Genomic DNA, 144,179 nt, shown 5'->3' with positions numbered 1-144,179 from the left:
CGTGATACGGTAACAAAAAACTGACTCCAAAATTCCAAAAAAATATGTTCTGTTGGTTTTGGTATATTAGAAAAGTTCCAATAAATAAAAAGGAGTCACGGGACTCACGAGGGAGGCACAAGCCAATAGGGCGCACCCTGATGGCTTGTGGGGCCCTCATATGCCTTCCAAACTCGTTTTCCTCCTCGACTCATATTCTGGCCTGGAAAAATTATTTACGTATACTCGTGTATGTTTTGACCACTTCATCGTGAGTTTTTCCTGTGTTGTTGTTTCATGCTATTTTTCTGGCAGATCTGAAAGTATGTCGTCACAGGATTCAGATGGAGAGAGCTATGTTTCCCACTATGTTGCAGATCCAAAGATCTTTCGGGATATTTATCCCTACCTATGGGCCACAGATTAGGAGGAAGACATCAACTTGGAGGAGAAAAGGGATGCCGATTCAGATGAAGATGAAGTTCCACTACCTCAGCCTCGATATATGTTGGAAATATGCCCTAGAGGCAATAATAAAGTGGTTATTATTATATTTCCTTGTTCATGATAATTGTATATTATTCGTGCTATAATTGTATTAACCGAAAACCGTAATACATGTGTGAATATATAGATCACAATGTGTCCCTAGTGAGCCTCTAGTTGGCTAACTCGTTGATCAATAGATGATCATGGTTTCCAGATCATGGACATTGGATGTCATTGATAACGGGATCACATCATTAGGAGAATGATGTGATGGACAAGACCCAATCCTAAGCACAACACTAGATCATGTTGTTCGTCCGCTAAAGCTTTTCTAATGTCAAGTATCACTTCCTTAGACCTTGAGATTGTGCAACTCCCGGATACCGTAGGAGTCTTTTGGGTGTATCAAATGTCACAATGTAATTGGGTGATTATAAAGGTGCACTCGAGGTATCTCTGAAAGTGTGTGTTGGTTCGGTACGAATCGAGACTGGGATTTGTCACTCAATGTGACGGAGAGGTATCTCTCGGCCCACTCGGTAATACATCATCATAATGAGCTCAATGTCACTAAGGAGTTAGCCACAGGATGATGTGTTACGAAACGAGTAAATTAACTTGCCGGTAATGAGATTAAACAAGGTATAGGGATACCGATGATCGAATCTCGGGCAAGTATCATACCGGTAGACAAAGAGAAATGCATACAGGATTGATTGAATCCCCGACATCGTGGTTCATCCGATGAGATCATCGTGGAACATGTGGGAACCAACATGGATATCCAGACCCCGTTGTTGGTTATTCACCGGAGAGGTGTCTTGGTCATGTCTGCATGGTTCCTGAACCCGTAGGGTGTACATAGTTAAGGTTCGATGACGCTAGGGTTGTAAAGGTAATAGTATGTGGTTACGGAAGGTTATTCAGAGTCCCGGATGAGATCCCGGACGTCACGAGGAGTTCTGGAATGGTCTGGAGGTAATGATTCATATTTAGGAAGTGCAGTTTTGATCGCCGGAAGTGTTTCGGGAATCACCGGTAATGTACCGGGACCACCGGAAGGGTTCTGGGGTCCACCGGGAAGGGCCACCAGCCCTGAAAGGCTACATGGGCGAAGAGTGGAAGGGAACCAGCCCCTAGATGGGCTGGTGCGCCTCCCACCCCAGCCCAAGGCGCAAGAGAGGGCTAAGGGGCCAACCCTAGGGCGTGGGGGGCTGCCTTGAGGGGCAAGCCCACTCCTAGGGCGTCGCCCCTCCTCCACTTGGCCGTCAGCCCTCCCCATCTAGGGCTGCGGCACCACCTAGGGTGGAAACCTTAGGGGTGGTGCACCCTCCTCTCTCTCCTCCTATATAAACCCAAGGGGTTTTGGGGCTGCAATAGAGAAGTCCATCTCTCCCTCGGTGCAGCCCTACCTCTCCTCCTCCTCGTCCTCCGTAATGCTTGGCGAAGCCCTGCCGGAGTACCACGCAGGTTCACCGTCACCACACCGTCGTGATGCCGGAGCTCTCCCTCAACCTCTCCTCTCTCCTTGCTGGATCAAGGCGTAGGAGACGTCACCGGGCTGCACGTGTGTTGAACGCGAAGGCACCGTTGTTCAGCGCTTAGATCGGAATCTTCCGCGATCTGAATCACTATGAGTACGACTCCATCGACCGCGTTCTTGTAACGCTTCCGCTTAGCGATCTTCAAAGGCATGAATATGCTCTACCCCATTGCTCATTGCTGGTTTCTCCTAGATAGATCCTTGTGAAGCGTATGATTTTTTTTTTGAAATTACTATGTTCCCCAAACAATGGCATCAGAGCCAGGTTCTATGCGTAGATTCTATGCACGAGTAGAACACAAAAGTTGTGGGCGATGATTTTGTCAATTGCTTGCCGTTACTAGTCCTATCTCTTCTCAGCGGCATTGCGGCATGAAGCAGCCCGGACCGACTTTACATGTACGCTTACATGAGACTGGTTCCACCGCCTAACATGCACTTGGTGCATAAGGTGGCTAGCGGATGTCAGTCTCTCCCACTTTAGTCGAATTGGATTCGAAGGGTCCTTATGAAGGGTAAATATCATTGGAATATCAATGTTGTGGCTGTCACGTAGGTAAGAATCCTTCTTGCTAGAAACCCAAATCAGCCACGTAAAACTTGCAACAACAATTAGAGAACGTCTAACTTGTTTTTGCAGGGTATGCTATGTGATGTGATATGGCCAAAAGGATGTGATGTTACATATGTGATGTATGAGATTGATCATGTTCTTGAAATAGTATTCACGACTTGCATGTCGATGAGTATGACAACCGGCAGGAGCCATAGGAGTTGTCTTAATTTATTGTATGAGATGCAATGCCATGTGATTACTTTACTTTATTGCTAAACCGTTAGCAATAGTAGTAAAAGTAATAGTTGGTGAGACGACTTTCACAAATACACAATGATGGAGATCATGGTGTCATGCCGGTGACAGTAATGATCATGTCGTGCCCCGAAGATGGAGATCAAAGGAGCAAGATGATATTGGCCATATCATGTCACTATATGATTGCATGTGATGTTTATCATGTTCTCATCTTATTGCTTAGAACAACGGTAGCAAAGACAAAATGATCCCTCATTAAAATTCCAACATAAGTATTTCCCTAAGTGTGCACCGTTGCGAAGGATCGTTGTCTCGAAGCACCACATGATGATTGGGTGTGATAGATTCTAATGCTCGCATTCAACGGGTGTAAGCCAGATTTACGCACGCAGAACACTTAGGTTGACTCGACGAGCCTAGCATGTACAGACATGGCCTCGGAATACGGGAGACCGAAAGGTCGAACATGACTCGTATGGATGATACGATCATCATGGAGATGCTCACCATTGATGACTAGTCCGTCTCACGTGATGGTCGGACACGGGCTAGTCGACGTGGATCATGTATCACTTGGATGATGAGAGGGATATCTATCTAAGTGGGTGTTCATTAAATAATTTGATTAGATGAACTGAACTTAGTCTAAAATTGTCTTTACAAATATTGTAGATCCAATGGCTAACACAAATGTCCCATTCAACTTCAATGCGTTCCTAGAGAAAACCAAGCTAAAAGACGATGGAAGCAACTATGCGAACTGGGCTCGTAACTTAAAACTCATCCTCACTGCTTCCAAGAAGGGATACGTCCTTGATGCTCCGCTAGGTGACCCTCCCATTCCCACGGTAGCCCAGGATGCTCAGAACGTCTGTCAGTCACGGAGTGATGACTACTCTCTGGTTCAATGCGGCATGCTTTACATTTTAGAACCGGGGCTCCAAAGGTGTTTTGAGCAACATGGATCGTATGAGATGTTCGTGGAGATGAAACTAGTTTTTAAAGCTCATGCCTGGGTCGAGATATACGAAGTCTCCACCAAGTTCTTCAGTTGTAAGATGGAGGAGAAAATTTCTGTCAGTGAGCACATACTCAGAATGTCTGGGTTGCACAACCGCTTGGTTCAGCTGGGAGTTGAACTTTCGGATGATGCAGTCATTGATAGAATCCTCCAGTCGTTTCCACCTAGCTACAAAGGCTTTGTGATGAACTACAACATGCAAGGGATGGATAAAACCATTCAGGAGTTGCATTCAATGCTGAAATCAGCAAAGGTAGAAATCAAGAAAGAACATCAAGTGTTGACGGTGAATAAGACCAACAATTTCTAGAAAGGCAAGGGTAAAAAAAACTTCAAGAAGGACGACAAAGCAGTTGCCACGCTCGGTAAACCCGTTGCCAGGAAGAAGCCAAAGAAAGGAGCCAAGCCTCAGACTGAGTGCTATTATTGCAAGGGAATCGGTCACTGGAAGCGGAATTGCCCTAAGTACTTAGCGGATAAGAAGGCCGGCAACGTCAAAGGAATATATGATATACATATTATTGATGTGTACCTTACCAGCGCTCGTAGTAGCTCCTACGTATTTGATACCGATGTTGTTGCTGACATTTGCAACTCAAAGCAGGAACAACGGAATAAGCGGAGGCTGGCAAAGGACTAGGTGACGATGCACGTCGGGAATGGTTCCAAGGTCGATGTGATCATCGTCGGCACGCTACCTCTACATCTACCTTAGAGATTAGTTTTAAACCTTAATAATTGTTATTTAGTACCAACTTTGAGCATGAACATTGTATCGGGATCTTGCCTGATGCGAGATGGCTACTCATTTAAATATGAGAATAATGGTTGTTCTATTTATATGAGTGGTATGTTTTATGGTCTTGCACCGCTGGTCAATGGTTTATTCTTAATGAATCTCGAACGTGGTGTTACACATATTCATAGTGTTAGTACCAAAAGATGTAATGTTGATAATGATAGTCCCACATACTTGTGGCACTACCGCCTTGGTCATATCGGTGTCAAGGGCATGAAGAAACTCCATACATATGGACTTTTGGAGTCTCTTGATTTTCAATCATTTGACACATGCCAACCGTGCCTCATGGGCAAGATGCCCAAGACTCCTTTCTCCGGAACAATGGAGTGAGCAACCAACTTGTTGGAAATAATACATATCGATGTATGCGTTCCAATGAGCGATGAGGCTCATGGTGGCTATCGTCATGTTCTCACCCTCACCGATGACTTAAGCAGATATGGGTATGTCTAGTTAATTAAACACAAGTCTGAAACCTTTGAAAGGTTCAAGGAATTTCAGAGTGAGGTAGAGAATCAAAGTGTCAAGAAAATAAAGTTCCTATGATCTGATCGTGGAGGAGAATATTTGAGTCACGAGTTTGGCACACACTTAAGGAAATGTGGAATTGTTTCACAACTCACGCCGCCTCGCACACCGCATAGTAATGGTGTGTCTGAACGTCGTAATTGCACTTTATTGGATATGGTGTGATCTATGATGTCGCTTACTGATTTACCGCTATCATTTTGGGGATATGCATTGGAAACTGCCACATTCACTTTAAATAGGGCACCGTCTAAATCCATTGAGACGACACCGTTTGAATTATGGTTTGGCAAGAAACCTAAGCTATCATTTTCTGAAAGTTTGGGGCTGCGATGCTTATGTGAAGAAACTTCAGCGTGAGAAGCTCGAACCCAAAGCGGAAAATGTGTCTTCATAGGATACCATAAAGAAACTATTGGGTATACCTTCTATCTTAGGTCCGAAGGCAAAATCTTTGTTGCCAAGAACGGATCCTTTCTAGAGAAAGAGTTTCTCTCGAAAGAAGTAAGTGGGAGGAAACTAGAACTTGATGAGGTAATCGTACCTCCTCTCGAACCGGAGAGTAGCACAGCACAAGAAAATGTTTCTGAGGTGTGTGCACTGGATAGAGAAGAAGTTAATGATGATGATCACGAAACTTCAGAGCAAGTTGTTCCTGAACCTCGAAGGTCCACAAGGACACATTCCGCACCAGAGTGGTACGACAACCCTGTCATGGAAATCATGTTGTTGGACAACATTGAACCTTCGAACTATGAAGAAGCGATGGCAAGCCCGGATTCGAACAAATGGCTTGAGGCCGTGAAATTCGAGATGGGATCCATGTTTGAGAACAATGTATGGACTTTGGTGGACTTTACCGATGATCGGCGAACATAGAAAATAAATGGATCTTTAAGAAGAAGGCTGACGCAGATGGTAATGTGACCATCTATAAGGCTCGACTTGTCGCTAAGGGTTATGGACAAGTTCAAGGGATTGACTATGATGAGACCTTCTCACCCGTAGCGATGCCGAAGTCGGTACGAATCATGTTAGCAGTTGCCGCATTTTATGATTATGAACTCTGGCAAATGGACATCAAAACGACATTCCTGAACGGCTTTCTTAAGGAAGAATTGTATATGAAACAACCGGAAGGTTTTGTCGATCCTAGTAATGCTAACAAGGTATGCAAGCTCCAGCGCTCCATCTATGGGCTGGTGCAAGCATCTCGGAGTTGGAACATTTGCTTTGATGAGGTGATCAAAGTGTTTGGGTTTGTACAAACTTATGGAGAAGCCTAGATTTGCAAGAAAGTGAGTGGGAGCTCTATAGACTGTTGCATTTCTCGTATTATATGTGGATGTCATATTGTTGATAGGAAATGATATAGAACTTTTGGAAAGCATAAAGGCCTATTTGAATAAGAGTTTTTCAATGAAGGACCTTGGAGAAGCTGCTTACATATTAGGCATCAAGATCTATAGAGATAGATCGAGACACCTCATAGGTCTTCCACAAAGCACATACCTTGACAAGATATTGAAGAAGTTCAATATGGATAAGACTAAGAAGGGTTCTTGCCTGTATTACAAGGTGTGAGGTTGAGTACGACTCAACGCCCGACCACGGCAGAAGATAGAGAAAAGATGAGTACCGTCCCCTATGCTTTAGCCGTAGGCTCTATTATGTATGCCATGCTGTGTACCAGACCTGATGTGAACCTTGCCATAAGTTTGGTAGGGAGGTACCGAAGTGATCCAGGATTGGATCACTGGCAGCGGTCAAGAACATCCTTAAGTACCTGAAAAGGACTAAAGATATGTTTTTCGTTTACGGAGGTGCCGAAGAGCTCGTCGTAAAGGGTTACGTCGATGCTAGCTTCGAAACAGATCCGGATGACTCTAAGTCACAAACCGGGTAGGTCTATATTTTGAACAATGGGGCAGTCAGCTGGTGCAGTTGCAAGCAAAGCATCATGACGACATCTACATGTGAAGCGGAGTACATAGCTACTTCGGAAGCAGCACAAGAAGGAGTCTGGATGAAGGAGTTCATCACCAACCTAGGAGGCATTCCCACTGTGTCGGGCCCGATGACTCTATTTTGTGACAACACTAGTGCTATTGCCAGTACCAAGGAGCCCAGGTTTCACAAGAAGACCAAGCACATCAAGCACAACTTCAACTCCATTCGTGGATACATCCAGGATGGAGATAAAGATATTTGTAAAGTACATAAATATCTGAATGTTGCAGATCCGTTGACTAAACCTCTTCCACGAGCGAAACATGATCAACACCAGAACTCTATGGGGGTTCGATTCATCACAATGTAATAGATTATTGACTCTAGTGCAAGTGGGAGACTGCTGGAAATATTCCCTAGAGGCAATAATAAAGTGGTTATTATTATATTTCCTTGTTCATGTAATTTTCTATTATCAATGTTATAATTTTATTAACCGGAAACCGTAATACATGTGTGAATATATAGATCGTAATGTGTCCCTAGTGAGCCTCTAGTTGTCTAGCTCGTTGATTAATAGATGATCATGGTTTCCAGATCATGGGCATTGGATGTCATTGATAACGGGATCACATCATTAGGAGAATGATGTGATCGACAAGACCCAATCCTAACCATATCACTAGATCGTGTTGTTCGTCTGCTAAAGCTTTTCTAATGTCAAGTATAATTTCCTTAGACCATGAGATTGTGCAACTGCAGGATACCGTAGGATTGTTTTGGGTGTATCAAACGTCACAATGTAACTGGGTGATTATAAAGGTGCACTACAGGTATCTCCGAAAGTGTTTGTTGGGTTGGTACAAATCGAGACTGGGATTTGTCACTTCGTGTGACAGAGAGGTATCTCTGGGCCCACTCGGTAATACATCATCGTAACAAGCTCAATGTGACTAAGGAGTTAGCCACGGGATGATGTGTTACGGAACGAGTAAAGAGACTTGTCGGTAACGAGATTGAACAAGGTATAGGGATACCAACGATCGAATCTCGGGCAAGTATCATATCGATAGACAAAGGGAATTGCATATGGGATTGATTGAATCCCCGACATCGTGGTTCATCCTATGACATCATCATGTAACATGTGGGAACCAACATGGATATCCAGACACTGTTGTTGGTTATTGACCGGAGAGGTGTCTCGGTCATGTCTGCATGGTTCCCGAACTCGTAGGGTTTACACACTTAAGGTTCTATGACGCTAGGTTGTAAAGGGAATATTATGTGGTTACCGAAGGTTGTTCGGAGTCCCGGATGAGATCCCGAATGTCATGAGGAGTTCCGGAATAGTACATAGGTAAAGATTTATATATAGGAAGTGGAGTTTTGATCGCCGGAAGTGTTTTGGGAATCACCGGTAATGAACCGGGACCACGGGAAGGGTTCCGGGGGTCCACCGGGAAGGGCCACCAGCCCCGAAAGGCTACATGGGCCAAGAGTGGAAGGGAACTAGCCTCTAGATGGGCTGGTGCGCCTCCCACCTCAGACCAAGGCGCAAGAGAGGACTAAGGGGGCCAACCCTAGGGCATGGGGGGCTGCCTTGGGCAGCAAGCCCACCCCTAGGGCGTGGCCCCTCCTCCACTTGGCCGTCGGCCGTCCCATCTAGGGCTACCGCACCACCTAGGGTGGATACCCTAGGGGTTGTGCACCCTCCTCCATCTCGTCTTATATAAACCCAAGGGGTTTTGGGGCTGCAACACAGAAGTCCATCTCTCCCTTGGCACAACCCTACCTCTCGTCCTCCTCGTCCTCCGTAACGCTTGGGAAAGCCTTGCCGGAGTACCACGCAGCTCCACGGTCACCACGGTGTCGTGTTGCTGGAGCTCTCCCTCAACCTCTCCTCTGTCCTTGATGGATCAAGGCGTAGGAGACGTCAACGGATTGCACATGTGTTGAACACGGAGGCATCGTTTTTCGGCGCTTAGATCAGAATCTTCCACGATCTGAATCGCTACGAGTACGACTCCATCAACCGCGTTCTAGTAACGCTTCCGCTTAGCGATCTTCAAAGGTATGAAGATGCTCTACCCCATTACTCGTTGCTGGTTTCTCCTAGATAGATCCTTGTGAAGCATAGGATTTTTTTGAAATTACTATGTTCCCCAAACAATATATGCACGTGGAATTCAAGAATTCAAGTCTCCAAAACGGAGTAAACAAATCTAAGATCCAATTTATCCTGTCCTATTTTCTGCAGGAAAACAAGGAGGAATTGTGCAAAAAAATTAAGCTTGAGCAAGGAAATGATGAATTAAGGGAGGAAAATTTTATCGTCAGACATAGGCTGGAGAAGAGGAATGACACCGCATCATCACCACCATCACCCAAGAAGGACAACTGAGTACATGGGTATGGGCACCGCCTTTAGCTTGTTCAAAGCTTGGGGGAGGTGCCCCTATATCGTATCACCATCAATTTTACCATTATTATCTATCTTAGTTTGATCCTTAGCTATTTCGTGATTTAGAGAAATAAAATTTCAATTTTTTTTCTTAGATTTTCTGCTTTGAGATCTACCTACCCTTGTAATCGAGTATGAAAGTTATATAATAAGGATTAGTTGAGTTTGCATGCTTTACTTGTATGCACCCATCATCATAGCACGCCAACAAAAAATAGAAAATATCATACGCTTATCGCATGGGGAGAAATGACTTCACATAGAAAAGGGTATAAGTGATAAAAGTTGTTGTGAATAAACAAACATAGTATTAGTCATTGCTAAAACTATGCAAGATTATGACAGAGGAGAGGAGATTCACATACAAATACACTATCTTGGACATCCTTTATGACTGTGAGCCCTCACCAAATATTATATAATTATCAAGTGTTGATGTCAGACATGGAAGACAACGTAATGATCATGGTAGTTTAAATTCATATAGAAGTTAGATGGTCTTGAATCCCTTAACATGTGATTCTTGCTTTAGATCTTTTGCTAGCCAAAATTGTCCACACTAAGTAGAGATACTACTTGTGCATCCATAACCCCTTAAACCCAGTTTCTTTCCATGAGAGTCTACCATACGTAACTATGGATTGAATGTGATCCGTCAAGTAAGTTGTCATCGGTGCATCAAGTAATAAAAATGCTCTTAAATATGTATGATCGTTGATTGCAAGGCAAAATAAGATTTATACGATCTTATGATTGAAAAGAAATAAAAGCGATAGAGTGCATAATAAAGTTTGCTATCATAAATGGCAATATAAAGTGATGTTCCTTTGCATTAAGAGTTTGCACATCCAAGAACTTAAAAGCGCATGACAACCTCTACTTCCCTCTACGAAGGACCTACCTATTACTTTTACGTATTTACTTCTATGCTAGAGCGAATAAATTTTATTCCTCTTCCTACCTATTGAATCTAAAGTGGCAAGCATCATGTATTGAGGAAAGATTCAGACTTATATGTCCAGGTGGATGTAGATGATCATGGTTTATTATTATTGACATTATCCTTGAGGTAAATGAGTTGGGTGGCCAATAATTTAAGCCCCTATCTTGCTGTGTGTCCTATGGAAACATGAGCTCCAAAAATATGTCTTGAGTGTGAGCAATCATAGAAGCTTAAATGATAGTTGAGTATGTGAACTTGGTAATAAGAAAGCTCTTACATAGACTCTCCTCTGAAATATGAGGAATTATGATTGTCCCCATGAATGAGAACATAGCTTTTTGATTGTCAATAAGGTTTATGCTTCATACTCCAATAATTGTGAATGTACTGTTGCTTGTTTATGAGGATATATATGCTAAAATAATTGCTGTCGTGCTAATATTCATGATGCTCTCATGTCCATATTTTGTTTTTTTCGACTTCTCTCTCTATCAAATCATGTGGTCATTATTCTCGAGCTCGGCTTTCGCTTGAGGAGAAGCAAGGTCTAAGCTTGGGGGAGTTGATACGTCCATTTTGCAACATATTTTCTTATTGATATTTGTGTTATTCTTCTCCATAATTCCCTATTATCATACAATCCTTATGCCCTTCCTCTCTGAATATGCAAGGTGCATCACAAAGAGGGTAATATTTGGAAACTGGAATTCTGGACCGGGAAACCAAGAAAAAGGAAGAAAAATCACCAGAATCCAAATGGCCCAAAACTTCACGGAGAATTTTTATGGAATATTTAAGAACTATTGGGCCAAAAATATACGAGAGGGATGCCAGCTTCTAGCCACAAGCCAATAGGGTGCACCCACCCCCCTCGGCACGCCATGATGTCTTGTGGGGCCCCTCCAAGTCTCCTGACCCCCCTCTTCTCCTATATGGTGTGTTTTACCCTAGAAAAATCATAAGCAACCTTTCGAGATGAAGCACCGCTGTATCGAGGCAGAAACCTGGGCAGAGGTCTCGAGGCAAAAACCTGGGCAGAGGCCCTTTTGCTCTCCGGAAGAGAGGTTTTTTCGGGAAAACTTGGAAATCGAAGCAATCATCATCACCAATGCTTCCTCCTTCGTGGGAGGAGCAATCTTCATCAATATATTCACCAGCTCAATTTCATATCCAACCCCAGTTCATCTCTTGTATTCAATCTTTGTCTCAAAACCTTAGATTAGTACCTGTAGGTTACTAGTTGTGTTGATTACATCTTGTAGTTGATGCTCGTTGGATTACTTGGTGGAAGATATTATGCTCAGATCCTTAAGCATTATTATTATACCTCTGATCTTGAACATGTGGATGAGGTGTGAGTAGTTACTATTGTTCCTAGGGACATGGGAGATGTCTTGTTATAAATAATCATGTGAAGTTGGTATTCGTTCAATATTTTTTGATGATATGTATGTTGTTACTTCTCTTAGTAGTGTCATGTGAACATTCACTACATGATAGTTCACCATGTTATGGGCCTAAGGGAAATCATTGTGGAGTAACAAGTAGATGATGGGTTGTGAGAGTGACAAAAGCTTAAGCCCCAGTTTATGCGTTGCTTCACAAGGGGCTGATTTGGATCCACATATTTAATCTATGGTTAAATTTATCTTAATTGTTCTTTCGTAGTTGCGGATTCTTGCAAGAGAGGGTAATCATAATTTGGTTGTTTGTTCACGTAAGAACAACACCTTAGCAATGGTCCACCCACATATCAAATTATCAAAGTAGCGAACGCGAATCAACTCAACATGATGAACATGACTAGATAGTGTTGGAAATATGCCCTAGAGGCAATAATAAAATGGTTATTATCATATTTCCTTATTCATGATAATCGTCTATTGTTCATGCTATAATTGTATTAACAGGAAACAGTAATACATGTGTGAATAAATAGATCACAATGTGTCCCTAGCAAGCCTCTAGTTGGCTAGCTCGTTAGTCAATAGATGATCATGGTTTCCTGGTCATGGGCATTAGATGTCATTGATAACGGGATCACATCATTGGGAGAATGATGTGATGGAAAAGATCCAATCCTAAGCGTAGCACTAGATCGTATTGTTCGTATAATAAAGCTTTTCTAATGTCAAGTGTCTTTTCCTTCGACCGTGAGATTGTGCAATTCCCGGATACCGTAGGAGTGCTTTGGGTGTATCAAACGTCACACCGTAACTGGGTGACTATAAAGGTGCACTACGGGTACCTCCGAAAGTGTCTGTTGGGTTGGTACGAATCGAGATCGGGATTTGTCACTCCGCGTGACGGAGAGGTATCTTCAGGCCCACTCGGTAGAACATCATCATGAGCTCAATGTGACTAAGGAGTTAGTCACACGATGACGTGCTACGGAATGAGTAAAGAGACTTACCGGTAACGAGATTGAACAAGGTATAGGTATACCGACGATCGAATCTCGGGCAAGTTCTATACCGACAGACAAAGGGAATTGTATACGGGATTGATTGAATCCTTGACATCGTGGTTCATCCAATGAGATCATCATGGAGCAAGTGGGAGACACCATGGGTATCCAGACCCCGCTGATGGTTATTGGCCGGAGAGGTGTCTCGGTCATGTCTGCCTGTCTCCCGAACCCGTAGGGTCTACACACTTAAGGTTCGATGACACTAGGGTTATAGGGAATTGTTATACGAGGTTACCGAAGGATGTTCAGAGTCCCGGATGAGATCCCGGACGTCACGAGGAGCTCCGGAATGGTCCGGAGGTAGAGATTAATATATAGGATGGATGGTTTGGACACCAGAAATGTTTCAGGCGTCACCGCTAACGTGCCGGGACCACCGGAAGGGTTCCGGAGGCCCACCGGGAAGAGCCACAAGCCCCGGAGGGCTACATGGGCCAAGTGCGGGAGGGAACCAGCCCCTAGGTGGGCTGGTGCGCCCCCACACCCAGCCCATGCGCACCAGAGAGGGAGGGAGGGGAAACCCTAGGCGCAGGGGAGGCCCAAGGCCCACCTAGGGCGCCGCCCCCCTTTCCCTCCCCTGGCCACCACCCCCTCTCCCATCTGGGCTGCCGCACCACATAGGGTGGGAACCCTAGGGGTGGCGCACCCCCTCCCCTCCTCCTATATACAGTGGGGGTTTTGGGGCTGTTTCGCACACTGTTTTCCCTCTCCCTCGGCGCAGCCCTGCTCTTCTTTCTCCTCTGTGCCGGTGCTTGGCGAAGCCCTGCCGGGAGACCTAGTCTCTCCATCGACACCACGCCGTCGTGCTGCCAGAGATCTTCCCCAACCTCTCCCTCCTCCATGCTGGATCAAGGCGCAGGAGACGTCACCGGGCTGCACGTGTGTTGAATGCGGAGGTTCCGTGGTTCGGCACTAGATCGGAATCACACCGCGATCTGAATCGCCGCGAGTACGACTCCATCAACCGCGTTCTAGCAACGCTGCCGCTTAGCGATCTTCAAAGGTATGAAGATGCTCTCACCCCTCTCTCGTTGCTTGTCTCTCCATAGGAAGATCTGAATATGCGTAGGATTTTTTTGAATTTATGCTACGTTACCCATCAGTGGCATCCGAGCGAGGTTTTCTATGCGTAGATTCTATGCACGAGTAGAACACAAAAGGTTGTGGGCGATGATTTGTCAATTGCTTGCCGCTACTAGTCTTATTCCTTTCTGGCGGTATTGTGGGATGAAGCGGCCTGGACCGACCTTACACGTACGCTTATGTGAGACTGGTTCCACCGACACACATGCACACCGTGCATAAAGGTGGCTAGCGGGTGTCTGTCTCTCCTACTCTAGTCGGATTGGATTTGATGAAAAGGGTCCTTATGAAGGGTAAATAGCTTTGGCATATCATCATTGTGGCTGTCACGTAGGTAAGAAGGCGTTCTTGCTAGAATCCCAAATCAGCCACGTAAAACTTGCAACAACAATTAGAGGACGTCTAACTTGTTTTTGCAGGGTTTGACATGTGATGTGATATGGCCAAAGTTGTGATGTTGCATGTATGATGTATGAGATGATCATGTTATTGTAATAGGTTTCACGACTTGCATGTCGATGAGTATGACAACCGGCACGAGCCATAGGAGTTGTCTTAATTTATTGTATGAGATGCAACGCCATGTGCTTACTACTTTTACTTCATTGCTAACGGTTAGCTATAGTACTAGTGATAGTAGTAGTTGGCATGACGACTCCACAGAGACACGATGATGGAGATCATGGTGTCACGCCGGTGACGATGATGATCATGCGATGCCTGAAGATGGAGATCGAAAGAGCAAAGATGATAATGGCCATATCATGTCACTATATGATTGCATTGTGATGTTTATCATGTTTTTCATATTATTGCCTAGAACGATGGTAGCATAATAAGATGATCCCTCTTAAAATTTCGAGAACGTATTCCCCTAAGTGTGCACCGTTGCGAAGGATTGTTGTCTCAAAGCACCACGTGATGATCGGGTGTGATAGATTCTAACATTCGCATACAACGGGTGTAAGCCAGATTTACACACGCGAAACACCTAGGTTGACTCGACGAGCTTAGCATGTACAGACATGACCTCGAATACAAGAGACCGAAAGGTCGAACATGAGTCGTATGGTTGAAGACGATCAGCGTGAAGTTGCTCACCATGGTGACTAGTCCGTCTCATGTGATGATCGGACACGGGTTAGTCAACATGGATCATGTATCACTTAGATGACTAGAGGGATGTCGATTTAAGTGGGAGTTCATACTTAATTTGATTAAATGAACTTAATTGTCATGAACTTAGTCTAAAAATTGTCTTTATAAATATTGTAGATGGCCAACGTCAACCTCAATTTCAACGCATTCCTAGAGAAAAACAAGTTGAAGATGATGGTAGCAACTATGCGGACTGGGTTCGCAACTTGAAGCTCATCCTTGAAGCACCTAAAAAGGCTTATGTCCTTGATGCGCCGCTAGGTGATCCTCCCGCTCCCTAGCAGCCAAGGACATTCTGAACGTCTGGCAAACACGGAGTGATGACATACTCAAAATGTCTGGGTTACACGATCGTCTGACTTAACTTGGAGTCGAACTTCCGGATGATGCTATAATTGACAGAATCCTCCAGTCTCTCCCACCAAGCTACAAAGGTTTTGTGCTGAACTACAACATGCAAGGGATGGAGAAGACCATTCCCGAGTTGTACTCGATGCTCAAGTCTGCAGAAGTAGAAATCAATAAAGAGCATCAAGTGTTGATGGTCAACAAGAGCACTAGTTTCAAGAAGGGCAAGGGTAAGAAGAACTTCAAGAAAGATGGCAAAGCCGTTGCCGCACCCGGTAAGCCAGATGCCGGGAAGAAAAAAAGAATGGACCCAAGCGTGAGACTGAGTGCTTCTATTGCAAGGGAAAGGGTCACTAGAAGCGGAACTGCCCCAAATACTTAGCGGACAAGAAGGTCGGCAACGTTAAAGGTATATGTGATATACATGTTATTGATCCGTACCTTACCAGCGCTCGTAGTAGCTCCTGGGTATTTGATACCGGTGTTGTTGCTCACATTTGCAACTCCAAGCAGGAACTGCGGAATAAGCGGAGACTGGCCAAGGACGAGGTGACGATGCGCGTCGGGAATGGCTCCAAGGTCGATGTGATCGCCGTCGGCACGCTACCTCTACATCTATCGTCAGGATTAGTTTTAAACCTTAATAATTGTTATTTAGTACCAACTTTGAGCATGAATATTGTATCAGGGTCTTGCTTAATGCGAGACGGCTACTCATTTAAGTCACAGAATAATGGTTGTTCTATTTATATGAGTGATATGTTTTATGGTCATGCTCTGGTGGTGAATGGTTTATTCCTGATGAATCTCGATCGTGATGTTACACATATTCATAGTGTGAGTACCAAAAGATGTAAAGTTAATAATGATAGTCCCACATACTTGTGGCACTGCCGCCTTGGTCATATCGGCGTTAAGCGCATGAAGAAGCTCCATACCGATGGACTATTAGAGTCTCTTGACTTTGAATCATTTGACACATGCGAACCGTGCCTCATGGGCAAGATGACTAAGACTCCATTCTCAGGAATAATGGAGAGAGCAACCGACTTATTGGAAATAATACATACTGATGTGTGTGGTCCAATGAACGTTGAAGCTCGCGGTGGCTATCGTTATGTTCTCACTCTCACCGATGATTTGAGTAGGTATGGCTATATCTACTTGATGAAGCATAAATCTGAGACGTTTGAAAAGGTCAAGGAATTTCAAAGTGAGGTTGAGAATCAACGTGACAGAAAAATTAAATGTCTACGATCTGATCGTGGAGGAGAATATTTGAGTCACGAGTTTGGCACACACCTAAGGAAGTGTGGAATCGTTTCACAACTGACGCCGCCTGGCAGACCGCAACGCAACGGAGTGTCTGAACATCGTAATCACACTTTATTAGATATGGTACGATCTATGATGTCTCTTACCGACTTACCACTATCATTTTGGGGATACGCATTAGAAACTGCAGCATTCACTTTAAATAGGGCACCGTCTAAATCTGTTGAGACGATACCGTATGAACTATGGTTTGGCAAGAAACCTAAGTTGTCCTTTCTTAAAGTTTGGGGCTGCGATGTTTATGTGAAGAAACTTCAACCAGAAAAGCTCAAACCCAAAGCGGAGAAATGCGTATTCATAGGATATCCTAAGGAAACTATTGGGTATACCTTCTATCTTAGATCCGAAGGTAAAACCTTTGTTGCCAAGAACGGATCCTTTCTAGGGAAAGAGTTTCTCTCAAAAGAAGTAAGTGGGAGGAAGGTAGAACTTGATGAGGTAATTACACCCCCTCTCGAACAGCATAGTAGCGCAGCGCGGGAAGTTGTTCATGTGGCACCTACACCAACTGAAGAGGAAGTTAATGATAATGATCATGAATCTTCGGATCAAGTTACTACTGAGCCGCGAAGGTCCACAAGGGTACGCCCCGCACCAGAGTGGTATGGCAACCCTGTAATGGAAATCATGTTGTAAGACAACGGTGAACCTTCGAACTATGAAGAAGCGATGGAAGGCCCAGATTCCAACAAATGGCTTGAAGCTATGAAATCCAAGATAGGATCCATGTATGAGAACAAAGTATGGACTTTGGTGGACTTGCCCGGTGACCGGCGAGCCATAGAAAATAAATGGATCTTCAAGAAGAAAACTGATGCGAACGGTAATGTAACCATTTATAAAGCTCGACTTGTCGCAAAGGGTTTTCGGCAAATTCATGGAATTGACTATGAGGAGACTTTCTCTCCCATAGCAAAGCTGAAATTAGTCCGAATCATGTTAGCAATTGCCGCCTTTTATGATTATGAAATTTGGCAAATGGACGTCAAAACAGCATTCCTTAACGGGAACCTTAAGGAAGAGTTGTATATGATGCAACCAGAAGGTTTTGTCAACCCTATGGGTGCTAACAAAGTGTGCAAGCTCCAACACTCCATCTATGGGATGGTGCAAGCATCTCGGAGTTGGAACATTCGCTTTAATGAGGTGATTAAAGCGTTTGGGTTCATACAGGTTTACGGAGAAGCCTGTCTGTACAAGAAAGTGAGTGGGAGCTCTGTAGCTTTCCTCATACTGTATGTGGATGACATATTATGGATAGGGAATAATATAGAGATGTTGGAGAGCATAAAGGCCTATTTGAACAAGAGTTTTTCAATGAAGGACCTTGGAGAAGCTGCATACATATTAGGCATCAAGATCTATAGAGATAGATCGAGACGCCTCATAGGTCTTTCGCAAAGTACATACCTTGACAAGATATTGAAGAAGTTCAATATGGAAAACTCAAAGAAAGGGTTCTTGCCAGTTTTGCAAGGTATGAGATTGAGTAAGACTCAGTCGCCGACCACGGCAGCAGATAGAGAGAAGATGAGTTCTGTCCCCTACGCTTCAGCCGTAGGCTCTCTTATGTATGCCATGCTATATACCAGACCTGATATAAACCTTGCCATAAGTTTGGTAGGGAGGTACCAAAGTGATCCCGGTATGGAACACTAGACATCGGTCAAGAATATCCTTAAGTATGTGAAAAGGACTAAGGAAATGTTTCTCGTTTATGGAGGTGACGAAGAGCTCGTCGTAAAGGGTTACGTTGACGCTACCTTTGACACAGATCCGGATGACTCTAAGTCACAGACTGGATACGTATATGTTTTGAATGGCGGGGTAGTGAGCTGGTGCAGCAGCAAGAAAGAGGTCGTGGCAGCATCTACATGTGAAGCGGAGTACATAGCTGCTTCAGAAGCGGCTCATGAAGGAATTTGGATGAAGGAGCTCATCACCGACCTTGGAGTAGTTCCAAGCGCGTCGGGTCCAATGACACTCTTCTGTGATAACACTGGGGCCATTGCCATAGCCAAGGAGCCCAGGTTTCACCGGAAGACGAAGCACATCAAACGCCGCTACAACTCCATCCAGGACCATGTCCAGAGTGGAGTAATGAGATTTGTAAAGTACACACGGATCTGAATATAGCAGACCCGTTGACTAAACCTCTTCCACGAGAAAAACATGATCAACACCATAATGCTATGGGTGTTTGATACATCACAATGTAACTAGATTATTGACTCTAGTGTAAGTGGGAGACTGTTGGAAATATGCCCTAGAGGCAATAATAAAATGGTTATTATCATATTTCCTTGTTCATGATAATCGTCTATTGTTCATGCTATAATTGTATTAACAGGAAACAGTGATACATGTGTGAATAAATAGATCACAATGTGTCCCTAGCAAGCCTCTAGTTGGCTAGCTCGTTAGTCAATAGATGATCATGGTTTCCTGGTCATGGGCATTAGATGTCATTGATAACGGGATCACATCATTGGGAGAATGATGTGATGGACAAGACCCAATCCTAAGCGTAGCACTAGATCGTATTGTTCGTATGCTAAAGCTTTTCTAATGTCAAGTGTCTTTTCCTTTGACCGTGAGATTGTGCAACTCCCGGATACCGTAGGAGTGCTTTGGGTGTATCAAACGTCACAACGTAACTGGGTGACTATAAAGGTGCACTACGGGTACCTCCGAAAGTGTCTGTTGGGTTGGTATGAATCGAGATCGGGATTTGTCACTCCACGTGACGGAGAGGTATCTCTAGACCCACTCGGTAGAACATCATCATGAGATCAATGTGACTAAGGAGTTAGTCACACGATGACGTGCTACAGAACGAGTAAAGAGACTTACCGGTAACAAGATTGAATAAGGTATAGGTATACTGACGATCGAATCTCGGGCAAGTTCTATACCGACAGACAAAGGGAATTGTATACGGGATTGATTGAATCCTTGACATCGTGGTTCATCCGGTGAGATCATCGTGGAGCAAGTGGGAGCCACCATGTGTATCCAGACCCCGCTGATGGTTATTGGTCGGAGAGGAGTCTCGGTCATGTTTGCTTGTCTCCCGAACCCGTAGGTTCTACACACTTAAGGTTCGATGACGCTAGGGTTATAGGGAATTTTTATACGAGGTTACCGAAGGATGTTCGGAGTCTCGGATGAGATCCCAGACGTCACGAGGAGCTCCGAAATGGTCCATAGGTAAAGATTGATATATAGGATGGATAGTTTGGACGCCGGAAATGTTTCAGGCGTCACCGGTAACGTGTCGGGACCACCGAAAGGGTTCTGGAGGCCCACCGGGAAGGGCCACAAGCACCGGAGGGCTACATGGGCCAAGTGTAGGAGGAAACCAGCCCCTAGGTGGGCTGGTGCACCCCCCACACCCAGCCCATGCGCACCAGAGAGGGAGGGAGGGGAAACCCTAGGCGCAGGGGAGGCCCAAGGCCCACCTAGGGCGCCGCCCCCCCTTTCCCTGCCCTGGCCGCCGCCCCCCTCTCCCATCCGGGCTGCCGCACCACCTAGGGTGGGAACCCTAGGGGTGGCGCACCCCCCTCCCCTCCTCCTATATATAGTGGGGGTTTTGGGGCTGTTTCGCACACAGTTTTCCCTCTCCCTCGGCGCAACCCTGCTCTTCTTTCTCCTCCTCTCTGCCAGTGCTTGGCGAAGCCCTGCCGGGAGACCTCGTCTCTCCATCGACACCACGCCGTCGTGCTGCCAGAGATCTTCCCGAACCTCTCCCTCCTCCTTGCTGGATCAAGGCGCGGGAGACGTCACCGGGCTGCACGTGTGTTGAACGCGGAGGTCCCGTGGTTCGGCACTAGATCGGAATCACAGCGCAATCTGAATCGCCGTGAGTACGACTCCATCAACCGTGTTCTAGCAACGCTTCCACTTAGCGATCTTCAAAGGTATGAAGATGCTCTCACCCCTCTCTCGTTGCTTGTCTCTCCATAGGAAGATATGAATATGCGTAGGATTTTTTTTGAATTTATGCTACGTTACCCAACAGATAGAAATTCACATGTGTCCATGGGAGCATTTGCTTAATATAAGAGAACTTTCAAGCATGTCCTTTCCTACAAAAAGGTTTGGGTTACCTTGCTGTACCTTTTCTACTATTGTTACTTGTCACTTGTTACGAATTATCTTGCTACAAAACTATCTATCATTGTTACTCACAACATTTGCAGAGAATACCTTGCTGAAAACTGCTTATCATTTCCTTATGCTCCTTGGGTTCAACACTCTACTTATCGAAATGACTATGATTGATCCCCTATACTTGTGGGTCATCATTGTTTTCTGCGTATTTTTTGCTTTTGAGGAAATTAGTACCAAACAAAGTCCAAATGCAACAAAAGTTTTGATGATTTTCTCTAGACAAAATAAAACCTGGAAGCTTCGGAGGGAGACCAAACGCCACACGAGGTGGCGCCAAGCCAACAGGACGCACCCATGGGGTGGCCATGCTCTTATGGCTTGGGACCACATCCCGACGCCTCTTGACACAAGAGATCCACCCAAAATACTTTTTCCACCGCCGCAAGTCTCTATTCCACTGTGATCCCATCCGGAGCCCTGTTCTGGTGCCCTGCCACAGGGGGGTCGATCACGAAGGTCCTCTACATCAACCTTGCTACTTCCATGGTGATGTGTGGGTAGTATACCACATACCTATGGGTTTGTATTTATTACCTAGATGGCTATCTCTCTATCTATGTTCTTCGATGCAAAGATCACTACGATTCCCGTGTTGATTTATCCTATGTAATCCTCTTTTTAGTGTGTTTGTGGAGATCCGATGAATTGTGGGTTTATGTTCATATTATTCATGAAAACAATTTGAGTCATCTCTGAATTCTTATATTATGATGGTGATTGCTTCGTACTCTCCGATCTATTAGTTTGGTTTGGCCAACTAGATTGATTTATCTTCAGTGACAGTGCTGCATTGTAATGGGTTCAATCTTGGGGTGCTCAATCCCAATGACAGAAGATCAGATGACACATATTGCATTTCTTCCATTATGGATAAAAGATTGGGTTTATTCATATAAGTTGAGTTTACTTTGCCTACGTCATGTCATCTTAGTTCAAACATTACTATGTATTTACTTAATACTCTAGATGCATTCTCGATAGTAGTCGATCAGTGGAGTAATAGTAGTAAGTAGGAGTTGGTCTACTTACTTTGGACATGATGCTTATATGTGTGCTCATTGCCGTGAATAAATATTTCATAACTATGCGCTTTTCTCTCAATTGCCCAACAGTAATTTGTTTACCCATCGCATGCCTTCTTTGAGAGAGAAGCCTCTAACAGAAACTATGGCCACTGGGTCTTCACAAATCATATTACAAAAACAGCAAAAATATTGCTGCCATTTAATTTTTATAATTTTATATTATATCTTTATTATCTATCTATCACTACTTATCGCTTGCAAGTAACGACTTCAAGGGGATTGACAACCCTCTTGCCCGCGTTGGGTACAAGTGTGTGCTCTTTTCTGTGTAGGCGCTGAAGACATGAATTTGTGTGGTTCTCCTATTTGTTCGATAACATTGGTTCACACTAAGGGAAATACTTATCTCTACTGCGCTGCATCTCCCCTACTGTTCGGGGAAAATCCCAACCCAGCTTTCAAGTAGCAGGGAGAATTTATGTCGTCGTGACCAAGGAGTATCACCAAATTCTTATGAAGTACCTTCACGCAAATTATCATTCACTTGTTCTACTTTTTATTTGACTTATCTTTTCTTGCCTAAAAATATCAAGAACACAAAATTATTTAACTTTACTAGTTTACTTGCTTTACTTGCTAGTTTGCATATCATGCTTGCTAGTTTAGTCATTTCATCACTATGTCTCAAGATAATACGAAGTTGTGTGATTTCTCAAGTACTACCAATAATGATTTTTATTAGTACTCCTATAAAACGAGCACTAGTGCGGGGTTTTATGATATTAATGCCGCATTGCTAAATCTTGTTACGAAAGAACAAGTTCCCAAATGTACTCATGTGGTTCTCGCTTCACATCTTAATACTTTTGTCGAATTATGTGATATGCAAAAGAATAAGGATATGGATAATGATGTAGTCAAATTGAAATTATTTCCTTTTTCATTAAGATACAAAATTAAAGCTTTTTTTCATCTTTACCTCGTAAGAGTATTGGAACTATTGGTAAAAAAATAAAAATAGTATTGCCAATTATTTTCCTCGCGCTAAGATTATATCTCTTCATAATCAAATTATGAATTTTAAACAACATGATCAATAACACGTTGCATAAGAATGGAGAGAGAATTAAGTTGATGATTAGAAATTATTCCACTCATGGCTTAAGTTTATGGATGATGTGTATTAACAAGTATGATGACTATGCATTGTATGATGACTATCTTAAATGGTCCCTAGTCTAAAGGGTTGTGTGGACGCGCAACCAATTAGAATAGCACATGAGACGGTGGATGGTCCGGTCTCACTGACCATGTAGCATTGGATACTAGTCGGATAATATGGACTGAGAAAGATCTAGTCGGATTCAATGTAGTCGGATCCGAGTCGAGATAAGGTCTGAGTTGGGCAAACTCAACTATGAGATGTAGCGTTAGGTCAACTGTGAGTCTCTAGTACAACATACGTTCTATGTCCTAAGACCTGAGCAGGCGCATGTACTCAGAATGGTGATAGACCAGCTTTGGGGCAACCAAAAGGCTACTCCGTAACTAGATAGTTACAAAGGTAGGTTTCGGGCCTGTCCAGACCCATGCTGCGTGTTGGAAATATGCCCTAGAGGCAGTAATAATTAGTTATTATTATATTTCTTTGTTCATGATAATCATTTATTATCCATGCTATAATTGTATTGATTGGAAACACAGTGCATGTGTGGATACATAGACAAAATACTGTCCCTAGTAAGCCTCTAGTTGACTAGCTCGTTGATCAAAGATGGTCAAGGTTTCCTGATCATAGGCAAGTGTTGTCACTTGATAACGGGATCACATCATTAGGAGAATCATGTGATGGACTAGACCCAAACTAATAGACGTAGCATGTTGATCGTGTCATTTTGTTGCTACTGTTTTCTGCGTGTCAAGTATTTGTTCCTATGACCATGAGATCATATAACTCAGTGACACCGGAGGAATGCTTTGTGTGTATCAAACATAGCAACGTAACTGGGTGACTATAAAGATGCTCTACAGGTATCTCCGAAGGTGTTCGTTGAGTTAGTATGGATCGAGACTGGGATTTGTCACTCCGTGTGACGGAGAGGTATCTCGGGGCCCACTCGGTAATACAACATCACACACAAGCCTTGCAAGCAATGTGACTTAGTGTAAGTTGCGGGATCTTGTATTACGGAACGAGTAAAGAGACTTGTCGGTAAACGAGATTGAAATAGGTATGCGGATACTGACGATCGAATCTCGGGCAAGTAACATACCGAAGGACAAAGGGAATGACATACGGGATTACATGAATCCTTGGCACTGAGGTTCAAACGATAAGACCTTCGTAGAATATGTAGGATCCAATATGGGCATCCAGGTCCCGCTATTGGATATTGACCGAGGAGTCACTCGGGTCATGTCTACATAGTTCTCGAACCCGCAGTGTCTACACACTTAAGGTTCGACGTTGTTTTATGCGTATTTGAGTTATATGGTTGGTTACCGTATGTTGTTCGGAGTCCCGGATGAGATCACGGACGTCACGAGGTTTCCGAAATGGTCCGGAAACGAAGATTGATATATAGGATGACTTCATTTGATTACCGGAAGGTTTTCGGGCATTACCGGTAATGTACCGGGAATGACGAATGGGTTCCGGATCTTCACCGGGAGGGGGACCACCCACCCAGGAGGGCCCAAGGACCTTGGGGGTGGCGCACCAAGTAGGTGGGGTCAGCCCAAGGTTGTCTTGCGCAAGAGAAATAAAAAACCAAAAGAAGAGAAAGGAAAAAAAAGGAAAGGTGGGAAAAGAGAGAAGGACTCCACCTTCCAATCCTAGTTGGACTAGGATTGGAGGAGGACTCCTCCTCCCTTGGTGGCGCAGCCCTTGGGGCTCCTTGAGCCTCAAGGCAAGCCTCCCCTCCCCTCCTCCTATATATATGGAGCTATTAGGGCTGATTTGAGACAACTTTTCAAGGCAGCCCGACCACATACCTCCACGGTTTTACCTCTAGATCGCGTTTCTTCGGAGCTCGGGTGGAGCCCTGCTGAGATTAGATCACCACCAACCTCCGGAGCGCCGTCACGCTGCCGGAGAACTCATCTACCTCTTCGTCTCTCTTGCTGGATCAAGAAGGCCGAGATCATCGTCGAGCTGTACGTGTGCTGAACGCGGAGGTGCCGTCCGTTCGACACTAGATCGTGGGACGGATCGCGGGACGGTTCGCGGGGCGGATCGAGGGACGTGAGGACGTTCCACTACATCAACCACGTTCTCTAACGCTTCTGCTGTGCGATCTACAAGGGTACGTAGATTGGAAATCCCCTCTCATAGATGGACATCACCATGATAGGTCTTCGTGCGCGTAGGAAATTTTTTGTTTCCCATGCGACGTTCCCTAACACTGCGAGACATGGTCGAGAAACATGGGATTTTCGCCTCCGACCAGGAGAGATATACTCTAGGCCCCTCAGGTGATCTGACCTGGGTAAGCATGGCCATGCGATAAGGATTATGAGATAATCTGAAGTGTTGGTCGGATTCACCGAAACGAGGAAGATATCGGGCTGCAACAAGGATGACCATGTCGCCTTGAGCACGACAACATATATCGTGTGGAAAAGGGAACATAAGTGTTAAGTATAGGTTTGCCTAACCAGCTTTATCGAACAATTAGATTGAACACACTTTGCTATAGGCTGCTATCGACTAGTCGGGCCGGATGCGCTCTAGCTCATGGACAAGTAAACGAGAACCTAAGGCGGCGCACGCTTAAGGGAAGGAACTTGTGGGCTATAGGATCCGTGTGAGGATCAAGGGTTGAGCCTGCAACGAATGCCTATATATAGTGGAGGTGCGGCAGACTCGTTTAGTTGATTGCTTCGGTGCCGTCATAAAGGATTTGCATGTGTTGCAAGGAGACACCTCTACTCGCTGCCGACTATGTGATTGGACCAAGTAGTCTGCATCACGGTGTTCCTCCTGGACGCACGAATACCGTTAGAGGTGGTGCAATTGCGCCGCACTGGCGAACCTGTACGTGTGATCCGACGACCATCTATTTGATGAAGATCGGACAAGGAGGAGACGACTCTGGATGCGCTGCCCCAACTCTACTTCTGCTGCACGACACTATGCATCTAATGGTAACGATCTAGGATCCATCTCTGTAGCATGATCCTGCTTGTTCTGTGCATAGGAAAATTTTGTATTGTAGCCAATACACCTAGCGTAGAACCCAATAGTTGCATGGCTATCCCTATTCCTCGCATTGATGTTGATTGATGGGCATCTCCATATTAGTCCACCTAGTTGATGCAATACTTCCTTCCACTTTTTAGTCCTTTGGTCTTTACCACCATACTCTATTCCACCTATATGCTATGTCCATGGCACGCGCTCATGTATTATGTGGGAGTTGAAAATGCTGAAGTGCATTAGAACTATGAGTCAATTGCTTGGTTTGACACCGAGGTGCTCATGATTTACACTTCATGCTAGGAAGACTAAGCATGACAGGTGTGACGCCCTGTATTTGCTGCTACAGTAGTGCTTGTGTTTAAGCTACATTGATCACATGATTAAGTTGATGTTTTGCTAAACCATGTCTGATCATCAATGGAATCAAACCTCACTTAGATTTTCAAATGATTTTCATAGTTCATTGAAAGGTGATTTCATAAGTTTTGCAAACCAGACATTAAAAATAATGGATAGGTTTCATATATTCTATAAGCCTTTCTAAATTGTAAACAACATTTTATAAAATGGTTTAGTGCCTCTAATACGTTTATAACTGTGGCAAAACCATTATTAAATGCCCATTTGAATTTATGTAAGTTTCAATTTTTTTTCAAAAGACCCCTAGACTTTTTATGCTAATACCCAAATTTTCCCTTGTAATATTGGGCATGTCCTCTAAATTTTATGAAAATATTTAATAGAGAAAATATTATTATAACCGAAACATTCAGCAAAAAAAGCCCCTCCCCCTAGCCCAACTGGGCCAGCGGCCCACCCCAACCAACCGGCCAGCCCTAGCTATAAGGCAGGGCATTGGGCGCCCGAACCCTAGAGCTACTCCCAGACCCCGCCGCCACCCTTCCTCCCAGCCACGAGGGGCTCTCCCCTCGTCAATTCCCCCATAGAGCACTCTCTCCCCAACCAGCGCCAGCCACCCCTCGCTCTGTGTCCCAGACCGCCCCTGGATCGAGGCCTCTCCCGTCACCCCACCTTCCCTCGCCAGATCGGGATCGAGCCCCACTCCCCTCGTGGCTGCCTCCCTGGACCCGTCGCTCTTCTTTCCCCGTTGCCCCATCCAGCGCCACCGCGCCTCCCTGCCCCACCCCACCTTCCGGTGAGCCCCTCGCCGCTCCCCTGTCCCGCCCCACGCCACATCGCCCATGACGCCCCTACCTCCTCCCTCGCGCCGAGCCCCCTCCCGCTCCCTCGCGTGCCGCCGCCCCTCCCCAGCCACAGCACCCCACGTCGTCCCGCACCGGGGCCCTCCCTCCCCGGCCTTCCTCCTCATCCCTTCTCCCTCGTCGGATCAGCACCGGGGCCGCGTCGGCGGCGCCGCGGTGCCTCGCCCCGGGGCATCTCCACAACGGCATCACCGGGAGCTCCTCCTCGCCGGACTGCACCGGCCTCCTCGTCATCCTCCACGCCGGCTCCATCGAGCCTCGCCGCCCCTCTTCCCGGCAACACGCGGTGAGCGCATTTGGGCTCCTCCCACCTTCTCCTTCCTCTCCCTACTCCGGCGAGCCGCCGGTTGTGCACTCCGGTTCCTCCCTGTTGACAGAGGGGATTAGCCCCTATGTGTAGTGTAAATGCATGTATGGAAAAGAAGAAAAGAAAATAAGATAAGATGATGTATGTACGTATGTATGTATGTATGTACGTATTATGTATGTATGCACGTATGTAGTAAAATATACATAAGGTATATGTATGAATGTGTATATGTGTGTGAATGTGTACAACATGTGTATGAATGTGTATATGTGTGTTCGTTAAGCCGTTGGGTCACTTCCACGTGGGGCAAACTCACCCACTCTCTTGCCCCACCCACTCTCAGTGACAACGGGGCCACGAAGCCCCCTATAAAAATGAAATAATAATAATAATAATAGTAATAATAAGTATAAACAAATAATATATATATATATATATGTTTTAATAATAGATAATAAAATAAATAAATAAATAAATAATTAGTTAAGTTAATTATTTATTTTTTAAATTAATTAAATAGATAAATTAGTAATTTGTTAATATAGAGAAATAATTATCCTATTAGAATATGACATGTGGGTCCCCCATTAAATTAATCTGATTAATTAATAATTAACTCTAATTAAAAATTGTGTCTATCACACATGGGATCCACTGGTTAGTTTGACCAGTCAACTGCTGATGTGAGCATGACAGCATGCTGATGTCATAATAATATTTAATAAATAGTTAAATCTGTTTTTAATTCCTAAATATTAATAAAACTTTAAAAATTAATATAAAATAATCCGTAAGTCGGATGAAAATATTTTAAACATGAAAGTTGATCAGGAGAACGAGACGAACCCGGGTACGCGGCCCATTCGTGTGTCACGCGTCCCTAGCATAACAAACATGGAACTTTTCCATCGTTTTCAGTCTGAGCGGTAGTAGCTAGAGACCCGGAAAATATCGTCAGATATTCTTCCGACCCGTCTATGACGGATGTTACTGCGTTAGCTCATGCCTAGCCTGCATATTTCCATGTCATGCTTAGTGTTGCACTTGTTACTGTTATTTATTGTCCCCCCCCTCTTCTTACCGATAGACCCCGAGACTGACGTTGCTGCTGTGTACATCTACCCTCCTCACGACTAGCCCTTTGCCACAGAGCAACAAAGCAAGCAAACCCCCTTGATTATCCCTATATCGCCTATGTCTTTCTTCCTCCTGCTTGCATTAGAATTTTGTAACTGTTGTAGTTAGCTACTATATATGATGCATAGCCTAATTTTGATGAACTTGTACTTTCAGTACTGTACTTTTAATATGCTTAGTATAGGCGGAGCAGACATCCCCTCTGACCCCGTAGTCTAGTTGCCCCGCTTTTTCATCAAGTCTCGATCCCTGATCGACGAGCCAGATCCGACACGACACTTACACCCCCCTTAGTTATGTGGGCTAGAGAGCTACTATCGGGTACCGAGGGTGACACCTCGTGAAGTACTCTTGATGATATCTCTGTAGTACAGCTAGTCGGTCCTGGTTATCGGGTGTGATTCCTCCTTCACTACTCCCGACGATGTCTCTCTCGTGCAACCCCTCAAGTGTGGGACCCTTGAGGGTGATTCATCTAAGTCCACCTTGACAGTTACATCGTTCGGGATCCAACGAGGGTGATACCTCGGATTCCCCCCAATGTTACAACCATACAGTTACTTAACCATGTTACTCGGATCTTTGATGAATGGATGTTAGGCGGGTGGATTCCCGCGTGGATGTGTCGATGACATAATTAAAATGATAATGGTTTTGGGTATTTGATCTGGGTTGGTCGGAAGGCCTTATTACGCACTAACAGTGTGCGTGGGAAGAATTATGGGCACTCGACATCGTGGTATCAGCCGAAGCTCTTCAGACATCAGCGATGGAGCGGCGCACGCCCGAGTGGTCCCGAGATGCATCGCGCTTGTGATTAAGGGGTGCTAGGACTAACACCGGCCGCCCTTGCATCGTGTAGGAGCGCAGAGGGCAAGTGGGCCCACGACCCATTTGTGCTTAGGAGTTAGACCGGCGGGCTGGCCTCTCTGTTGAGCTTAGGTGGGGCTGCAACATGTCGATATTCCGAGGCCGGGCATGACCCAGAAAAGTGTGTCTGGCCAGAGTGTTATCGAGCGCGTCGGGGAATATGTTGCGCATCCCTGCAGGGAAGAACTTATCTATTCGAATAGTCGTGTCCACAGTTACATGACGACTTGGAGTTGTGCCCTGATCTTATACAACGACAACTGTTACTTAACTGGAATTTAGTTGCCCCGGGATTGCTTCCTCGTAGGGAGTCGAGGGAGGATCTCTGGGCGTGACCTCATATTAATATTGCTGCAACATTATGACTATTAATTGTGTTATCTTGTTCTACTCTCGTCTATTGCGGCAAGACCCCCTGAAGATGCTAGTCTTCGATAGGACTAGGCCTTCTCTCTCTATTCTTGCATTGCTGCAGTCAGTCTACCTATCTTAACCCCTTCTTTGATACTGTTGCATACTTAGCATAGTTCTGATATAAGTCTTGCGAGTACTTTGGATGAGCACTCACCGTTGCTTTGCGCCCCCTTGATCAGTTGCTGCGACCAGATGTTGGAGCCCAGGAGATGGAGTATCCCGCCGACGACGACTGCTACCCCGACGGTGCCTACTACTACGTGGAGGCCGCTGAAGACCAGGAGTAGTTAGGAGGTTCCCAGGCAGGAGGCCTCGCCTCGTTTGATAGTTGTATCTTTTGTGCTAGCCTTCTCTAAGGCACCCCTTGTTAAATGTATGTACTGAGATGCTGTTGCTTCTACTGATTCGTGTGTTATCGAGCTTATGTATTATAGCCCTCGAGGCCCCTGGCTTGTAATATGAAGCTTGTATTGTTTTATTTGTGTCTAGAGTTGTGTTGTGATATCTTCCCGTGAGTCCTTGAGTTTGATCGTACGCATTTGCATGTATGATTAACGTACGATTAAATAAAGGGCGTCACAACAGGCTATATGATTTTGTAGGGTTAGCGTTCTTTAGCATTATTATTTTGAAGGATATGATTGTTTGTTGGTATGCCTGAGTATTGATGTCTTTATATCAAACGATAGACTATTGCCTTGAATCACTTGTATCTTAATATTGATGCCATGATTAGACATTTATTCAAGATCATGTTAGGTAGCATTCCACATCATAAATTATCTTTTTATCATTTAATTACTCGAGGACGAGCAGGAATTAAGCTTGGGGATGCTGATACGTATCCGTCATATCTATAACTTCTTAATGTTCCATGCCATTATTTTAGAACTTTATATACTTTTGGCAACAATTTATATGATTTTCTTGGACTACCATATTGATCCATTGCCTAGTGTGAGTTTTAGTTTTTTCCATGCTTCGCATAAAATCCAACAAAGTCCAAACACAATAAAAAATTAGAGAGAATTATTTTGGAATATATGTGATTTTTGGGAAGAATAATCAACAAGACCGCGCCCGAGGTGGTAAGAAGGCAACCCGGCGTGCCTAGGGGGTATTGGCGCACTGTGTTGCCTTGTGACTCCATGTAAGTCAGTTAGAGCCCTTCTTTCGCTTCAAGAAAGATAATTTCCCAAGAAAATTTCCCTCAAAATTTCAGCCCAAACGGAGTTATAGATATCCATATATTTAAGAAACGGTGAAATGCAAGAAAACAGAATGCAAAACCGAAGAAAAACAGAGAGAGAGGTCAAATCTCGGAGAGGCTCCTGCCCTTCGGAAGCCATGGCAGACATGGACCACCGGGTAAAATCTCCTCCCATCTAGGGTGGAGGCCAAGGAGGAATAATAAGGAGGGGGGCTCTCTCCCACTCTCTTCAGGTGGTACGGGACACCACCAAGTGAACCATCATGATAGGGATCTACACCAATGTAAGTGCATCTAGTGCCCCTTAGTGATTTTGCTGTATTGAAGACTTATAGGTTAAGAGACTAATGTGTTTGTGACTGTACACGGGCTCTATAAGCCGCTGAGGAGTTTGAGTTATTCGAATAATATCAACCCATAAAAATGAATGTCTTCAGTTGAAGACTTTGGCAATTCTCAAAGACTTTGAAAGCGAGGAAATTGGTGTGTCCGTGAAGAAATTGATGCGAGGACTTTGAAGTGTGAAGACTTTTGCTTTTCGTAGTTTCATTTCCTTTCTTTTGAGTCATAGGTCCACCGTACTGTTAAAGTGGGTTGAGAAAAAATTAAGGAAAAGTTTCCAAGTGATGCTCATCTCAAAGACTACACATACTCAATCCTTCGAGTGAAGCCTTTAGAAATCTTTTACAGTTTAGTCAATTTCTTCAGTGACAAAGACGAAGATCTTATGGTCACGTAGGAAATTGCTCTAACTGAGGAGTTAGGTTTTCGCCAGTGCGAATTACCTATAAGTGAGGAATATGAGAGACATGAGGACTTTCAAATCTTGAAAGATTCCGATCGTTGCTGCGCCGCACGTGAGCTGTCCCCAACCTTATCCACATAATGGTCATTTCATTGGGGCATTTATGTCAAATCATATCGGGATTGCTCCGAGGCTATAAATAGCCACCCCACATAACTACACTACTAGAAAAAAGGCTGTTAGTGGCGCACCTATTTTGGCTATTAATGGCGCACTATAGGTGCCCCACTATTATCACGCCACTACTAATAAATAGTAATGGCGCACGCTTGGTTCGCCACTGTTAATCTACATAACAGTGGCGCACCACGTGGTGCGCCATTACTATCCCAGACACTAATGGCGCACTTTTAGATAATGCGCCACTCGTGTGTTTATTCATGTGCGCCACTAAAGTGCAATTTGGTGCGCCACTACTATGAATATTAGGATTTTTTTTTGCTTTTTTGATATTTGCACAGGTTACAAAATACATTACAACACAGAATATAAACAACACAACATGTAAACAACAGATTTATCGAATACAATAGAAGATTAGTCTCCGAATACAATTCATCATATTAGTCTCCGAATTCAAAATACCGAACAAAGTTCGAACATTACAAGTCTCGAGACCGCGAGTAGCGAGTTTGTCTTCACATTACAAGTCGATATCTAAACTACCATCACATAGAAGAGGGTTGCGATCATGATGAACATCATCGCGATGAAACTGATCTTCATCCGGTTCCTCCTCCGCTCCCTCTAGATAGCGCGTGTATCTAGCTTCCGCCTCCGCCCTAGTGGTGTACCCTTTGTAACTGTTACCACTGAAACGGTGAACCTCTCTCCGACACAGTCGTCTTAGACTCCGAGAACCTCACCCTTGTACACGACATACGACGACATCTCTATGCACTAGACAAACAAAACGTTAGTAGCAATTCACAGATAATATATAAGTATGCAACAAAAGGATCGGAAGAGAAAAGCAACACATTAATAGCACGATTCATGGTCCTACTAATAAATAGCATCGATTACATATAAGTTGAACGACTGTCGAAACTAAAGAGACATACAAGTTCATTAAAGTTTAATTACAACATGAGCTAATCGATATTTCAGAACTACATATCATCAATACTTTCAACTCGACTCAGGGACCGGAGCGTGGATGAAGCCGCCGTCTTTTGTGATGGTCATGAATGTGCGGTCGTTGTCAGCCTGCATTTGTAGCGTTGTGTCTATTTCACTGTTGGACGGTTGATAGTTGAGGTAGAACTGCCCCGATCTAGGAAGGACATCTTGATAGATGATTTCTGCAAACTCCTACTGGATGCGAAAGAATTCTTGTCTGATGTCCTCGTCCTGGATTGCTGACAAGCGTGCGGCCCATTCTTTGAGATCATTTGGTAGCATACGGTGATGCTGGTCCCGTACGATCGCCCGCATGTGATGGAGGGCATAGTAGGCATCCTTCTGACTACCAAGCGGCTGCTTGACGCAGGGGAACGTTGTTACGTGGGTGAACACGTGCTTGCCGTACTTACGAATTGGCCTCCTGAAAGTGCCTCCAGATTTGGCATAGCCGGGGAGGGCATCATCAAGAACTTTCTTGATATTTGTGTAGTCTTTATTCGACGGACGGCCCGAGTCGAAATACGTGGCCATGGAATATTTCGGGCTTTAGAGGATGAGTGTGCAATGTGTGTCACTGCACAAAACACATAATGTTAGAAAAAAAAGAACGGTCGAAATGTAAGAAACCATATGTTACGGGGCGGTGAGGGGATGACTTACTTGGAAAAGTAAGGCACGAGGAAGTTATCCTTATCTGTGTTCGCCAGAATGACGCCTTCGAGGTATGAACTCGCGAATTGCTGGTCCCGAGCGCTGCCCAAGATCTTGGCACGCATGTAGAAGGGGTCGACTATCACGATGTCCGAGGTCTTGTCTCTAATGATCGACATCTCCATACTGAGCGAAAATAGCCGAATGAAGGTGTAGTGCAGCGGGTAAAGGTTAAACATAGCAAAGATGTCATCAAACCACAGGACGATCATACGCCGGATGATGCTATCGACAAAGCCCTTGCCCTCTGGCACCTTGGCCACGAAAACCGGGTATTACAGATCATTCTCGGAGAGACGCCGCTTCTCCATATAAAGAACACCGTCATGCAGACTCCGCATAGCACTAGTTGTAGCATTGAGCAGATTAGTCGGTAGCATCGGCCTACCCGCCACATGCACCCTTCTTGAGATATCCTTAGATATTGGTGGCCCGTCCTGAGCACGGATCGTACCCGGTGCCGCCTGGCTCACACCCTTGTTATTTTTTCTTTTCCGTCCCTTCTGCTTCTTCTGCTGTAATGGGATCGAGTTCTGCTCAGAGACCACCTTCTTGAGTGTGTTGGGGCTGATAATATTTCACACCTCAGCTATTTGAGTCTCGATGAAGGCGGCAGCTGGAGGCGTCTCCTGAGAACTGAACAGATGACGCCTGTTGCAATTGGGTTTCTCCGCGGTACCAGCTAGATCGCGATCGTCTTTTGCAGGGTTGGGTTCTTGAGAAGGAGGCTCCAACAATTCGTCACCGTACCCATGTTCGTTGATGTACTTATCGACGTTGGAAAATGTACCGTCGTCGTCGTCCGGATCCTGTGCCATATGCATGTCCGGTTCAACTGACGACGGTAGCGTTGCGGCGGCCTTGCCATGGCTTGGCGCCGGCACGACTGGCGGTGTTGTCTGTGGGGTGGTGTCCCCCGCCCCCAAACGAATCTGGCTCTTCGGCCAAAGCATGGTCCAGTTTAAGCAGGCGCTGAGGGTCATCACATCATCTTCGTCGGCCCTAGGGGGTCGATACGGAGGTAATAAGTCGTCGCAGCCCCGCAGCACCCGAACCAGTTGAACCCTATACACGGTGGTTGGCATCGGATTACCGTGGAACACGCGGTTGCCCGGTTCAATGATTTTGGCCTTGGCGACATCGATCAACTCGCCATCCATGAAGTGCAGGAGAGTGCATGGAACGTTGGCGGCGCCCTGCAAAAACATGTAGGGCGTTTGGGATGCCCTGTCAAAGGCAAGGAGATGAAGTCATCGGCCGAGGCTTTGTTACCGTGATGGTTTCGAGCTCGGCTAATGTCGAGGCACCGCCAACGTCGGGCATGCCCTGTTGCGAACGTATCCTCTGATGACACCATTCATCCTTTCGAACGGCATCATGCTGTGCAGGAACGTCGGCCCGAGTTGGATGATATCTTCCACGATATGGACCAGCAGATGCACCATAACGTCGAAGAATGCGGGCGGGAAGTACATCTCAAGCTCGCATAGTATCACCACGATCTCTTCCTGTAGCCTTCTGAGTCGCCTCACACAAACCGACTTTCGAGAGATGACGTCGAAAAAGTTGCATAGGCCAAATAGCATTTCACGGACGTGCGCGTCCATGATCCCACGGATTGCAACTGGAAGTATCTGCGTCATCAGCACGTGACTGTCGTGAGATTTCATCCCGCTGAACTTCTACTTCGCTGAGTCTAGGTATCTGCTTATCTTCCCCGCGTAACCGTAAGGAAGTTTTACTCCTACGAGGCAGGTGAAAACTGCTCGATCTCCTTCTGACTTAGAGTGAAGCACGTGGGAGGGCAGTCATATTCGATCTTCTTGGCCTTTCTGCCTTTGCGACGACTTTCCGTGTCCTTCGCCTCATCATCATCATGATCATCATTAGGGCGTTTTGCGTGAAGCTCCTCCCTGATGCCCATTGATTGCAAGTCTGCCCTTGCTTTCGGCCCATCATTGGTCCTCTCTAGCATGTTGAGCAGGGTACCAAGCAGACTCTCGCACACGTTCTTCGTGATATGCATGACATCAAGGCTGTGAGGCTCACGGAGGATCTTCCAGTACGGCAAGTCCGAGAAACATACCTCGTTTTCCATACCTTCAGCAGCGGCTCTGGCGCCTTTCGCTTCTTTTCCGGCGGTGGGCACCCTTTCCAATTTTTCAACAACTCGTCTATTTCCTCGCCGCTCCTCGTACGTGGGGGTCTTCGGGGTTCGGTTTCACCATCGAACCGATCCTTGCATTTTCGCCATGCGTCATCGTCGCGAAGCCACCTTAGATGTCCCATGAACACGGTTTTCAAAGACCCCGAATCTCTATCTAGTTGGTGATACATTGTGTCATCCATGCACCTGACGCATGCACAAAATCCGTGGACCACCTGCCCCGCGACATATCCGTAACCGAGATAGTCGTGCACCATCGTGAGCAGTGCATATTTCATAGGGAAATATTGTTTCGCTGCGGCGTCCCACGTATTGGCTCGCATTTTCCACAGCGTGTCTAGCTCCTCTTTCAGCAGCCCCATATACAGATTGATGTCGTTCCCTGGTTGTTTCGGCCCTTCAATTAGCATACTATGTGAATGTACTTCCTCTTCATGCACATCCAGGGGGGAAGGTTGTACATCCATACAAACACAGGCCAGGTGCTATGTGTGCTTCTCTGGCTGCCAAACGGATTGACTCCATCGGTGCTCGCGCCGAGCATGATGTTCCTTGGATCGTCCCCAAATTCTGGGTGTTCGAAGTTCAACGCTTGCCACTGGCTCGCATCCTTAGGGTGACTCAACATCTTGTCTTTTTTATTTATCTCCGGATCATTTCCGTCATGTTCTCGCTTCTTCTCCTCCCTATCCGCGTGCCAACGTAGGAGCTCTGCTTGCTTAGGGTCTGCGAAATACAGCTGCAGACGAGGAGTGATCGGAAAGTACCACACCACTTTTCGAGCAGCTTTCTTCCTCTTCTTGTATCGAGTGACGCCGCACACCAGACATATGGTAGACTCCGCGTGCTCGTCCCGATAAATTATGCAATCGTTCATGCACACATGGTATTTCACGTGCGGTAAATCCAGAGGACACACGATTTTCTTCGCCTCCTCGAAACTAGTCGGGCACTTGTTCCCCTTGGGAAGACGTTCGTGCCATAATGACATGTTCTCGTCGAAGCATGTGTCGGTCATTTTGTGTTTTACCTTCATCTCCACAGCCATGAGCGTTACTTTCAGGTGGGTATCCTCGGGCCTGCATCCTTCATACAATGGAGTAACCGCGTCTATCTCCAGTTGATCCAGCTTGGCTTTCTCTCGGGCGGCAGCTCTTGCGTTACCCGTGTGCTTGAGAAGCAGCTCTTGAATATGATGGTCCTGCACCCAGCCCATCGATGGTCCATCGTCGTCTGCTCCGGTATCTTCATTTTCATGATCGTGCCCTTTGTCTTGATCTTCCTCATCATCATGTCCGGCATCTTCTACACGATGACTGTGTCCTGCATCTACTTCATGATCATGTCCTGGAGATTCTTCGTCTTCTCGCCCGCCCTCGCCGCTATTGTCTTGCTTCCCTTCCTTATTTCTTGCCTGGCCCCCATGGACAACTTCATAATCATCTTCATCACCTTGCCACCGATAGCCATCCATGAAACCATGCACGAGCAGGTGTTCCCGCACCTGTCTGGAATCCGGGTCCATAAGGCTCTTCAACTTGCATCTTCGACACGGACATCTTATCTCCGTCTCGTTCTTTTGAAGCATCTCGGCCTTCGCGGAGCTCAAAAACCTATTCACGATGCCTTCGGTCATCGTGCGGACCATGGTCTCCTGTGGGGTGGAGCAAAACGATATTTTAGAACCAATTTTTTTTGGGATGACTTTGCCTAAAAATAGGACCAAAAATAATGCATAGTGCCAAATTATCACCGAAACAGAAATGAATCAACATTCCGGCAAAATATTGGCAACTATCGCTTTTCAAATACCGGTACGTGCAAACACAAACATATGCAACACCACAAACATACGTAGATGTAGGCCATAAAAAGTGTGTACATTGGAGGGAGGAAAAAGTAGATCTGGAACATAAAGAAAGCTTTCCCCTTACTTACCTATCAAAAAAGGAAATTTAACCACTTAATTTGGGTGAATCTATGGTGCAAATGAGGGGAGGAGGAGGAGGCAGCCGATACCAACAAGCTTGATAGAGGTGGAGAGAATGAAGTGGGGGGGGGAGTGAGTGTGGTAAGTGGATGTCAAAAATATCTAGCTGCTCTCAGGTTACCAATGGCGCACCACCAAAGAATGCGCCATTAGTAACCAAAGAATGCACTATTACTAGTTTTGAAAAAAAAACTGAAAAAATTGTTAGTAGTGGCATACCGTGGGTGTGGTGCGCCATTACTAGTTAAAACTAGTAATGGCGCACTTTCCCTAGGTGCGCCACTGCTAAGTCTGGGAAGGGTGTGGGGCCAGGACAAAACTAGTAATGGCGCACCACACACCAGGTGCACCATTAGTAATATGGCCATTAATGGTGCACCTATATCTGGTGCGCCACTGCTCCACATACATGGTGCGCCATTAATGTCCATATTAGCTATAACTGTTTTTCTAGTAGTGCTACTAGCTGGTTGGCTGCTCCGTGAGAGAAACTAACACTTGTCATTTGAGAGCAACCTGTTCCTTGAAGACTTTGAGAGAAAATCATCAACGAAGAAAAAACCCCAACACCCATACCAAAAACCAAAATTCAAAGTTATTGAGCATCACTAAAGAGATTGTTCCTGTGTGGAACCGATGCTTGTTACCTTTGAGGACTATGCATCCTCGAGATGGTTAGGCATCATGGTCTAGAGCATCCAGCAGTCAATTGTGGATCGTCGGGTGACCGAGTTTGTGAGGGTTTGGAAGTATGCCGTGAAGACTTACCATGAGTGTTGGGCGAGGACTGTGTGTCCTTATCTCAAGGAGAATATGGTAAGGACTATGTGTCCTGGGACTGTGTGTCCTTTGGTTTGAATACCAAGCCACTCCAAACTAGACGTACGACTCTCACACCAGTTGGAACTGGGTCATCAAATCATTGTCTTCACCGAGTACCTCGTTCTACTTCTGCAACCCTTTCATTTCATCATTCATGTTTTGATGAAATTGATTGTTATTGTTTGAAGAATTTGATTGAAGGCTTTGACAATTTTATCACCCCAAATTCTTCACTTCACTTGTTCACCTGCATATCCCGAACATGCTACTTGTGCGAATTGTGTGTTTCATTTCATCATGAAGACATTGTTGTTGCTGTGTTGCACGCTCGCCTGAGTACTTAATCCTCTGCTTGCCGCTCGTGACTGAGCAATTTACTCACAAGGAATTTCCTAAGTGACGAATTCATAAAAATCACCTATTCACCCCCCTCTCACTACTGGAATGAGGGAATTTTCCATCAGCCAGTTCTTTGCCGTCTACTAGCTAATGGCAAAGAGCCTCTTTGTCGTCAGCTGCCATAAAACAAAAGAGAAAGATTTGGCTGATGGCAAAGAAAGTGTTTGCCATCAGCCAAATCTTTGCCATCTGCGAGCAGATGACACAGAAGATGCACGTAGATGGCAAAGGGCCCACGCACCCCTCCCACTTTGCCGTCTGCTAGCGGACGACGAAGGGGGTGCCCTAACGGCAGACACCACCCCCGCCCACACCCCCCTCTTTGCCGTCCGCCGCCTCCTCTTTGCCATGTGCTAGCAGACGACAAAGGGGATGCCCTATAACGACCCCTGCAACCCCCACCCACCACTCCTCTCTCTCTTTCTCCCCCCCGAGCGTCGGCCCGCCCACCGTAGATCCCCACATCGACCACCCCTTGTCGGACCACCTCCCTATACCGCCACCATCCCGCAACCAGCGATACTCCCCATGCTGGCCCCCACTCTGCAACCGAAGCTCCTCCCCACTCCAGCCACCCCACCCCGTAACCGGAGCTCCTCCCCGTGCCAGCCACTCCACCCCGCAACCAGAGCTACTCCCCGTCGCCCATGCCGCCCTGGTGCTCCCGCGTCCTGCCGGCCTGGCGCCCCACCGCCCTGGTGCCCCCGCGCCCTGCCGGCCTGGCGCCCCACCGCCCTGGTGCCCCCGCGCCCTGCCGGCCTGGCGCCCCACCACCCCGGACCCCCATCGCCCCATCCCCACCGCCTCTCCCCCTCGCCCCGGCACCCCACTGCCCCGACCTCCGCAGCCTGACTCCGATAGAAGGAGGTGAAGGTGAGTTTCTTTTGTTTTTTTTCTATTTAATGCTAGATTAGTGATAGGTGTAGTTTTGTTCTAGGTTTAGTGTTAGGTTAGTTATAGGTTTAGTTTTGTTCTAGGTTTAGTTTAGTTAATTAGCATAATTAAAATAAGTAGAAAAAAGATGAAGAATAAAATAAGAATAAGTAGAAGAAGGAAGAAGAAGAAGAAAAAGAAGAAGAGGGGGAGGAGGAGGAAGAGGATAAGAAGATGAAGAAGAGGAGAAGAGGAGAAGAAAGAGGAGGAAAAAGGAAAAGAAGGAAGAAGAAAAAGAAGACGAAAATAATAATAAGTGGAGAAGCAAAGAAGAAGAAGAAGTAGAAGAAGAACAAGAAGAACAAGAGAAGGAAAGAAGAAGAAGAGGAGGAGGAGGAGGAGAAGAGGAGATGTCATTAGTAATATGATTTTTCGTAGTTTTAACTATCAATGTTGTGATGTGATGTCCTAATTTTTTTTGACTTGGTAAAATTTAAAGGCTTTGCGCTATTTTATCTTTTTAGAGTCATCATTGTTGAAGATTTTGTTTCGTGATCCCGCCCTTGTTCGACTACTTCCTCTATAGCCGAGGGTGAGCTACAAATCCACTTTCACCTCCTACGCTCTTTTAATCATGTTAGTAGATTTCATTTTCATGATAAGTCGTGTAACCTAGGCGTCTATTGTCTAAAAGGGTTGCATCGATAAATATGCATTCAGTTGCATATTTATCACCGTAAATCATTCGGGTTGTCCAGCGATGGACAGCCTCAGGATGTGTAGATTGGGTACGTTCTCGATGCTCTACCCCATTCCAAGACAAATTTGGGCAGTGCCTCCACGTTGTTCTCCGGATGCACATTCTCTCGGCTTTTTGCCGAGACATGTATTTGGAGAAAAGCGGGGAGTTGCTATCAAAATTTTGTCTCAGAATGGGGTAGAGCATGGAGAACATACTCACTCTACACATACTCGGGTGGAATTAGGACCTATCTTTACCTACTAGCGTGTAGGTTGCATGGACATACTAAAATTGACAAACTAGATTAACTGATGAATATAAATGTTGAGTTATATAGCAGCTAGGCAAGATGAGTGATCGTGCCTGGATCTACACCGGTCAACCTAGTCAGAACGATATGACCAAAGAATGGTTAAAAACCAATGAGTTTGTGAAAGCCGCATTTGCAAATGGCCAGGAAAGAAACTGGTGCCCGTGTCCTGGGTGCGACAACTATAAAAAGAGGACAAAGTCTGTAATGATTAAACACCTGCAGAGGAGCGGTTTTAAGCCTAATTATACAGTGTGGACATTGGATGGTGAGTCTACCCAATGCACTAGAGCTGATGTGGTTCGTCGTTGCACCGACGAGCATGGTACCGGGATCGAAGGCATGGTGCAAGACTTCGATGATGCTCGGGATTTAGATGATGAGATGGAGGAATTTGCAAAGGCCTTCTATGAAATGTTGGAGTGTTCAAAATGTCCTCTCCACGAGCACACTGAGCTTTGTCAGCTGGATGCCATTGCACAAGTAATGGCTCTGAGGGCTCAGTTCAACTTGGAAAGGGAATGCTACGGCACGATGATGACACTATTTGGACGCTTTCTACCCAAAGGCCATGTCATCAAATCTGTACCAGTCGGACAAAATACTTCGTGTACTTAAGATGCCCTATGAGAAGATACATGCATGTGAGAAAGGATGTGCCTTATTTAGGAAGGAGTATGCGGACTTCCAGGTATGTTGTGGTAGACAACAGTATGGGTGAGAAGAGCCAGACCCAAATCCTAGCTAATGTTCTTTGGTAATTGCCAATCATACCAAGACTTCAATGTCTTTTCATGGTCAAAGAGACGGCCAGACAGATGACATGGCACAAATTGGGCAAAAGAACCAAACTAGATGCAGATGGGAATAAGATGGTGGTACACACATCGGATGGGGAAGCATGGAAGGACTTCGATGCATTACATTCGGAAAAGGCAGCAGACCCAAGGCATCCTCGAGTCTGCATCACCATGAATGGGTTCAATCCCTTTGGTATGACAGCAACCCAATACAGTTGTTGGCCTATATTTGTCATTCCACTCAATCTCCCCCGGACAGATTATGCAAAGAAAGAACATTTTTCTGACCTTGGTAATTCAAGGGACCAACTATACGAGAAAGAATATGAATGTGTACATGCAACCACTTAAGGATGAATTGCAATAAGCTTGGGATAACAGGGTCAAGACATACGACGCCGCTAGAAAAGAAAACTTCAAAATGCATTTCTGGTACAAGTAATCGATGCATGACTTGCCGGCGTATGCACTATTATGTGGCTGGTGTTTGCATGGAAGGTTCCCGTGCCCCACGTGCAAGACAACTCTTTAATTTCATTGGTTGCAGCAGGGTCAGAAGTATTCTTGCTTTGACTTGCATAGACAGTTCCTGGATCCTCACAATCAGTTCACAAAAGACAAGAATACCTTTACCAAAGGTAAAGTTGTTAAAACATCGGCACCACCTACATTGACATGCCAAGAGATCCTAGATCAGTTTAACACTCTCGAGCCTAATCCACAGTGTCCAGGGTATTTCAAAGGGTATAATTCAGAAAATGCCTGGATTCACAAACCATGCTTGTGGGATCCGTCTGACCTCAAAGACCTCCTTCTTCCACACAACATTGACATGATGCACACTGAAAAGAATATCGGAGAGGCCATTTTTGGTACATTGTTTGACATAGACGGGAAGTCAAAGGATAATCCTATGGCTAGAGTCAATCAAGAGACTCTATGTCATAGACCATTACAAAACATGCGACAATTGAAAGGAAAGCAGAAGTGGTCGAAGCCAAACGCCTGGTTCAATATTGGAAGACTAGATATGAGGGAAATTATCTTATGGGTCAAAATGCACTTGATGTTCCCCGATGGATATGCAACAAATCTAAATATGGGAGCGAGTCTTGAAAAATTGAAAATATTTGGTCTCAAGAGTCATGATTGGCACATATTGCTTGAGCGGGTAATGCTGGTGATGTTACGTGGCTTTATACCTCAGAATGAATGGGTAGTATTAGAACAGCTGAGCTATTTCTTCCGTTTTCTTTGTGCGAAAGAACTGTCGCCTCGTGGGGTAGATGACATGGAGGAGTTGGTGCTGGAGTTGCTCTCCAAGTTAGAGAAGATCTTTCCACCGGAGTTGGCGCCGGAGTCTTCTCCTTCTCCTCCTCCTTATTCTTCTAGTTTTATTCGACAAAATGACATAGTTAGCTAATTATTCTCTAAAATGACATAATAAGCTTATTTAGTTCATTTATGACATAATTAGCTTAATTAGGTCAAAAATAGCACAAGAACCTTGGCTAGCTCATAACTTAGTGTATCTTCCTCCAAAATGACATAATGAGCTCGAAATAAGATAAGTAATCATCTTCACCTTCTTCTTCTTCTTCTTCTTCTCCTCCTTCTTCTAGTCTTCTCCTTCTCCTCCTCCTCCTTCTTGTAGTTTTATTCTCCAAAATAACATACTTAGCTAATTATACTCTAAATTGACATAATTAGCTTATTTAGTTCATTTATGACATAATTAGCAAAGTTAGGTCAAAAATAGCACAAGAACCTTGGTTAGCTCATAACTTAGTGTATCTTCCTAATAAATGACACAATAAGCTCAAAATAAGATAAGTAATCATCTTCACCTTCTTTGTCTCCTTCTTCATTTTCTCCTCCTTCTAATCTTCTCCTTCCCCTCCTTCTTCTTCTTCTAGTTTTATTCTCCAAAATGACATACTTAGCTAATTATCCTTTAAAATGACATAATTAGCTTATTTAGTTCATTTATGACATAATTGGCTTAGTTAGGTAAAAAATAGCATAAGAACCTTGGTTAGCTCATAACTTAGCATATCTTCCTCCAAAATGACATAATAAGCTCAAAATAAGATAAGAAATCATCTTCTCCTTTTTCTTCTTTTTCTCCTCCTAGTCTTCTCCTTCTCCTCCTTCTTCTTCTTCTAGTTTTATTCTCCAAACTGACATACTTAGCTAATTATCCTCCAAAATGACATAATTAGCTTATTTAGTTCATTTATGACATAATTAGCATATTTAGGTCAAAAATAGCATAAGAACCTTGGTTAGCTCATAACTTAGCATATCTTCCTCCAAAATGACATAATAAGTTATAAATAAGATAAGTAATCATCTTTAGCTTCTTATTCTCCTTCTTCTTCTTTTTCCTCCTTCTTCTAGTCTTCTCCTTCTCCACCTCTTTCTTCTAGTTTTATTCTCCAAAATTAAATAGTTAGCTAATTATACTCCAAAATAACATAATTAGCTTATTTTGTTCACTTATGATATAATTAGGTTAGTTAGGTCAAAAATAGCACACAAACCTTGGTTAGCTCATAACTTAGCGTATCTTCCTCCAAAATGACATAATAAGCTCAAATAAAGATAAGTAATCATCTTCACCTTCTTCTTCTCCTTCTTCTAGTCTTCTCCTTCTCCTCGTCCTTCTTCTAGTTTTATTCTCCAAAATGACATATTTTGCTAATTATCCTCCAAAATGACATAATTAGCTTATTTAGTTCATTTGTGACATAATTTTCTTAGTTAGGTCAAGAATAACACAAGAACTTGGTTAGCTTATAACTTAACGTATCTTCCTCCCAAATGACATAATAAGCTCAAAATAAGATAAGTAATCATCTTCACCTTCTTCTTCCCCTTCTTTTTCTTTTTCTCCTCCTTTTATTCTTCTCCTTCTCCTCCTCCTTCTTATTCTAGTTTTATTCTCCAAAATGACATACTTAGCTAATTATCCTCCAAAATGTTATAATTAGCTTATTTAGTTCATTTGTGACATATGGCTTAGATAGATCAAAAATAGCACAAGAACCTTGGTTAGCTCATCACTTCGCGTATCTTCATCCAAAATGACATAATAAGTTTGAAATAAGATAAGTAATCATCTGCACCTTCTTCTTCTCCTTCTTCTTTTTCTCCTCCTTCTTCTAGTCTTCTCCTTGTCCTCCTTATTTTTCTAGTTTTAATCTCCAAAAATACATACTTAGCTAATTATCCTTTAAAATGACATAATTAGCTTATTTAGTTCATTTTTGACAAAATTAACTTAGATAGGCCAAAAAGCACACAAGAACCTTGGTTAGCTCATACCTTAGTGTATCTTCCTCCAAAATGACATAATAAGCTCAAAATAAGATAAGTAATCATCTTCACCTTCTTCTTCTCCTCCTTCTTCTTTTTCTCCTTCTTCTTCTAGTCTTCTTCTTCTCCTCCTTCTTTTTCTAGTTTTATTCTCCAAAATGACATACCTAGCTAATTATCCTTTAAAATGACATAATTAGCTTATTTAGTTCATTTATGACATAATTAGCTTAGTTAGGTCAAAAATAACACAAGAACCTTGGTTAGGTAATAACTTAGTGTATCTTCCTCCAAAATGACATAATAAGCTCAAAATAAGATAAGTAATCATCTTCACCTGCTTCTTCTCCTTCTTCTTCTTTTTCTCCTCCTTCTAGTCTTCTCCTTCTCCTCCTCCTTCTTCTAGTTTTATTCTCCAAAATGACATACTTAGCCGATTATACTTTAAAATGACATAATTAGATTATTTAGTTCATTTCTGACATAATTAGCTTAGTTAGGTTAAAAATAACACAAGAACCTTGGCTGGCTCATAACTTAGCGTATCTTCCTCCAAAATAACACAATAAGCTCAAAATAAGACAAGTAATGATCTTCACCTTCTTCTTATTTTTCTCCTTGTTCTTCTCCTTCTCCTCCACCTCCTCCTCCTCCTCCTCCTTCTTCTTCTACTTCTTGTTCTTCTTCTAGTTTTATTGTTCTTCTAGTTTTCTTCTTCTTCTTCTTCTTCTAACTTTCTTATTTTGATTTTGCAGATTTGATTCATTTCATGGAAGCTGGCATTCACGGAAGCCAACATTGATGGACTGCTACTATTTACTTTCTGTTTTGATTTGTATTGATAAACAACGTGAAGCTATGTGTATGTATGGAGATAAGATAAGTATGTGTATGTATGATGATTGAAACTATTGTATGTACTGGAAGCTAACCTATTTGTTGTCTTGCTCTTATATGATGTTTGATACATGGCCTATATGCTGCTGATATGATAAGTCTATTTTGAAACTATATGTGGGTGTTAGAAATTACATATATCATATGTGTATTTTTAAAATGCAGGGAAATCACTAACAGCAAACGAAACAATGGCAATGCTGGTGATTTGCCGTCTGCTAGCGGAGGGTAAAGGGCCTTGTCATCGGCCAGCAAACGGCAAAGGTGCCACGTGTCACCCACATGTGCAACTTGGGGCAACCGGCTGAACCATATGGTCACTTTGCCGTCCGCGGCAGATGGCAAAGGGGGGCACCTGGCAGACGGCAGACGACAAAGGGGGGCACCTGGATGGGCACCTGGCCGACAGTACACGGCAAAGGCGGGCACCAGACACACGACAAAGGAGGGGTGCTTGGGGTGGCACCTAGCAGACGACAAAGGCGGGCACCACGCAGACGGCAAAGGGGTGGCCGTGGCAGACGACAAAAAGGTGGCCCCGACAAACGGCAATGGTGGCGTGCAAGGCAGACGGAAAATACTTAGTTAGCCACCTAACGGAGTAGGTGCGTGTGGGCTGTCGTCTAAAAAAATTTGCCGTCTGCTTTCCATGGACGAGAGATGGCAAAGCCCTTTTCCGTACGCTTCCTACCGGCAGATGGCAAAGAAGGCCCTTTACTGGCGAAGCAGCCGTAGAAGTTTTGCCGACCGCTAGTGGACGACAAAGGACTTTGTCGTCCATGTAGTGGCCCTTTATCGCCATGGCAGATGGCAAAGAAGCCCATTCGTGTAGTGTCTAGTCGATATAACACACTTTCAATTGGTATTGGAGCAAGGTACTCCCTTGCTCTACGCGATTTTGGTTTAACCACCTGGAGTTTTAGTTATGTCGACCGCAAGTAAGATCAAGGTCACCCTGGGCTATCCTACCTTTGAAGGGATGAACTAGCCCTACTAGAAGAACAAGATGTGCATGCACCTTGAAGCAATTGAAAACGATCTCTGGTATGTTGTGGAAAATTGTGTTCACTCTGTCACCCTAACTATCAACACTGCTGATGTGAATAGATTCAAGCAACTCGACTCTCAAGCGAAGAATATTGTTTGTGGGCATCTGAGCAAAGGTCAGTATGGCAGATTGAATGCTTTGGGACCTGTAAAGCTCATCTCGGACATGTTGTCCAAGGTCAACGAAGGAGTGTCTACTCAACGTGACTCTCGGGTTGATGTTCTTCACAATCTCTTCAACCGCTTCAAAAGACTGGATAATGAGAGTTGTAAGAAAACCTTAGATTGCCACACTGATATCTTCAATGAGCTATAGGCTCTTGGGGCCAGAGACATCACCGACCATGAGGTGGTGAAGAAACTGCTGAGATCTCTTGATTCTTCATTTGATACATTGGTTCTGATGATTCAAGAGCAAAGAGACTACAAGTTACTAGATCATGCTGATATTCTTGAGAGAGTCGATACTCACCAATACCAAGAAGCTGAGAAGAGAGACCTCTATGGACCAAGCTATGGAAGACCTCGTGCGCTGAAGGCAAAGGATGTTTCGTCATCTGAAGAAGAAGACACTGATTGCATTCTTGGTTATCCTGAAGAACTTGGTCAAGAACTTTCTATGTTCGTGAGGAAATTCGAGAAGTTCTCGAGATGAGGCCAATTCGTAAAATCTTCAAGAAGATAACATGCCATAAATGCAAGAAGTCTGGTCATTACATTGTTGATTGTCCTCGCTGGGTGTAGGAATCAAAGAATAATAAGTACAAGGATGACAGTTGTGATGACTCGATAAAGAAGAAATCTTCAAAATCCCCATCTTCAAAGTCCTCGCCGCACAAGAAGAACAATTTCAGAAAGGCTAGGGCTCTTATTGTCAAGGAAATGGATCCTCAGAAAGATTCTGAAGAATGCGATGAAGAGGAAGGATCTAAGGAGGAGTCAAAGTCACGTGTGGCAAGCCTAGCCCTTGCTACCACATTCTTCAACAAGTCCTTCTTCGACCTCGAAGAAAATTACAACGTCAACAACACTGTTGACTACGACCACGACTTGGCTGCCACCTATTGCTTCATGGCAAAAGGTTCCAAGGTACCCAAACACACTTCCTCTTCTGGCTCAAGTGACCTTGAACCTAATGACTACAAAAATAACTGATTACTACAATCTTGCTAATATTTCCACTAAGCAACAAAATGCTCTTGAAAAGCTTTAGAAACTCCTAGACAAAAGCGATGACCTGTTGAATGAGGAAATGAATCGGACTCAAACCCTTAGTGATGATGTTCAAAGTCTTCAATCTAAGTTTGATAGTCTTCAGGAACATCATGGCACTCTCTTGGCTGATCATGAGAAGCTTTCTTATGAATTTCTTCAAAGAAAGCAAGATCTTGAGAAACTAAGGGCGTCTCATGATGATCTTCAAAGTGAAAATGATTGTTTGATTGCTCACAAATCAGTAGTGCTCACGAAGAATTCATTCCACCATGCTTGAAATGCATCGAACGAGAATCTACTAATTCTTCACCTGAAAGTTCAAATGCTTCTATTCGTACAAATTCTTCAACCGTATCTGTGGTTGCAAATTCCTCACTTGAGGAAAGCACAAATGTCACTAACGAAAATGCAGGGTTGAAGGAATTGTATGTGACAGGCATATACAAAAGCCTCAAAGGGCATAAAATTCTTTACGATGTGCTCAAAAAGCAGATTCTGAACAGAAACCCTAGGAAAGAGGGCATTGCATTTGAGAGAAAATTTAATGTTGATGGATCATAGTGGAAACCTATGCAATATCCCAAAACCTCATGGGTTGCTACAAAAGGACCTCCTGTTGATCCATCTACATTATCACGCTTTGCATGTGAAACTTCATATTCATCCGATGAGTCATTTGACTCAAATTATAAACTATTCAAAAATCAGAATGGTGAATTATTTGCTAGCTATGTTGGAACTAACTGCATGAATGGACCACCCTTGAGGAAAAGTTGGGTTCCCAAAAGCAGCTTGGAAAGTCTTCACGTGAATGTCCTCATGACACCACCCATGAAGAACAGGTACCCTAGATCAAATTCCTCAAGTGGACCAAAGTCTTCATGAGGATCAAATTCCTCATATGGTCAAAATTCTGCTCGTACTCGTGTTAATGCTTCTGATATGCAGGGAAACTACAACGGTCATCAATATGTACATTATTCCTCAAATAGCTATGTTCCTAAGTCCTGGAAGAGTTTCTCTACATATGCATTTGAGTACTCTAACCCCCCTCTTGTGAAACGAAGTGCATTAGCCTCAATGCCAAAATTCTCTTATGGTGAGCGCAGGATGATGGACTCTTTGCCACCCCTTCAAATGTGTGTGGTGAAGGAATTGAACTAATCACTTCTGCAGGTCAGCTCTCCAAATGAACATTATCATTTGAAGAATTTGCTGGAGACCTGAGGAAATGCTTGAAAGGACGCAAGCTAATCATGATGAAACGATTATCATTTCACACGTCCTCATATTCTCTTAACTCTACTCTTTGTGATGAAATTCAAGTCTGATGAATTTGATATCATATTCTTCACTCTGAAGCATATGAGATGGTAAGCAGGACTAATTCATTTGCACGATGACAACCCAAAAACTAGAGAGTGAGTTTTTGACAATGGATGTACAAATCATACGACTGGTGACAAGAGTTTATTGATGAACATCCCACTCACTCCATCACCACTGAAGCATATCACCTACACAGACAAAGAAAAAGCAATGTATTGGGCATCGGTAAGGTGGCTATATCCAAGGACCGACATATGGACAAATTCATGCTTGTCGAATCCCTTGGGTTTAACCTTATGTATGTATCAATGCTTTGTGATCTTGATATGATTGTCATGTTTGGCAAATATTGATGCATAGTCATCGTGGAATCTGACAAGTCCAAAGTCTTTGAAGGCTTTAGGAGAGGATACTTGTACATTATTGATTTCCCTATAGGTCCATAGCCTGCCACATGTCTACTTGCAAATGGCTCATAGGGCCGGCTATGGCATCAACGACTTGGTCATGCAGGCATGAGGAATCTGCACACACTCGCAAAGAAGAAGCATGCCATTGGCATCGAAAGTGTAAAATTCCTCAAGGATCATCTGTGTGAGGCTTGTGAGTCTGGTAAGATGACCAGATCCAAGCACCCCTTGAAGACTATCATGGCCACCACTCGTCCTTTTGAATTGCTTTACATGGATCTCTTTGGACCTACTCAATTTTCTACTCTTACCAATGTTGCCTCTCTATATGGCTTTGTCATTGTTGATGATTATTCACGTTGCACTTGGGTGCATATTATCCGTTACAAAACTGAAGTGTAGGAAGTCTTCGAACGATTTTCCTCAAGGGCCTCGACAAACTTTGGCGTCCGGATCAAGCACATCAGGAGTGATAATTTGTCAGAGTTCAAGAACACTCGTCTTGATGACTATCTCGATGGACTTGATATTACTCATGAGCTATCTACCCCTTATATTCCTCAATAGAATGGCGTCGTGGAGTGCAAGAACATGACTCTTGTTGAGATGGCTTGCACTATGCTTGAAGAATATCAGACTCCTCGTTGCTTCTGGACTGAGGCAATCAACACTACCTGCCACATCATCAACAGGGTATATCTTCACAAATTCCACTAGAGTACCTCATATAAACTTCTCACTCACAAGAAACCAAATGTAAGTCATTTCAAAGTCTTCGGTGCAAGATGCTGGATTAGAGATCCTCACCACAATTAAAAATTTGCACCGAAAGCACATGAGGGTTTTATGCTTGGTTACGTAAAGTACTCGCATACCTACAGAGTCTTCAACAACTATCACAACAAAGTTGTTGAAACTATAGATGTGCGGTTTGATGGAAATAATGGCTCGCAAAGAGAGCACGTGCCTCCTGTGCTAGATGAAATGGCTCGTGAGGAATCTATTAGGTTCAAGGCTACTGAAGATATCATTCCAACTGAAGAACCACTGCATATTGAAGAAGTCCTCCCAAACAATGAAGAAATTTGGGCTGGTGCACCTGAGGAAATTCCTCCTAATCAAATTCCTCAACCCGATCAAAGTCTTGAACCCACGCATCCAAGGATTGGAAATGAAGTGTAAATTTACAAAATCCTCGATGACATCAATGGGCCAGGTCGCCTCACTTGCTCAAAATGTTCACATTTAATTAACTTTGAGGGCACCCCTCCTTTGTGTCTATCATAGAACTCTCAAAAGTTGATGAAGCCTTCATGGAACGTGAGTGGATTCAAGCTATGCAAGAATAACTTCATCAATTCAAGCTGAACAATGTGTGGAACTTCTCAAGCATCCTGATCCTCGCAAGCACAATGTCGTTGGTGCCAACTGGATCTACCGAAACAAGCAAGATGAAGATGGTCAGGTAGTGAGGAACAAGGCACGACTTGTGGCACAAGGCTACACACAAGTTGAAGGATTTGACTTTAATGAAACTTTTCCACCTATTGCTAGACTTGAAGCTATTCGTATATTGCTTGCTTATGGTAACAATCACAATATCACCTTATATCAAAAGGATGTGAATAGTGCATTCCTCAATGGTAAGCTTGAATAAGAAGTATATGTTTCTCAACCCCCAGGTTTTGAAGACCCAAAGCATCCTGACAAAGTCTTTAGACTCAACAAGGCTCTCTATGTCCTAAAGCAAGCCCCTCGGGCGTGGTATGACACATTGAAGGAATTCCTCAGGAAGAAAGGCTTCAAAACCGGCTCACTTGATCCAACTCTTTTAAAAGAATCCTATGACAATGAACTATTTGTGTGTCAAATATATGTAGATCCTATTATCTTTGGCTGTAGTGACAAACGTTACAGTGACGAATTTGCCAACATGATGGGTGAAGAATAACAAATGTCCATGATGGGGAAGTTGAAATTCTTCCTAGGACTACAAATTCGTCAACAACACAATGACATCTTCATCTTTCAATACAAATACCTCGAGGATATCGTGAATAAATTAGGCATGCAAGAATGCAAATGCGTCAAAATTCCAATGCCTACCAACAGCCACAATTGCACTCACGAAAATGGTAAAGATTTCGATCAATAGGTATATCACTCCATGGTTGGCTCTTTATTGTACCTATGTACATCTAGGCCAGACATTATGCTTAGTGTTTGCAGGTGTGACCGTTTCCAAGCAACACCGAAGGAATCACACCATAAGGCTATGAAGCATATTCTTCGATATCTAGCTTAGACACTAACGCTTGGATTATGGTACCCCAAGGGATCAAATCTTGATCTCATTGGATATTCCGACTCTAGCTGTGCTGGTGACCGTGTCGATAACAACTCAACATCTGGCACCTGCCATTTCCTCGAACGATCCTTAGTCCGTTGGTCCTCAAAGAAGCAGAACCGCGTGTCACTTTCCACTACTAAAGCTGAGTATATTGCTGCTGGTTCGTGGTGTGCTCAACTACTATGGATGAATAAAACCTTCAAGGACTACGAAATCAATATGAAGAATGTGCCACTCTACTGCGACAATGAGAGTGCAATCAAGATTGCAAACAATCCAGTACAACACTTGAAGACCAAGCACATCTAGATTCATCATCATTTTATTCGTGATCACGTGCTCAAGGGCAACAACTCCCTCGACCACATGAAGACTGAAGAACAACTAGCAGATATCTTCACTAAGCCCTTGGATGAAAAGAGATTTTGCAAGTTGTGATGTGAGATAAATATCCTAGAATATTTGAAAGTTCTATGAAAGGAAACACATCCTAACACTTATGCAAAACTGATGACTTAGATTTGCAACACACAAAGTAACGTTTTCCTTCAATCAATGAAGAATAACCCTCTAAGTGTGAAGAAAGTAATGAAGAATTTTATTCTTAGGATCCTACGACAATTGTACGCGGTGTGTGAAATCATCATTCTTAAACGATGGGTTACGCCACCAACCCAAGTTGAAATTCGTCAACGTTGAAATTCTTCAAAATTGAGATTTTTGCAAATTTCTCAAAAAGTTCAAATTCTTCAAACTTTTCAAAATGTTTTCTTCATTGACTATATACTTACTAGTGAGCTTTCAAAGTGCTCAACAATATTCACATTACTAAGTCTTCATGTTGGTTTTTCTTCTAAGTGAATGTGATCGGACCCATTCTGCCTCTATGCTAAGCCTAACCCAGTCTATTCTCAAATTCTTCATATGCGTTCTATTTGAAACTCATTCAAAGTCTTCACTAAGTCCTTGTCAAATGAAGAATTTGCGAGCAAAATGCTTCAAATCTTATCAATTTTTTTGACCGTTCCCACTATCCACTATCAAAATTCATCAAAATTTTATCAAAACCGCTCCAACTACCCACGTCTGGATAAGCACGATCTCCACTAAATACCACCGCTTAATGCGTGGGTGACACATGTCGAGCAGAGAGGAAGAGTCAGGGGTAGTTTGGTCCAAAAACTTTAGTACAAACCATTTTCACCTGGGCTATAAATACCCCACTCACACCCCTCAGTTACTTTCTTCCTCCCGATCCCCCTTCTCACTTCTTGAAGCCCAATCCTAGCGCCAACGCTGGAAATTATCATCGCCGGCGAGGAAGAGCTTCACTCCCTCGACCCCCTCGTCGTCGTACTCACGCCGACCGCGGATATCCTTCATCTGCCACCGCCGTAGTTGTCTCTAGCCGCCAATTAGGGTGTTGAGGACATAAACCAACGAGCTTCTACTCCACTTCCTCGTGTTCGTCGTTTTCTTCGTGTTCTTCGGCAAGGGTAATTAAAATCTAATTTTATTTCCCTTTTAGATCTTTGCGTTTCATAAAATCTTGAAAAAGTGCTATTCTTGAGCAAATTCATCGTATCAACACTTCCTATGCTTAGATAACTTGATCAATTTCACAAAGTTACACTATTCTTCAAGAGATTCCTCAATTGTGTGAATTTTTGGATTTGCAAAATTCTGGAACCTAAGTCAAGAACACTTAGCAAAATTCTTCAAGACAGTATTGGTCAAATTCCTCAAACTGAGTTATTTTTGAAAATCTTGTGAGAATGCATATGACCTCTCCAAATTCCTCAGACCTATACTCTGTTCACAGGTACAAAATATATGTTGATGAATCTCTAGGTTCTCATCTACTTAAATCATTTGTAGCATTTCAGAAAATTTGCACACCTCATCAGATTCCTCAAAAGTTCAAATTCCTCAAGTGAAAAAATAGCTGAAGATAAGAAACAACAGAAGGGTGGGAAGAAGGTTGAGACCAACAATGATTTTGAAATCCCTGAAGACATTTATTGCACACCGAATAAAGAAATATATGAGAAGGAAACCAAGGAAAAGTGCAAAACACGCTTACAGAAAATAGAAAGGAGATGGGCCAGGGAATGGAGGGGGTACATGTATGTTACTCCCAAGTACATGAAGAAATTCGCCTTGAAACCACCAGGCCCAAGACATCCTCTTAGTAATCAACAAGTTCTGATCCCACAAGCCTGGTCACCGGTGAAGAATTTCCTGAAGAATGGGCTAAGCACGATGCCAAACTGTAGAAGACCGCAAAAGAGGCTGTGAAGAGATTTAATTTGGAGACTACTGCTGCAGCTGCTTGACTCCTTGATGATTGCGTTGATTTCCCTCCAAGCTTAAAGGGTGATATAGCACAATGAGGGCAAGTCTTTCCCTCAGTTATGAAACCAAGGTATCAATCCAGTAGGAAGATCCACAAGACTATGTAAGCAATACCTCCACACAAATAGAAAATCCTCGCAACCCAACGCGTGGAGGGGTTGTCAATACCTCATGGGTAAAGTAAGGATAGATCGATAGATGCAAATAAGAGTGATATAAAATATAACACAACAAGGTGTTTTTGGTTTTCTGATAATATAGATCTAAAAATAAAAGAGCAAATAAAATAGAAACACAAATAGCAAAGTAGAGATTACATATAGATGATGTGTAGTAGACCCGCGGGCCGTAGGTTTCACTAGTGGCTTCTCTCGAGAAAATAGAAAATGGTGGGTATACAAATTACTGTTGGGAAACCGATAGAAGAGCAAATAATTATGACGATATTTAAGGCAATGTTCATGTAGATAGGCATCACGTCCAAGACAAGTAGACCGACTTCTGCTTGCATCTACTTCTATTACTCCACACATCGACCGCTATCCATCATGCATCTAGTGTATTGAGTTCATGAAGAAATGGAGTAATGCCTTAAGAACGATGACATGGTGTAGACAAGATCTATTCATGTAGGAATAAAACCCATCAATTTATCCTTGATAGTAACGATACATGCGTGTCATGTCTTTTTCTGTCACTGACATTGAGCACCGCAAGATCGAACCCATAACAAAGCACCTCTTCTCATTGCAAGATAAAATATCAAGTTGGCCAGATAAAAACCAAATACCAGAGAAGAAATATGAGGCTATAATAATCAAGCATGAATATGTTTTCATAGATCTGATCATAAACTCACAATTCATCGGATCCCAACAAACACACCACAAGAGAAATAATTACATCATATGGTGTAACAGCCCAGATGTTTTATTTCCTTAATTGTAACCCCTTTCCTTTTGTGGCACTTTGTTGAACCCATGTATGGAAGTAATGAGGTGGTTATCATTTCACGTGTTAACATTTCATGTGCATCTCATGCATCATATCATTTTTGTGTGTGTCTCCATCTTGTCTACTTTGGTGTGGTGAACTCATGTGTCTTGTGTGGTGTTGTGGAGTATGGTGTGGGTGCAACAATGTTTTCTACCATTAAGTTGCACCATAGCCCAAAACCCCCCCTCTTCTTATATTTCTTGAAGGCTTAATTAGGTTGTTGTTTTGGGGTTTTAAAAATGTTCACCTTTCTTGTAAATTCTATAAACTATTTGTGGATGTAAAACTCCCTCATTTGAAGTTAATTTTGTTTTTGTTTAATTTGAAAACAGGGGCTAATTTATAACAAAATCAATTAATTTTCTTTGCTCTAAAATGCCACTTCTATTGTTGCAAATAGGAGCAACATTTTTAGAGACCCATATTTATTTTCCTCTTTATTTTTCCTTTTGTGCTGGTTCACTTCTCTTTTATTCTAAAGTTGATTTGTTTTAAAAGAAAACCATGCTTGTTCGAATTAGAGAGAGATAGAGGAGTGGGCCTGGCCCATCTGCTCCCCTTGGCGTGCTGTAGCCTGTTCGCCGTCCCCTTCTTCCTCCTTCTGACGCCATTTCCTCGTCTCCCTTCTTTCCGTCTATCAGCGAGAGGAAAGAGAGGCCATCGTCGCCGTCAGCCATCCCATCCGTGCCTATATAGGCCTCGACGTGCGTGCCCTGATAGGGTTTCCCCCCTATTCCCCATTGCGCCGCCAGCCTCTCCTTTCCCCCTTCCCTCTCCCTCTCAGGTAAGATATTCAGACAAGGAGAGAACAAATTCAGAGAGCCTCCGTCGTTCCCCGCAGTCTCCTCGTTGCCGGCTGCAGTTCTCGGGGAGGACAAGGGGGTAGGAAGGATTCGGGTTCCTCCATCGACCCGTTGCCATCGCTAGGGGCCGGATCCCCTCCTCTGCTTCGTTCCCCGCGTCGACCTCGTCTACGCCGGAGCAGAGCGTGCTCGTCGCCGTCGCCCTTCGACTCTTCTTCCTCTTCTCGGCAACAGACGCGTTACCGAGCCCCTAAAGGTGAGCCTCGCATCGCCCTCCTCCCTCTCCTTCTCCATAGCATTGCCGATGCCTCGTGGTAGGTCTCTGCTGTCGCCGCCGGAGCAGTGAGAAACCATGCCGTCGAGACGCCGCAGTGGACCTCCTCCCAGGTAGCTAGCCCCGGGAATGGAACCCCTGGGGTTCCCTCTTCCCCCGTCGGTATCGCGTTGAAGACGTCATAGTCGTTCCGTCACCGGAGAGCTCGCCGTGCATCGCCCCTGCTTCTATCGCCGGAACAGGTAGGCAGTGCATAGGCCTGCTCAAAAGAGCAAGGAACCCCTCTCTGTTGAGATCCGAGAAGTTAGAGCAGTGGCTTGTGCGCTGGGGTATCGACCAGCAGGTCGTGGGTTCGAATCCCTCACCCACTTTTTTGTTTAGCTTGCTGTTTGTTTCTTTTATGTTTTTTCCCTTATGATTTACACTAGAGGTATACATGTGCTTGAGAGTGTAGGTGTGTGTGGGTGTATGTGTGCATATGTATGTGCACATATGTACTTGTGCATATAGGCATACATATACATATGTGTGCATATGCATATATGTGTGTATATCTACATATGTGTGTGTAGATTATTGTTGTGTGATGAGCATGTGTAGATGTAGGAATGTTTGTGTGTGTGTGTGTGGTGTGTGACTCCACCTATACATGTGCATGTGTGAGCACATATGCAATGGACATGTGTGTTTGATCATGTGTGTGTGTGTGGATGAACACATCTCCCCATAAAGGTCTATGCTTGTAGGTGATGCTATACCATGCCTAGGTAGACTTAATGTGTGTTATTTCCATTTCTAGCAAGTGTCCAGAAGTGGACATGCCAAAAATGGCAGCTTCCATTTATGGCATTTAGTGACTTATAGCTTCATATGATTTCCATGTGCTATTTTCGAGCTGCATTTGTGCCCTGATGTTTCATGCAAGTACATAGGTATGAATATGAGTTTTGGCGTATATTAATCCCAGGAATCCATTGGTGCAATCAGATTTCACTTTAGAGCAACTTCATAAAACTGCTATTTTCTGCTGTGATGCCCTTTTGTCCATTTACTATGATTTTATCTAGGCATGTTTAAAACTTGCTGTCAACATAGAAGTGCTAGATAAACTTGTGAATGTCCTGGTATTTTTATTTATTTTGCTAAGTCAACATATCTATGGAAACTTTGCTCTAAACTTGCTATGATAATCTGTTTTTCTGCATGCTCTAAATTTCACCAAGTTTGGGAATCTGGAGTTATTTTCTTCCCCTCTTGTTTTGTGTGTATTTTCTCCTCTGTTGGGAATTAGCCCAAGAAACAAACTAGTGTTTGTTTGATGTTATGTTTGACTAGCTCCCTGTCAAATTTCATGCTTAGCCACCTCCTGTAGATATGATTTTGGAGGCTGCCAAAATGCTTCATAGCATAAGCAGCTGGCGAAGATATGTAATTTTCACTAAGTCCCAATCTGTGATATTTTTTGTCCAAGTTAGAGGATATTTATCTGCTCATGGGTGATTTTGTTGCCTTAGATTTTTGTTGGAGGTTGTAATGAAGTTGGATGTCTTCAGTTTCATGTCTTGTTTTTTTATTTAGAGGGTTGTAGCTGCTATAGATCTTGTAGTCAAAGTGCTATGTTGCTGATAAAAACAAATTGTTTGTCTAGATGGTTTTGAGCTTGTCTGAGCTATGGTTGATGGTGTGGTGTGTTCTCAAGCACCATTCCACTTGTATTGTGGTGCTTGATCACTTGGCATCCTGGTTACACTAGTGAGTGCCCATTTAAGTGAGTTTGTGTTCGTTTTGAACCCATAGACCTTCGTAACTTGTTTTGTAGTTTCCGGTTGATCCGAGACTCCGTTCACGACGTTCTTCATATGCTTTTGCATCGTTTTCCCGTGATGCACATGTTTATTTCATGTTCATCCATTTCAAGATAAATTAACATGAGGTTGTGTCCAGAATATAAACAACTCAACTAATGCATGTGAAAGTGACTAGAATAGTGGTGCATGCTTCCTTCTTCACACATGCATCATATTGGTTGTTGCATTATGTTTTGCTGGTGTTTATTAGCTGTTATCTTATCTTTGGGTAGTATCAGGAATGGAGAGAGAGTACCTGGATTCTGGAGAGTTCGTGCAGGAACAACAAGAGTAGTTCCAGGCTGAAGAAAACACAAGCAAGATGACCGTGACCTTGACACCGTATCTAGCTTTGTTATGCTTAGAATCACGTTTCCATCGTTACATGCTCGCTTCCTACCACGTGATTTTCAAGCTATATGTCTTTGCCATGAACCCCAAACACTTCCCAGTCCTAGCAAATATTGTTTGGCTAAGTAGGCTTGCTCAACCTCTAATGGATAGCTTTGCTAGTTGCAGGTGCCAGCTGGTCCATCTGATAACATGGGCACCTTGATATCATTATGTTTAAAATGCTATTTAATTAATGCACCTATATACTTGGTAAATATCGAAAGGCCTAGCCTTTTGCCGAGTGATTTTTTCCATTGTTGCCATCTTAGTTTCGGCTACCGGTGTTTTATTCCATAACTAAGCGCTCCTAACATGTTCGGGGTTGTTATGGGGACCCCTTGATAATTCGTTTTAGATTAAAGCTTTTCCAGCCAGGCCCAACTTTGGTTTTAATCTGCTAATAACTTAATAAAAATGCATAGGGAATAGCTACCCCGAAGATTCAATCAACAACCCGGGCCAGTGCTCCTCATGAGTGTTGGTCCAAACTGGGCGATGTCCGGCGCCCCCTGGTCACCGAGGGTTTAGCCAACCCGACGTCCTGCCCATCCGTTGTGTCCTGAGAACAAGATACGCGGCTCTTATCGGGTTCGTCGACACAACGGGCGGCCTTGCTGGATTAGTTTTACCTTCTACGAGATATCTTGCGCATTGGAATTCCGGTTAAACTTTGGGTCTGCTCAAAGTTGAGGTTTCCCTCCTAGGAATCCGACGAAATCACGAGTTTCGTGATAGAGGATTACTATGCGACCTGTGGTAATTTGTAATGGACTAGTTGGAGTACCCCTACAGGATTTAATCTTTCAGAAAGCCGTGCTCGCGGTTATTTGGCAAATATGGATATTTTGTGAACATCCGGTTCTAGACGACTTAAAGTACTTCTAATAAAACTGCCCAGTGAGTGCGTAACCGTGACTGTCTCTTTCGGAGATCCTTCTCTGAGCGAGAACACGGTGGGGTTATGTCTAACGTAAGTAGGTGTTCAGGATCACTTAGTGATCAATCTAGTGTTCTACCAACTTGCATAGACCACCATATGTTTACTCTGATCATCGTAAGGTAGCCACCATATATGCTTAGGTTATTGCAAACCCATACACTAAACCTTCCTCACCCATTAACTCGGCTAGATTCGATACCAAGGTCATTCGATTGCTGAGTCCTCGTGGCTCACGGTTTACTACAAACACCCACAGGTACAGGTACGCCTGATGCAGGAGATTCTGATGACAGCTAGCTGAAGTGGGAGTTTGATGAGGACTCTTGAAGACTGTACGTGACTTATCCGGAGGACTAGAGGCCGTGGTCGTGATCGTGGGGCCAGCATGCGGGATTTCATAGCTTTATCTGTTTTCATGTTCTCCATAGCTGGACTAAACCATGCTCTGAATAATGTGTGTCTGTAAGCTACATGCTATATTCTCATCAGATGGCAAGTGTATGCCCTACTTGTCACTCTTTCAGCTATGTAATGTTATGATTATCTCGCTTGTGAAACGCTTAGATGCACCCCTTTCCCTTTTGAGGCCTCGCCCCCAAATAAGGAAAGGGCCGCATCTTAGTCATTACATATGGATCTCCAAGAGACCATTTTATTGAGAAAAAAACGGGAGGTAAAACCATCGAGCTACTGCCTACAGACCCGTAGGTCTTATATGAACTACTCACGCATCATCGGAGGAGCACCAATGAGTATGGTGAACCCCTCCGTGATCGTGTTCCTCTCCGGAACGGGCTCCACATTGGATTTCATCGCTTTTGGAACTTGCGGTGGTTGAAATGGCTTTCGTCGACTCCTCTAGTTTTGTTTGAATATTGGGGTATTTATAGAGTTGGAGGCAGTGGAGGAGGTTCCTCAGGGCCCCACTAGATACCAGGCCGTGCAAGCAGCCCTGGGCGCACCCTAGTGTCTAGTGGCCCCCTGGGCCTTGTGTGTTTCTCATTCTTGGCTTCAAAGTTCCCTTCTGGTCCAAGAAAAAAATCTCCATAAAGTTTCATGGCATTTGTACTTCATGTGATATTGATTTTCTACGAAGGAAAAAAAATTCAAAAAACAACAACTCCCACTAGGCACTATGTCAATAGGTTAGTCTCAAAAATGTTATAAAGTTGCTATAAAATCATAAAACATCCAAGAATGATAATATAACAGCATGGAAAAATAATTATAGATACATTGGATATGTATCAGCATCCCCAAGCTTAATTCCCGCTCGTCCTCGAGTAGATAAATGATAAAAACAAAAATTTTGATGTGGAATGCTGCCTCACATGTTCATCACATTATTTTTTATTTTAGCATGGACATATGGACATATAAATCATGAAAAGCAAGACTCTATATTTTGGCATGAAAATTTCAACACTCGAGCATATCAACAAGCAACCAAGTCTTTCATAGTATCAATGGTAAAGAATGCTATCCCTAGCCTATCATGCTCTCTCATTGATCCATTCATGCAACACACTCAAATATTAACTATATCCAATGCTCAAATATGATGATGGTGTTCCTTAGTTGGTGCTTTATAAGAGAAGATGGAGACTCAAGTTCAAAAATAAATCTTGCATAAAGTAAATAGATAGACCCTTCCCAGAGGGAAGCATGGATTTGTAGAGGTGCGAGAGCTCAAAGTGAAAAACTCAGAGATATTTTTTTGGGTGGTACGCTTTTCCTATCAACGAAAATGACTAAGAGTTTCCAATATCCTCCATGATAAACAAATTATAGGCGGTTCCCAAACTGAAAATAAAGTTTATTCCTTTTTCCACCATTCTTTCACATTCCACGACAAGCCGTATCCACGGGTACCGTCCATACCAACACTTTCCAAGGAATTTATTATTTGACAACATAAAATATATTTTTTGCATTTTGGGACTGGGCATCCCTATTACCGCCATACTCTCATGCAATGACAAGTGAATAAACACTCATCTTTAGAATAACCTATTTAACATGGAAGATACCGACCACCCCTCACCGCTTCATGAGTAGTACGGGCACACAAAGCGGAGATTTATTTTGAACATTAGAGTTGGCACTTGCAAATTTACTTGGAACAACATTGAAATACCACACATAGGTAGGTATAGTCGACTCATTTGGCAGAACTTTCGGTTTAGGATTTGGATGCACAGGCAGTATTCCCGCTTAGTACAATTGAAGGCTAGCAAATATATTGAGAAGCGCCCAACCAAGGAACAAAAATCATCATAAGCGAACATTAAACATAACTAACACCGAACAATGCAACACAAGTAGAATGTAATTTCATAGCATAATTATTGACTTCATGTGCATGCATAGGGAATCACAAACCTTAACATCAATACTCCTACTAGAGCATAATTACTCATCAACACAACTCACGTATTACTATCTTCATATCGCAAAACTATTGCAAAGAATCAAGTTTAATATCCAATGATTTTCCTAGAAGTTTTTATTATATATTTCCTGTACATTCATCAATTTGGAACTAATTTCATTTAAAGCAAATTGCCTTTGCAAATAACAAGCTCTCAAAAAAATATAAGTGAAGAACAGAGCACAAGTTTCCTTCAACTCTCAAAATAATATAAGTGAAGCAAGAGAGGATTTCTTCAAAATTTCTGCTACTCTCAAAATAATCTAAGTGAATCATGAGATCAAAGTTCTTCAAAATAACAGCACCACCATGCTAAAAAATATATAAGTGAAGTACTTGAGTAATTCCATGGCTCAAAAAATTTAAGTGAAGCATAAAGAGAGATTCTAACAAATCATAGCATAATTTTTCTCTCTCAAATGGGTGTGTCCAGCAAGGTTTATTATGACAAACTAACGAGCATAGAAACCAAAGACACAAATGGTACAAGACACTCCAAGCAAAACTCATGATATGTGACGAATAAAAATATAAGTGCGAGTAAAATTATCGATGGTTGTTAGAAGAAAGAGGGGATGCCTTCCGGGGCATCCCCAAGCTTAGTTGCTTGTACTCCTTATATATTACCATGGGGTGCCATGGGGAATCCCCAATATGAGGCTTTTATCACTCCTGATTCCTTCATCCATCGTGATTTCACTCAAAACTTGAAAACTTCAATCACTGAAAACTCAAAAAAAATTTGTGAGGTCCGTTAGAATAAGAAAACCAAACTTTACTCTACGTATAGTTGAAAACATATTCCAATTTTGTTTTTCATTATAACTACTTTATTTTAACTTTACCATGGCTTATACCCCCTGATTCAAACCACATAATCATCAAAACAAGCACATAACAAAAAGAAAACATAATCTTTCAAAAACAAAACAATTTGTAAAGATTCAAATTTTACTCATACCAATGTAATTCCAATTTTTTTGAAAAATTAGTAAAACGTATGGAATTTGTATATGAATATTTTGTAAAACATTCAGACACTTTTGAAGTATGTGTGATTTTCAGGATTGTTTCTACTAGATGCAAAAGTTTTTGTTTTTCAACAGGATTAAAGCAACTAACACCCTACATGATCCCAAAGGCTTTACTTGGCACAAACACTAAATAAAACACAAAAAGCACAATTATAACAGTATAATAATTGTGCTAACACTCAAGAACAAAAAGTAAAAGTGAAAAATAAATTTTATTCATTGGGTTGCTTCCCAGCAAGTGTTATCGTTCTATGCCCCTAGCTAAGCATATATCATAGATTTTAAGTGATGTCATGCTTAGTGCTTGATCCATAGGTTGCCCTCATGATTTATTCATATGGTAATTTAATATTAGTTCTAGGGAAGTGTTACATGCCTTTTCTTAGTGGAAACTAAAATTTTATATTCCTTTCTTTCATATTAATCATGGCCCCCATAGTTCGCAAGAACGGTCTACCAAGAATTATTGAACAAGATGGATTGCAATAAATACCAAGAACAATAAAATATATGGGAACATAATTCCTATTAGTAAGAATAAGAACATCCTTAATTCTTCCCATAGGCTTTTTAAAAGTAGAATCCGCCAAGTGCAAATTGAGAGAACATTCTTCATTATTGGTAAGAGCAAGCACATCACAAAGAGATTTTGGAATTGTGGGAACACTAGCACCCAATTAACATAAAGCATAGCACTCAAATTTCTTAATTTTGATATTAATGGTGGGTACCCATTAACCATGTAATTTTCTAGGGATTGAAATCTCCATCTCTAACTTTTCTTCCAAAGCTTTTATTATTGCGTTCGAAATATGTTTAGTAAAAGCTTTATTTTGTTCATAGGCATTGGGTGAATATATCATAGATTGCAACATAGAAATACAATCAATCAAAGTGAAGCTATCAAAATTAAAGTTTTTGCAATCTGAAATAGTGGGTGCATCACTAGCATAAGTTTTGACCTCTTCAATCCCACTTTTGTCAATTTTTTCAATAATATCTTCACCCTCCAAACCATGGGAATGCCCTCTAGTTAAAGTTGACTCTTCTTAACTTCCCTCATCAATAATTTTAACATTACTAAACATGGAATCAATAGAAGAAACACCAATCATTTTAATGTCTTCATCATTTTTATTAAAGCAATTGGGAAATGCTCTTTCTATAAATTATCTTTTAGCTCTAAGCATAACGGTTCTTTTCTTACTTTCATCTATGGAAACATATAAATCTTTAATGGATTCATTAATATCAAACTTAGGAAAAAAATTGTTCTTGAGATTTTCTACATCATGCGAAATTCTATCAATTCTTCTAGACATATCATCAATCTTATTTAACTTTTCTTCTATCGTAGTATTGAAAGATTTTTGGGCATTGATAAATTCCTTAATATTACTCTCAAGATCAGAGGGTATCCTAGCATTATTATTATGAGAATTACCATAATTATTTTAAGAACTTCCACGATACGGCCTAGGATTAAAATTGTTCCTATAAGCATTATTATTAAAGATGTTTCGTGTGACAAAATTGACATCTACGGGATTATTATTTTGCTCAATCGAACAAGACAAAGGCACATTATTAGTATCACTAGGACTAGCAACCAATTTCATAAGAGCATTAATTTCTTCAATATAATTAACTTTTTTACTAGTAGGATATCTTTCAGTATGCCATTCTGAATAATTAGCCATAATATTATCAAGCAATTTGTAGCATCACCCAAAGTAATTTCCATAAAAGTACCATCCGTGGCGGAATCTAAAAGATTTCTAGAAAAAAATTCAACCCTTCATACATTTTATGTATGATCATCCACAAATTCAAACCATCAGTTGGGAAATTTCTTATCATAAATTACATACTTTCCCAAGATTGGGAAACAGGATCATGCTTAGGTTGTTTGAAATTCATAATTTGATTTCTAAGAGAAATTTTTTTCGCGGGAGAAAAATACTTTGTGATAAAAGCATCTTTGCACTTGCTACAAGAATCAATACTATTTCGTGGCAAAGATGAAAACCAAATTTTAGGACGATCATGCAAAGAGAACGGAAATAATTTCAACTTGAAAATATCATTGTACACATCTTTCTTCTTTCGCATATCACATAATTATATGAAAGTGTTTAGATGGGACGCGACATCCTCACTAGGAGAGCGGGAAACTTGTTCTTCCATAGCAAGATTCAACAAATTGGCATTAATATCATAAGACTCCCCACTAGTGGCCGGAGGAGCAATCAGGATGCTAATAAAATCATTGTTTTTGGTATTGGGAAAATCACACAACTTAGTGTTTTCTTGAGTCATCGTGACTACGCAAGCAAGAACACAAGCAAACAAGAGATCCGGGAAGAAAATGACAAACGGGAATAAGGCAAATGAAAAGGCATTTTTTTGTGAAGTGGGGGAGAGGAAAACGAGAGGCAAATGGCATATAATGTAATTGCAAGGAGATGAGATTTGTGTGTAGGAACCTGATAGATCTTGACTTTACCTTCCCTGGCAATGGCAAAAGAAATCTTGACTCCTCACTGATTGCGTTAGTTTCTCTCCAAGCTTAAAGGGTGATGTAGCACAACGACGACAAGTATTTCCGTGAGTTATGAAACCAAGGTATCAATCCACTAGGAAGATCCACAAAACTAACTAAGAAGCACGTGCACACAAATAACAAATCCTAGCAACCCAACGCGTGGTGGGGTTGTTAATCCCTCGTGGGTAAAGTAAGGATAGATTGATAGATGTAAATAATAGTGCTAGCAAGTAGAAAGCAACAAGGTATTTTTCGTTTTTTTTATAATATAGATCTGAAAATAAAAGAGATAATAAAATAGAAATTCAAATAGCAAAGTAGAGATTGCAAACCGATGATGTGAAGTAGACCCAGGGGGTGTAAGTTTCACTAGTGGCTTCTCTCGAGAAAATAGCAAACGGAGGGTCGACAAATTACCGTTGAGCAATTGATAGAAGAGCAAATAATTATGACAATATTAAAGACAATGATCATGTATATAGGCATCACGTCCAAGACAAGGAGGCCGACTTCTGCTTGCATGTACTTCTATTACTCCACACATCGACAACTATCCAACATGCATCTAGTGTACCGAGTTCATGGAGAAACGTAGTAATGCCTTAAGAACGACGATATGATGTAGACAAGATCTATTGATGTAGGAATATACCCCATCTTTTTAATCTTGATTGCAATGATACATGCGTATCATGTTTCTTTTTGTCACTCAGATTGAGCACTGCAAGATCGAACCCATCACAAAGCACCTCTTCTTATTGCAAGATAAAAGATGAAGTTGGCCAGACAAAAACCAAATATCGAAGAAGAAATACGAGGCTATAATAATCAAGCATGAATAAATTTTCATAGATGTTATAATAAACTCACAATTCATCGCATCAAACACACCACAAAAGAAAGAGGTACATCATATGGATCTCCAAGAGACCATTGTATTGAGAAACAAAATGAGAGCGAAAGCCTTCTAGCTACTACCTACGGACTCGTAGGTATGATATGAACTACTCATGCATCATCGGAGGAGCACCAATGAGGATGGTGAAACCCTCCGTAATCGTGTTCTTCTCCGGAATGGAATCTACATTGGAGTTCATGGCTTCTGGAACTTGCGGCGGCTGAAACGATTTTTCGTTGGCTCCTCTAGGGTTTTCTCAATATTGGGGTATTTATAGAGCTCAAAGGCAATGGAGGAGGCACCCGAGGGCCTCACTAGATTACAGGCCGTGCTAGGGGCCTTTGGCCTGCACTCGTGTCTAGTGGCCCCCCTGGGCCTCGTTTGTTGCTCATTCTTGGCTCCCAAGTTTCCTTTCGGTCCAAAAAAATCACCATAAAGTTTCATGGCAATTATACTACATATGATTTTTTTTTGTGTGAAGGAAAAAATAACAAAAACAACAACTGGCACCAGGCACTGTGTGAATAGGTTAGTCCCCAAAATGATATAAAGTTGCTATAAAATGATAATGAAACATCCAAGAATGATAATATAACATCATGGAACAATAGCAAAATAAAGATACGTTGCAGACGTATCACTACTGCTGCCTCCTCCTTTGCTGTTGTGGTCTCTCTCATTGAAACTGCTCGGAGGTGAGCTTTGGTGAAGAAATCAACTATCAAGCCAAAGCCTCCAATTGCACATTCCTCACAGCAAAGTCCTTAGCCAGCTCCAAATGTGGCTGCAAAGTCAACAACTGCCAGAAAATCCTCACTGCGAGTGCAACTGGAGACAAGCTAGTGAACAATGGGGAATCCAACTCCCTCAAGACCCTCTATTTCTGGCTCTGCACACACTTCTTCAAGTGCAACCATGAAGAAAAAGATGACCGCTGGGCAAGGAAAAAGGCATAGCCCTAACAAGGTGGTCCTCAATATTCCCTCTGGATCTCAGGAAAAAGAAGAGGCTAATGACGAAGTACTTGCTGCAATCATCAGAAACAAAGAAGAGAGGGTTGCACAGGCCAAAGGTACTAAAATTCCCCTCATGATGGATCACAAGGTGGTGTTAGACTTCATTGACACCTTATATCAAGATCCTCAAACTCCTATTAATGATTTGAAGCTCCCACCTAGACCAAGCCATGTTGTGACGACTTTCATCAATGAAGAAAAATGTAAGGTGGAAAAGGCCAAAAGGGCCAGAAAAGCACAGACTTAGAAAGAAAGGTTTCCGAAGAACAACATCCTATCCTTGACCCGTGATCAGCTCATCTCCGCACAAACTGAGATCAAAAACCTCAGTGAAGAATACACTCTCTATCATGCTGACTGGAAGGGTGCGAAGGTCAGATTCGTTAATATGGTTACCAAAGCAATCATGTATTACAACACCAAGGTTGTAGTCCAAACGCAACCGCAAATTCCTCAGTCCAGCTTCTCCGCTCAACAGTGCTGAAGAAACTATCAGGGCTGAAGAAATTCATGCCCTTGAAGAAACTACGACACAAAATGTAGTGAAGAAAAATCACTATTATCTTCATGAAATCTTCGACCGCACATGGGCCATTCTGTCTCACCTCAAGACTCCCGAAGAACTCACTAAAATGGAATTTCAGCCATATTTTGACTGGTCCTGGCCGCCCAAGAAGAAATTCAAGAAATTTCAGGTTCCTCACTTGGTGGCTAGTTCATTATCTTCATCGTGCAAAACTGATGAAGCTAAGGATCTTGACGACACTGCTGCTGGCCCAATCACAACGAACGACCCCCAAAACACTGGCGCTGCTCCTCCTCCAACAAGTTGAAATTCTTCAAGGGCGTTAGTCCTTAGTTTCGTCCCTTTCCATCACTTCATGACAAAAGGGGAGAAATTTGGGTTAGTCTTTAAGCGGTTCTACCTTATGGTCTTATGAACTATATTTTTTAAGTTGCAACTCTCTTTCTTCTGAAGTGTTTGTGTCGGGACGATGGGACCGGGGGTACCAAGGCCCGTTGGCCTGCGGCCTCGGGCGTGACGCGGTTGGGCAAGCCTGGTTCGGCCCATCGGCAAGCTCCACAAAGAAGACCCTCATGAGGGCCCCAGCCTCACGAGACAAGCGTCAAGGGATCACTGCCAAGGATCATGAGGGGTTGCTCGCAACGAGGGCGTGTCCCGAGGAAACCCCTGAGGCCCTCGCGAGGCGAGCTCACCGAGGGCGACATGGCTGGGCCCCGTGGCCCTACGCCTCCGCGTGGGTGATGTAGGCTGGACATGCGGCGCAGGGGCGGTGCCACCTATTGGAAATATGCCCTAGATGCAATAATAAAATAGTTATTATTATATTTACTTAATCAGGATAATCGTGTATTATCCATGCTAGAACTATATTGAATGGAAACTCAAATACATGTGAGGATACATAGACAACACTCTGTCCCTAGTAAGCCTCTAGATAACTAGCTCGTTGATCAAAGATGGTTAAGGTTTCCTAGCCATAAACAAGTGTTGTCACTTGATAACGGGATCACATCATTAGGAGAATGATGTGATGGACAAGACCCAAACTATGAACATAGCATGTGATCGTGTCGTTTTATTTCTACTGTTTTTCTGCATGTTAAGTATATGTTCCTATGACAATGAGATCATGTAACTCATAGACACCGGAAGAATACCTTGCGTGTATCAAACGTAGCAATGTAACTAGGTGACTATAAAGGTGCTCTACAGGTATTTCCGAACGTGTTTGTTGAGTTAGCGTGGATCAAGACTAGGATTTGTCACTCCATATGACGAAGAGGTATCTCGGGGCCCACTCGGTAACCCAACATCACAACAAGCCATGCAAGCAATGTGACTAAATAGTTAGCCACATGGTTTTGTATTACAGAACGAGTAAAGAGACTTGCGAGTAACGAGATTCAAATAGGTATAGAGATACCAACGTTCGAATCTTGGGCAAGTAACATACCAAAGAACAAAGGGAATGTTATACGGGATTAACTGAATCCTTGACACAGAGGTTCAACTGATTAAGATCTTCGTAGAATATATAGGATCGAATATGGACATCCATGTCCCGCTATTGTATATTGACTCGAGAGTGTCTCGGTCATGTCTACATAGTTCTCGAACCTGCAGGGTCCGCACACTTAAGGTTCGGTGACATTTCGGTATAGTTGAATTATGTATGTTGGTAACCGAATGTTGTTCGGAGTCCCGAATGAGATCTCGGAAGTCACGAGGAGTTTTGGAATGGTACGAAGATGAAGATTGATATATAGGAAGGGTGCATTTGGCTTCCGGAAAGATTTCCGGCATTACTGTTAAAGTACTGGGAGTGACAAATGGGTTCGAGGGTTCCACCATGAGGGGTCACCCACCCGGAAGGGGGAAAATATGCCTAAGGTGGCGCACCAGCCCCTGGTGGGCTGGGAAGCCAGCCCAAATAGGCCTATTTTGGCCGAAGTGCAAATAGAGAGGAGGTGGGGCAAACCCACTAGGAGGAGGACTCCTCCTCCACCAAACCGAATTGGAGGATTCCTCCCTCCTTGTGTGCACCGGCCGAACCCTAGGGATTTTCCCTAGGGAACGACCGCTCCCTCCCTCCTATATATAGTGGAGTGTAGAGAGGCTAGCCGCACCTTAAGAGACGGTGCAGCCCTTCTCCCTCCACTACTTCGTGACACCCCGTAGATTATTCCGGTAGTGCACGGTGAAGCCCTGGCGGAGTAGCTCCACCATCATCATCGTCATGCCGTCGTGCTGTCGGAGAATTCAGCTACCTCTTCGTCACTCTTGCTGGATCAAGAAGGCGGATATCGTCATCGAGCTGCACGTGTGTTGAGCGCGGAAGTGCCGTCCGTTCGGCACCATATCGTGATTGGATCGCAGGACGGCTTGCAATTTGGATCGCGAAGACGTTCGACTACATCAATCACGTTTCTTAATGCTTCCCGCTTAGCGATCTACAAGGGTATGTGGATCGGATCTCTCCGCTCATAGATATTCATCACCATGGATAGATCTTACGTGTGCATAGGAAAATTTTTGTTTGCCATGCAACGTTCCCCAACACCAGCAGTCATGATAGGGAGGATTTCCACTTCCATGCTGAGGAAGCGAGGCCGGCTGGTGGGCCCTAAAGAAACCTCCCATAGGTTTCCCGATCGGTGCAATTGGACTAAGGCTAGAGGCTCGGCATGATGGAGGTCACCCCATGCCCACCAGCGCATCATGAAGAGAAACTTTTGCAGGCGAAGACCACCTTTGTTAGGGCAGACCGTAGTCATGTCCCCTTTCAAAACGGTCATTGTGGCAACCCTTCCCGCCAATTCTTTCGGTGGGGAAGAGCACCAAAGACAATATAAAAGAGAGGCCCGACCTTCGTAGTGAGGGATCCAACCCCCACCATCTACACTAGGGCAAGAACACACCTTTGTACTCGTCTTCCACCTCAAGCAATCCAAAACAAGCAGGAGTAGAGTTTTACACCGCAAGGTGGCCCGAACCTGGGTAAACAACCATTTTTTCTAGTTCGCTTCCCTTAGCTCATGCTGTTGGAGACTCATCGCGAAGTTGAGAGGTAGAACAGGGTTGGAGAGAAATCACACCCGAGAGTTCGAACCTTTTCTTGGGTCTGCGAAGCCTCGATTCCGACATTTGGCGCCCCAGGTAGGGGTGCACAGACGCTCTTCGGCTCCAGTTTTGCTCTAGCTTCATCGACCCATGGCTGACGCTCGCTATGCGCACCTCGGGAGCTCGGCGTCAGATGACCTCTACCGACCCACCGGCGCCGTGACCACCACCTTCACCAACCACGGACAACAGGGCCCTTCGTGGCCCTCGACGCGGCAGCGCGACCGCTTCACTGTGCCCCCCGTGGAGTCCGTCGCGGCTGCATTCATGTGGGAGATCTGAACACACAAGACACACTGCACACGGTGAGTGAGCTTCCCTACCACAGCCCGACGGATGAAGGATACGATGCCTCGGTGGACCACATCGCTGAGCTCGTCACCGTCGCCAGGAGGGCCCTGGCACCCTATGCCCTGCTTCGTCCCCCTGTGCGTGAAGCAGGGCTTGGCAGTGAGCCGCCTCCACCACCATGCCGCGATCCGCTTGGATCTCAGTTTGAGGGGCATAGGCGAGGTGCACCAAGCGTCGTGCTCTTGCTGTTGAGGAACGTTCCATGGGAAACCGAAATTTTCCTACGCACACGAAGACCTATCATGGTGATGATCATCTACGAGAGGGAGATCGGATCCACATACCCTTGTAGATCGCTAAGCAGAAGCGTTAATAAATGCAGTTGATGTAGTGGTACGTCTTCCCGATCCGTCCCACGATCCGTCCCGCGAACCGCCTCACGATCCGTCCCACGATCCGTCCCGATCAAGTGTCGAACGTACGACACCTCCGCGTTCCGCACAAGTATAGCTCAATGATGATCTCCGCCTTCTTGATCCAGTAAGAGGGGCAGGGAAGTAGATGAGTTCTCCGGCAGCGTGACGGCGAGCCGGTGATGGTGATGATCTATTCCTGCACGGCTCCGCACGAGCTCCGCAGAAAACTGATCTAGAGGAAGAACTACGATCTAGAGGTTTGAGTTGCACGTGGCAAAAGTTGTGTCTCAAAAACCCTGAAACCTCTAGTATATATAGGAGGAGGGGAGGGGCTAGCCTTGGGGCTGAAGAGAGCCCCAAGGGCGCCGGGCGAGAGAGGAGAGGAGGACTCCAACTCCAATTCGGTTTGGGGAAGGAGGAGTCCTCCTCTTCCTTCCCACCTCCCTCCCTTTTTTTCTTTCCTTTTATTTTTCCTAGGCGACATAGCCCACTTGGGCTGGCCTCACCGACCCACTAAGGGCTGGTGCGCCACCCTTGGGCTATTAGGCTCACTCCCGGGTGGGTGGGCCCCTCTCGGTAAAAACTCGGAACCCATTCGTCCCTCCCAGTACACTGTCGGTAATGCCCGAAATCTTTCCGGAGATCAAATGAAACCATCCTATATATCAATCTTCGTTTATGGAGCATTCCAGAAACCCCCGTGACGTCCATGATCTCATCCGGGACTCCGAACAACCTTCGGGTCACCAACACCTATAACTCAACTATACCGAAACGTCACCGAACCTTAAGTCCCCGACCAATATGTAATAGCGGGACCTGGATGTCCATATTGGATCCTACATATTCTACGAAGATCTTATCGGTTGAACCTCTATGCCAAGGATTCATATAATCCAGTATACCATTCCCTTTGTCCTTTGGTATGTTACTTGCCCGAGATTCGATCGTCGGTATCTCTATACCTAGTTCAATCTCGTTACCGGCAAGTCTCTTTACTTGCTCCGTAATACAAGATCTCGTAACTAACTCCTTAGTTACATTGCTTGCAAGGGTTGTTGTGATGTTGTATTACCGAGTGGGCCCCGAGATACCTCTCCGTCACACGGGGTGACAAATCCCAGTCTTGATCCATGCCAACCCAACAGACACCTTTGGAGATACCTGTAGAACACCTTTATAGTCACCCAGTAACGTTGCGATGTTTCATACACACAAGGTATTCCTCCGGTGTCCGGGAGTTACATGATCTCATGGTCATAGGATAAGATACATTGACATGCACAAAATAGTAACAATAAACTGACACGATCATATGCTACGTTTATAGTTTGTGTCTTGTCCATCACATCATTCTCCCAATGATGTGATCCCGTTATCAAGTGACAACAGTTGCCAATGGCCAGGAAACCTTGACCATCTTTGATCAACCAGCTAGTCACCTAGAGGCTCACTAAGGACAGTTTGTTGTCTACGTATCCACACATGTATTTGAGTTTCCAATCAATAAAATTCTAGCATGGGTAATAAACGATTATTATGAACAAGGAAATATAATAGTAACCAATTTATTATTGCCTCTAGGGCATATTTCCAACACTTGCTCCTCCGGGTCACGGTAACCGGCTCTGGCCTACCGCCGGGCCCTCGGACGGGCACGCCCGGAAGAGTCAGCAGGGCGTTGTGTGCTCACCACAATGCGTGCACCCACAACTCGGAGGATTGCCAGGTAGGTGAGTCTACCAAAGGGGAGCGCACTGCCTGGCGCTGGGCCCATGTTTGCGCCAATAGACCGGGAAGGGCCGCGGCTGGCGTCGGTACGACGGGCCCAACACCTTCGATTAGTGTGGGATTCGCCTGGCCTATATAGAGGCGCACCATAGCCAGCAAGCGTCGCATGGGGTGCCAAGGACGCGATAGATCATCGTTTAGGAGATCGGCGAGCAGCAGAAAGTGGGGTCACGCGCGCCTCGCGAAGTGCCGGATCCCGTGGGCCCTTGGGGCCTCACGAGTCACCCCCGTAATGACGAGTTGATCAATATAATTCTCGCCCCTCGTTGGTTACCCCAAGTGGAAGGTGGATATGTAGTCAGTAGCAGATTTCCCTTACACGGGAACTGTAAGGTTTATCGAACCAGGAGGACTCCAAGGATCAACAAGTAGGTGTCCGCTGCTCTGGCGCTAGCAGAAGACGTGGACCTGCACACACAACAAATAACGTTGCTCCCAACGAGTTCAGAGAGTTTGTCAATCTCTCCGGCCTTGTAGTTTGCAAAGAATCAAAACACAAGCGAGAATAGCGATAGTGATTGCAACAGAAAAGAAAATAAATGCAGTAAATGGTGGAGGTGTAAATAATGGTGGTAATATGGACCAGAGTCCCATGATGTTCACTACTGATGTCTTTCCCAATAGACGATAAACAACTATGGTGGGTAAACAAGTTACAGCTGGGCAATTGAGAGAATTATAAACACATCGCAAGGCTAATCATGCTACAAGAAAGTTAGAGGCTCAAAAGTAATGGGCAGTACACCAAGACAAGTAGACCATTTATCCATCAACATCTACTCTCTAATCATCCACCTTGAGATATCTATCCAGAACATCTTGCTGGTATTATGAGCACCACCCTAAGTGTAAACTCAAAGCAACGGGCAACTTCATTAACGAACTTTGCGTAAGGTAAACAATCCTTGCAACCATGGTCACAAGCACCGTTGTTTTCTCCCTGGTGGCAACAACACATCCCCTAGTCCCATGTTTCTATCACTCAAGCTAGACATCATGGGGCATGATCCCACAATCATGCATAACACTCCCTCTTGGAGTCACAATCTACTACTTGGCCAAAGCAATAAAAAGCAATGGAGAACATGCATGAATTACTCAAGAACATAATATATAAGGAGAACCAAATATATAACTCATCACAATCTGAACATAATCTCATAATCCGTCGGATCCCATCAAACTCAGCATAGCAATAGGAGATAAATTACATAGATGCCTTGATCATTTAGGGCAGCTTACAAGGGCTAAGCATTGAAGCACAAGATTGGAAAGAAGACACCACATAGCTACTGGTCATGGACTCATGATGCAAGGAGGACTACTCACGACACGTCCGGGAAGAGTCCATGGTGGTGGAGAAGCTCCCGGAGGTGAATCCTCCCTCCGGCATGGTGCCGGGAAGAGGTCTTCTGGCGCTCCCGATCTCAGAAGCGCTACGGTGGCAGAACGGTGGAGAAATTCGTGATTCTGGATATATCTTTAGGGTTTTCCGTCCGAGGGGTAAATATAGGCCAAAGGAGGGAGCCAGGGGGTGGATCCTCCACCCAGGCGATTTGGTGGTGTGGCCAGGAGGGGGCCCGTGACAGGTGGCCGCCTAGGTGAGGCCTGGATCCCCTTTGGCCCACCTTGGTGCTTCGTGAAGCTTCCGTCAAGCTGATTTATATATATTTTTGTCGGTATTTTTGGGGCTCTGAAAATTGGGGTGAAGTCCCTGCAATTAAAAGACATCAGCAGTGCACTGAGTTAGTAGGTTGGTCCAAATATGTGTAAAAAGGTATAAAAGTGTAGCAAAACATATAACAATGTCACCCAAAAGAGCATGGAACAAACATAAATTATAGATACGTTTGGGATGTATCACCCCGCAAGGTGCCAAAGTTTTTGAAGACAGTCGCCCTCCCCTTCCATAGCGGTACGCCTCAGCAGTGCGTGTTGTCAAGAGGCCTAGCGCTCCCGCGGCAGCATGGCCGCCACGTGACTTTTCGGGTTGCTTAACTCAGGCAGTCCCGTGTATTTTTTCTTGCCCCGAGTGGGCGCTTTCTGGACATGTACTGAACCCAATTAAACTTCACTTCAAATGGTATTGATTGTCTGAACTATAAGCTCTGGTGCCCTGATGCCACCGGGGTTGACGTGCCCGTGCAATCGCCCAAGGAAGAACTGACGGTGAGGACTTAGACATGGTGTCTGTGCAGGACTTGTCCTCGCAGCATCGAGAAATCTAAGTGACCGAGCTCTAGCTCGCGGGTTATCCACACGTGTTAGCCATCTCGCCAAGGTCCTTAGTGTCTTGCCCTCTCGACAAGCCGTCACGAACAAGACGAAGAGGACACGACTCAAAGCCAGACAGAAGCCCGCGTCTCCACACGACAACTCTCATAATGATGTGCTCTCATGGCCATGCGGGGTGTGAACGGCACTCGTGCTTGGGCGGTGGGGGCATGCTAAGGCACTCCTGGGGGTACGTGGGGTGTGAACGACACTTGTGCTTGGACCTCATGGGTGCACCTGAAGACCAGGTTAGGAACTCCTAAGCCTTGTGCCTGGGGTATCCGCCCAACTATCGCCGCCCGGGACCCTCTCACGTAATAATGAGTGTTGGGGTTGTACATGCCCCGGGGGCCTCCTATGCATAACCCCACGACGAGCCGCGTCGTGGCCGCGGTGGAGGGCTCCCACCCATGTCCTAGTGGAATTCCCTATGCTTCGCGCCGGTGGAAGAGGACGATCGAAGAAGACGCCTCACGAGTCGCGCTCTTTTTTTAGATTGACCCGTGTTGGATACGGCAACCTCTTTTCTTTCTAAGGTTGATCTGTGCTGGATACGAGAGCCGTTCTCATTCGCCTTTGACTTCAACAAGTGAATGAGCCCACCAGGCTGATATGTTTTGATGCGGCAGTTGCACCACCCTTTTTGGGTTCACGTACAAGTTAGCCTCGGGTTCTTGATAAAAGTTCTGGTCTTCTGGCTTTTCCGAGTTTCCTTGGCTCCGCCTTTTCTTACAATGACCGCACCCAGCGGTTGTCCCATACCTCGCCCTGGGGGACAATGACGACGATGATGATGACGATGGCAAGGGAACTCCCTTGCGGCACGTGCCTGCCAGCCATCCATCGGCCTCGCGCTCGCGGGGACTGGGCTCGGTGCCTTGGCCTGGATCTGCCCTAGCGATGTTGGGAACCTGGGGAGCTAGGTTCTGGCTCACGGTTACACTCCATGCATATGTAACCTCATCAAGGCCATGGGGGCTTGTACTTCTCATGCGATGCCCAGACACACGAAGGCGAGCACGCGCTGTCAAGACATGGAGCCTCCTCCGCGGGATTTCCCTCGAGGGCCTCACGAGGCAGGCCCCACAAGCATCCCTGAGCAGCATCCACCCACGCGAGGAAGACGACCCCTGAGGGGACACCTCAGGAGCCTCCGTACCCACACTTAGGGGTTGGGCCTTGGCAACATGAAGTGTTAGGATGATCTTGGAGAGGATCCAAGCTGGGCAGAGAATGCCAAGGATAAGTTCATTTTCGCTCAAAAATAGCATTCTATTTTAAGTATGAAGGACATAACCCTTCTTACACGCCCCGCGTGGCCAACATGTTGCATTACAGGTAAGGAAAGACGTCACAAGAAAAATAAGGACGGGCCCTTGAAGTGTCGCTGCCAGGGACTGATACGTCTCCAACGTATCTATAATTTTTGATGGTTTCATGCTATTATCTTGTCAAACTTTGGATGTTTTGCATGCCTTTTATAATTTTTTTGGACTAACTTATTAACTCAGTGCCAAGTGCCAGTTCCTATTTTTTCCATGTTTTGACCCCTTTCAGAGGAGGATTTTGAATGGAGTCCAAACGGAATGAAAGTGCAAATAGATTTTTTCCGGAATAGAAAAAGATCGGAGAGCCGGAGAATCAGGGCACGGGCCACCAGGGACCCCACAAGCCCTCATGGTGTGGCCAGGGGGGGCCGTGGCCCCCTGGCTTGTGGGCTCCCTAAGGCCCCTTTGCCCTAGGTTTTGCGCCTATATATCCCCAAAAATTCCACAAAAAATCAGGAGATCATCGAAAGTACTTTTCCGCCGCCGCAAGCTTCTGTCTCCGCAAGATCCCATCTGGGGCACGTTCTGGTGCCTTGGCGGAGGGGCGATTCGGATACGGAGGGCTTCTTCATCAACACCATGACCTCTTCGATGATGCATGAGTAGTTCACCATAGACCTACGGCTCCATAGCTAGTAACTAGATGGCTTCTTCTCTCTCTTGGATCTTTAATACAAAGTTCTCCATGATCTTCATGGAGATTTATCCGATGTAATCTTCTTTAGCGGTGTGTTTGTCGAGATCCGATGAATTGTGGATTTATGATCAGATTATCTATGAATCTTATTTGAGTTTCTTCTGATCTCTCTTATGCATGATTTCATATCCTTGAAATTTTCTTCGAGTTATGGGTTTTTTTGGCCAACTAGATCTATGATTCTTGCAATGGGAGAAGTGCTTGGTTTTGGGTTCATACCGTGCGGTGACCTCACCCAGTGACAGAAGGGGTAGCGAGGCACGCATCGTGTTGTTGCCATCAAGGGTAAAAAGATGGGGTTTTCATCATTGGTTTGAGATTATCCCTCTACATCATGTCATCTTGCTTAAGGCGTTACTCTGTTCGTCATGAACTCAATACACTAGATGCATGCTGGATAGCGGTCGATGTGTGGAGTAATAGTTGTAGATGCAGAAAGTATCGGTCTACTTGTCTCGGACGTGATACCTATATGTATGATCATTTCCTTAGATATCGTCATGACTTTGCGCGGTTCTATCAATTGCTCGACAGTAATTTGTTCACCCACCGTGATATTTGCTATTTTGAGAGAAGCCTCTAGTGAACAGTATGGCCCCCGGGTCTACTCCACACCATATTTTCAGCCTTACACTTTTTACTTCGTTGCACTTTCCGCCTTCAGATCTCACTTTGCAAACAATCTAAAAGGGATTGACAACCCCTTTGAAGCGTTGGGTGCAAGCTCGTTTGGGTTTGCGCAGGTACTCTGGACTTGACGAGACCCTCCTACTGGATCAATACCTTGGGTCTCAAACTGAGGGAAATACTTACTGCTCCTTTGCTGCATCACCCTTTCCTCTTCAAGGGAAAAAACAAACGCAAGCAAGTCTCCGTCAACGTGTCTATTTCTGGCGCTGTTGTTTGAGAAGTAGCAAGAAGAATTTCTAGCACCGTTGCCGGGGAGGAAGATCAAGTCAAGAACTCATCCAAGTAGGTGTCGCAAACTCATCTCTTGCATTTACTTTCTTTGCCAGTTGCCTCTCGTTTTCCTCTCCCCCACTTCACCAATTTGCCTTTTTCGTTTGCCTTTTTGTTCGCCCTTTTTCTCGCTTGCTCTTTGTTTGCTTGTGTGCTTGCTTGCTTGTCGAAGTCACCATGATTGAAAACACCAAACTTCGTGACTTCTCGAATACTAATAATAATGATTTTATTAGTACTCCGATCGTTCCCTCCACTAGTGCGGAGTCATACAAAATCAATGCCGCTTTGTTGAATCTTGTTATGAAAGAGCAATTCTCCGGCCTTCCTAGTGAAGATGCCGCATCCCATCTCAATACCTTCATTGAGCTTTGCGATATGCAAAATAAGAAAGATGTGGATAATGACGTGATTAAATTGAAGCTTTTTTCCTTTCTCGTTGCGAGATCGTGCAAAAACTTGGTTTTCTTCTTTGCCCAAAAATAGTATCGATTCTAGGGATAAGTGCAAAGATGTTTATATATCCAAGTATTTTCCGTCGGCTAAGATCATCTCTCTCCGTAATAATATCATGAACTTCAAGCAACTTGATCATGAACATGTTGCACAATCCTGGGAGAGAATGAAATTAATGATTAGGAATTGTCCCGCTCATGGCTTGAGTCTTTGGATGATTATTCAAATCTTTTACGCTGGCTTGAATTCGCCTCTAGAAATATCTTGGACTCCGCCTCAGGTGGAACGTTCGTGGAAATCATGTTAGGGAAAGCCACAAAGCTCCTAGACAACATCATGACGAACTACTCTAAGTGGCACACTGAAAGGTCACCTACTAGTAAGAAGGTACACGCTATAGAAGAAATTAACTCGTTGAGTGCTAAGATGAATGAGTTAATGAATTTGGTTGCTAGTAGAAGTGCTCCTTTAGATCCTATTGATATTCCCTTGTCTTCTTTGATTGAGAGTAGCAACGCTAGCTTCGACATTAATTTTGTTGGTAGGAATAACTTTGGCAACAACAATGCTTTTAGAGGAAACTATGTTCCTAGGCCTTTTCCTAGTAACTCCTCTAATAATTTTGGCAACTCCTACAACAATACTCATGGAAATTACAATAGATTACCCTCTGATCTAGAGAGTATATCAAAGATTTCATCAACTCTCAAAAGATTTTCAATGCGTCCATAGAGGAAAAGCTACTCAAAATTGACGATTTGGCTAAGAGCATTGATAGAATGTCTAGTGATGTTGATGCTTTGAAAGTTAGATGTGCTCCTCCCAAGATCAACATGGATGAAACTTTGAAATCTATGCATGTTTCCATGATTGAGAGCCAAGAAAGAACCGCCCAATTCGTGCTAGACATGAATGGCTTAAAAAGGAGTGTTCTCGTGATAAGAATCACGAGGATCTTAAAGTGCTTGGTGTGACTCCCATTGAATCTTTGTTTTCTTATGTCAAACCTAATGATTATGGGGCTGGATATGAATCCACTTTGGTTGAAAAGTGCCCCAATGATTCGCAGTCCATCTATCTTGATGCTAAAAACAATGAAAGTGGAGTAGAAGATATTAAAACTTTGAGTAGTAATGAAACTACTACTATGGATTTCAAGGAATTCAATTATGATAGTTGCTCTTTGATTAAATGTATTTCCTTGATGCAATCCATGCTAAACTCTCCACACGCTTATAGCCAAAACAAGGCCTTTACCGATCATATCGTCGAAGCTATGATGAAATCTCTTGATAAGAAACTTGAATCGGAAGTTTCTATTCCTAGAAAGCTTCATGATGAGTGGGAACCTACTATCAAAATCAAAATCAAAAACTATGAATGCAATGCTTTGTGTGATTTGGGTGCTAGTGTTTCCGCAATTCCAAAGTCTTTATGTGATGTTCTAGGCTTTAATGAGATTGATGAGTGCTCTCTTAATTTGCATCTTGCGGATTCTACTGTTAAGAAACCCATGGGAAGGATCAATGATGTTCTTATTATTGCAAATAGGAATTATGTACCCATGGATTTCATTGTGCTTGACATTGATTGCAATCCTACATGCCCTATCATTCTTGGTAGACCTTTCCTAAGGACTATTGGTGCTATCATTGATATGAAGTAAGGGAATATTAGATTTCAATTTCCTTTAAAGAAGGGCATGGAACACTTTGCTAGAAATAAAGTATGATTTCCTTATGAATCCATGATGAGGCCTACATATGGTTTGAGCACCAAAGACGAGGATACGTGATTCTATCACCTTATGCCTAGCTAAGGGCGTTAAACAATAGTGCTTGTTGGGAGGCAACCCAATGAATTTATCTTTGCTTTTTTTTCTTTTTGTTTTGTTGCGTACACACCATCATAATTCTGTTAGCATTGTGTCTTTTGTGTTTCTTTTTGTGTTTGAGCCAAGTAAAACCTTTATGACTAGTTTGGTGATGGCTGTTGTATCCTGCTGGAAAAAGACAGAAACTTTTCGCTCAAGAAATTATTTATCATTTTTATCCAGAAAGAGATTTTGAGTTGATTCTTTTTTCTGCTGGTTTATATGCCTTTTTTCCAAACTTTTGTAATTGTTCCGAATTTTTGAGATACCAGAAGTATACGAAGTATACAGATTCCTACAGACTGGTCTGTTTTTGGCAGATTCTGTTTTTGTTGTGTTGGTTGCTTGTTTTGATGAAACTATGGATAGTATCGGGGGGTATTAGCCATGGAAAAGTGAGAATACAGTAACCTAACACCAATATAATTAGAAATCATGTTTGCTACAGTACCTCAAGAGGTGGTAGTTTGTTTTCTTATGCTAATGATATCACGAGTTTTTGTTTAAGTTTTGTGTTGTGAAGTTTTCAAGTTTTGGGTGATGTTCTCATGGACAACGGAATAAAGAGTGGAAAGAGCTCAAGACTGGGGATGCCCAAGGCATCCCAAGCCAAATTCAAGGACATCAAAAAGCCTAAGCTTGGGGATGCCCCGGGAAGGCATCCCCTCTTTCGTCTTCAATCCATCGGTAACATTACTTGGAGCTATATTTTTATTCACCACATGATATGTGTTTTGCTTGGAGCGTCTTGTATCGTAGGAGTCTTTTCTTTTTGTTGTGTCACAATCATCCTTGCTGCACACCTTTTTAGAGAGACATGCACTCATCGTGAATTTGCTAGAATACTCTTTGAGCTTCGCTTATATCTTTTGAGTTAGGCAATTTAGCTCACATGTGCTTCACTTATATCTTTTGAGCTAGATAATTTTGCTCTGAGTGCTTCACTTAGATCTTTTGGAGCAAGGCGGTGTTATATTTTGGAGAAATGAGAACTCTCGATCTTCACTTATATCTTGTTGAGAGTGATCTCTCTGAGTAACTTGGTAGTTGGCTTGTGCTATGAAAGTAGTCCCAAAGGTGATAGGTACCCAAAGAGGATACAATAAAACTTCCATCTTCATGTGCATTGATTAGAAAGAGAAGTTTGATTCCTCTCAAATAGTTTTGAGACATGGATTTGGTAATATTAAGAGTTATGTTAGTAGGGAGTTGTGAATCAAGAAATACTTGTGTTGAAGTTAGTAATTCCCGTAACATGCACGTATGGTGAACCGCTATGTTAGGAAGTCGGAGCATAATTGATCTATTGATTGTCATCCTTTGTGTTGCGGTCGGGATCGCGTGATGGTTAACACCTACCAACCCTTCCCCTAGGAGTATGCATTTAGCACTTTGTTTCGATTACTAATTAAAACTTTTGCAACAAGTATGTGAGTTCTTCATGACTAATGTGACTCCATGGTATAGATGCACTTTCACCTTCCACCATTGCCAGCCTCTCTAGTGCCGCGCAACTTTCGCTGGTGCACAAACCCACCATACGCCTTCCTCAAAATAGCCACCATACCTACCTACTATGGCATCTTCATAGCCATTCCGAGATATATTGCCATGCAACTCCTACCGTTCCGTCTCATGACACGTGTCGTCACTTTCATATTGCCTTTGCATGATCGTAAGATAGCCAGGGAGATGTTTTCAATGTCATACGCCAAGCTAGATCGTTGCACATCCCGGTACACTGCCGGAGGCATTTCCTATAGAGTCATCGTCGTTCTAAGCATCGAGCTGTGAGTAAATTAAAGTGTGATGATCATCATCATTAGAGCATTGTCCCATGTGGGGAAATAAAAAAAGAGGCTAAAGTTTCCCACAAAAAAACAGATATAGAAAGAGGCCAAAGAGCCCAAACAAATAAAAAAAGAGAGAAAAAGAGAGAAGGGACAATGCTACTATCTTTTCCACACTTGTGCTTCATAATAGCACCATGTTCTTCATGATTGAGAGTGTCTTGTTTTGCCACCACCATATGGTAGTAGGAATCTTCATTATATAACTTGGCTTGTATATTCAAATGATGGGCTTCCTCAGGTCTTCGTGAGCAAGCAAGTTGGATGCACACCCACTAGTTCTCCTTTTGAGCTTTCACATACTTATAGCTCTAAGTGCATCCATTCCATGGTAATATCTACTCTTTCACATTGCTATCTATTAACGGGCATCTCCGTAGCCCTTTGATACGCCGAGTCGATGTGACCATCTCCTCCTTTTTTTGTCTCACAACCTCCACCACACTCTATTCCACCTATAGTGCTATATCAATGGCTTACGTTCATGTATTACGCGAGAGTTGAAAAAGGTTTGAGAAAGTAAGAGTGAGACAACAATTACTTGGCCAATACCGGGGTTGTGCATGATTTAATTTAGTTGTGTGGGGATGATGGAGCATAGCCACACTATATGATTTTGTAGGGATAACTTTCTTTTGGCCTTGTCATTTCGAAAGTTCATGATTACCTTGCTAGTTTGCTTGAAGTATTATTGTTTACATGTCAATAGAAAACTATTGTTTTGAATCTTACGGATCTGAACATTCATGTCACGTGAAAGAAGTTACAAAGGACAAATATGCTAGGCAGCATTCCACATCAAAAATTCAGTCTTTATCACTTCCCTACTCGAGGATGAGCAGGAGTTAAGCTTGGGGATGCTTGATACGTCTCCAACGTATCTATAATTTTTGATGGTTCCATGCTATTATCTTGTCAAACTTTGGATGTTTTGTATGCCTTTTATATCTTTTTTGGGACTAACTTCTTAACTCTGTGCCAAGTGCCAGTTCCTGTTTTTTCCGTGTTTTGACCCTTTTCAGAGGAGAATATTATATGGAGTCCAAACGGAATAAAACCTCTGAAAAGATTTTTTCTGGAACAGAAGATATGCACGGCACGTGAGAACCAAGGCACAGGCCACCAGGGGAGGCCACAAGCCCCCTAGGCGCGGCCAGGGGGGCCACGCCTAGCAGGCTTTTGGCCCCCCTGTGGCTCGTCTGCCCTACCTCTTCCGCCTATAAATTCCCGAAAAATCCAAAACTATGCGAGAGAGCCACGAAAATACTTTTCCGCCGCCGCAAGCTTCTGTCTCCGCAAGATCCCATATGGGACACGTTCTCGTGCCGTGCCAGAGGGGGGATTCGGACACGGAGGGCTTCTTCATCAACACCATTGCCTCTCCGATGATGCGTGAGTAGTTCACCATAGACCTTCGGCTCCACAGCTAGTAGCTAGATGGCTTCTTCTCTCTCTTGGATCTTCAATACAAAGTTCTCCGTGATCTTCATAGAGATCTATCCTATGTAATCTTCTTTTGCGGTGTGTCTGTCGAGATCCAATGAATTGTGGATTTATGATCACATTACCTATGAATCTTATTTGAGTTTCTTCTGATTTCTTATATGCATGATTTCATATCCTTGTAATTCTCTTCGAGTTGTGGGTTTTGTTTGGCCAACTTGATATATGATTCTTGCAATGGGAGAAGTGCTTGGTTTTGGGTTCATACCATGCGGTGACCTCTCCCAGTGACAGAAGGGGCAGCAAGGCACGCATCATGTTGTTGCCATCAAGGGTAAAAAGATGTGGTTTATATCTATTGCATGAATTTATCCCTCTACATCATGTCATCTTGCTTAAGGCGTTACTCTGTTGGTCCTGAACTCAATACAATAGATGCATGCTGGATAGAATTCGATGTGTGGAGTAATAGTAGTAGATGCAGACAATATCGGTCTACTTGTCTCGGACGTGATGCCTATATGTATGATCATTGCCTTAGATAACGTCATGACTTTGCGCGGTTCCATCAATTGCTCGACATTAATTCGTTCACCTACCGTAATATTTTCTATTTTGAGAGAAGCCTCTAGTGAACATTATGCCCCCCGGGTCTACTTCACGTCATATTTTCAGCCTTACACTTTTACTTCATTGCACTTTCCACCTTCAGATCTCACTTTGCAATCAATCTTGAAGGGATTGACAACCCCTTTATAGCGTTGGGTGCAAGCTCGTTTGTGTTTGCGCAGCTACTCTAGACACTTGGCTTGATTCTCCTACTGGATTGATACCTTGGTTCTCAAACTAAGGGAAATACTTACTGCTCCTGTGCTGCATCACCCTTTCCTCTTCAAGGGAAAAACCAACGCAAGATCAGGAGGTAGCACCCCTCGCGAGGGCCTTGTTCAGGGTGGTGCTGTTCCTTGCCAATCTTGCGTTGATGAAGTGGGCCAGCCCTGGGCCGCAGGTAGGCAGGTCTTGGTACCCCCATTCCCAGGACATCGATAGTAGCCCCCGGTCCCATGGTGCGCCTAGGTTGGCTTCTCGGCGAAGCCTTGAAGACGTCCCAAAACGTCGCGGGCCCCATTTGCCTGTGGGTCAGGCGACCCACATGTCTCGAAGCTGCGCGGCGATGCTCTCGCTCCTTGATACGTCCATTTTTCATCATGATTTTATGTTGTTATTTATCGCTTTATGGGCTGTTAATACACTTTACGGTACAATACTTATGCCTTTTCTCTCTTATTTTATAAGGTTTACATGAAGAGGGAGAATGCCGACAGTTGGAATTCTGGTCTGAAAAGGAGCAAGTTTGAGATATCTATTCTCCGCAACTCTAAAATCCGTGAAAATCAACGAGGAATTATTTTGGATTTTATAAAAAATACTGGGCGGAAGAAGTACCGGAGGGGAGCCACCAGGAGGCCACAAGCCTGCCAGGCCCGACCTACCCCCCTGGCCGGGCGTGGGTGGCTTGTGGGCCCCCTGTTGCACCTCCGGCTCCCATCTTTTGCTATAAGGAGGGTTTCATCCCAGAAAAATGAGGGATATGCTTTCGGGAGGAATCGCCGCTGCCACGAGGCGGAACTTGAGCAGAACCAATCTAGAGCTCCGACAGGGCCGTCCTGCCGGGGAAACTTCCCTCCCGGAGGAGGAAACCGTTGCCATCGTCATCACCAACACTCCTCTCATTGGATGGGACTCATCTCCATCAACATCTTCATCAGCACCATCTCATCTCCAAACCCTAGTTCATCTCTTGTAACCAATCTCCGTCTCGCGACTCCGATTGGTACTTGTAAGGTTGCTAGTAGTGTTAATTACTCTTTGTAGTTGATGCTAGTTGTATTACTCGGTGGAAGATCATATGTTCAGATCCTTAATGCTATTCAATACCTCTCTGGTCATGAACATAATTATGCTTTGTGAGTAGTCACTTTTGTTCCTGAGGACATGGGATAATTCTTGCTATAAGTAGCCATGTGAATTTGGTATTCGTTTGATATTTTGATGCGTTGTATGTTGTCTTTCCTCTAGTGGTGTTATGTGAATGACGACTACATAACACTTCACCATTACTTGGGCCTAGAGGAAGGCATTGGGAAGTAATAAGTAGATGATGGGTTGCTAGAGTGACAGAAGCTTAAACCCTAGTTTATGCGTTGCTTCGTAAGGAGCTGATTTGGATCCACTAGTTTAATGTTATGGTTAGACTTAATCTTAATTCTTCTTTCATAGTTGCGGATGCTTGCGACAGGGGTTAATCATAAGTGGGATGTTTTTCCAAGTAAGGGAAGCACCCAAGCACCGGTCCACCCACATATCAAACTATCAAAGTAGCGAACGTGAATCATATGAACATGATGAAAACTAGCTTGACAGAAATTCCCATGTGTCCTCGGGAGCGCTTCACATGATATAAGAGTTTGTCCAGGCTTGTCCCTTGCTACAAAAGGGATTGGGCCATCTTGCTGCACCTTTATTACTATTGTTACTTGCTACTCGCTACGATTATCTTATCACACAACTATGTGTTACCGATAATTTCAGTGCTTGCAGAGAATACCTTGCTGAAAACCACTTGTGAGTTCCTTCTGCTCCTCGTTGGGGTCAACATTCTTACTTATCAAAAGGACTACGATAGATCCCCTACACTTGTGGGTCATCAAGACTCTTTTCTGGTGCCGTTGCCGGGGAGTGAAGCGCCTTCGGTAAGTGGAATTTGGTAAGGAAACATTTATATAGTGTGCTGAAATTTATTATCACTTGTCACTATGGAAACTAATCCTTGGAGGAGCTTGTTCGGGGTATCTTCACCTCGAACGGAAGCACAAGGAGTTTCTCCTCAACCTACTGCACCTACTGAAAATATTTGTTATGAAATTCCTTCGGGTATGCTAGAGAAACTGTTGGCAAATCCTTTTTCAGGAGATGGAATATCACATCCCGACTTGCATATAATCTATGTAGATGAAGTTTGTGGTTTATTTAAGCTTGCAGGTTTGCCCGAGGATGAGGTCAAGAAGAAGGTCTTTCCCTCATGTTTGAGGGATAAAGCATTGACATGGTATAGTCTATGTGATGATACTGGATCATGGAACTACAACCGATTGAAATTGGAATTTCATCAAAAGTTTTAACCTATGCATTTGGTATATCGTGATCGGAATTATATCTATAATTTTTGGCCTCGTGATAGAGAAAGCATCGCTCAAGCTTGGGGGAGGCTTAAGTCAATGTTATATTCATGCCCCAAACATGAGCTCTCGAGAGAAATTATTATTCAGAACTTTTATGCTCGGCTTTCTCATGATAATCGCACCATGCTTGACACTTCTCGTACCAGTTCTTTTATGAAGAGAGATATTGACTTCAAATGGAATTTATTGGAAAGAATTAAATGCAACTTTGAAGATTGGGAGTTTGAGGAAGGTAAGGAGTCAAGTATGAATCTTAAGTTCGATTGCGTTAAATCCTTCATTGTAACAAATACTTTTTGTGATTTTAGCGCTAAACATGGACTTGATTCTGAGATAGTAGCTTCATTATGTGAATCATTTGCTGCTCATATTAATCTCCCTAAAGAGAAGTGGTTTAAATATCATCCTCCCATAGAAGTTAATGTAGTTAAACCCAATCCAGTTGAAGAGAAAGTCATTGCTTATAATGATCCTATTGTCCCTAGTGCTTACATTGAGAAACCACCTTTCACTATTAGAATAAAGGATTATGCTAAAGCTCCAACTATGATACGTAAGGGTTACATTAGAACACCTACGCCCCCTAAGCAAATTAAATTTGAACCTAGCATTGCTATTATCAAAGATCTCTTGTCCGGCAATGTTGATGGGCATGTTATTCACTTCTGTGAAGATGCTGCTAGAATTGCTAAACCACATACTAGAGACAAACATAAGCTTGTTGTTGGCATGCATGTTGTTTCTGTTAAGATACGAGATCATTGTTATCATGGTTTATGTGACGTGGGTGTTAGTGTGAGTGCAATACCTCGATCTTTATATAATGAAATTAAAGATGAGATTGCACCTGTCGAGATGGAACCTATTGACGTTATTATTGAGCTTCCCAATAGAGATACTATCTACCCTTTGGGAATTGTTAGAGATGTTGAAGTCTTCTGTGGTAAAACTAAGTATCCTACCGATTTTCTCGTTCTTGATACCACACAAGATAGCTTTTGTCCAATCATATTTGGCAGACCTTTCCTCAATACTGTCAATGCTCATATTGACTGTGTGAAGCAAACTGTCACTGTTGGCTTTGAAGGTGTGTCACACGAATTCAATTTCTACAAGTTTGGTAGATAACCTCATGAAAAGAAATTGTCTAGTAAGGATGAAATTATTGCTCTAGATTCTATTGGTGTGCCTCCTACTGATCCTTTAGAGCAATACTTGCTTGAGCATGAAAATGACATGCATATGGATGAAAGGAATGAGATAGATAGAGTTATCTTTCAACAACATCCTATCCTTAAGAATAATTTGCCTGTTGAACTGCTTGGAGATCCACGCCCACCAAAGGGTGATCCTGTGTTTGAGCTTAAACAGTTACCTGATACTCTTAAGTATGCTTATCTTGATGAAAAAGAGATATATCATGTTATTATTAGTGCTAGCCTTTCAGAGCATGAAGAAAAGAAATTATTGAAAACTCTGAGGAAGCACCGTGCTGCTATTGGATATACTCTTGACGATCTTAAGGGCATTAGTCCCACTCTATGCCAGCATAAAATTAAAACCAATCCTGATTCCAAACCGGTTGTCGATCATCACTGGAGATTAAATCCTAAGATGAAAGAAGTAGTAAGAAAAGAAATACTAAAGCTCCTGGAAGCAGGTATTATCTATCATGTTGCTCATAGTGATTGGGTAAGTCCGGTGCATTGCGTCCCTAAGAAGGGAGGTATTACCATTGTCCCTAATGATAAAGATGAATTGATCCCACAAAGAATTGTTACTGGCTATAGGATGGTAATTGATTTTAGGAAATTGAATAAAGCCACTAGGAAAGATCATTACCCTTTGCCTTTTATTGACCAAATGCTAGAAAGATTGTCCAAACACACACACTTCTTCTTTCTAGATGGTTATTCTGGTTTCTCCCAAATACATGTTGCACAATCTGATCAGGAGAAAACCACTTTTACCTGCCCTTTCGGTACCTTTGGTTATAGACGTATGCCTTTTGGCTTATGTAATGCACCTGCTACCTTTCAAAGATGTATGATGGTTATATTCTCTGACTTTTGTGAAAAGATTGTTGAGGTTTTCATGGATGATTTCTCCGTTTACGGGTCTTCTTTTGATGATTGCCTCAGCAACCTTGATCGAGTTTTGCAGAGATGTAAAGATACCAACCTTGTCTTGAATTGGGAGAAGTGCCACTTTATGGTTAATGAAGGCATCGTCTTAGGACATAAAATTTCTAAAAGAGGTATTGAAGTCGATAAGGCTAAGGTTGATGTGATCGAGAAAATGCCATGCCCTACAGACATCAAAGGTATAAGAAGTTTCCTTGGTCATGTTGGTTTCTATAGAAGGTTCATGAAAGACTTCTCTAAGATTTCTAGGCCTCTCACAAATCTCTTGCAAAAAGACATTCCTTTTGTTTTTGACGATAAGCATTTAAAATACTTAAGAAGGCCTTGATAACTGCACCTATTGTTCAACCACCTGATTGGAACCTACCTTTTGAAATTATGTGTGATGCTAGTGATTATGCTGTTGGTTCTGTTCTAGGACAAAGAGTTGATAAGAAATTGAATGTTATTCATTATGCTAGTAAAACTCTAGACAGCTCCCAAAGAAACTATGCTACTACTGAAAAGGAATTTTTAGGAGTCGTGTTTGCATGTGAAAAGTTCAGATCTTACATTGTTGATTCCAAGGTTACTATTCACACTGATCATGCTGCTATTAAGTATCTCATGGAAAACAAAGATGCTAAACCTAGACTTATCAGATGGGTTCTCTTGCTACAAGAATTTGATTTGCATGTTGTTGATAGGAAGGGTGCTGAGAACCCCGTAGCAGATAACTTGTCTAGGTTGGAGAATGTTCTTGATGACCCACAACCTATTGATGATAGCTTTCCTGATGAGCAATTGAATGTCATCAATGCTTCACGTAGTGCACCGTGGTATGATGTTTATGCAAATTATATTGTTGCGAAATTTATACCACCTAGTTTCACATACCAACAAAAGAAGAAATTCCTCTTTGATTTGTGACATTACTTTTGGGATGATCCTCACCTTTTTAAAGGAGTAGATAGTGTTATTAGAAGTTGTGTACCTGAGCATGAACAGGGACAGATCCTACAGAAGTGTCACTCTGAGGCTTACGGAGGACACCATGCGGGAGATAGAACTGCACACAAGGTATTGCAATCCAGGTTCTATTGGCCTACCCTCTTCAAGGATGCCCGTAAGTTTGTCTTGTCTTGTGATGAATGTCAAAGAATAGGTAATATCAGTAAACGTCAGGAAATGCCTATGAATTATTTACTTGTCATTGAACCATTTGATGTTTGGGGTTTTGATTATATGGGACCTTTTCCAAAGTCTAACGGGTATACTCATATTCTCGTTGCTGTTGATTACGTTACTAAGTGGGTAGAAGCTATCCCAACTAGTAATGCATATCACAACACTTCTATTAGGATGCTTAAAGAAGTTATTTCCCTAGATTTGGAGTCCCTAGATATTTAATGACTGATGGTGGTTCACATTTTATTCATGGTGCTTTCCGTAAAACGCTTGCTAAATATGATGTCAACCATAGAATTGCATCTCCCTATCATCCTCAGTCCAGTGGTCAAGTAGAGCTAAGTAATAGAGAAATTAAACTAATTCTGCAAAAGACTGTTAATAGGTCTAGAAAGAATTGGTCTAAGAAGCTTGATGATGCACTGTGGGCTTATAGAACTGCTTATAAGAATCCCATGGGCATGTCTCCGTACAAAATGGTTTACGGTAAAGCATGTCATTTACCTCTTGAGCTAGAGCATAAGGCTTATTGGGCAATCAAAGAGCTCAACTTTGATTTCAAACTTGCTGGTGAGAAGAGGTTATTTGACATTAGCTCACTTGATGAATGGAGAACTCAGGCATATGAAAATGCCAAGTTGTTTAAAGAAAAAGTTAAGAGATGGCATGATAAAAGGATACAAAAACGTGAGTTCAATGTAGGTGATTATGTCTTGCTATACAATTCTCGTTTAAGATTTTTTGCAGGCAAGCTTCTCTCTAAATGGGAAGGTCCTTACATTGTTGAGGAAGTATATCGTTCCGGTGCCATAAAGATCAACAACACGGAAGGTAATTTTCCAAGAGTTGTAAATGGGCAAAGAATCAAGCATCATATCTCAGGTACTCCCATAAATGTTGAAAGCAATATTATTAATACCATAACTCCGGAGGAGTACATAAGGGATGTTTATCAGCCTGTTTCAGACTCCAAAAACGAAGAGGTATGTGATTCAGTAAGTAAACCGACTCCAAAACTTTTCGAGTAGCAATTTTTCTCCTTTTTGGAATTTTTAGAAAAATAGAAAATTTTAAAGTAGTCCGGAAGGCACACCAAGAGGCCACAAGCCTGCCAGGCCCGGCCTACCCCCCTGGTCGGGCCTGGGTGGCTTGTGGGCACCTCGTGTGCCTCCCGGACTCCGTTTTCTGGTGGAATACTCCTTTTGGTCAATTCATTATATATTCTCCCGAAAGGTCTGACCCTCGTATCACGCAAATATCCTTTGTTTTTGTTTCGAGCTGTTGTGCAGACAGATCTAGATCGCTATGGCGTCCCCAAAAGTTCTGAAGGACAAGTTTTCGAGAAGGTCATCAATCCCTACCTCGCGGGAGTGTTACAACACCCTCAATCTATCGAGATGCATGAGGGGGTGCTGCACATCCGTGATGTTGAGGGGCCTAAGAAGACCGTAAGCGTAGAGGCGAGGCTCGAAGCAATGGAGCAACAAGTCTTCAAGTGCCAAGGGATGGTGGAACGCGGACTCAACGCCAACCACATGATGATCATGGAGTTTACCAACAAGCACAAGATCGATGCCAATGACTTTGGGGAGCACCTCTCGAGGCTCTATGACAGAATTGATCACCTCCAAGCCCAGATCAACGATCTGCAGAACCAAAACTGTGAGTATGAGTATAGATTTAAATCAATACGGTTGGCTGCATATTTGAGGATCCCGGAGACTCGATCATCTTTCCATGATGGAGCACCTATGCCCTAGAAGACGGAGAATCAACCCGAGACCGCAACAACTCCACCACCATCACCTTCGAGGGCAGACAATTAAGCACGTGTATGGGCACTCCCCTTGGCTTGTGCCAAGCTTGGGGGAGTTGCTCTGATATCGTATCACAATCACATCTTTTGCCTTTCCCTCTTTCTTAGTTCGATCCTTTTTTATTTTATCTTTTTCTAGTAGAATAAAGTTCTTAGTATGATCTAGGCTTGAGTTTTGCTTTGTGTCACCCCCAATGTAATCGAGTTCGTGAGTCATATAATAAAGATTATTTTAGTTAAGGGCCTTGCCTCATGCCATGATCTAAAGAAAAGAATAACAAAAGAACAATAGCATGAAAGATCATGTAATGATCTTATGGGAAGTGATGACTTCACGTATAAAAGAATGTTGATTGAAACTTGTTGTGGGTGGACAAACGCAGATCTTGGTCATTGTTGCAATTAATAGGATGTAATAAAGAAAGAGAGGTTCACATATAAATATATCATCTTGGGCACCGTCTATGATTGTGAACACTCATTAAACTACTACATGCTTGGAAGTAGATGTTGGACAAGGAAGACAACATAATGAATTGTGTTTGCTTGGTTCCGAGCAATGTTATATGACTAGATATCCCTTATCATGTGAAGCTTGCTTGCACCTCATATCAGCCAAAACTTCCGCACTAAGTAGAGATACTACTTGTGCATCCATAAACCTTCAACCCAGTTTTTCCATGAGAGTCCACCATACCTACCTATGGATTGAATAAGATCCCCCAAGTAAGTTGTCATCGGGGCAAGCAATAAAAATTGCTCCCTAAATATGTATGATCTATTAGTGTGTGGAAAATAAGCTTTGTACGAACCAGTGATGAGGAAGACATAAAAGCGACAGACTGCATAATAAAGTTCTTCATCACAGGAGGCAATATAAAGTGACGTTCCTCCACACTAAGAGATCACACATCCCAACCTCAAAAGCACATGAGAACCTCTGCTTCCCTCTGCGAAGGGCCTATCTTGTACCTTTACTTTTTATCCTTAAAAGAGTCATGGTGATCGACACCAATTCCTTATTTCGCCATTATCTTGGCTAACGCCATGTGCTAGAAAAAGATCTATATTCATATGTCAACTTGGAAGTAAGTACTCATGAATTATTATTGTTGACATTACCCTTGAGGTAAGTAGTTGGGAGGTGAAACTATAAACCCCTATCTTTCTCTGTGTCCAACTGAAACTTTGATCTCATGAGTACCACTTGAGTTTTAGCAATTGTAGGAGACGAAAGGATTATTGAGTATGTGGATTTTATTTACAAGCTTTTATTTGACTCTTTCCGATGTTATGATAAATTGCAATTGCTTCAATGATTAAAGGCTATTGGTTGTTAATTCTCAATAAGGTTCTTGATCCATACTTTACTTTGTGAAGGAATTGTCACTTTAGCATAAGAGATTATATGACGATATTGCTGTTCTAATTATGATAATGATGCCTGCATGTCCGTATTTTTTTCAACACCTCTATCTCTAAAACATGTGGGCATATTTATTGATCTCAGCTTCTGCTTGAGGACAAGCGAGGCCTAACCTTGGGGGAGTTGATACGTCCATTTTGCATCATGCTTTTATGTTGTTATTTATCGCTTTATGGGCTGTTATTACACTTTACGGTACAATATGTATGCCTTTTCTCTCTTATTTTACAAGGTTTACATGAAGAGGGAGAATGCCGGCAGCTGGAATTCTGGTCTGAAAAAGGAGCAAGTTTGAGATACCTATTCTGCGCAACTCCAAAAGTCGTGAAAATCAACGAGGAATTATTTTGGATTTTATAAAAAATACTGGGCGGAAGAAGTATCGGAGGGGAGCCACCAGGAGGCCACAAGCCTGCCAGGCCCGGCCTACCCTAGCCGGGCCTGGGTGGCTTGTGGGCCCCCTGGGAGGGTTTCGTCCCAGAAAAAATGAGGGAGAGGCTTTCGGGAGGAATCGCCATCGCCACAAGGTGGAACTTGAGCAGAACCAATCTAGAGCGCCGACAGGGCCGTCCTGCCGGGGAAACTTCCCTCCCGGAGGGGAAATCGTCGCCATTGTCATCACCAACACTCCTCTCATTGGAGGGGACTCATCTCCATCAACCTCTTCATCAGCACCATCTCATCTCCAAACCCTAGTTCATCTCTTGTAACCAATCTCTGTCTCGTGACTCCGATTGGTACTTGTAAGGTTGCTAGTAGTGTTAATTGCTCTTTGTAGTCGATGCTAGTTGGATTACTCGGCGGAAGATCATTTGTTCAGATCCTTAATGCTATTCAATACCTCTCTGGTCATGAACATAATTATGCTTTGTGAGTAGTCACTTTTGTTCCCGAGGACATGGGATAAGTCTTGCTATAATTAGCCATGTGAATTTGGTATTCGTTCGATATTTTGATGCGTTGTATGTTGTCTTTCCTCTAGTGGTGTTATGTGAATGACGACTACATAACACTTCACCATTACTTGGGCCTAGAGGAAGGCATTGGGAAGTAATAAGTAGATGATGGGTTGCTAGAGTGACAGAAGCTTAAACCCTAGTTTATGCGTTGCTTCGTAAGGAGCTGATTTGGATCCACTAGTTTAATGCTATGGTTAGACTTAATCTTAATTCTTCTTTCGTAGTTGCGGATGCTTGCGAGAGGGGTTAATCATAAGTGGGATGTTTTTCCAAGTAAGGGAAGCACCCAAGCACCGGTCCACCCACATATCAAACTATCAAAGTAGCGAACGCGAATCATATGAACATGATGAAAACTAGCTTGATAGAAATTCCCTTGTGTCCTCGGGAGCGCTTCACCTCATATAAGAGTTTGTCCAGGTTTGTCCCTTACTACAAAAGGGATTGGGCCATATTGCTGCACCTTTGTTACTATTGTTACTTGCTACTCGCTACAAATTATCTTATCACACAACTATCTGTTACCGATAATTTCAGTGCTTGCAGAGAATACCTTGCTGAAAACCACTTGTCAGTTCCTTCTGCTCCGCGTTGGGTTCAACACTCTTACTTATCGAAAGGACTACGATAGATCCCCGACACTTGTGGGTCTTCACTCCTCGAGGCGCCCGGGTGGTGCCAGGCCACGACGATGCAATTCCCAAGAGTCGCGCAGGCCATCATGTTGCTCATTTAATTTGACCACACCCAATAGTCCTCGCGGGTGTGACTGATCGGTGGACAGGTGAGGCGACCTGGGCGGCAGCTCTTCCATCAGCCCACCTCGCGACCCTCGTGGGGCGTGCGAGGCCCACGCTCCTGCGACAGTTGGTGGCTAGGGCTTGCCTATAAATTTGGCCAGACCCCATGGGGGGCATCACAAGCTCGAGCTTCTTCTCTGCTTCATCCGTCCGCCCTGAGAAAACTTCTTCTCCCCTTCACCCTTCGTCTTCATGGAGTCCCCCGAAGACGGTTCCGACCGGGGGAAGCGTGCGGCACCTCCTACGCCTTTGTCCACCCCCAAGGGCAGCGGTGGAGGACCCTCAGGGTCCTCGCGCGTCCACCACCGCTGGGTTATGGCTAATGAGTAAGCCCCTTCATTGCGTCTCTTTGCTCGTCGCTTCATCTGTTGTCCCCGGTTGATCTTCCTTCTTCTTCAGCGCGCCCTCCTCCAAGAAGCCAAAATTTGAAGAGCTTCAGGAGGAGGCGGAGGGGCTGCAGGCCCGGCTTGCGGATGCTGAAGCCGCCCTTCGGGCCTCCCGTGGACGAGGTGGAGGCTGTGGCGGAGTTGGTGTTGCTGCGGAAACAGGTCCGGGAGGCAACCGACGCTGTCGTGGCTGCCAAGGGTGAGGCATAGAATGTCCGAACAATGATGCACCAGCACATCGGGCAGTTCGCCGGCATTGCTAGCCAGGCGGCCGATGTGACGCGACGATTTGTGGGGGAGGCCCCAACGCTGCCCAACGTGACGAGCGACGAGGGCTACCTCACCTTCTTCGAGAGGGTGGTGGAGACGCTAGATAGTGGCATCTCCCGCGTGGGGGAGGACAACGTGGCCAACACACCAGAGCTTCTAGGCCTTGCCTTGATGCTTGTCTTCTCCAACCTGTGTTGCCTTGCTCCGGAGCTCGACCTTCGGCGCGTCGTCGAGCCGGCGCGTGCCGAGTCCCATCGTCTCCCCTGGGGCGAAGTCCGTCCTCACGTGGCCTCTCTGGTGGAGCGGTGCGCCCAGGTGCCCATCTCCAGCGATGAGGAGGACTCCGACACCGAGCCCGTGGTCATCAATGGCGCTGTCGGCAGCTCCTCCCCCTAGGTGTTCCCCATCTTCTGATTTCTTGTTCCTGCGATGTCAAAAAGACCCTGCCCTGTCGGGCATTGAATCCTTGCCGTTACTACCTTTGCTGCTCTCCTCTTTTCTTTTACTCCTGAGGTGATGGCTTGCATGTTGGTGGTCGTTGTAGTCGGGCACCATAGCTTAGGGCCCGTTGTTGCACCTGTCATGGCTTGGGTCGACGCGGCAAGGGTGACCTTCTTGAAGTTCTGCCCTTCTTGTTGCACCTGTCATGGCTTGGGTCGACACTCAAGCCGTTGTACGTCGTCAGGCCCTGGCCTTAACAGCCGATAAGGCTCCAGAGGAACGCCCAGGAACCCCCCTTTCTGGCGCCCGAGCGATTCTGCACTTCGTTCCTTAGGTCATCGCCCGAGGGGCCCGGAAGGCTCCCAAGACTCTTTGTAGTGGTATCCAGTTCCGGTCCGGACCCCCGAGTGAGGGTTGACCACTGAAAAATGTTGCCCCTGATGTGGCAAGTCCTTGCATTGATGCTCCTTGACTCCTAGGGGTGGCACGGAGCGGTTGTCTCCAAACACGTCCTTCGGACGGGAGGTTTCAAAGCCTGTGAAATAAGAAACGCCAGAGAAAGTTTTCCCCACATTTTATTTTTCAAATGTTGGGCGTTGAGACTAAAAAACAACTTTTGAAATCGGCCAGTTCAAACTCAGCAGAAGATAGTTTGAATCCAAGTAATAGCAAGCAAGTGCCGCGTCCAGCATTAAAGCTCGCATAGTCATTGGCGGACTATATGGGTTTCCTTGCCAGCTGCGAGCATGGTTATTGGTGGCCCATGTTGATTGCCTTCGTCTTTTACCCAGCGCGGAGCTCAGGTCTTCCACTAGGAGTGGGGTGGACCCCTTCCGCACCCTCGGGGGGCTTGGGCGTATAAAACCTTGACTCGTTATTACGTGAGAGTGACACGGTGGGGGTGTATATGGGAGGTCGCGAGGACGCTTTGGCCTCGCGAGTGTCCCTACCCCCGAGGCATTGGGGCCTAAGCTTCTAGAGTCATTGGTGGACTGTGTTGTACCCAGCGCGGAGCATAGTTCTTCCACAAGGCGGGGGTGGACCCCTTCGGCATCCTTGGGGGCCCCTGGGCGTATACAGCCTCGGCTCGTTATTACGTGAGAGTGTCATGGGATGAAGTAGGTTCCGGAAGGATTGAAGGACGATTTAGAGCTCCGACAGGTTGATGCAGGTCTTGCGTGCTCCCTCCCGGGAGGCCAATTGAGGGCTTTTTATGACTCTACATTGACAGGCCCCGGTCCCGCACATTTTCTGACCGTCATTGCGTGGTACCAAGTGAACGGACGTAGCTACGGGGTCTGGCCCTGCCTCCCCTAACATCGACCGGATCAAGGACGCTGTTAAGGACGACAGGTGGCCTTGCGACCGGTAAGGTACCCGAGGCTCGATGCTCAGAAACCCCCCTCTAACGTTCGAGCGGCTCGTCGTCACCAGGATCTAGTCCCGCACATTTCCCGACCACCGTTGCGTGGGACCGAGTGAACAGATGTAACCACGGGGTCAGGCCCTGCCTCCCCCGACAACGACCGGATCACCAAGGATGCTGCCGGGGGCGGTAGGTGGCCTTGTGACCGGTAAGGCTCCTGAGGCGCCATGCTCCGGCGCCCCCCTTTTGACGTTCAAGCGGCTCTGCATTGCCAGGACCCGGTCCCGCACATTTCCCAACCGCCGCTGCTTGCGAGCGAATGAACAACCTCAACTACGGGGTTAGGCCCTGCCACCCCTGATAATGACCGGATCACCGAGGATGATATCAAGGGCGGCAGGTGGCCTTGTGACCGGTAAGACCCCTGGAGCGCCATGTTGTGGAGCCCCCTTGGACGCTCAAGCGACTCTGATTTTAGCTTGTCGATTATGGTCCTAGGGAGCCGTGGGGCTCCCCCATTCACAAGTTGGGGCGATGCGCAGCAGCCGGTGCCCCCGAGTGAGGAAGGTGGATCGCCGAAGGATGCAATCAGGGTGGTGTGTCAGATCGCCAAGTAGATGCGATGGAAATTGTAAAGGATACGGCTTGTAGAGGTATGCCCCGTGTAGTTGAAGTTCCTACGGTCACCAAACACTCCTTAAGGTAGTAAATCCAAAGAATTACCTCACCGAATAGTTGAAGCCCCATAGCGCTAGAGGAGTGCCCGCGAGCCCTGGCCCCCGACGCCCACGCCTGCATCGTGGTTGTCGTGGGTGATGTTGGAAATATGCCCTAGCGGCAATAATAAAGTAGTTATTATTATATTTCCTTGTTCATGATAATTGTCTATTGTTCATGCTATAATTGTAACCGGAAACAGTAATACATGTGTGAATATATAGATCACAAGATGTCCCTAGTAAGCCTCTAGTTGGCTAGCTCGTTGATCAACAGATGATCATGGTCTCCTGAGCATAGATATTGGATGTCGTTGATAACGGGATCACATCATTGGGAGAATGATGTGATGGACAAGACCCAATCCTAAGCATAGCACTAGATCGTGTTGTTCGTCTGCTAAAGCTTTTCTAATGTCAAGTATCATTTCCTTGGACCGTGAGATTGTGCAACTCCCGGATACCGTAGAAGTGCTTTGGGTGTATCAAACGTCACAACGTAACTGGGTGACTATAAAGATGCACTACGGGTATCTCCGAAAGTGTCTGTTGAGTTGGTACGAATCGAGACCGGGATTTGTCACTCCGTGTGACGGAGAGGTATCTGTGGGCCCACTCAGTAGAACATCATTATATTGAGCTCAATGTGACTAAGGAGTTAGTGACGGGATGATGTGCTATGAAACGAGTAAAGAGACATGCCGGTAACGAGATTGAACAAGGTATAGGGATACTAACGGTCGAATCTCGGGCAAGTATCATACCGATAGACAAAGGGAATTGCATACGGGATTGATTGAATCCTTGACATCGTGGTTCATCTGATGAGATCATCGTGGAACGTGTGGGAACCAACATGGATATCCAGACCCCACTATTGGTTATTGGCCGGAGAGATGTCTCGGTCATGTCTGCATGTCTCCCGAACTCGTAGGGTCTACACACTTAAGGTTCGATTACGCTAGGGTTATAGGGAAATAGTGTACATGGTTAATGAATGTTGTTCGGAGTCCCGGATAAGATCCCAGACGTCAGGAGGAAAATGTTTCGGAATGGTCCGGAGGTAAAGATTCATATATAGGAAGTTAGATTTTGGACACCGAAAATGTTTCGGGCGTCACGGGTAACGTAACCGGACCACCGGAAGGGTTCCGTGGGTCCACCGGGAGGGACCACCAGCCCCGGGAGGCTACATGGGACAAGTGTGGGAGGGAACTAGCCCCATGGTGGGCTGGTGCACCTCCCAACCAGATCAAGGCGTGGCAAAGGGAGGAAGGGGGGCAACCCTAGCACACGAAGGGGGGCCCAGGCCCACCTGGCGCGCCACCCCTCCTCTCCCTGCCCTGGCCGCCACCTCCTGGCGCCAGATGGGGCTGTCGCCACCCCTAGGGTGGGAACCCTAGAGGTGGCACACCCTCCTCTCTCTCCTCCTATATATACCCATGAGTTGGGGCTCTTTTGACACGCACAAACCTCTCTCTCTCAGTGCATCCCTACATCTCTTCTGCCTCGTCCTCCGCGGTGCTTGGCAAAGCCCTGTCGGAGTCCCACGTAGCTCTACCGCCACCACGCCGTCGTGCTTCCGGAGCTCTCCCTCAACCTCTCCTTCCTCCTTGCTGGTTCAAGGTGTTGGAGACGTCTCCTGGCTGCACATGTGTTGAACGCGGAGGTGCCGTGATTCGGCACATAGATCGGAATCACACCGCGATATGAATCGCTGTGAGCACGAGTCCATCAACCGCGTTCTAGTAACGCTTATGCTTAGAGATCTTCAAAGGTATGAAGATTCCCTTCCCTCTTGCTCATTGCTGGTCTCTCCATAGACAGATCCTTGTATGGCATAGGAAAATTTTGAATTTACTACATTTCCTAACAGTGGCATCCGAGCCAAGGTTTTCTATGTGTAGATTCTATGCACGAGTAGAACACAAAAGTTGTGGGCGCTGATTTTTTCAATTGCTTGCCGTTACTAGTCTTATCTTTTCCGGCGGTATTGTGGGATGAAGCGGCCCGGACCGACTTTACACGTACGCTTATGTGAGACTGGTTCCACTGCCTGACATGCACATGGTGCATAAGGTGGCTAGCGGGTGTTTGTCTATCCCACTCTAGTCGGAGTAGATTCAATGAAAAGGGTCCTTATGAAGGGTAAATAGCTTTGGCATATCAACATTGTGGCTGTCACATAGGTAAGAAGGCGTTCTTGCTAGAAACCCAAATCAGCCACGTAAAACTTGCAACAACAATTAGAGGACGACTAACTTGTTTTTGCAGGGTTTGCTATGTGATGTGATATGGCCAAAGGATGTCATGTTACATGTGTGATGTATGATATTTGATCATGTTCTTGTAATAGGATTCACGACTTGCATGTCGATGAGTATGACAACCGGCAGGAGCCATAGGAGTTGTCTTAATTGATTGTATGAGATGCAACACCAAGTGTTTATTACTTTACTTTTTTGCTAATGGTTAGCTATAGTAGTAGAAGTAATAGTTGTCGTGACAACTTCACGGATACACAATGATGGAGATCATGATTATGGAGATCATGGTGTCACACGAGTGACAATGATGATCATGCGATTCCCCGAAGATGGAGATCAAAGGAGAAAAGATGATAATGTCCATATCATGTCACTATATGATTGCATGTGATGTTTATCATATTTTTCATCTTATTGCTTAAGAACGACGCTAGCTTAATAAGATGATCCCTCATAAAATTTCGAGAAAGTATTTCCCTAAGTGTGCACCGTTGCGAAGGATCATTGTCTTGAAGCACCACGTGATGATCGGGTGTGATAGATTCTAACGTTCGCATACAACGGGTGTAAGCCAGTTTACACATGCAAATCACTTAGGTTGACTCGACAAGTCTAGCATGTACAGGCATGGCCTCGAATATGGGAGACCGAAAGGTCAAACTTGAGTCGTATGGTTGATACGATCATCATGGAGATGCTCACCATTGATGACTAGTCCGTCTCACGTGATGATCGAACACAGGCTAGTCGACATGGACCATGTAACACTTAGATGACTAGAGGGATGTCAATTTAAGTGGTAGTTCATTACTAATTTGATTAGATGAACTTGATTATCATGAACATAGTCTAAAAGTTGTCTTTACAAATATTGTAGATCCAATGGCCAACGCACGTGTCAACCTGAATTTCAACGCGTTCCTAGAGAAAACAAAGCTGAAAGATGATGGAAACAACTATGTGGGTTACGTCCGTAGCTTAAAGCTCATCCTTATTGCGGCCAAGAAGGCTTATGTCCTTGATGCGGCGCTAGGTGATCCTCCCGCTACCCCGGCAGCCCAGGACGTTCAGAACGCCTGGCAGTCGCGGACTAATGACTACTCTCTAGTCCAGTGCGGCATGCTATACACTTTAGAACCGGGGCTCCAAAGGCGTTTTGAGCAACACGGAGCATATGAGATGTTCGAGGAGCTGAAACTAGTTTTTCAGTGTCATGTCCGGGTCGAGAGATATGAAGTCTCCGACAAGTTCTTTAGCTGTAAGATGGAGGAGAACGGTTCTGTCATTGAGCATATATTCATAATGTCTGGGTTGCACGGTCGTGTGACTCAGCTTGGAGTCGAACTTCCGGATGATGCTGTCATTTACAGAATCCTCCAGTCGCTTCCACCTAGCTATAAAAGCTTTGTGATGAACTACAACATGCAAGGGATGGATAAGACCATTCCCAAGTTGTACTCGATGCTGAAATCTGCAGAGGTAGAAATCAAGAAAGAGTATCAAGTGTTGATGGTCCATAAGTCCACTAGTTTCAAGAAAGGCAAGGGTAAGAAGAACTTCAAGAAAGACGGCAAAGTTGTTGCCGCGCCCGGTAAGCCAGTTGCCGGGAAGAAGAAAAAGAATGGACCCAAGCCTGAGACTGAGTGCTACTATTGTAAGGGAACCGGTCACTGGAAGCGCAACTGCCCCAAATACTTAGCGGATAAGAAGGCCGGCAACGTCCACGGTATATATGATATACATGTTATTGATGTGTACCTTACCAGCGCTTGTAGTAGCTCCTGGGTATTTGATACCGGTGTTCTTGCTGACATTTGCAACTCTAAGCAGGAACCGCGGAATAAACGAAGGCTGGCTAAGGACGAGGTGACGATGCGCGTCGGGAATGGTTCCAAGGTCGATGTGATCGCCGTCGGCACGCTACCTCTACATCTACCTTCGGGATTAGTTTTAAACCTTAATAATTGTTATTGACTACCAGCTTTGAGCATGAACATTGTATCGGGATCTTGCTTGACGCGAGATGGCTACACATTTAAGTCAGAGAATAATGGTTGTTCTATTTATATGAGTGATATGTTCTATCGTCATGCCCCGCTGGTCAATGGTTTATTCTTGATGAATCTCGATCATGATGTTACACATATTGATAGTGTGAGTATCAAAAGATGTAAGGTTGAGAATGATAGTCCCACATACTTGTGGCACTGCCACCTTGGTCATATCGGTGTCAAGCGCATGAATAAACTCCATATTGATGGACTTTTGGAGTCTCTTGATTTTGAATGATTTGACACATGCGAACCATGCCTCATGGGCAAGATGACCTAGACTCCATTCTCTGGAATAATGGAGCGAGCAACTGACTTATTGGAAATAATACATGTTGGAAATATGCCCTAGAGGCAATAATAAAATGGTTATTATCATATTTCCTTGTTCATGATAATCGTCTATTGTTCATGCTATAATTGTATTAACAGGAAGCAGTAATACATGTGTGAATAAATAGATCACAATGTGTCCCTAGCAAGCCTCTAGTTGGCTAGCTCATTGATCAATAAATGATCATTGTTTCCTGATCACAGACTTTGGATGTCATTGATAACGGGATCACACCATTAGGACAATGATGTGATGGACAAGACCCAATCCTAAGCATAGCACTAGATCGTGTTGTTCGTATGCTAAAGCTTTTCTAATGTCAAGTATCTTTTCCTTCGACCATGAGATTGTGCAACTTCCGGATACCATAGGAGTGCGTTCGGTGTATCAAACATCACAACGTAACTGGGTGGCAATAAAGGTGCACTACGGGTATCTCCGAAAGTATCCGTTGGGTTGGTACGAATCGAGATCGGGATTTGTCACTCCGTGTGACGGAGAGGTATCTCTGGGCCCAGTCGGTAGAACATCATCATAATGAGCTCAATGTGACTAAGGAGTTAGTCGCGTGATGATGTACTACAGAACGATTAAAGATACTTGCCATTAACGAGATTGAACAAGGTATAGGGATACCGATGATCGAATATCGGGCAAGTTCTATACCGATAGACAAAAGGAATTGTATATGGGATTGATTGAATCCTTGACATCATGGTTCATCTGATGAGATCATCCTGGAACATGTGGGAGCCACCATGGGTATCCAGACCCCGTTGATGGTTATTGGCAAGAGAGGTGTCTCGGTCATGTCTCCATGCCTCCCGAACCAGTAGGGTCTACACACTTAAGGTTCGATGACGCTAGGGTTATAGGTAATTGTTATACGAGGTTACCAAAGGTTGTTCGGAGTCCCAAATGAGATCCCGGATGTCATGAGGAGCTCTGGAATGGTTCGGAGGTAAAGATTGATATATAGGACGGATGGGTTTGGACGCCGGAAATGTTTTGGGCACCACCGGCAACGTGTCGGAACCACTGGGAGGGGCCACCAGCCCGGGGAGGCTACATGGGCCAAGTGTGAGAAGGAACCAGCCCCTGGGTGGGCCGGTGTGCCACCCACACCCAGCCCAAGGCACCCAAGAGAGGGAAGGGGGGAACCCTAAGTCAGGTGGGCCTTAGGCCCACCAGGGGATGCGCCACCCCCTCGTCCCCTCCTAGCCGCCTCCTCCTCGCGCCATCTAGGGGTTGCCACACCCCTTAGGGGTGGGAACCCTAAGGGGTGTGCCACCCTCCCGTTCCCCTATGTATAGTGGGGGTTTTGGCCATTGGAGACACGAGAATTTATATCTCTCTCACAGCAGCCCTGCCCTCTTATTCCTCCTCTCTCTCGGTGCTTGGCGAAGCCGTGCTGGGAGACCTTGTCGCTCCATCGCCACCACGCCATCATGCTGCCGGAGCTCTTCCCCAACCTCTCCCTCCTCCTTGCTAGATCAAGGTGCGGGAGACGTTACCGGGCTGCACGTGTGTTGAATGTAGAGGTGTCGTGGTTCGGCACTATATCGGAATCATACCGCGATCCCAATCGCAGCGAGTACGACTCCATCAACCGCGTTCTAGCAACGCTTCCGCTTAGCGATCTTCAAAGGTATGAAGATGCTCTCACCCCTCTCTCGTTGCTGGTTTCTCCATAGGAAGATCTAAATATGCATAGGAAATTTTTTGAATTTTGCTACGTTACCCATCAGTGGCATCCGGGCCATGTTTTCTATGCGTAGATTCTTTGCATGAGTAGAACACAAAGGTTGTGGGCGCTGATTTTGTCAATTGCTTGCCACTACTAGTCTTATTATTTTTCGGCGGTATTGTGGGATGAAGCGGCCCGGACCGACCTTACACGTACCCTTATGTGAGACAGGTTCCACCGGCTGACATGCACACGGTACATAAGGTGGCTAGCGGGTGTTTGTCTCTCCTACTCTAGTTGGATTGGATTTGATGAAAAGGGTCCTTATGAAGGGTAAATAGCTTTGGCACATCAACGTTGTGGCTGACACGTAGGTAAGAAGGCGTTCTTGCTAGAAACCCAAAGCAGCCACGTAAAACTTGCAACAACAATTAGAGGACGTCTAACTTGTTTTTGCAGGGTTTGACATGTGATGTGATATGGCCAAAGGATGTGATGTTACATGTGTGATGTATGAGATGATCATGTTCTTGTAATAGGATTCACGACTTGCATGTCTATGAGTATGAAAACCGGCAGGAGCCATAGGAGTTGTCTTAATTTATTGTACGAGATGCAACGCCATGTGTTTACTACTTTTACTTCATTGCTAACGGTGAGTTGTAGTAGTAGTAGTAGTAGTTCGCGTGACAACTTCACAGAGACAGAATGATGGATATCATGATGATGGAGATCATGGTGTCACGCCGGTGACGATGATGATCATGCGATGCCCGAAGATGGAGATCGAAGGAGCAAAAATGATAATGGCCATATCATGTCACTATATGATTGCATGTGATGTTTATCATGGTTTTCATCTTATTGCTTAGAACGGCGGTATCATAATAAGATGATCCCTCATAAAATTTCGAGAATGTATTCCCCTAAGTGTGCACCGTTGCGAAGGATCGTTGTCTCGAAGCACCATGTGATGATCGGGTGTGATAGATTCTAACGTTCGCATACAACGGGTGTAAGCCAGATTTACACACGCAAAACACTTAGGTTGACTCGACGAGCCTATCATGTACAGATGTGGCCTCGAATACAAGAGACCGAAAGGTCGAACATGAGTCGCATGGTTGAATGCGATTAGCACGAAGATGCTCACCATCGACGACTAGTCCATCTCACATGATGATCGGACACGGGTTAGTCGACGTGGATCATGCAACATTTAGATGACTAGAGGGATGTCGATTTAAGTGGGAGTTCATACATAATTTGATTAGATGAACTTAATCTAAAAGTTGTCTTTACAAATATTGTAGATCCAATGGCCAACGCACCTGTCAACCTCAATTTCAACGCGTTCCTAGAGAAAAACAAGCTGAAAGATGATGGTAGCAACTACGCGGACTGGGTCCGCAACTTGAAGGCATCCTCATTGCATCCAAGAAGGCTTATGTACTTGATGCACCGCTAGGTGACCCTCCTATTCCCGCAGCGGCCCAAGATGTTCAAAACGTCTGGCAAATGCAGAGTGATGACTACTCTCTGGTTAGGTGTGGCATGATGTACAGTTTAGAAACGGGGCTCCAAAGGCGTTTTGAGCAACACGGAGCATATGAGATGCTCCAGGAGCTGAAGCTAGTTTTTCAAGCTCATGCTGGGGTCGAGAGATATGAAGTCTCCGACAAGTTCTTTAGCTGTAAGATGGGGGAGAACAGTTCTGTTAGTGAGCCTATACTCAGAATTTCTGGGTTGCACGGTCGTCTGACTCAGCTTGGAGTCGAACTTCCGGAAGACGCTGTAATTGACAGAATCCTCCAGTCTCTCCCACCAAGCTACAAGGGTTTTGTGCTGAACTAAAACATGCAAGGGATGGAGAAGACCATTCTCGAGTTGTACTCGATGCTGAAATCTGCAGAAGTAGAAATCAAGAAAGGGCATCAAGTGTTGATGGTCAATAAGACCGCCAGTTTCAAGAAGGGCAAGGGTAAGAAGAACTTAAAGAAAGAAGGAAAGCCGTTGCCGCGCCCGATAAGCCAGCTGCCGGGAAGAAGAAAAAGAATGGACCCAAGCCTGAGACTGAGTGCTTCTATTGCAAGGGAAATGGACACTGGAAGCGGAACTGCCCCAAGTACTTAGCGGATAACAAGGCCGACAACGTCAAAGGTATATATGATATACATGTTATTGATGTGTAACTTACCAGCGCTCGTAGTAGCTCCTAGGTATTTGATACCAGTGATGTTGCTCACATTTGCAACTCAAAGCAGGAACTGCGGAATAAACGGAGGCTGGCTAAGGACGATGTGACGATGCGCGTCGGGAATGGCTCCAAGGTCGATGTGATCGCCGTCGGCACGCTGCCTCTACATCTACCTTCGGGATTAGTTTTAAACCTTTATAATTGTTATTTACTACCATCTTTGAGCATGAACATTGTATCAGGGTCTTGCTTCATGCGAGACGGCTACTCATTTAAGTCAGAGAATAATGGTTGTTCTATTTATATGAGTGATATGTTTTATGGTCATGCTCCGCTGGTGAATGGTTTATTCTTGATGAATCTCGATCGTGATGTTACACATATTAATAATATGAATACCAAAAGATGTAAGGTTGATAATGATAGTCCCACATACTTGTGGCACTGCCGCCTTGGCCACATCGGTCTCAAGCGCATGAAGAAACTCCATATTGATGGACTGTTAGAGTCTCTTGACTTTGAATCATTTGACACATGCGAACCGTGCCTCATGGGCAAGATGACTAAGACTCCATTTTCGGGAGTAATGGAGAGAGCAACCGACTTATTGGAAATAATACATACTGATGTATGTGGTCCAATGAACGTTGAAGCTCGTGGTGGCTATCGTTATGTTCTCACTCTCACCGATGATTTGAGTAGGTATGGATATATCTACTTGATGAAGCACAAGTCTGAAACATTTGAAAAGTTCAAGGAATTTTAGAGTGAGGTTGAGAATCAACATGACAAGAAAATAAATTGTCTATGATCTGATCGTGGAGGAGAATATTTGAGTCACGAGTTTGGCACAGACATAAGGAAATGTGGAATTGTTTCACAAGTGACGCCGACTGGCACACCGCAACGTAATGGAGTGTCTGAACGTCGTAATCGCACTTTACTAGATATGGTGCGATCTATGATGTCTCTTACCGACTTACCACTATCATTTTGGGGATATGCATTAGAAACTGCAGCATTCACTTTAAATAGGGCACCGTCTAAATCCGTTGAGACGACATCGTATGAATTATGGTTTGGCAAGAAACCTAAGCTGTCGTTTCTAAAAGTTTGGGGTTGCGATGCTTATGTGAAGAAACTTGAACCACAAAAGCTTGAACCCAAAGCGGACAAATGCGTATTCATAGGATACCCTAAGGAAACTATTGGGTACACCTTCTTTCTTAGATTCGAAGGTAAAATCTTTGTTGCCAAAAAGGGATCCTTTCTAGAGAAAGAGTTTCTCTCGAAAGAAGTAAGTGGGACGAAAGTAGAACTTGATGAGGTAATTGTACCTCCTCTCGAACCGGAGATGTCACACCCTGTTTTTCACCACAAGTATTTTATGCTGCAAAATCTGAGCTTGTTAAAACTTTTTCAAATAATGTTGTGAGTGCAATGTAAGCCCTTGTATGAGTGAATGCTTGCTTGCTTGATGACTCAAACCCATGAAAAACTTATTATTTTGCTCTCTTCAAAAACCCTTTTTCCTTTATATCAAGATCACCTTCATCATGTTGGGATACACTACTAGCTCATGAAGCCAAGTGGCACTTCCAACCAAAGTTGGTGATCTGATCCAAATATTATTTTCATTCATTAAAAACATTAATTGGTGATTTAAAATATTATTTTCCTATTTTATATTTATGTCTGTTTCTAAGGCCAGGAATGATATTCCCACAAGGAAAATTGCTTTCCTGCCTTAGAAAATTCTGAGTAAATTCAGGGAAGCTCAAAAGGACATATATTTTCCATATATAAGATTTTCAACCCTATTTTATACTAATATTATTTGAGTAAAACCCTGAAAACAATTTCTGTCTGTTTTAGCTTTTTGAGATGTTTCCAAAGGAAATAATCTCAATAAATTCCCATAAAATTACAGGAGCCCTCCCAAGCCATATTAGGTGCTCACATAAAATATCACCTTGATCCAAGGTGGGGAAGTGCATCAAATGAGCCAAAAACCCTCTTTGTCCAGAGAAGAGTTGGAACAACTCTACATTGCAAAGTTTCTCCAATGGAGCTGAAACTTTGCAGAGGTGTTTGACACCCCAAATGAGGACTCCACACCAAAGATGAGATTTGTGAGACCCTGATTGGCCACACTTCCTTTGTAAAGGACATAACTGGTCTTTTTGGAGCATTTCCAAGTTTACAAAGCTAAACTTGTTCAATGGAGCTCAAATTTGGTGAAACCCATGTTTTTACCCCAAGACCAAACCTGTTAAGTGTCAGTTCCAGTGGTGGAGTGGAAGCACCCCAAATCACTGTCGAACACCTTCTGACAGGAAGGTAAAAACCCTCCTAGCCACTGTTTTACCCAATGGCAAAACCCCAAACTTGGTGAGTTAGAGCCCCAGAACACCCTGAGCACTCAGTCAACCAGCCCCTCCCCAACTCCAAGCACAAGTGACAAGATCTTCAATTTGAGCCATAGGCCAGGGCTGGCAACACTGGTGTTCCTTGCCTCCTTTGACCAGCTCGTGCTCCCACTAGCACACAACGGCTAGGCACACTCCCAGCAACACTCAAGACATGGAGGACACGTCCAAAGTGCCCCAGAGCGCGCCAGCATGCCGTGGCATGCCAAAACAGCGCTCTGGACGCGCTACGGAGAACCTCCAGCAAGGGGACGTCGCCCCCGGCCAGTTCCAACCTCCCCAGTAGTGTCCAAACGCTCCCCCGACAGCAACTCTGTGCAAAGCTACCATCAGGGGCCCCCTCTCCTCGCGCAAGAACTCAGGCGACGCGTGCCCGCGCACGCCCGACGCGTCCGAGCATGCACGGATGCTGCGGCTCAACCCCACTCGCTCTCCCTCTGTGGCTGATGCACCAGAAGGTCCTAAACCACGTCCCGAACCTCCGGTCGATCTCCGGCTACACGCCGGCTCCTACGCCGCCCGACCTCCCATTGCACTTCCCTTGACGCCAGGATCATTTCCCCCAACTTCCCCGAGCGAATCCGTGCCCCTAGCCACTAGCTCGACGCCATCCCGAAACCTTTCCGCCACGGTCACCTCGTCGCCGGCGACCCAGACCACCTCCGGTGACGTCCCGACCATGAGCAGGTAGGCGGAGGAACGAGGGACCCATTCCCGCTCATAGATTGGCGTGACGGAAACGGTAGCCTCCCCGGCGTCCGTCTCCACCTCTCTGGCTGGAGGTAGGAGAAGGACCCGACAGGTGGAGTCCACCTGTCGGTGTCCTGGGGCAGCCAGCGCGCGCAGCCGCTGACGCTGACCCCAGGGGCCCGCATGTCAGGTTTGAACCTGGCACGCGCGCACCTGGTGGCCGGTCTGCTGGCTGGGCCGGCTGGGTCCCCCCCTGGCCTTTTCTTTTATTTTTAACCTGCAAGCTTAAATGATTTTTATAAAAATATTTAGCCAGTAGAAAAATATGATTCTGCCACCAACAATTTTCTAAAAATGTGTAGTAATTGATTCTGTAGAGTTTGACATTTTTCAAAAACAGAATCTGTTTTGGTATAATAAAATGATATTAAAAGCATTTGTTTGCTCTTGTTTGCTTTTAAATAAATATGCTTAGCTAATAAAAACCATAGGAAACATTTTCCAAAATAATAAACTGAATTTATTCAAGCTTTGCAACATTTTTAAAAGCACCTTGTGATCTGTTTTGGTGTGAGCTATTATTTAGTTATTCCTTTCTCGACGGTAGAGTTACCGAGTGACGGAGGATTCGGATCGGAAGACCTCGAAGACCCCGGATACCTAGCTGACCAAGGCCAGCAGCCCTTTGACCATGACTTAAGCATATGAATTGATGCATGCTAGAATAGCAAGTACTTTTCCGTTGCATGAGATCACAGTGTCGGTTCATCATTGGTGTGATGGTACCGAAGGCTTCGTCGATGCACTTGCATGATAGTGATGTTATACATATGGCTCCTCGGAGCACAAGCATGATGAGCTTGACCCTACCATCTATGAGGATCATGCTACTGTCATGCTGACTCGTAGAGTTATAAGACCATCGCATTGAGCTTGACCCTACCCTTGAGGGTCACGCTAATACCATGTTGACCCCGTCGGGTGCCACTAATGCCCGAGGGTGATGATGAGTTGGTGATCACTTTTTGTGAAGTGATGCACCGGTGTTTTTGTGTGAGTATGGTTTCGGAAATGGGATTAGATTTATGATGTGTCGACCGTCCCAACCTTACCTGTGCGACCACGTTACCCCTTTATGGGACGGGGCTTTGTTGATTACTCTGGTCGGTGCTAGCAAAGAGCCACATTACTAGTGGCGGGAGTGATTGTCGTCACTCTCGTGACGGGGTCGTGCCAGGTAGGACGACTATGCCATTATTATGAGTTCCAGTCACACCGTTGGTCCCTGCATGGTTGATACAATCCAGAGTCGATGCTCGTAGACGTACAACATGTGGGCTGGGTACCAATCGAGTGGACCTCTTTGTCTAGTATCATCAGGGGAAAGATGATGATCGGGTACTTACCTCGGGTATATGTGATATACCGCGAGTCGTGGATGACACGGAAGTTTCCCGTTTCTCGTGGGTACAGCGCACAACCTCTCCAGAGTGTCAAACTATTCGAATAGCCGTGTCCACGGTCAAGGACAGTTGGGTGGTGCTGCTTAAACTACGTCCAGCGTTTCCGCATAAACCAAGTGTGTGTGCGTGAGTTCGGTGAATGGTGTTAATAACCGGAGTTAACTGAGGTATTGATATGACCAAGTTCGGTGACTTGGCATATAGGGTGAACCCGGTGTGTTCAAGCCTTGTCAGATATGTCGATATCTATAACCTGTTCTTCAAGAGTAGTTCTTGAACTTGTTGCATATACCTGATCATTCCACCAAATTGCATTCCACCAAAGATACATGTTACTGGTATTCTTCACTATCAATGTTCATATCATGGGCTGTTTGCGAGTACATTCAAAGTACTCATTGGCTTGCCACTGGTTATATTATTGACCAGACATGGAAGGACCGGAGTTTGGAGACGAGTACGCCTTCGGAGACGAACCTGCTATCTTGGACGCTTCCAAGTCAGAATGCCTGTCAGTGTAGGCTTGATGGCATGGGCACCGTTTAGCCCTTATGAGTTTCTGCTACCCGATGTATCTATTTAATTGGCCTTAGGCCTCGCTCTTGAACCCGACCTTCTGGTCGTTTGATGTAATAATTTCGGTACTTGGATGTAAGACTCTATTATTCAGTATCTGTGTTGAGTGAACATTGATCCTTGGGGTCACTGGGCACGACGAACTCGACTTGCTAGTCGGGGTCCCCACAGAACTGGTATCAGAGCCATCTTGACTATAGGAAGCCTTAGATAGCTTGGACGTTAGCCAAGAACGTTAGAACGCCAGCCTTGCACAAAACTTTTGCACATACAACCTTCTGACTTCTCTCCTATACCTTGTAGATAGCTGTCGTACCTGAGATGCTTCTGGAGACCGGCTTTCCACTACTCCTGGTGGATTGTCTCAAGAAGTGCCACGTACGTCGCACGCCCATCTTCCTCTACCATGAGCACTGGGTCAACGCCGACACTAAGGAATATCACATGGACGTGATAGTGAAGGGTAATGACTCCCCGTCTAGTTGGTTCTTCGAAGGACCACAGATGGGAGAGATGATGTTGGCAGTGGAGACGGCCGCACGAGAGGCGCTCGTGCGTCTCAGCAGCATCCTCCGTGATATGGCTAACGAGCCTGTCACTCGTCACCTACCTTTCATTAAGGAAGGAGTGGATGGGAGTTGGACACTCACCCCAGCCACGGAGGATGGGATGCCATTAAGGTTTCAGACCTACTTCAGCCTCTCGTCGGACACCCTGACACACTTCCTGGTTAAGGAATCAGCCAAGCTTCGCCAAGATCTGCACCTAGTCAAGGGCCTGCTCCACACTGAAAAGATGAAGAATCGCAAGGTAAAGAAGGCAGGCGCACCTGAAGGAAGGACAGCTGTTGCTACTAGGGGTGGTGTGTTACCCACCCAGGCAGTCCCTCTTCGGAGTCGCCGTGTGACAACGGAAGGGTACACTGAGATCTTCGCCGCCTCGCCTAAGAGACTTCGTGATGTGCGGATTCTTTCATCCACTCCTATAAAGGAAGAAGATGTTGATGAAGACAAAGACGAAGATGAGGATCCTGTTGAACCCGCCTATGAGACCGAGCAGTCCGCCGCGTAGGATTTAGCGTAGGCAATTAGGAATACCCCGAGCATAGGGTATCCATGTATCCGTTTTTAATTTACGTAAGTGTGTATGATGTAAGTCACATATTGCCTTAGGCAGCCTGTAAGTGACTACATCACCTAGTTTTTATGAATGCAATTTCCGTTTGTCAAAAACTTTGGTTTTGAAAACTTTGCACTTGCACGCATTGGACCCCCTCTTACTAGGAACGAATCCTTGTATTTCCGAGCAAGGTGGCATTTTGACCTGTCTCTTTCTATGACAGGATGGTGAACGCAACCCGCAACAGCACCTTCGGCAACCCCGGCGCCAGCTCCTCAGGAACGCCGCAGGGAACCGAAGGAGAAGCTCACGCTGGAGGTCACCACGAGCAGCCTAGCGACATTCCGCCACCACCTCCTCCTGAGAACTTGACGATGGCTCAGTTCCTTCAAGCTCTTCGGGAGGAGCGTCAAGCCAGCAATGCCTCTATTCAGCAGCTGACTCAAGTCCTGGTGGACAACCCGCCGCGGAATGGGAATGGCGGTGGTCGCTCTACTCTTTCTGAGTTCATGCGGACTACGCCCCCCATATTCACGGAGACGACTGAACCACTGGACGCCGATGACTAGATCTGCACATTGAAGACCTCCTTGCGCTGGTCAAGTGCACCGACGATCGTGAGAAGGTCCTTTATGCTTCTCACTGTCTCAGAGGCACCGCCAGGGCATGGTGGGATGGATTCCAGATCATGCGGATAGGGCAAGTCATCACTTGGGTGATGTTCAAGGAAGGATTTTGCGCGGCTCACATTCCACCTGGAATGATGACCATTAAGAAGCAGGAATTCCGAGCCTTGAGGCAGGGCAGTGGAACTGTTAAGGAGTACCTGCAGAAGTTTAACCTCTTGTCGAGGTAAGCGCCCGAAGATGTTAACACTGAGGCCGCTAAGGTGGAACGCTTCATGGAAGGGTTACAGCAGTCCCTGCAATACCAGCTGGTGGTTTGCGACTGCAAGACCTTCAGCGAGTTGGTTAACAAGGCGCTTATGCTGGAAGACAAGCGTCGTGCGATGGACGACACCCGCAAGCGCAAACTGATAGGCAATGGAGGACCCAGTAGCGCAAGACCAAGACCATGGCAGTCAGCACCTGCAAGACCCAACTTTCAGCAGCAGCAGTACAAGCACCCGGTGTTCCGCCAGAATTATCAGCCTCGGCAGCAAGCCAAGCCAGTAGTCAACCTGCCGGACAACGGTGGAGTCAAGACCAACCCTCCGGGGCAGGTCACCTGCTTTGGGTGTGGTCAGACCGGGCACTATTCCAGGTAGTGCCCCAACAAGAAGCCCGACGCACCGCGTCCCAATGCACCCAACCCCGGTCAAGGTGCACTAGGAAGGAACCAGGATCCCCACAACCAGCAGTTCAATGGCAGGGGCCGGATCAATCACATCACCGTAGAAGAGGCACATGAAGACCCGGACTGCATTCTGGGTACGTTCCTCGTCAACTCAACTCCAGCAACAGTGTTATTTGATTGTGGTGCCTCGCATTCTTTTGTTACTCAAAGGTTTGCGGAGAAGTGTGGTTTAAAACCAACTCTACTCCGTGGACAGATGGCAATTCAAACCCCGGGAGAAGTATTGAGGACCAGCCTAGGGTGTAGAAGGGTCGAGATAGTTATCAATGGGACGAGTTTCTTGGCAGACCTCATTGTGCTTAAATCGCAAGGTTTAGAAGTAATCCTCGGCATGGATTGGTTGGCCAAGCACCAGAGTCTTTTGGACTGTGCCAACAGGGCCATTACCATGACAAGCAACCAAGGGGTCAAGGTCAAGTTTGTCTCCGAGCCAGTATCGGCTCAAGTGCCTCGAGCCAACAGTCTATCCGAGGTAGAGCTTGATCAAGTGCCTGTAGTCTGTGAATACCCGAACGTCTTCCCTGATGAGCTACCCGGAATGCCTCCTGACCGAGACATCGAGTTCATCATTGAGCTCATGCCCGGATCAAGGCCTATATATAAAAAGCCTTACAGGATGGGTTCCGAAGAGCTGGCAGAGCTGAAGAAGCAGCTGGATGAGCAACTCAGGAAAGGGTTCATCCGTCCGAGTGCATCACCTTGGGGATCACCTATTCTATTTGTTTCAAAGAAGGATGGTACCATTCGACTCTGCATCGGTTACCGTTCTCTTAATGAAGTCACAATTAAGAACAAGTACCCGCTCCCCAAGATCGAAGACCTGTTTGACCAGTTAAACGGGGCCAGGGTATTTTCCAAGATCGATCTTCGATCGGGATATTATCAGTTGAAGATTCGACCCGAAGATATACCCAAGACTGCATTCGTGACCCGATATGGTCTATATGAATGCACTGTCATGTCCTTCGGTTTTGACAAATGCCCCAGCTTACTTCATGTACCTCATGAACAAGGTCTTCATGGAATATTTGGACAAGTTTGTCATCGTGTTCATCGATGACATATTAATCTTCTCCAAGTCCGAAGAGGAGCATGAGCAACACCTGAGGTTAGTTCTGGGAAAGCTTCAAGAGCACCAACTTTATGCCAAATTTAGCAAGTGTCAGTTCTGGCTGAACGAAGTTGGATTTCTGGGTCATACCATGACAGCAAGCGGATTGGCCGTAGATCAGTCCAAGATTACTACAGTGACCAACCGGGAATCACCAAAGGACGTGAAGGATGTCAGGAGTTTCCTCGGGCTCGCGGGATACTACCGCAAGTTTGTAGAAGGATTCTCCAGCATCGCTCGACCTATGACTCAGCTCTTGAAGAAAGGCCGAAAGTTCGAGTGGACACCGGCGTGTGAAGCAAGTTTCCAGGAGTTGAAGAAGAGGCTAACTACCGCCCCTGTATTGGCTACCCCAGACATCAACAAGGAATTCATGATATATCGTGATGCCTCTGGAACCGGGCTCAGTGGAGTCCTGATGCAAGATGACAGGGTCGTGGCGTACTTGTCACGGCAACTGCGACCGCATGAGGAGAACTACGACACCCATGATCTCGAGCTAGTAGCCGTAGTGCATGCTCTGAAGATGTGGCAACATTACCTTCTTGGGAAGCGATGTGAGATATATACAGACCACAAAAGTCTGAAATATATCTTCACCCAAAGGGAGCTGAATATGAGGCAGCGGAGATGGCTTGAGTTAATCAAGGATTACGACCTCAGCATTCAGTATCATCTCGGCAAGGCGAACGTGGTAGCCGATGCCTTAAGCCGGAAGGCAGGCTCCTTGAACGTCATGCTCAAGGAAAGGTTACCCGTCTTGTATGCAGAGATGGAGAGCTTCGGGCTTGAGATAGTCGAACCAGGATACCTGGCCAACCTCAAAGTCAAGCCTACTCTAGGAGACGACATCAAGGAAGCCCAGAAGGGACACAAGAGTATCGAAGGCCTCAAGAGGAAGGTGCGAGAAGGCAAAGCCCAAGGATTCTCGATTGATGAGCAAGGAGTACTATGGTACGGGAAGCGCTTATGCGTACCTAACAAGGTCGAACTTAAGGACTTGATCCTACAAGAGGCTCATGACACACCGTACTCTATCCATCCAGGTGGTACCAAGATGTACCAAGACCTCCGAGAACGATTCTGGTGGCATGGCATGAAGAGAGAAATTGGCTCCTATGTCGCTAAATGCGATGTATGCCAGCGAGTCAAGGCTGAACACCAGCGACCTGCTGGATTGCTGCAACCTCTTCAAGTGCCAAAATGGAAGTGGGATAAAGTCGGCATGGACTTCATCACCGGGTTGCCCCGGTCGAATAAGGGTCATAACTCCATTTGGGACATAGTCGATCATTTGACCAAGGTGGCCCATTTCATCCCCGTTAACACCACCTACGATGGCAGCCAGCTGGCCAGTCTATACATTCATCGAGTGGTGAGTCCACATGGAGTTCCCAAGGAGATCGTGTCTGACCCCGGCATGCAATTCACCTCAAGATTCTGGAAGAAGTTTCAAGAAGCTCTCGGAACCAAAGTCTCCTTCAGTACGGCTTTCCACCCGCAAACGGGAAAACAGACCGAGAGGGTAAACTAGATACTTGAGGACATGCTCCGCGCTTGTGTTTTGGCTCATGGTGCCAAGTGGGAAGATTGCCTGCCGTTTGCTGAGTTTTCTTACAACAACAGCTACCAGTCCAGTCTTCAGATGGCTCCATTCGAAGCGTTATATGGGCAGAAGTGCCGCACCCCACTCAATTGGTCCGAAACCGGTGACGGACTAGTTTTCGGACCAGAAGCACTACAGGAAGCAGGGGACAAGGTTCAGCTTGTCCGAGAGAACCTGAAGGCAGCTAAGTCAAGGCAGAAGAGCTATGCGGACCCTCGCTGCAGAGATGTGGAGTTTGTTCCCGGAGACCAGGTGTACTTGCGAGTCACGCCTCTCAAGGGGACCAAGCGTTTCCATGTCAAGGGGAAGCTAGCTCCAAGGTTCATTGGACCCTTCAAGATCACGACAAGGCGCGGGGAAGTAGCTTATCAGTTGGAGCTACCTCCTGAGCTTTCGGGTGTGCACAACGTGTTTCACGTGTCACAGCTCCGGAAGTGTTTGCAAGTGCCGAACCGTCCCGATCTTTACAAGGACATTGATCATCAAGCTATTGACCTTCAACCGCACCTTACCTACCGCGAGAAACCGATCCGCATTTTGGATGAAGCCGAACGTTGCACCAGAAGCCTCACCATCAAGTTTTTCAAGGTTCAGTGGAGCAACCATACCGAAGCAGAAGCCACGTGGGAATGTGAAGACTATCTCCGATCAGAATTTCCCGAGCTATTTAACGCTTAGCTTAGGAATCTCGGGGACGAGATTCTTGTAAGAGGGATAGGTCTGTCACACCTTGTTTTTCACCACAAGTATTTTATGTTGCAAAATCAGAGCTTGTTAAAACTTTTTCAGATAATGTTGTGAGTGCAATGTAAGCCCTTGTATGAGTGAATGCTTGCTTGCTTGATGACTCAAACCCATGAAAAACTTATTATTTTGCTCTCTTCAAAAACCCTTTTTCCTTTATATCAAGATCACCTTCATCATGTTGGGATACACTACTAGCTCATGAAGCCAAGTGGCACTTCCAACCAAAGTTGGTGATCTGATCCAAATATTATTTTCATTCATTAAAAACATTAATTGGTGATTTAAAATATTATTTTCCTATTTTATATTTATGTCTGTTTCTAAGGCCAGGAATGATATTCCCACAAGGAAAATTGCTTTCCTGCCTTAGAAAATTCTGAGTAAATTCATGGAAGCTCAAAAGGACATATATTTTCCATATATAAGATTTTCAACCCTATTTTAAACAAATATTATTTGAGTAAAACCCTGAAAACCATTTCTGTCTGTTTTAGCTTTTTGAGATGTTTCCAAAGGAAATAATCTCAATAAATTTCCATAAAATTACAGGAGCCCTCCCAAGCCATATTAGGTGCTCACATAAAATATCACCTTGATCCAAGGTGGGGAAGTGCATAAAATGAGCCAAAAACCCTCTTTGTCCAGAGAAGAGTTGGAACAACTCTACATTGCAAAGTTTCTCCAATGGAGCTGAAACTTTGCAGAGGTGTTTGACACCCCAAATGAGGACTCCACACCAAAGATGAGATTTGTGAGACCCTGATTGGCCACACTTCCTTTGTAAAGGACAGAACTGGTCATTTTGGAGCATTTCCAAGTTTACAAAGCTAAACTTGTTCAATGGAGCTCAAATTTGAGTCACAGGCCAGGGCTGGCAAATTTGAGCTAAACAGGAAGCACCCCAAATCACTGTCGAACACCTTCTGACAGGAAGGTAAAAACCCTCCTAGCCACTGTTTTACCCAATAGCAAAGCCCCAAACTTGGTGAGTTAGAGCCCCAGAACACCCTGAGCACTCAGTCAACCAGCCCCTCCCCAACTCCAAGCACAAGTGACAAGATCTTCAATTTGAGTCACAGGCCAGGGCTGGCAACACTGGTGTTCCTTGCCTCCTTTGACCAGCTCGTGCTCCCACTAGAACACAACGTCTAGGCACACTCCGAGCAACACTCAGAACATGGAGGACACATCCAAAGTGCCCCAGAGCGCGCCAGCATACCGTGGCATGCCAAAACTGCGCTCTGGACGCACTACAAAGAACCTCGAGCAAGGGGACGTCGCCCCCGGCCAGTTCCAACCTCCCCAGTAGTGTCCAAACGCTCCCTCGACAGCCACTCTGTGCAAAGCTACCATCAGGGGCCCCCTCTCCTCGCGCAAGAACTCAGGCGACGCGTGCCCGCGCACGCCCGACGCGGCCGAGCATGCACGGATGCTGCGGCTCAACCCCACTCGCTCTCCCTCTGCGGCTGATGCACCAGAAGGTCCTAAACCACGTCCCGAACCCGTGGTTTCGCGGCCAGCACCTCACTGTGCACGCACGCGCGCCACGGTGAGTCACCGGTGCGCCCGAGTTGGCTCACCGTCGCTGGCCTATAAATAGGTCTCCCCGGCGCCCCAGCACCCCCAGGCAGCTTCAGTACAACCACTAGACTCCCCCTAGCCGCCCAATCGAGCTCGCAGAGCTCCGGTGCTCGATATCGACCGAGGCCCCTCCGCCTCGGAGCTCCGGTCGATCTCCGGCTACACGCCGGCTCCTGCGTCGCCCGACCTCCCATTGCACTTCCCTTGACGCCAGGATCATTTCCCCCAACTTCCCCGAGCGAATCTGTGCCCCTAGCCACTAGCTCGACGCCATCCCGAAACCTTTCCGCCACGGTCTCCTCGTCGCCGCCGACCCAGACCACCTCCGGTGACGTCCCGACCACGAGCAGGTAGGCGGAGGAACGAGGGACCCATTCCCGCACCTAGATTGGCCTGAGGGCAACGGTAGCCTCGCCAGCGTCCATCTCCACCTCTCTGGCTGGAGGTAGGAGAAGGACCCGATAGGTGGAGCCCACCTGTCGGTGTCCTGGGGCAGCCAGCGCGCGCAGCCGCTGACGCTGACCCCAAGGGCCCGCATGTCAGGTTTGAACCTGGCACGCGCGCGCCTGGTGGCCGGTCTGCTGGCTGGGCCGACTGGGTCCCCCCTGGCCTTTTCTTTTATTTTTAACCTGCAAGCTTAAATGATTTTTATAAAAGTATTTAGCCAGTAGAAAAATATGATTCTTCCACCAACAATTTTCTAAAAATGTGTAGTAATTGATTCTGTAGAGTTTGCCATTTTTCAAAAACAAAATATGTTTTGGTATAATAAAATGATATTAAAAGCATTTGTTTGCTCCTGTTTGCTTTTAAATAAATATGCTTAGCTAACAAAAACCGTAGGAAACATTTTCCAAAATAATAAAATGAATTTATTCAAGCTTCGAAACATTTTTAAAAGCACCTTGTGATCTGTTTTGGTGTGAGCTATTATTTATTTATTCCTTTCTCGACGGTAGAGTTACCGAGTGACGGAGGATTCGGAGCGGAAGACCTCGAAGACCCCGGATACCTAGCTGACCAAGGCAAGCAGCCCTTTGACCATGACTTAAGCATATGAATTGATGCATGCTAGAATAGCAAGTACTTTTCCGTTGCATGAGATCACACTGCCGGTTCATCATTGGTGTGATGGTACCGAAGGCTTCCTCGAAGCACTTGCATGATAGTGATGTTATACATATGGCTCCTCGGAGCACAAGCATGATGAGCTTGACCCTACCATCTATGAGGATCATGCTACTGTCATGCAGACTCGCAGAGTTATAAGACCATTGCATTGAGCTTTACCATACCCCTTGAGGGTCACGCTAATACCATGTTGACAAGTAAAGATAGAGCATATTATCATGAGCATGATGATGAGTTAAATAAAGAGTTTATGAAAACCCCGTGGGGTGCCACTAATTCCCGAGGGTGATGATGAGTTGGTGATCACTTTTTGTGAAGTGATGCACCGGTGTTTTTGTGTGAGTATGGTTTCGGAAATGGGATTAAATTTATGATGTGTCGACTGTCCCAACCTTATCTGTGCGACCACGTTACCCCTTTATGGGACGGGGCTTTGTTGATTACTCTGGTCGGTGCTAGCAAAGAGCCACATTACTAGTGGCGGGAGTGATTGTCGTCACTCTCGTGATGGGGTCGTGCCAGGTAGGACGACTATGCCATTATTATGAGTTCCAGGCACACCGTTGGTCCCTGCATGGTTGATACAGTCCAGAGTCGGTGCTCGTAAGACGTACAACATGTGGGCTGGGTACCAATCGAGTGGACCTCTTTGTCTAGTATCGTCAGGGGAAAGATGATGATCGGGTACTTACCTCGGGTATATGTGATATACCGCGAGTCGTGGATGACACAGAAGTTTCCTGTTTCTCGTGGGTACAGCACGCAACCACTGCAAAGTGTCAAACTATTCGAATAGCCGTGTCCACGGTCAAGGACAGTTGGGTGGTGCTGCTTAAACTACGCCCAGCGTTTCTGCATAAACCAAGTGTGTGTGTGAGTGTGTGTGAGTTCGGTGAATGGTGTTAATAACCGGAGTTACTTGAGGAATTGATATGACCAAGTTCGATGACTTGGCATATAGGGTGAACCGGTGTGTTCAACCCTTGTCAGATATGTCGATATCTGTAACCTGTTCTTCAAGAGTAGTTCTTTAACTTGTTGCATATACCTGATCATTCCACCAAATTGCATTCCACCAAAGATACATGTTACTGTTATTCTTCACTATCAATGGTCATATCATGGGCTGTTTGCGAGTACATTCAGAGTACTCATTGGCTTGCCACGGGTTATATTATTGACCATACATGGAAGGACCGGATTTTGGCGACGAGTACGCCTTCGGAGACGAACCTGCGATCTAGGACGCTTCCAAGTCAGAATGCTTGTCGGTGTAGGCTTGATGGCATGGGCACCGCTTAGCCCTTACGAGTTTCCGCTACCCGATGTATCTGTTTAATTGGCTTTAGGCCTCGCTCTTGAACCCGACCTTCTGGTCGTTTGATGTAATAATTTCAGTACTTGGATGTAAGACTCTATTACTCAGTATCTGTGTTCAGTGAACATTGATCCTTGGGGTCACTGGGCACGGCGAACTCGACTTGCTAGTCGGGGTCCCCATAGGAGAGTAGCGCAACGCGGGAAAATGTTCCTGTGGCGCCTACGCCAACTGAAGAGGAAGTTAATGATGATGATCATGAAGCTTCGGATCAAGTTGATACTGAACCACAAAGGTCCACAAGGGTACGTTCCGCACCATAGTGGTACGGCAATCCTATGATGGAAATCATGTTGCGAGACAACGGTGAACCTTCGAACTATGAAGAAGCGATGGCCGGCCCGGATTCCAACAAATGGCTTGAGGCCATGAAATCCGAGATAGGATCCACGTATGAGAAAAAAATATGACTTTGGTGGACTTGCTTGATAATCAGCAAGCCATAGAAAATAAATGGATCTTCAAGAAGAAGAATCACGCAAACGGTAATGTGACTGTTTATAAAGCTTGACTTGTCGCAAAGGGTTTTCGACAAATTCAAGGAGTTGACTACGATGAGACCTTCTCTCCCGTAGCGAAGATGTAGTCAGTCCGAATCATGTTAGCAATTGCCGCTTTTCATGATTATGAAATTTGGCAAATGGACGTCAAAACAACGTTCCTTAACGGGTATCTTAAGGAAGAGTTGTATATGATGCAACCAGAAGGTTTTGTCGATCCTAAGAGTGCTAACAAGGTATGTGATACGTCTCCAACGTATCTATAATTTTTGATGGTTTCATGCTATTATCTTGTCAAACTTTGGATGTTTTCCATGCCTTTTATATATTTTTGGGACTAACTTACTAACTCAGTGCCAAGTGCCAGTTCCTGTTTTTTCCATGTTTTTGACCCCTTTTAGAGGAGGATTTTGAACGGAGTCCAAACAGAATGAAACTGCCAAAAATACTTTTTTCGGAACAGAAAAAGATCGGAGAGCCGCAGAATCACGGCAGGGGGCCACCAGGGACCCCACAAGCCCTCATGGTGCGGCCAGGGGGGCCCGCGGCCCCCTAGCTTGTGGGCTTCCTGAGGCCCCTTTGCCCTAGGTTTTGCGCCTATATATCCCCAAAAATTCCACAAAAAATCAGGAGATCATCGGAAGTACTTTTCCGCCGCCGCAAGCTTCTATCTCCACAAGATCCCGTCTGGGGCACGTTCTGGTGCCCTGCCGGAGGGGGGATTCGGATACGGAGGGCTTCTTCATCAACACCATGACCTCTCCGATGATGCGTGAGTAGTTCAGCATCGACCTACGGGTCCATAGCTAGTAACTAGATGGCTTCTTCTCTCTCTTGGATCTTCAATACAAAGTTCTCCATGATCTTCATGGAGCTCTATCAGATGTAATCTTCTTTTGCGGTGTGTTTGTCGAGATCGGATGAATTGTGGATTTATGATCAGATTATCTATGAATCTTATTTGAGTTTCTTGTTATCTCTCTTATGCATGATTTCATATCCTTGTAATTCTCTTCGAGTTGAGGGTTTTGTTTGGCCAACTAGATCTATTATTCTTGCAATCGGACAAGTGCTTGGTTTTGGGTTCATACCGTGCGGTGACCTCACCCATTGATAGAAGGGGTAGCGAGGCACGCATCGTGTTGTTGCCATCAAGGGTAAAAAGATGGGGTTTTCATCATTGGTTTGAGATTATCCCTCTACATCATGTCATCTTGCTTAAGGCGTTACTCTGTTCGTCATGAACTCAATACACTACATGCATGCTGGATAGTGGATGATGTGTGGAGTAATAGTAGTAGATGAAGAAAGTATCGGTCTACTTGTCTCGGACGTGATTCCTATATGTATGATCATTGCCTTAGATATTGTCATGACTTTGCGCGGTTCTATCAATTGCTCGACAGTAATTTGTTCACCCACCGTGATATTTGCTATTTTGAGAGAAGCCTCTAGTGAACACTATGGCCCCCGGGTCTACTCCACACCATATTTTTAGCCTTACACTTTTTACTTCGTTGCGCTTTCCACCTTCAGATCTCACTTTGCAAACAATCTTGAAGGAATTGACAACCCCTTTGAAGCGTTGGGTGCAAGCTCGTTTGTGTTTGCACAGGTACTCTAGACTTGACGAGACCCTCCTAGTGGATCGATACCTTTGTTCTCAAATTGAGGGAAATACTTACTGCTCCTTTGCTGCATCACACTTTCCTCTTCAAGGGAAAAACCAACGCAAGCAAGTCTCCGTCAACGTGTCAATTTTTGGTGCTATTGTTTGAGAAGTATAGCACTATGCAAGCTCCAGCGCTCCATCTATGGACTAGTGCAAGCATCTCGGAGTTCGAACATTCGCTTTAATGAGGTGATTAAAGCGTTTGGGTTCATATAGGTTTATGGAGAAGCCTGTCTGTACAAGAAAGTGAGTGGGAGCTCTGTAGCTTTTCTCATACTATATGTGGATGCCATATTATTGATGGGGAATGATATAGAGTTATTGGAGATCATAAAGGCCTACTTGAATAAAAGTTTTTCAATGAAGGACCTTACAGAAGCTGCATACATATTAGGCATCAAGATCTGTAGAGATAGATCGAGACGCCTCATAGATCTTTCACGAAGTACATACCTTGACAAGATATTGAAGAAGTTCAATATGGAAAACTCGAAGAAGGGGTTCTTGCCAGTTTTGCAAGGTATGAGATTGAGTAAGACTCGGTCACCGACCATGGCAGTAGATAGAGAGAAGATGAGTACTATCCCCTACGCTTCAGCCGTGGGCTCTCTGATGTATGCCATGCTGTGTACCAGACCTGATATAAACCTTGCCATAAGTTTGGTAGGGAGGTACCAAAGTGATCCTGGTATGGAACACTGGACAGCGGTCAAGAATATCCTTAAGTACCTGAAAAGGACTAAGGAGATGTTTCTCGTTTATGGAGGTGACGAAGATCTCGTCGTAAAGGGTTACGCTGATGCTAGCTTCGATACAGATCCGAATGACTCTAAGTCACAAACCGGATACGTGTGTGTTCTGAATGGTGGGGCAGTGAGCTGGTGAAGCAGCAAGCAAGACGTCGTGCCAGCATCTACATGTGAAGCGGAGTATATAGTTGCGTCGAAAGCAGCTCACGAAGGGATCTGGATGAAGCAGTTCATCACCGACCTTGGAGTGGTTCCAAGCGCGGCAGGTTCGTCGACACTCTTCTGTGATAACACTAGATCCATTGCCATAGCCAAGGAGCCCAGATTTCACAGGAAGACAAAGCACATGCAACGCCGCTACAACTCCATCCAGGACCAGGTCCAGAGAGGAGTCATAGATATTTGTAAAGTACACGCGGATCTGAATATTGCACACCCGTTGATTAAACCTCTTCCACGAGAAAAACATGATCAACACCACAATGCTATGGGTGTTCCATTCATCACCTAACTAGATTATTGACTCTAGTGCAAGTGACAGACTGTTGGAAATATGCCCTAGAGCAAATACTAAAATGGTTATTATCATATTTCCTTGTTCATGATTATCGTCTATTGTTCATGCTATAATTGTATAAACAGGAAACAGTAATACATGTGTGAATAAATAGATCACAATGTGTCCCTAGCAAGCCTCTAGTTGGCTAGCTTGTTGATCAATAGATGATCATGGTTTCCTGATCATGGACATTGGATGTCATTAATAACGGGATCACATCATTAGGAGAATGATGTGATGGACAAGACCCAATCCTAAGCATAGCACTAGATCGTGTTGTTCGTATGCTAAAACATTTCTAATGTCAAGTATCTTTTCCTTCAACCGTCAGGTTATGCAACTCCCGGATACCATAGGAGTGCTTTGGGTGTATCAAACGTCACAATGTAACTGGGTGACAATAAAGGTGCACTGCGGGTAACTCCGAAAGTATCTGTTGGGTTGGGTCGAATCGAGATCTGGATTTGTCACTCCGTGTGACGGAGATGTATCTTTGGGCTTACTCGGTAGAACATCATCATAATGAGCTCAATGTGACTAAGGAGTTAGTTGCGGGATGATGTACCACGGAACGAGTAAAGAGACTTGCCGGTAACGAGATTGAACAAGGTATAGGGATACCGACGATCGAATCTCGGGCAAGTTTTATACCGATAGATAAAGGGAATTGTATACGGGATTGATTGAATCCTTGACATCGTGGTTCATCCGATGAGATCATCGTGGAACATGTGGGAGCTACCATGGCTATCCAGACCCCGCTGATGGTTATTGGCAAGAGAGGTGTCTCGGTCATGACTGCATGCCTCCCGAACCCGTAGGGTCTACACACTTAAGGTTCGATGACGGTAGGGTTATAGGGAATTGTTATACGAGGTTACGGAAGATTTTTCGGAGTCCCGGATGAGATCCCGGACTTCAAGAGGAGCTCCGGAATGGTCTGGAGGTAAAGATTGATATATAGGATGGATGGGTTTGGACGCGAGAAATGTTTCGGGAACCACCGGCAACGTGCCGGGACCACCGGGAGGGGCCACCAGCCCCGGGAGGCTACATGGGCCAAGTGTGAGAGGGAACCAGCCCCTGGGTGGGCTGGTGCGCCCCCCACACCCAGCCCAAGGCGCCCAAGAGAGGGAAGGGGGAAACCCTAAGTCAGGTGGCCTTAGGCCCACCGGGGGGTGCGCCACCCCCTCCTCCCCTCCTGGCCGCCACCTCCTGGCGCCATCTAGGGATGCCGCACCCCTTAGGGGTGGGAACCCTGAAGGGTGCGCCACCCTCCCGTTACCCTATATATAGTGGGGGTTTTTGGCCATTGGAGACACGGCAATTTCTCTCTCTCTCTCTCTCGGCGCAGCCCTGCCTCTCTTCTATCTCCTCTCCCACGGTGCTTGGTGTAGCCCTGCCGGGAGACCTTGTCGCTCCATTGCCACCACGTCGTCGTGTTGCCGGAGCTCTTCCCTAACCTCTCCCTCCTCCTTGCTCGATCAAGGTGCAAGAGACGTCACCGGGCTGCACGTGTGTTGAACGCGGAGGTGCCGTGGTTCGGCACTAGATCGGAATCACAATGCGATCTGAATCGCAGCGAGTACGACTCCATCAACCGCGTTCTAGCAACGCTTCCGCTTAGCGATCTTCAAAGGTATGAAGATGCTCTCACCCCTCTCTCGTTGCTGGTTTCTCCATAGGAAGATCTGAATATGCTCTCACCCCTCTCTCGTCCCCCCCCCCCCCCCGAGGTCTCGTAGCACGTCGGGGGAGAAGGCCTCAGGAGCCCTGTGCCACTGGACCTCCCAGCGGGGGCACAGGAACATGCCAAGCATAACCGTCAATCACTGCTCAAAATGAAGGTATATTACATAACGTCTAGCGCCCTTTTCAGGGCCGAGTGATTCTGGATACGATAGGAAAGGGAAGGAAAGTCTAGGCGAAGGAGGTGCTATCCTCGTCGGGGGCCCCGGAGGCCTTGGCACCAGGACTACCACTCCCCTCGGAAGGCGCCGCTTGGACGAACAAGTCCACCAGGCACTCCACGTGCTCGCGCACCTCGTCCCCGAGGGGGTCCCGGAGGTCTGTGGGCACCAGCTCTATCACATGGGGAGATCAAACGCGGGATCCTGGCAGCGCAGGTTGGAGAAAACACATGTCAGCACACCGCCCAGCAGGTCGCGCATGCTGGACTCAATGTCGTCGTCTATCTTGGAGACGCCCGATTCCAATGCCTCTGACACCATGAGGAAGAAGTCGAGGTAACCATCGTCGTCGTGTGCATGAGGCAGCGATGGGGCGTCCGCAACGGAGCGATGAAGCACACTGTTCATGCAGCGACTGAGCTCCAGGAACTGCTTGGCACGTTGCGCCTCAATCATTTGCATGTGTGTCGCGTCATCCTTGGCCACCTGCACAGCGTCGGTGGCTTCTTCGACGTGGGCCTGAAGCGCAGCCAGATCCTCCTTAGCTCCCTCCTCGCCCCTTAGGGTGGTCTGGAGAGCGGCTTGAGCATCATGTAGGTGGGCCCAGAGTGCGCCTGTTTCCGCCTGAAGTGCGTAGCACCTAAGCTGAAGGTGGTCCTCCCGCTGGGCGAGCTCACCACAATATTCTTCCAAGGCGTCCGCTCACTCCTGGGCCACCCTCACCTGCACTCCGCCCAAAGCTTCCTCATGCATCGCCACGAAGGCGGCCTCGTCTTCAAGCATGCGCCTCTGCAGGGTGTCGAGGCGCTCCCGCTCCATCTCTTGGTCGTAGGCGGTCCGGGCGGCCTCCCGCTCCCAGAGGGCCTAATGACCCACAAGTATAGGGGATCTACTTTAGTCCTTCTGATAAGTAAGAGTGTCGAACACAACGAGGAGAAGAAGGATCTGACAAGTGGTTTTCAGCAAAGTAATATCTGCAAGCACTGAAATTATCGGTAACAAGTAGTTGTGTGGTGAGATCATACGTAGCAAGAAGCAAGTAACAAAAGTAACAATGGTGCAGCAAAGTGCCCCAATCCCTTTTGTATCAAGGGACAAACCTGTACAAAGTCTTATAGGAGGAAAAACGCTCCCGAGCACACACGGGAATTTCTATCATGCTAGTTTTCATCATGTTCATATGATTCGCGTTCGTTACTTTGATAGTTTGATATGTGGGTGGATCGGCGCTTGGGTACTGCCCTTACTTGGACAAGCATCCCACTTATGATTAACCCATCTCCCAAGCATCCGCAACTACTAAAGAAGAATTAAGACAAAGTATAACCATAGCATTAAACTAGTGGATCCAAAGCAGCCCCTTACGAAGAAACGCATAAACTAGGGTTTAAGCTTCTGTCACTCTAGCAACCCATCATCTACTTACTACTTCCCAATGCCTTGCTCTAGGCCCAAATAATGGTGAAGTGTTATGTAGTCGACATTCACATAACACCACTAGAGGAAAAACAACATACAACACATCAAAATATCGAACGAATACCAAATTCACATGACTACTTATAGCATGACTTATCCCATGTCCTCAGGAACAAAAGTAACTACTCACAAAACATAATCATATTCATGACCACAGAGGTAATGAATAGCATCAAAGATCTGAACATGAACTCGTCCACCAAGTAATCCAACTAGCATCAACTACAAAGAGTAATTAACAGTACTAGCAACCTTACAAGTACCAATCGGAGTCGCGAGATGGAGATTGGTTACAGGTGATGAACTAGGGTTTGGAGATGAGATGGTGCTGATGAATATGTTGATTGTGATGGGTCTCCTCCGATGAGAGGAGTGTTGGTGATGACGATGGCGACGATTTCCCCCTCCAGGAGGGAAGTTTCCCCTGCAGGATCTCCTGCCGGAGCTCAAGATTGGTTCTGCTCAAGTTTCGCCTCGTGGTGGCGGCGAATCCTCTCAAAAGCCTCCTCTTGATTTTTTCCAGACCGAAACCCTTCTCGTAGCAAAAGAGGGGGGCCAGTGGGCCAGCAGGGAGCCCACAAGCCCCCTAGGCGCGACCAGGGGGGTGGCCGCGCCTACCAGGCTTGTGGCCACCTGCTGGCGCCGCTCTGGCACTTCTTCGGCCTAGTATTTTTTATAAATCCCAAAAAAATCACGTTGATTTTCACGGCTTTTGGAATTGCGCATAATAGGCATCTCAAACTTGCTCCTTTTTCAGGCCAGAATTCCAGCTGCCGGCATTCCCCCCCCCCTTCATGTAAACCTTGCACAGTAAGAGAGAAAAGGCATAAGTATTGTACCGTGAAGTGAAATAACAACCCAAAAAGCGATAAATAACAACATGAAAGCATGATGGAAAATGGACGTATCAACTCCCCCAAGCTTAGACCTCGGTTGTCCTCAAGCGAAACCCGAGATCAATAAACATGCCCACATGTTTAGGGAGATGGGTGTCGACAAAACAAGATACGAACATGCAGGCATCATGATAATGATCAGAATAGCAATACGAACATATAATCTCTCATGCTAAAGTGACAATTCCTTCACAAAGTAAAGTATGGATCAAGAACCTTACCGAGAATTAACAACCGATAGCCTTTAGTCATTGAAGCAATTGCAATTTATCACAACATCAGAAAGAGTCAAATAAGAACTTGTAAAGCAAAGCCACATACTCAATCATCTTTTCATTCTCTACAATTGCTACAACTCACGTGGTACTCATGAGATCAAAGTTTCAGCTGAACACAGAGAAAGATAGTTGCTTATAGTTTCGCCTCCCAACTTCTTACCTCAAGAGTAATGTCAACAATAATAATTCATGAATACTTACTTCCAAGTTGACATAAGAATATACATCTTTCCCTAGAATATGACGTTAGCCAAGATAAAGGCGAAACAAGGAATTGGTGAAGATCACCATGACTCTTTCAAGGGCAAAAGGTAAAGGTACAAGATAGGCCCTTCGCAGAGGGGAGCAGAGGTTGTCATGCACTTTTGAGGTTTGGATGCGTGTCCTCTTAGTGCGGAGGAACGTCACTTTATATTGCCTCCTGTGATAAAGAACTTTATTATGCAGTCTGTCGCTTTTATGTCTTCCTCATCACAGGTTCGTACAAAGCTTATTTTCCACACACTAATAGATCATACATATTAGGGAGCAATTTTTATTGCTTGCACCGATGACAACTTACTTGAGGGATCTTATTCAATCCATAGGTAGGTATGGTGGACTCTCATGGCAAAACTGGGTTGAAGGTTTGTGGATGCACAAGTAGTATCCCTACTTAGTGCGGGAGGTTTTGGCTAATAAGAGGTGGAAGCAATCGTCACATGCTACGGGATCTGTAATCATATAACATTGTTCAGAACCAAGCAAATGCAATTCATTATGTTGTCTTCCTTGTCCAACATCTACTTCTGAGCATGCAATAGTTTAGTGAGCGTTCACAATCATAGATGGTGTCAAAGATGATATATTTATATGTGAACCTCTCCTTATTTATCACTTCCTATTAATTGCAACAATGACCAAGGTCTACGTTTTTCTACCCTCAACAAGTTTCAATCATCAATCTTTTTATATGTGAAGCGATCACTTCCCATAAGATCATTACATGATCTTTCATGCTTTTGTTCTTTCTCAATCTTTTGATCATGGCATGAGGCAAAGCTCCTCAACTAAGACACTCTTTTTTATATGGCTCACGAGCTCGAATACATCGGGGGTGACACAAAGCAAAACTCAAGCCTAAAACACTAAGACCTTTTTATTCTACTAGAGAAAGAGAAAACTGAAAAGGAACAAACTAAAACAAAGGTAAAGGCAAAAGATGTGATGGTGATACGATACCGGGGAAGCTCCCCCAAGCTTGGCACAAGCCAAGGGGATTGCCCATACCCATGCTTAGTTGTCTTCCTTTGGAGGTGATGGTGGTGGAGTTGTTTCAACCTTTGATTCCAAGAGGGCCATCAATCTTTGATTTATACCTTGGAGATCTGTGATATGTTTCTCCAGCAATACAACTTCACGAGTGAGATAAGTATTGCGAGCACGAGTTGTTTCACAAAACCTCGAGAGTTCAATCAAGGATGGAGACAGTAGGTGGAGGTAGGGTTGGAGGAAATCCACTTCTTCAACTTCTTCCTTGTTGAGCACAGATTGTGCTTCGTCCCACACCTGATTCCTCTCCTTAGTCTTGCCCTTGGTTTCTTTAGGTAGCCTTTCCTTAGCCTCTATGACCTCCATGCTCTTCAGATCATCGTTTACTTCTCCATAGACTTGAGGGAGATTGTTCTCCGCCACAGATTCCTGAGACGACATCTTGCTCTAAATCTGCGGCAGAAAACAGTCTCGAAATGAAAACAGAGGAAATCTGCATGATACAAGGGTCAGACCTTTCGGGAGAATATATGATGATTTTTTTCTGACCAGAAGGAGTACTCCGCACGAAAACGGAGTCCGGGAGGCACATGAGGTGGCCACAAGCCCCCCAGGCGCGGCCAGGTGGTGGGCCCGCGCCTGGCAGGCTTGTCGCCTCCTCGCTCGCTTTCCGGACTACTTCCAATTTTTCTCTTTTTTCAAATATTCCAAAATAGAGAAAAATTCCTACTGGAAAAGTTTTGGATTCTGTTTTCTTACCAATCACATACCTCTTCGTTTTCGAAGTCTGAAACAGGCTGATAAATATCCCTTAGGTATTCCTCCAGAGTTAAGGTATTAATAATATTGCTTTCAACATTTATGGGAGTACTTGAGATATAATCCTTAATTCTCTGCCCATTTACCACTCTCGGACAATTACCGTCCGTGTTGTTGATCTTGATAGCACCGGAATGATATACTTCCTCAACAATATAAGGACCTTCCCATTTAGAGAGAAGATTGCCTGCAAAAAATCTTAAACGAGAATTATATAGCAAGACATAATCACCTACATTGAACTCACGCTTTTGTATCCTCTTATCATGCCACCTCTTAACCTTTTCCTTGAACAACTTGGCATTCTCATATGCCTGAGTTCTCCATTCATCAAGCAAGCTAATATCAAATAACCTCTTCTCACCAGCAAGTTTGAAATCAAAGTTGAGCTCTTTGATTGCCCAATAAGCTTTATGCTCTAGCTCAAGAGGTAAATCACATGCTTTACCGTACACCATTTTGTACGGAGACATGCCCATGGGATTCTTATAGGCAGTTCTATAAGCCCACAGTGCATCATCGAGCTTCTTAGACCAATTCTTTCTAGACCTGTTAAAAGACTTTTGCAGAATCAGTTCAATCTCTCTATTGCTTAGCTCTACTTGACCACTGGACTGAGGGTGATAGGGAGACACAATTCTATGGTTGACATCGTACTTAGCAAGTGTTTTACAAAAAGCACCATGAATGAAATGTGAACCACCATCGGTCATTAGATATCTGGGGACTCCAAATCTAGGGAAAATAACTTCTTTAGCATCCTGATAGAGATCTTGTGATCAGCACTACTAGTGGGGATAGCTTCTACCCACTTAGTGACATAATCAACAGGAACTAGGATATGAGTATACCCATTGGATTTTGGAAAAGGTCCCATATAAACAAAGCCCCAGACATCAAATGGTTCAATGACAAGTGAATAGTTCATAGGCATTTTCTTTGACATTCCTCACAAGAGAAGACAAACTTACGAGCATCCTTGAAGAGAGTGGGCCAATAGAAACCTGATTGCAATAGCTTGTGTGTAGTTCTATCTCCCGCATGGTGTCCTCCGTAGGCCTTAGAGTGACACTTCTGTAGGATACGCCCCTGTTCATGTTCAGTTACACAACGCCTAATAACACCATCTACTACTTCCTTATAAAGGTGAGGATCATCCCAAAAGTAATGTCTCAAGTCAAAGAAGAATTCCTTCTTTTGCTGGTATGTGAAACTAGGTGGTATATATTTGGCAAAGATATAGTTTGCATAATCAGCATACCACAGTGCACTACGGGAATTATTGATGACATTCAATTGCTCATCGGGAAAGCTATCATCAATCGGTTGTGGGTCATCAAGAACGTTCTCCAACCTTGACAAGTTATCTGCTACGGGGTTATCAGCACCCTTCCTGTCGACAACGTGCAAATCAAATTCTTGTAGCAAGAGAACCCATCTGATAAGTCTAGGTTTAGCGTCTTTCTTATCCATTAGGTACTTAATAGTAGCATGATCAGTGTGAATAGTGACTTTGGAATCAACTATGTAAGATCTGAACTTTTCACATGCAAACATGACTGCTAAAAATTCCTTTTCCGTGGTAGCATAGTTTCTTTGGGCACTGTCTAGAGTTTTACTAGCATAGTGAAAGACATTCAACTTCTTATCAACTCTTTTCCCTAGGACATCACCAACAACATAATCACTAGCATCACACATGATTTCAAAAGGTAAGTTCCAATCAGGTGGTTGAACAATAGGTGCAGTTATCAAAGCCTTCTTAAGTATTTCGAAGGCTTCCTCACAATCATCGTCAAAAACAAAAGGAATATCCTTTTGCAAGAAATTGGTAAGAGACCTAGAAATCTTAGATAAGTCTTTAATGAACCTTCTATAGGAACCAACATGACCAAGGAAAATTCTTATACCTTTGATATCCGTAAGGAATGTCATTTTCTCGATTGCATCAACCTTAGCCTTATCGACTTCAATACCTCTTACAGAAATTTTATGTCCTAAGATGATGCCTTCATTAACCATAAAGTGGCACTTCTCCTAATTCAAGACAAGATTGGTGTCTTTACATATGTGCAAGACCCGATCAAGGTTGTTGAGGCAATCATCAAAAGAAGACCCGCAAACGGAGAAGTCATCCATGAAAACCTCAACAATCTTTTCACAAAAGTCAAAGAATATAGCCATCATACATCTTTGAAAGGTGGCAGGTGCATTACATAAGCCAAAAGGCATACGTCTATAAGCAAAGGTACCGAAAGGGCAGGTGAAAGTGGTTTTGTCCTGATCCGATTGTGCAACTCGTATTTGGGAGAAACCAGAATAACCACCTAGAAAGCAGAAGTGTGTGTTTACATTCTTTCTAGCATTTGGTCGATAAAAGGCAAAGGGTAATGATCTTTCCTAGTGGCTTTATTCAATTTCCTAAAATCGATCACCATGATATAGCCAGTAATAATCCTGTGTGGGATCAATTCATCCTGATCATTAGGGACAACGGTAATTCCTCCCTTCTTAGGGACGCAATGCATCGGACTCACTCAATCACTATGAGCAATAGGATAGATAATACCTGCTTCGAAGAGCTTTAGTATTTCTTTTCTTACTACCTCTTTCATCTTAGGATTTAATCTCCTTTGGTGATCAGCAACTGGTTTGGACTCATGATCAGTTTTAATCTTGTGATGGCATATAGTGGGACTAATGCCCTTAAGATCATCAAGAGTATATCCAATAGCAGTACGGTGCTTCCTCAGAATTTTTAGTAACTTCTTTTCTTCATGCTCTGAGAGGCTAGCACTAATTAGAACAGGATATATCTCTTTTTCATCAAGATAGGCTTACTTAAGAGTATCTGGCAACTGTTTAAGCTCGAACACAGGATCACCCTTTGGTGGGGGTGGATCCCCAAGCAGTTCAACACGCAGATTATTCTTAAGGATAGGATATTGTTCTAAAACAACTCTATCTATTTCATCCCTTTCATCCATATGCATATCATTTTCATGCTCAAGCAAGTATTGCTCTAAGGGATCAGTAGGAGGCACGGCAAGAGAAGCTAGGGCAATAGTTTCATCCTTACTAGGCAACTCTTTTTCATGAGGTTGTCTACCAAACTTGGAGAAACTGAACTCATGTGGCACACCTTCAAAGCCAACAGTGACAGTTTTCTTCTCGCAGTCAATATGAGCATTGACGGTATTGAGGAAGGGTCTGCTAAATATGATGGGACAAAATCTATCTTGTGCGGCAGCAAGAACAAGGAAATCAGCAGGATACTTCGTTTTACCACACAAGACTTCAACATCCCTAACAATTCCCACAGGGAATATAGTATCTCTATTGGCAAGCTGAATAGTGACATCAATAGGCTCTATCTCAACAGGTGCAATCGCGTCTTTGATTTCATCGTATAAGGATTGAGGTATTGCACTAACACTAGCACCCACGTCACATAAACCATGATAACAATGATCTCCTATCTTAACAGAAACCACAGGCGTGCCAACAACATGCCTATGTTTGTCTCTAGTGTGAGGTTTAGCAATTCTAGTAGCATCTTCACAAAAGTGAATATTATGTCCCTCAACATCGTCAGACAGAAGGTCTTTGATAATAGCAATGCTACGTTCAACTCTAATTTGTTTAGGGGGTGTAGGTGTTCTAATATAGCCTCTATGTATCACAGTTGAAGCTTTAGAATGATCCTTTATCCTAACAGGGAAAGGTGGTTTCTCAATGTAAGCACTGGGAACAACACGATCATTATAGGCAATGACTCTCTCTTCAACTAGAATGGGTTTAACTACATTCACTTCTAAAGGAGGATGATATTTAAACCACTTCTCTTTGGGGATATCAATATGAGCAGCAAAGGATTCACACAATGAAGCTACTATCTCAGAGTCAAGTCCATACTTAGCGCTAAAGTCACAAAAAGTATTTGTCTCAACAAAGGATTTAACACAATCAAAAGTGAAATTCATACCTGACTCCTTACCTTCTTCAAGATCCCAATCTTCAGAGTTGCGTTTAATTCTCTCCAGTAAATTCCATTTGAAGTCAATATCTCTCTTCATAAAAGAACCGGTACAAGAAGTTCTGAATGATAATTTCTCTCGAGAGCTCATGATTGGGGCATGAATATAGCATTGATTTAAGCCTTCCCCAAGCTTGAGCAATGCTTTCTCTGTCATGAGCCAAAAATTATAAATATAATTCCAATCACGATGTACTAAATGCATAGGATAAAACTTTTGATGAAATTCCAATTTCAACCAATTGTAGTCCCATGATCCAGTATCATCACATAGCCTATACCATGTCAACGCCTTATCCTTCAAAGATAAAGGAAAGACCTTCTTCTTCACCTCATCCTCGGGCACATCTGCAAGCTTAAATAAACCACAAACTTCATCTACATAGATCAGATGCAAGTCTGGATGTGATGTTCCATCTCCTGTAAAAGGATTAGCCAGCAGTTTCTCAAGCATACCCGAAGGAAATTCAAAGCAAATATTTTCAGTAGGTGCAGAAGGTTGAGGAGAAACTCTTTGTGCTTCCGTTCGAGGTGAAGATACCCCGAACAAGCCCCTCAAAGGATTAGTATCCATAGTGAAAAGAAGAATCAGAGTACATTACCTAAGAAAGATCATACTCCGTGGTGCCGGAAAGAAGAATCAACACAACGAACAAGAAAGGAAAGAAGCTCAATGTGAAACGTCTTCGACCCAGCTGAGAATCAATCATTTATATATGTGTATAAATTTTGTGTTCGAAACAACACATGGTTCCGGTAATATTAACGCAGTATGGAAGCTAGGGAGACGTTCTTGTCATTGAGTGTGTGCGAGGCCCTCGGGATAAAAACAAAAAACAAAAACAAAAGGGAGAAAGCAATACAAAAGGAAAAGGAAAGTCAATAGAAAACGAAAGGAAAATAATAAAAAGAAAAGAAAAATAATAAAAAGAAAATAATAAAGAAAAATAATAAAAAGAAAATAAAGTTAGCACTAGCGCTGGTTTTGACCCAGCGCTACCCCTAAGTTAGTTGTAGCGCTAGAACTAAACCAGCGCTACTGTTATATGGCCTAGGTCATTTAGTAGTAGCGCTGGATTAGAATCAGCACTACTGCTAACTTAGCGTTAGCGCTGGGTTAAAACGAGTGCTACTACTATTTTTAGTTAACCCGGCTCCAATTTTTCCCTAACTACTGTTGGAAATATGCCCTAGAGGCAATGATAAATAGTTATTATTATATTTCATATTTAAAGATAATCGTTTATTATCCATGCTATAATTGTATTGAATGAAAACATAGATACATGTGTGGATATTGATGACCCACAAGTATAGGGGATCAATCATATTCCTTTCGATAAGTAAGAGTGGCGAACCCAACGAGGAGCACAAGGATCTAACAAGTGGTTTTCAGCAAGGTAAAATCTGCAAGCACTGAAATTGTCGGTAACAAGTGATTGTGTCGTGAGATGATTCGTAGCAAGCAACAAGTAACAAAAGTAGCAATGGTGCAGCAAAGTGGCCCAATCCCTTTTGTAGCAAGGGACAAGCCTGGACAATGTCTTATAGGAGGAAAAACGCTCCCGAGGACACACGGGAATTTCTGTCATGCTAGTTTCATCATGTTCATATGATTCACATTTGTTACTTTGATAGTTTGATATGTGGGTGGACCAGCGCTTGGGTACTGCCCTTACTTGGACAAGCATCCCACTTATGATTAACCCCTGTCGCAAGCATCCGCAACTACGAAAGAAGAATTAAGACAAAGTCTAACCATAGCATTAAACTAGTGGATCCAAATCAACCCCTTACGAAGCAACGCATAAACTAGGGTTTAAGCTTCTATCACTCTAGCAACCCATCATCTACTTACTACTTCCCAATGCCTTCCTCTAGGAACAAATAATGGTGAAGTGTTATGTAGTTGACGTTCACATAACACCACTAGAGGAAAAACAACATACAACATATCAAATTACCGAACGAATACCAAATTCACATGACTACTATTAGCATGACTTATCCCATGTCCTCAGGAACAAAAGTAACTATTCACAAAGCATAATCATATTCATGACCAGAGAGGTAATGAGTAGCATCAAGGATCTGAACATAAAATCTTCCACCAAGTAATCCAACTAGCATCAACTACAAAGAGTAATCAACACTACTAGCAACCTTACAAGTACCAATCGGAGTCGCGAGACGGAGATTGGTTACAAGTGATGAACTAGGTTTGGAGATGAGATGGTGCTGATGAAGATGTTGATGGTGATGAGTCCCCTCCGATGAAAGGAGTGTTGGTGATGACGATGGCGACGATTTTCCCCTCCGGGATGGAAGTTTCCCCGGCAGGATCGTCCTGTCGGAGCTCTAGATTGGTTCTGCTCAAGTTCCGCCTCGTGGCGGCGGAGAAACCACGAAAATGCTCCTCCTTGATTTTTTTTCCTGGACGAATCCCTCCATATAGCAAAGAGGGGAGCAAGTGGGCCAGTGGGCTGCCCACAAGCCCCCATGGTACGACCTGGGGGGTGGCCGCGCCCTGCAGGCTTGTGGGCACCCCCTGGTGCCCCTCCGGCACTTCTTCGGCCTAGTATTTTTGATAAATCGGGAAACCAATCCCCGTTGATTTTCACGGCGTTTGGAGTTGCGCAGAATAGGTATCTCAACTTTGCTCCACTTTCAGGCCAGAATTCCAGTTGCCGGTATTCTCCCTCTTCATGTAAACCTTGCAAAATAAGAGAGAAAAGGCATAATAATAGTACCGTGAAGTGAAATAATAGCCAAAGAAGCGATAAATATCAACATGAAAACATGATGCAAAATGGACGGATCACATACATAGACACAACAATGTCCCTAGCAAGCCTCTAGTGGGCTAGCCAGTTGATCATTGATAGTCAAGGTTTTCTGGCTATGTGCAAGTGTTGTCACTTGATAACTAGATCACATCATTAGGAGAATCATGTGATGGACTAGACCCAAACTATGAACGTAGCATATTGATCGTGTCGTTATATTTCTATTGTTTTCTGCGTGTCAAGTATTTGTTCGTATGACCATGAGATCAGATAACTCACTGGCACAGGAGGAATACCATGTGTGCATCAAATGTCGCAACGTAACTGGGTGACTATAAATGTGCTCTACAGGTATCTCCGAAGGTGTCCGTTGTGTTAGTAGGATCAAGACTGGGATTTGTCACTCCCTGTGACGGAGAGGTATCTCGGGGCCCACTCCGTAATACAACATCACACACAAGCCTTGCAAGCAATGTGACTAAGTGTAAGTCACGGGATCTTGTATTACGGAACGAGTAAAGAGACTTGCCGGTAACGAGATTGAAGTAGGTATGCGGATACCGACGATCAAATCTCGGGCAAGTAACATACCGAAGGACAAAGGGAATGACATACGGGATTATATGAATCCTTGACACTGAGGTTCAACCGATAAGATCTTCGGAGAATATGTAGGATCCAATATGGGCGTCCAGGTCCTTCTATTGGATATTGACCAAGGAGTACCTTGGGGCATGTCGACATAGTTCTCGAACCCGCGGGGTCTGCACACTTAAGGTTCGGCGATGTTTTAGTATAGTTGAGTTATATGTGTGGTTACCGAATGTTGTTCGGAGTCCCGTATGAGATCACGGACGTCCCGAGGGTTTCCGGAATGGCCTGGAAACGAAAATTGATATATAGGATGACTTCATTTAGTTATCGGAAGGTGTTCGGGCATTACCGGGATTGTACCGGGAGTGACGAATGGGTTCCGGAAGTTCACCGGGAGGGGGGAAACCCACCCGGAGGAATCCCAATGGCCGTAGGGGTGGCGCACCACCCCTTAGTGGGCTGGTGGGACAACCCAAGAGGGACTTTGCGCCAAGTGAAGAAAACCAAAGAAAGGAAAAAAAAAGGGGAGGTGGGAAGGAAGAGAAGGACTCCACTTTCCAATCCTAATTGGAGTAGGACTCCTCCTTCTCCCTAGTCGGTGCACCCTTGAGGGCTTGGTCCTCAAGGCAAGCATCCTTCCCATCCCTCCTATATATGGTGGTGGTCTAGGGCTGATTTGAGACAACTTTTGCCACGTGCAACTCAGATATAGACACCATAGTTTTACCTCTAGATCCTCACCACCACCGGAGCATCGTCACGCTGCCGGAGAACTCATATACTTCTCCATCTTGCTTGCTGGATCAAGAAGGTCGAGATCATCATCGAGTTGTACGTGTGCTGAACGCGGAGGTGTCCTCCGTTCGGCACTAGATCGGAACGGATCGTGGGACGGATCGCGGGACGGTTCATGGGACGGTTCGTGGGGCTGATCGAGGGACGTGAAGACGTTCCACTACATCAACCCCGTTTCTTAACGCTTCCTGCTGTGCGATCTACAAGGGTACATAGATCCAAGTCTCCCTTCGTAGATGGACATCACCATGATAGGTCTTCGTGTGCACACGAAATTTTTTGTTTCCCATGCAACGTTCCCCAACAGTGGCATCATGAGCTAGGTTCATGCGTAGATGTTATCTCGAGTAGAACACAAATGGTTTTGTGGACGGTGATGTTCGATTTGCTACCCTCCTTAGTCTTTTTTCGATTCAGTGGTATTGTTGGATTGAAGCGGCCCGGACCAACATTATTCGTACGCTTACGAAAGACTGGTTTCATCGATTGACATGCAACCTCGTTGCATAAAGATGACTGGCAGGTGTCGGTTTCGTCAACTTTAGTTGAATTGGTTTTGACCGAGGCGGTCCTTGGAGAGCTTAAATAGCAATTTGCACATCTCCTTGTGGTTTTTGCGTAAGTAAGATGCGATCATACTAGAGACACATAGCAGCCACGTAAAACATATAACAACAAATTAGAGGACGTCTAACTTGTTTTTGCGGGGTATGCTTGTGATATGATATGGCAAATGACGTGATGTGATATATTGGATGTATGAGATGATCATGTTGTAATAGTTAATATCGACTTGCACGTTGATGGTACGGCAACCGGCAGGAGCCATAGGGTTGTCTTTAAACTAACGTTTGTGTTTGCAGATGCGTTTACTATATTGCTAGGACGTAGCTTTAGTAGTAATAGCATAAGTAGCACGACAACCCCGATGGAGAGACGTTGATGGAGATCATGGTGTGGCGCCGGTGACAAGAAGATCATGCCGGTGCTTTGGTGATGGAGATCAAGAAGCACAAGATGATGGCCATATCATGTCACTTATGAATTGCATGTGATGTTAATCCTTTTATGCACCTTATTTTTCTTAGAATGATGGTAGCATTATAAGGTGATCTCTCACTAAAATTTCAAGATGAAATTGTGTTCTCCTTGACTGTGCACCGTTGCTACAGTTCGTCGTTTCATGACACCACATGATGATCGGGTGTGATAGACTCAATGTTCACATACAACAGGTGCAAAACAGTTGCACACACGGAACACTCGGGTTAAGCTTGATGAGCCTAGCATGTGTAGACATGGCCTTAAAACACATGAGACCGAAAGGTCGAGCATGAATCATATAGTTGATATGATTAGCATAGAGATGCTTACAACTAAAACTATTCTCAACTCACGTGATGATCGGACTTGAGTTTGTGAATTTGGATCATGTACCACACAAATGACTAGAGAGATGTACTTTTTGAGTGGGAGTTTAGCAAGTAATTTGATTAGTTGAACTCTAATTATCTTGAACATAGTCTAAGTCCACTTTGAAAATATTTGTGTTGTAGATCAATGGCTCACGCGACAGTCACCCTAAATTTTAATATGTTCCTAGAGAAAGCTAAGTTGAAAGATGATGGAAGCAACTTTGTAGACTGGGCTCGTAATCTTAAGTTGCTCCTGCAAGCTGGGAACAAGGATTATATCCTTAATGCTGCGCTAGGAGATGAACCACCCGCTACGACTGACAAAGATGTTAAGAATGCTTGGTTAACCCGTAAGGAGGACTACTCAGTAGTTCAATGTGCAGTCTTGTATGGCTTAGAGCCGGGACTTCAACGTCGCTTTGAGCGTCATGGAGCATTTGAGATGTTCCAGGAGTTGAAGTTTATCTTTCAGAAGAACGCCCGGATCGAGAGGTATTAGACCTCTGATAAATTCTATGCTTGCAAGATGGAGTAGAATTCGTCTGTTAGTGAACATGTGCTCAAAATGTCTGGGTACTCAAACCGTCTAGCTGAGTTGGCGATTGTACTCCCGCAAGAGGCTATCAT

This window comes from Hordeum vulgare, chromosome 3H (assembly GCF_904849725.1).
Source record: "Hordeum vulgare subsp. vulgare chromosome 3H, MorexV3_pseudomolecules_assembly, whole genome shotgun sequence".
Classification (NCBI taxonomy): domain Eukaryota; kingdom Viridiplantae; phylum Streptophyta; class Magnoliopsida; order Poales; family Poaceae; genus Hordeum; species Hordeum vulgare.
This window is presented reverse-complemented; position numbering follows the sequence as displayed.